This window comes from Pleurodeles waltl, chromosome 9 (genome assembly GCF_031143425.1).
Source record: "Pleurodeles waltl isolate 20211129_DDA chromosome 9, aPleWal1.hap1.20221129, whole genome shotgun sequence".
Lineage (NCBI taxonomy): Eukaryota > Metazoa > Chordata > Amphibia > Caudata > Salamandridae > Pleurodeles > Pleurodeles waltl.
Genome location: NC_090448.1, coordinates 59839079 through 59966591, shown reverse-complemented (window position 1 = coordinate 59966591; position 127513 = coordinate 59839079). Strand labels below are relative to the sequence as shown.

At 44.7% G+C, this 127513-nt stretch overlaps 1 protein-coding gene across 3 annotated transcripts; it reads left to right on the top strand.

Annotated features, from left to right (window-relative positions):
• The first annotated feature begins 65093 nt into the window (after positions 1 to 65093).
• On the top strand, positions 65094 to 125089 carry LOC138258940 (zinc finger X-linked protein ZXDA-like). 3 transcript variants are annotated; one of them, XM_069206284.1, is made up of 10 exons: positions 65094 to 66195; positions 71518 to 71670; positions 71798 to 71876; positions 72815 to 72945; positions 73238 to 73408; positions 82315 to 82985; positions 92409 to 92493; positions 110812 to 110972; positions 113820 to 113921; positions 124501 to 125089. In XM_069206284.1, exons 1-10 carry the CDS (start codon positions 65208 to 65210, stop codon positions 124585 to 124587), a joined length of 2628 nt encoding a protein of 875 aa, XP_069062385.1. In that variant the 5' UTR covers positions 65094 to 65207; the 3' UTR covers positions 124588 to 125089. The 3 variants fall into 3 exon arrangements, 2 of the variants coding, with proteins under 2 accessions (XP_069062385.1, XP_069062384.1); XR_011198606.1 differs by having other exon boundaries at positions 65103 to 66195; positions 82315 to 83030; XM_069206283.1 differs by lacking the exons at positions 92409 to 92493; positions 113820 to 113921; positions 124501 to 125089 and having other exon boundaries at positions 65103 to 66195; positions 110812 to 110957.
• The last annotated feature ends 2424 nt before the right edge of the window (positions 125090 to 127513 follow it).

The window sequence follows — 127513 nt, the reverse complement described above, 5'->3', positions numbered from 1 at the left end:
GGAAAAGAAGCCTCTGGAACACAGCACATCCATGATCTCCAAGGCTATACACCTTGATGTTGAGGGAATTTAGCACAAAACAAAAGATAAATGTGACCAACAACTGAATGAAAAGGACCAGAATGCTGACAACCTTGAGCAACACAAACGTTATTCTAGAGCAGTGGTTCCCAACCCTTTGACTGTTGTAGACCCCCTACTTCATCATTACTGGATCACTCGGACCCCCCACTGAATCATTATTGGAATCTGGGGACACCCCACTGGGTCATTATTGGAAGCCGCGGACCCCCGGCCTAAATATTGTTGATGATTTGAACCACAAAACAATGCACCAAAAATATAGATACAAGCATTCATCAAAAACATACACAAAAGTTAACGGTTTATTTAATTTGCAAACAAATATAAACAAAAAATAGATGTTTTAATTTTACTAGGACAGTTGGAGCTTTTCTAAATTTAATTGAAGCCACACATCGTCCATACTGTATTCTGTTTGATACATCTGCACTGCTCCCACAAATCAATCGAAGGATACTAATTTAATTGTTATCCTCCAATTTCAAACACCTTGACATTTACATTATGTTTTTAAAAATGTCAGCCACTTTATTTATATACACTTTATTATTCTGGTAATATTATTTAATTTTCTAAGCAGTCGCGGACCCCCTGAGGAGGCTTCAGCCCCCCCCCTCCCCCCCCCCCCCCCCCCCCCCAGAGGTCCCCAGACTACAGGTTGGGAACCACTGTATCAGAGCATCAAACTGACCCAATAAGAGGACTGTGTCAAGCTACAGAGGGAATGGGTTTAGAATGTTCCTTGTTGAAAGGAAGGGCCAGGACTGCGACCGAGTAGCAATACTGCTGTTAAAAGTCAAGGTATGAAGAAGTTCTGCGTATCAAGCTGGACCAGTAGAAAGGTTCTATATAATGCATTTTATGATACTGTATAAGTTTCCTGCTCAGTCATTGTTCCAAGCAATCAGTGCCTCTTATGTATCTGGCCCTTTGCTAGTATGAGTGCACCCAAGGGTGGTGGCTTTAACCATGCTGGCTGATCCCTTGATTTTCAAAGGCTACGAATGCTCAGGGCCTTTGATGCTGTTCCATTATTCATGCAGCAGCCTTGTTCTGTGACGTGTCCAGGTATGTACTTACTCTGCCTTACTTCAGTCATATGTCTCAGCTCATGTTTGGCCTACAAGCCTCCCTTTTTTTTATTTGCAGTATTTTATAGCACAAACTCGACCCGAAGGTATTGGAGCGCTTTACACGGGCAACAGTTAGGTACACAAGGTCATTCATTTTTTAGTAGGTGCAGGGAGATGAAGTGATTTGCCCAGAATCACAGGATGTTGAGCAGACACTGAGTCTCAAACCTGGTTCCCTAGCTCCAAAGTTGGCAGCTCTGACGGTTACCCCACACCATCTCATCTTCCTCGGTTGCTCTGTTTCTGCTCCAGTTTGCAGCATCTGGACCGCAACATCCACTGGATTGGGTGGCTGCAAAGAGATCATGCAGCATCTGCGGGATTCTGGGTGACTATGCGACCTCTTGCAACTGCCGTATTCCGTTATGAGAAACATGATCTGCAGTACTTGAAGAAACACACTTTATTAAACATGAACAGTCCATAGCTAGGTTGAAGAGTATTAAAGGACTGAGTGAAGCAGACACAACATTCCATCTGCTGTAATTGGTGAAACAGGAGTTGGCATTGTGACAAGTGGAATGGTGTAATGTTCTAGCCATGAGATAAGGCAGCAGGCGTATGTCACTTATAGCTCACACCAAATATGGCAGTAACCACTGATAGTGGTGATCCATATGTGGTGGTTTAAGCCATTCTGCCCTATTGATCCAAGGATTCAGTGGGCACTAAGAAGTTCAATGGTGTCAAAACTATTGCATTCCCTGAGTTGTTTACTAGATGAACAATGCTGACATCATGGTTACAGCGCTACAATCTGATCGTGCTCGAGTGGCAGCAGCTGCATCAAATCAAACTTTTACTGTATGTCACAAAAAAGCTCTAGCCAATCAAAGTTGCACCTCATAATTCTGGGGTTCAAAGCAAGGCAACTTCCCCCAAAGCTAGCAGGTGCAAAGTTAGGAGGATGTGTCATTATGCCCAACACTCCAGGCTGCATGAACCAAAAAAAAAAAACATCAAAAGCACCAGTGGAACTTTTCCAGTGAACGTTTTCTGCAAGACAATGTTTGGAGCCCAAGAATACATGTGTATGAAGGGTTAATTTTAAAATGGAAACCCAGCTACAGAGCAATATACACAAGTGTTAGAATGGGGAGGGTATCCTATGAACCAATGAGGTCTCTTAAACCTGACCAATGACTGGATGAACAAGTGGTTAAATGAAGAGGTGGGTTTAGCTCTGTCTGAAGGAAGGAAGGAGCTAGTCAGAAATGAATGGGAATGGAACTTAAGATCTTTGGTGCATGACAGAAGTCCTGGTGTGTTGGCTTCTCCTTTCTGCATTTCTTCGAAGCCTCCTGATGCTGGTATGAGTGTTGTGTAGGGCACCTGCCATTCTGATATTCTGTTCCAGGGATGGGGGAGTGTTTGCTTTCATCACCTTGAAGGTAACATCTTAAAGAGGTTGCAGGTAGGTAGAGGAAGTCCTCAAAGTATAGTAGGGATCCTGTTGGGCTGCTTCAGTCCTTTGATCAGACAGGAAGATGTTGAGATGTGAGAGGAGAGAACCCAGGCCTAGACAACAATTTTGACGTTTGTCTGGAAGACAAGCCTTGAATCTTCAGAGCAGGGGGAGTTTGGGTCGGGCATTTTGTCTCCTCTTGGCCACATGAGGTTTGAAGTTGAGTCTGGTTTAAATTTTGAAATCTAAGGACTTGATCTTATTGGAGAGTTGTTTTTCCCGCTCCTCAGCGATGAGTAGAAACATTTTCAAGGCAACGTTCTTCAGTCAGACTTCGACATCTTTGGCTTGATTGTACAGAGGTAGTCCTTCATTTGGTCAATGTCCTCTTTTGTGATTGTCAGACAAACCTAGATCTCAGCTGCTTAGTGAGAAGTCTTACAATTTTTGCCAGCCAGGAGCTGTCTGCGGGGTTCCATGTAGAGAATTCTTTCTGTTGGGTTCCTTGTATTGAAACCTGATTAATGGAGCATTGTGAAATCACGCAGTTATCAAAATCTTTGGACACGGAGTAGCTCTGCTTACCACCGAGCAGTATATTGTGCAGGTTGATACCTGATAACCTTGAAGCGGAGCATTCGAGGTGGGCGAGTAGACACAGGTTGCATTTGTTGTTGAGCTCGAGTGTGCCACTGACCGTTTGAATATTAGTAGTATATGTGCTGCACTGTAACCCGAATACAGACTGAACGCCTCATAGGAGGACAGTGATCTTCATATGACTGGTTGAAGATAGCCTTTTCTTTGATCTTGTCCAGGAACTCGAGGTTGTAATGTGGCAGTAGTTTGTCAGATTGGGACATGTTGGGTTTCTTCAGCTGTGGTGGGGTATGTGTGCCGATGCAAAGCTCTTGCAATACCACTGTAGTAACACAGTACTTACACACCAGAAAGACAATACTCAGTGTTACCAAAAAATAAAGGTACTTTATTTTAGTGACACAATGCCAAATATATCTTAGAGGCTATACTCCTTTAGGAGGTAAGTATTATACACTAGTAACCAAAACCAGGTAAGTAAACAGTTATAAAATAGTGCAAATAGTGAAAATCCCCATTAGTTACAATGGACCTAGGGGGGACCACAAACTATATACTAAAATAGTGGAATGCGAATGTCGGTTTCCCATCTAGACAAGAGTAGTGTGTAGAGTGGCACTGGGAGTGTAAGCAAACACCAAAGGTAAGTAAGGTACCCCATCCCAGAGCCCAGGAAAGCAGGAGTAAAGTACAACAAGTTTCCTCAGAACACACTAGAAGTTGTGATAAAGAATAATGCAAAAACCAAGCAAGACTGCAAGACACCAACTATTAATTCCTGGATCTGAAGACCTATGGAGAGAGGAGACAAAGTCCAAGAGCTCCTGAAGAGTCCAGGGAGAACAGGAGCCCCTGCTAACCTGGCTGAAGGTGCAAAAGTGAAACCTCCGGTTGGAAGAAAATGTCAGAGATGCACCAAAGAAGACAGCTGTAGGTTCCTGCTTGGTGCAAGAGATGTCCCACGTTGAAGAGATGAATGCAGACTGGTTTTCATCGTTGGATTCTGCAAACAAGCCTTGGCTCACACAAAAGATGCATTTGGTGGGAAAAGGTGCTACTTGGGCCCAGGAGGGACCTGGAGGTCTCATCTTGAACTGAGGAGACAGAGGAGCCTCTCAGCACTTCAGAGAGCCCCCAGAAGACCAGGCAGCACCCACAGGAGTCCCAGGACATGGGGAAGGAGGAGTTGCAAATCAAGGTCATCACAGCACTACACAAAGGGATCCCACACCACTGGAGAACAACTCAAGGAGCTGAACGTTGCAGGATAGAGTGCTGGGGACCTGGGCTAGGCTGTGCATGAAGGATTCCTTGGTGAAGCACACAAAAGCCCTAGCTCTGCAAAACATGTGGGGCACAGGGGTACTGTCTGGCATGGGGAAGCAAGCTCTTACTTCCATCAAATTCCCAGTCAGGGTCACTTCGGTCCACCACCTGTGTTCCAGGATCCAAGCAGTGAGGTGCCTGCTGAAGCGGGTAAGTGACTCCGTCACTCCACTGGAGATTCCTTCAGTTCTTCTGGTGCAGCATGAAGACGGGCAGACCTCAGAGCATGCACAACCTGGAAACTGTTGCAGTTGCTGGCAGGAGCTGGTGTTACAGAGTTGCAGTATTTGCAATATTGTAGAGTTCTTGGAGCAGTTCTGAAGTTGATCTGACTGTAGAAGGTGAAGCAAAAGATGCAGAGGAGTCCTGCTGGAGTCTTGCAATTCGAATCTGAGGAGAGACCCTAAATAGCCCTGAGAGTGGGATTAGTCACCTACCCAGGTAAGCACCTGTCAGGAGGGGTTTCTGATGTCACCTGCTGGCACTGGCCACACAGATGCTCTCAGAGTTCCCTGACCATCCTGAAAACAAGATGGCTGAACCCAGGGACACTCTGGAGGAGCTCTGGGCACCACCCCTAGGGTAGTGATGGACAGGGGAGTGGTCACTCTCCTTTCCTTTGTCCTGTTTGATGCCAGAGCAGGGACTTGGGGGGGGGGGGGGTCCCTGAACCAGTGTAGACTGGATTATGCAAGGAGGACACCATCTGTGCCCTTCAAAGCATTTCCAGAGGCTCTGGGAGGATACCCCTCCCATGCCTGTAACCCCTATTTCCAAAGGGAGAGGGTGTAACACCCCTCTCTTAAAGGAAATGCATTGTTCTGCCTTCCTGGTATTGAGCTTCTCAAGCCCCAGGAGGGCAGAAACCTGCCTGTAAGGTGGCAGCAGCTGTGGCTGCAGTGAAAACCTCATCAGACTGTTATGGCAGTACTGGGGGTCCATGGTGGAGCCCCCAGGGTGCATTGAAATGGACCACCAATACCAAAGTCAGTATTGGGGTATGATTCCCAGTTCTTAGACACCTTACATGGCCATACTCGGAGTTACCATTGTGAAGCTACATATATGTATTGACCTATATGTAGTACACACTTATAATGGCGTCCCCGCACTCACGAAGTCTGGTAAAATGGGTCTGGATGATGTGGGGCTGGAAGTGAACCACTGCAGGATGGAGTTGCTAGTGCATGGGTGCCCTCACACACAGGTACTATGCACCTAACCTTCAGGGTCTGAAGGTTAGACATATTGGTGACTTATAAGTGACCTGGTGCAGTGAAAATGGCTGTGAAATAGTGCTTACGCTATTTCACTCAGGCTGCAATGACAGTCCTGAAGAAGTGTTTGTAAGAGCTCCTTATGGGTGGCAAAAGAAATGCTGCAGCCCATAAAGATCTCCTGGAACCCCAATGCCCTGGGTACCTAGTTACCATATACTCGGGACTTATAAAGGGGGTCCAGTATGACAATTTGGAGTGGAATACTGGGTTACCAGTATGTAAGTACAAATTTGGAACCAGAGAGAGCATAAGCACTGGACTTCTGATTAGCAGGACTCCAGTGACACAGTCAAGCATACTGACAAAACAGTAAAACATACTAACATGTAGGCCACAAACTATGAGCACTGGGGTCCTGAGTAGCAGGATCCCAGTGACACAGTAAAAACACACTGACAAACGGGCCAAAAATGGGGGGGACTGTGCTAGAAAGAGGCAACTTTCTCACAGATGTGACCATGAATGCTAGCGTATTGTTCTTGGAATTGGGCTTTCAAACACTAAGTGGCAATAGGAAGTCCTCAGTGTTGAAGTCGTACCAATTAGATGTGATGCTAGAAGATAAGTGTGAATTCTGTGTTGACAATGTATAGTCCGAATTTGTTGATTTAAAAAAATGTATTGGTAGGTGCATAAGTTTCCATAAAAAGTTTGATTAGTGGCTTTGCAGTGGGGTTGGTGCTTGATGGCCTTGAAGAAGATTCTACTTCTGTTGATATATTTGATGATAATGGTTTCCTTGTGTGCTACCTTGGCTTCATGTTCAGCTTGATTGACATGTGCAAGGGTGCTTCAGGGCTGTGGATGCTTCTTTTCACTGAGTTTGCTGCCACTCAGCCTTTTTATGGCTCATTTACGGTCTCTGAGCTCTTGGATATCCAATGGAGTGGAGGACTTGATCTTCAGGGAGTGGATGTCTGCCATGGATTGAAGAATGTGATTGAGGTTAGCAAATTGAGGTTTTATCAGTGTCCAAGTCTGAATATACTGCAATGGCGATGAGGTCCTCATGGACCGCATTGATGAGGCTCTTTATGAATGAGTAAAACAGTTAGTTGGCGGCACTTGTAGGAGGGGTGGTGTGGTCAATTCAGGGTGGAATCCTGGGCAGGGACTGGCAGTGATGGACATGGACAAGTGACTGATGTGCTGGATCACAGCATCCTTTTGATAGACAGCTTTGAAGAGAGTACATCTGGCTCTAAAGGGCTGTACAAATCTGGGGTGTGATGCTTTGGATTGCTCTGGGACAGCGTCTGCCTGTGGAAAATTGTGAGTGAGCACAATGTTCCCCCCTTATTTTGTAATGGGTCTGCTGAGGGCTGGATGAGTACTCTGCTGAGACCAGTATGCCCAGGAGGTGTACTAGGGGCAGAGGTACAGGCAGCTTCCCTACTTGCATGACAGCATTCTAAAGTAGTTCCAGAAAAACCCTCCAACTGCTTTTATTGAGGCACCGGCCTCTAATAGCTATGGTGAGGAAAGAAGTTCTAATTGTTTGATGGAACGAGCCTACATCTTCTAATATTCTACACCTTTTAATATTTTTTCATTCACCAGGGGAAACTAGTAATTAAAATGAAAGTGTGGGATAGAATCTGCAATATCTACTACATAGCTTTACAGAGTCAGGGTAAATATTAGGTGTTATACTAAAATGCTGTTTTTTAAATTTCGTCCTATAAAACTATTTTGGCCAGGATATTGACAACCAGAATATTGTGAAGGTAAGCATATATAGGTAAGTATTGAGTAACTGTCCTTAATTCCACAAACTAACCTTAAAAGTCAATGTATTTCTTCAAGCTCCTGAGCTGGAATTTTTGACTGCCTTTGACAATGTACAGCTCCTCACTGCCTTTTCGCTATGGTTGTGCTATACAAATACTACATACCTACAACTCCTCTTGCTGGTTTGGGAACATTAACGTGGAAGCCCACACAACGTAAAGAATGCCTAAAGGAGGACAATGAGGAGCTGTGCAGAAAGAACTGAAGATGCCTGCTATAGATAGGGCGGGATCTGCACTGCCAGACCATCTGATGAGGACTTATAGCGCCTGTCCGTGTGGTATACCACATAGCAAGATAACTTGCTCCATGAATCTGTGCTTGCATGTACCCCTCATTGGGAAGTGGCAGTGAATATGAAGGAAAGACGTGTAGAAAAAGTTATTGGAACTTGAAGGCTTGATATAAAAAAAAAAAAAAAGCTGTAACTTTCAAGATGTCATCTTTAAGAAGCATCGCCTGTGGTAGGTGGTGACCAAGATCTCAACCTCATTTGGTGGCTTCACCTGAAACCAGCAACGAGATCACTGCTGTGACCAGGGGCAGTGTCTTTCTGTGTTTGGGTGGTAGGCATGAGCTATGAACCTGAATAAGATCCTAAGAGCAAGACTCCACCCCTCTCTGGTACAAGCACTTGTGGACTCTGCCTGCCTGTGTAGCCCCATTCCTTCTGAACCCCAGCCGCACTATTGGAGTGACTCTGTGCCAGTGAGGGTGGGGGTGGAGACGACACTCTGCTTTCCTTGAGATTTTGTGCACGTACAAGTAGGGGAGGCATTCCAGGGAAAGAGCCCTGTATTTTACAATTTGTAAGTGCATCGTGCCACTAAGATTGTGGCGGCCACAATAACACTACTTCGCATTGTTGCAGCTGCACTAGTAACTCAGAGGTAACGATATCACATACCTCTTAATTCTAGTCCTGTAACTGAAACCTCTCCTGCAAGCCTTTGGGGTAGGTTTGGGGTGATGAGCATTTCGTACTTATCAAACTGTTTGACAGAAACTGGGAACACCCATACTTTAGGACTTGACTACTCCCTACAAATTCCACAGTAATATTTGTGTGCACTTCACATTTCATTTGTGTTACTTAACTGTGTACTTTGATCAAGTTGTGAAGTTGGCCCACTTAGAAGGGTCTGGACTGCGAGATGGTGTGACAAAGCCTTGTGCCCCTGGTCTCTAGGAAGCGCACCTGGAGTGAGATACCTGGTTCCCCGAATATGTGCTTGTGTGTGGCCACTTACATCTTCTCAGATCAGAAGGTGACTGGCATGGCAATTGAGTATGAAAGACAGGCCTGTGAAGGCTTGGCATCAAAGAAGATGTTAAAAGCACGAGCTGCTCCATGAATTATTGAGATTTGTTTTGTCTCCACCTCATGGCACCTCCATGAATAAGCCTTGCACCGCCTAGCTACTCTGAGGGTCAAGTGCTTATGGGGTATATCTGGTGTTCAGCTTTGGGTTTAAGTGTAGAGTAAGCCCAAGGACATCAGAGGGAAAAGGTTCGGATTGTTACAGTGTGAGCCCAGTGACACCCCGTAACCCCTGACTGCCCTGGACTCCTGAAAAAAGTTTCCGCACAAAGGTATAACAAAGGAGGTTTGCAAAAAAAAAAAGTCAAGAATGTAGTGAAGAGTCAACTCGTTTGTGGTGAACGTCTACCTAAAGAATAATATCCATTGGAAGTTACGGTAGAACTGTCACTTAACGCTGATTACTTTATTTTTTTTTAATCCGGTGAAAATGTTGTATCCCCTATTATTGTGATGAAGAAACTCTTTGGATGTAGCCCACTTAGGGCACTGGACATAACCTAAGAAAAGATCAGAATTTATCCTAGTGTCAGCCTTGATATTAATATCGAGGAGTTGGTTAGAATGTCATTCATCAAATACACAGTAGTTCATGAGTAGATACCAGTGGACACGGCCTGTTGCCAAAGGGCCCATGCAGAAACAACCCCATATTTTATATTTTGTATATGATGGCTTAACACACCTAGATGTACTGCTTTGTTATTATTCAAATATTGAATGCAGATTGATGCTGCACCAACCATTGAGGAGTAAGATGCTTCTGTACAGTGTTTTTTGTTAGAAAGGGTCTGCTTTTGTCCTCCTTTTTGGACCATTCAGTGCAGCTTGTTTCTAGAATAATGGTGGATAATATGACAACAACTGGGGCATCAAACATGAGGATAGCACTTTAACATGCCTAGGTGAACAGTAAAGAGGATTTTAAAATAAGATATGCATGTAGCTTAAACATGTTCTAGAGATCTGCAGGAGGGTATGACGTAGTCTCTCTTGATCCATGTGCCACAGCACAAAAGACACCATCTAGGGTGTTGTGGGTTGTGTTTCCTCTTTACATCGATTGCATGTACACAAGAGAACAGATGCTGGAAGTGATAAAATAAATCAGGAAGTATTTAGGGACTGTGTCCGAGAATTAGAAGTGGGAGGGTGAGGTAGGAGAAAAGGAAAATGCTAGCGTCAAAGATATGTTACAGTGTTAAAAAGGCGAGAAAATGAGACGTGGTTCAAATAAAAAAAACTCATTAACTCTGAGCGATATTTTCAAGTATTCGGAGACAAATGTTGCAGTAAAATGGCAAAGCAAGTAATGAAACTGCAAGGATTTTGGAATAAATATTAAAGATTTAATAGAATAGTAATGCAGGATGGAAAAAGTAACAAATGTCAGTGTGTGGACAGCTAAGTAGAGTCTCATAGGGACTGGCTGAAGAAGTTGAATGACCGACAACTGGGGAATCTCACTGTAGAAATGGAAATGGAGTGGAACTTAGGAATGGTAGATGTGGAACATGATGGGAAGTTTTTTTGTAACTTTCCTGCATCTGTCTAAAAACCTTTCAGGGGGGCACAGGGCATGCCGGGGCTACTTGGCCAAACTGTTGTGGTTAAAGCCTTTTACTTCTGGTCCTGAGCAACTGGACCAAGTAGCCCTTATGCATTCAACTCACTGGTAGCTTTGGTTGGGCAGTCAAGGCTACCTGGGGGGAGGGGGAAGGGGAGGAGGGAGAAATGTAGATACAGGTCAGCGAACATGACTCATAACTCAAAGTGCTAACATGACAAGCAACAAATCAAAGTCCATTCCAGTACTCCCTTTTATAAAGAAAAAAAAGTAGTATTTTATTTCTAACTCTACACATGCAAAGGTACATGACATTGAGAAGGAAAAACACAATCCCCCTTCAGATCTGGGCTCTAGTAGTTGTCAGGCACATCCCTGTTCCACCCTCCTTCATGTAACATGTTTGAGGTTACTCCCAATTCACTGGTGGCCACATCCAGGGATTTTCAAATTATTAGGTCATATCCTTTTGACTCTTTAGGAATTAGTCAAATGTGTCTACAGTGCTGCAACACTGCTAGAACCCCAAAGTCCCAGGTCCAGTCTTACCTACACCAGCAGTTTGGCATTGTTCAGTGGTGCAGCGAGTGCCCTCTCCTTGGGTGCTCACGGGTCTGGATTCTGAATGGCACAGTCTGACCACTAGCGGTGTATGCGGCAGCACCCAGCGGCACAGTCTCAGTAATCAGCCCGGCACCGACCCAGCACACACAAAGGTAAGGTGGTGAGGGGTGCTGCTGTGATCCTCCGACTCCCGAATGGAGCTCCATTAAGGGTGACATCCTTGGCGGCATACTGGTGACCCTGGGGAAATTTGTCAGGTGAAGATCACAGCGTGCAGGCTCAACCCGATGGTTACAATCGTTTTCCTTTAGTCCGGGAGACGACCTGAACCTTTGCCCCTCCTGGCATACAGGATTGCTGGGATACTTCTGATCCGGGAGCAGACCCTCCTTACATGATTGCCCTCATTACAGTGGGTTTGCGTCTGAGACTTTAAAGTTTTATGGTGGGGCTCTGCTTCTTTTGAAGTGCTTCATCCTCTTTCTTCATGAAAGATGTATGTCACAGCAGGCATGACTCTGAAGATGATAGTCCCGCAACACTACCCATGGGAGTGACCAGAGTTTACACCTGGATGGCAGCCACAGTGATATGAGCATCAAAATGTTAATACAAGCCCCTCCAGCCCTTGTATTTATGACTCCCTTATCGATCCCATCTCTCTTCCTGAGATGTGTCCAGCAGTAAATTAGAGATCACATGAAACCAAAATTCATTTTTTCAACAAAAGATATGGGTAATGTGTACAAGGAACTATAAATGGAGCAAAAGCAAATAACACTGGAAAGAGGCAAGACATAGAACGGGAAGGTGGGAGGGAAGAAGCTTCGCGGACATGGAGGGTTGGTGTAGGAAGGAAGGAAGAAGCAACACTGACAAAGGTGGGAGTGAAGAAGCAACACAACAGGAAGAAGAAAATGAAAAGGAAGTAACACAACAGGAAAATGAAAAACAGTCCCTTAATCACAGCTCCAGCAGCAGAAGGACCATAATCAATATGAAGCAATCTGTAGTTGGTCCATCCTCCCAAAGAAAGAAGGAAAGAAAAGGAAGGGAAACCGGCACACACTGCTCAATTAGTAGGCAAAAAATAAGAGTGACACTGAAGCCAACAAATGGTAAGCAATGGGCGTTCTCCTAACCTTTATTTTTTTAATTTTAATTATTTGCAATTTGTATGTAGTGTGAATTCGACACAAAGTTATTTGAATGCTGTACATGAGCCCTGCTTATGTTACACAAGGTCACACTACGTTTAAAAAAATAAAAAAAAAGGGGAGATTAAGTGATTTGCCCAAATCATAGGACTTTGAGCCAACGTCAAGACTTGAATGTAGTTCTCCAGTTCCAAGGTCTACTGAGCTTGCCGTAACACCTCATCCTCTACTTTTGTTACAAATTGTCTCACAAGTGACCGCGCATGCACCATCGCAAGCGATACCTAACAACAAGCATTCGCAAAGCCAATAATACTCGCCTATGGCAAAGCCAATAGCTCTTACAATGTGTTCTAGCCATGTTGTACACCAGCTTGGCTGCTGTTCAGAAGGCAAACAGTTTGTGGCATGGAGGAGAGTGTTGTGGCATGGTATGGAATAGTGTCATTGATTACAATGGAGTGGATAAGAGTGGAGTGGTGTAAAATGGAATGATGTAGAGTGGTGAGGAGTGATGGGGTGTAGAATGGAGAAGTGTAGAGTGCAGCAGAGTGCCAGAGGGGAGTGGAGGGGCCTATAGCGGCATAGCACAGAGTGGAGTAAAGTGTCAAAGAGTGGAGTAGAGCGGAGTGGCGCAGACTACAGTGTGGAGGGTTGTAGAGTGGAGTAGACTGTTGTAGAGTTGATTAGAGTCTCATAGAGTGGAATGGATTAGAGTTTGAGTGGAATGGTGTGGAGTGTCATAGAGTGGTGGAGAATAGATTGGAGTTAAATGTTTGCAGAGTTAAATGCCCTCGAGTAGAGTGGTACAGTGTATAGTGGAGTACAATGTTGTTGAGTGGCATGGAGTGTTGTGAAGTGTCATACAGTGGAGTGGCATTGAGTATCATAGAGCAGCGTGGCATAGACAAAATGGCTTGTAGTGGTGTAAAGTGTTGTGGAGTGGCGTAGAGTGGAATGGAGGGAGTGGCAAATCATGGAGGGGCATAGAGTGAAGTAGAGTGTCATAAATTGGAGTGGAGAAACATAGAATGGAATGGCATAGAGTAGTGAAGAATAGAGTGTCATAGTGTGTTGTGGAGTAGTGTTGTAGAGTGGAATTGCATAGAGTGGAGTATGCATGGTGTGGTAGCCCACTGTCATTACAGGCAACACATTTTTATTTGAAATGACCATTACGTTTGTATAGACCAGGGGTCTTCAATCTGGGGGGGGCCTCAAGTGATCCCGGGGGGATGCCAGGCTCTGGCCAAGAGAAGAATTATACTGAAAACAGTGTTTTTGATTCAGTGAGCGGCGGTGAGCCCCTCCATAATGGGCCATCACTAACCTCTTTTGTCATTTATATCTTGGCTAGGACATGGTGTCAAAAAGGAAGAGACTTAAATATTCTTCAAACCCCTCGCCCCCATTTCTAATAATCACACTGTGGATACTTTTACGCATTAGTAAAGCCTGCCTGACCAGAACAATATGTTTGGCAATTATGTATTTGATTGCAATTTAAATCACTAACAGAACTTAATTTAACTGCAATGTTTAAATAATTTGAGACATATTTAAACATTGCCCGTTTAATAATATAAGTGTGAACAATTTTGAAGCCGTCCTGATTATTTTCTTCTTCACTAGAGGGTGCAGCATTCAATAGTTTGAAGACCACTGGCACAAACACACAGTTTTACTGATCAAACTATACAGCACGCCAACAATGTTGGGAAATGGCATCACCAAGTGTATTTATTTGTTTTGAGGGTCTTAAAATATTTGTTTCCACTCACAATTCAGACTTACCAAAAAAGTGCCCAATGTTTTCTTTCTTAATTCTGATATATTCTAAAATATTTGCACAAGACATTTAAATGTTGTATGCTGGAAAAATGTGATCCTGCAGCCTTTCCTATTACATGAGTACCCAGCAGGATTGTCACATAAATCTCTAACTTTGAAGTCAGAGAAAGAAACATAAATGCCAGGCTCCCTCAGAAGACAGAGCCCGACATTTGAATTCTGTCTTTGATTGCACAGCAAATGTGACAAGATAAGAACAAGATTAAAGGGCCTGTTTACAGAATACGAGACATGGAGGAATACAGTAAACAGGCTGTTCCCCACAAGAGGGAGGAACTCAAGGTGCACCACCTAAACCAAAAACACGCATTTGCAATTCAATAGGTCTCATCATTTGCTTGAGTTAGAGCTATTGGCGTTGTAAATGCATAACTGGACTTTCCTTGCCACATTGATTGGTCAACCCTGCCACATAATTTGGTCCTCTCTGCCACATAATTCCAGTGGTCCTGCATATAACTAAAGTACTTCAATTTACCTTCTTCCTCTATCTGCAACACAAAATGAAAATATTGCCATTATTTATTATATTATTATTTTGTGGTCCCCCCAAACTGGTGTGGGGACCCAGAGATGACCTAGACCGAAAGAGCACATTGTGCGGTGAGTTATGGGTAAAAATGTTATGTAAAAGGAATGCCCCATAAAGCACTATGGGGTGAGTTTCCTAGTGCAGCAAATATTGTAGTTTCTTGACTGTAATGCTCAGAATAGCCCGTAGGGGACACCATAATAAAAACAGCATTTGCAAGAAACATCGGCATGTCATCATATAGTCAGCCCCTAGAGGGCCTAACAACATGAAAACAGAATGGCAGAAAGTAATGCAGTATAACTATATATACCGCGCCTAGAGTGCATAGTTTGTTACACATTTTGAGGCTTAGCAGGCCTATTACAATACTATTACAAACCAGGCCCTTAAAACACAGACTACTCCCAGCTGTAAAACAAAAGTTCCAGCCATGAGAGTGCTTTAAAAGAAATTGAATGGTGGGAGAGGTTGTAGTGAATCCTAGTTCGTTTTAATGGGATAGCAGGAGTTAGCTTAGCCGCTGGCTTGTAGACTCGTGCCCCCGTCACCTAGTGACTTTTAACCTACTTAGCTTGCTCTGTCTTAGCCCATTTAATTATTTATTTCCTCTAAGATGGCGGCCTTGTTTATAGTTAGGCCACTTGTTATGAGTTCCATTATCAGTGTCACCGCGCCAAGGCGTCAAGATCAAGCACCAAAGACAAACAAACAGTAGGTGTTCACACTTAGGGATTTTCCCTCTCTATACTTTCGAGGGATTGTTGATATTAATTGCCGTCCCAAGCATGCCTGTTATCTATTGTTTTGGAATACACCTACCTCAGGGGACCTTGTAGATCTGTATAAATACATCACACTTTAGACAGATAATCAGAGGGATTCCGACCAGAGGGCATCGCCACCATCGCTGATACCGATGCTGCAGTCGTCTTGACGCTGACCCAGTCTTCGTGTCCCTGCAGAGTCTGAGATAGAGACCTCATTCCAAGGTAATGAGGGTTGGGGGCTCCTCTCATGGACACAGCTTTGGCAGATTAGGTTTAGCGAACCCAGCTCTCCTTTAGGTAGGAGGTTAGGCCTATTCACATTAGGGTATTAGGGCATATTACATCTCATATATCTCTTTCACGTATTGCAAAATGGTGGGGGCTTCATAACAATGACTCTCTTCTTCACAATACTGTTACTTGCTATATTCATTATCCTAATCATTGCAGTTCATGCAACTTATCGCAAATTGCAGTTATGTTAAATAAAAACTATTATACCTTCACTGCATCTGTGTTATTGCCTTTGTTTGTATGAGACATAATATATCTGTGATAAAAGGGTAATCTCAGTTTAACCACGACATTCCCTGAGATATCTTATTTTGAGTCTATGCGTAAACGACTGCCATAAATCACCTTTTACTATAGTGTTTCTGGCGAGGTACTGCTAGTGAGCCGGTAAGGTTGGGACAACAGTTGCGACTTGTTGTAGGAAAGACTCAGTCACCTACAAACAAAAGTACTGTCATCCTTAGACCAGCAGTCTTGCTCAGAGCAAGAGTCCAAACTACGACAAGGTTACTATTTTGAGATCCCCCCAAATCTAGTGTGGGGACCCAGAGAGGACTTGGATCGTTTCGTGCTGAACCGTTTGGTGGTGGCCCCATTGTCATAGGACCACCACAGGCTGAGTTATGGCCAAAAATGTTTTGAAAAAAGAAATGCCCTGCAAAGCATTAATGGGTGAGTTTCCAGAGTGCATTGAACATTGAACATAGTAGTATCAGCTCTCTCACTGTGCCAGGAGAGCTACGTTGAGGATTTCTGTGTTTTTTTTCTGCTTTAAGTGCTCTAGTTTGTATATTTTTTTAACTGCTAAACTTGTATGTAAGTGGTAGTCATGTAAGTGCTCCTCAGGTCGAGTTTGCGCTATATGAAACTTCACGTACGCGAGTAAATCACTCCGCCGATTGAGTTTGCACTATATGAACCTATATAAAAAAAATATTAAATAAAAAAGGAACACCCCTCCAGCTTGCAGCCTTTGTGCGCAGCCACCACAAAGAAACAGAGGCATGCCCAAAACAAGGAATAGGAAGAAATAACATATGGCCACGCAGCGCGAAGTGGCGAGGCAACAGAAAAAAAATAGTGCGCCACACTAAGCTCAATGGCTGATCATGCAATAATCCATGTAACAGGGCGGTAACAAAGGAGCTTCAAGTCTGGACAAGCGTAAAGCATTTACCTACTAAATCAAGGGAATTTGGAAAGGCAAGCTAAAAAACGTATGAAGTCATGGGTGTGAGATGGGCGTGGGGCAAGTCCACAGATGTAGATTACATGTGAGAGACAGCACATGCATGCTGCACAGGCTCGACCTGAAAAAGCCAGCAAATGGAAAGCAAGCCCATGCGAGTTACAAACTATTAAGCCAATGGTAAGGAATGGGTGCAATGCATTCCCAGGGAAGTTGTCGGAATGTCCCCAAGCTGTCTTTACAATTGTCTTCGACCTAAAACGTACAGCGTACAGGGAATTTTCTTGCAGCGTCTCCGAAACGCTGTTGTTTCTCCACCCTAAAAATCTATTTCGGGAAACATCAGCCAGAGTAGGCACTTGAATGCTGTTTATTAGCCACTAGAGGGAGCTACTGCATATATTTTAAATCTTCTCAGTGCTCTGTTTCTTGTAGTGGTTTTTGATGAATAATCCATTGCTTTCTTTTAATATTTTTTTTTGTTGACTTTGCAATAGATCAATTGGTCACTCATTAGCACTTTTATTAGATAGGTATTCAAAACAAACACACCAGAAGCATCCCAACACATATCTGCTACCCCAACTAATTTAGGCAGCACACTGCAGCTTTTTCAGCTTAATTACACCATGCAAACAGTGGCGGCCCGTCCTTTAGGGCGGAGGGGCCACGCCCCCCCACCTTTTGCCCCTCATGAAGTGTGTCTGTCAGGCTGAACAAAGGTCAGCCTGACAGGCACTCTCCATGTTCAGCTCAGGCAGCCAGGAGCAGACATGCGCGATTTGCGCAGACTCCTGGCTGCCTGAGCTGAACTTTGCTGGGCTGAGAAAGGTCACAGCTCCTATGGGCGTGGCCTCCTCGGCTCAGTGAAGGTGCCTCGAGGCCCTCCCCTGGGTGACTAGGAAAGCGTCACCAATTGACACTCTCCCTGAGCGCTTCAGTTTAAGCCCTGAAGTGCCCAGGGCGAGTGTCAATCAGTGACACTTCGTCACAGAGTGGGGTGCGTGCATGTTTGAGTGTTATGAGTGTTGTTAATGGATGTGCGTGCGTGTGTGAAAGAATGAGTGTGTGCGATCTTTTAAAATGAATGTTTGGTGCGTGTGCACATGTTTGAATGGTATGAGTGTTGTTAATGGATATGCGTGCGTGTCTGTGTGTGAAAGAGTGAGTGTGTGTGTGTGTGTCCCTCCCGCCCACCCCCTTGCCTCCTAAAGCTGCCGGCCGCCACTGCATGCAAATTACTGGTTTCCTCGTACTGCCTTTTGAAAAGGTGCCGATTGAGCCCATTAAGAGTCATTGCTGTGTTTGCTGGAAGAAAACGTGTTAGTGAGGTTAAGGGTGGGCACAGTGCTCACGGATCACTCGTTTATGTCTTGTCAATTATTTCACGTCATCATGGTGCCAAGCTGGCTACAATGCCGCGTCCTCGGATCTGAATCCACAGTGTCATTTGGTGAGATTTCTTTTGATGTCACCATCAGGTCGACCGTCATGTGATGTCATTGTGTGTGATATCGTCACTGTTGGCTGTAAAACCTGAAAACCCAGAACTATTTCTCCTCGCGCAATGTCGGAAGCCATGCCATCTATCTTGTTAGTATCAATTTGTGCAGCTTCACAGTGTCAAGCTCCCCCCAATCCCTTCCCCAGCCCCCCTTCTTTCCATACCCCCCTAATCTGACCCTTTGAAGGCTACCACACACAGTGGCGGCCGCTGCAAATCACAAGGGGAGAGGTGGGGAGGACAGACACGAGGGGAGAAAATAAAAAAAAACGAAAATAGAAGAAATTAAATTTATCTTCAGGGACTCCGCAGCCTTGTTGGTCGCTCCTCTTTCATAGATGTGGTACCGGATCCCCAGCAATCCTGGTGCTTCTTACATTCTAAACATAGCATGTAAGCAGCTTCAGGATTGGTCTGAGCAGACGGCTGGACAAACACACATGTGGACTTAGGTGCACTCTCCCCTCCCTGCACTGCTGTGCCAGAAGCAGAAAAATAAAACGATAGAAAACACCATAGCGACGGAGCCGCTCCTGGCTACCACAGCACCCCAATTATCAGTCACAGGACATCAAACAACCTCTACAGTACATTTTCAAGTGCATTGTTTTATTCATAGCTGTTTTCGTTACGTACTAATAGGGAGAAAAATACCGGCTTTGGATGATTTTCCCTATTTTTGCAGTGGCTGAGACATTTAAATACTAGTCATGCCAGTAAAAAATAAAACATTCAGGTCATGTCTGAGGCAAGCTGCAGTGGTAAGATGTGTGTTGGGGCAAGGGGACAGGGGTTTACCGCTCAATGATGCAGCAGGTGCAGTGGTACCAGGTCCTAGGGCTATGAACAGCCTTCTGCACCTCAGTTATGGCCTTTTCTGTGTGGGGCTCCTGAGAGTGTTATGTCGTTTAGTCTGTGTATGAAGTGCGCGGTAGTATACTGTGCAATAGAACTTGCATTATATTATTCAGATAGAGGCACGTCATGCCTCATTGGATGAGCAGCCATAATGTGGAATTACAATGCCCACAAGAATATGTGCACCTGTCTGTTCTCTGCCAGATGTTGTGGTAAAGTAAATAACCGTTTTATCTCAAGTAAGAAATTGTGTGGGTCTGAATTTATTCTCACTAGTAAGGCAGGGTTACAGATGTGGACATTTCACATTCTGCTATCTTGTACACTGCACATTCCCATGTTATAGTTGGGACCACTGGAATTATGCAATTTTGCAGCTATAGTGTTTCCCGCATAATTGTGGATTTGCCACATTTGCCACATAATCCTTTATATGATGCATAATCTGCAGATTTAAAACAATGTTTCTAGCTCAAACATTGCCAAAATTACTGCAGTGTGTATTGCCACACAGTTGAAGGCCCTTCGCAAATGATGACTGGTCACTTTTCTGTTCTTTATTGCTATACTTGGGTGATAAACTTGTACTACTGAGGTGCAACCTATGCCCAGATAGTGATAACAAGTGTAAAGAAAATTACAACAAAATGAAGTTTTACTGTTGCAAAATGTGCCTCGTTACGCTGCATTATTTCTTTCCAAGTGCATAGTCTAGGCAACCCTGCTGAATAATTTGGTCCTTCCCTGTGGCTATAACGTCAGTGGTTCAGTTTATAGTGATTTACTCTTCACATGTTCTAGCAATGGTACTGATCAAAATCAAGTTAAATAAAGAGCTATCAAGAGTTATGCAATGTGGCATAAAATACACATGGTAGCATTGAGTCTAATTATCCAACCTTGCCTTACAAATAAATCATTCATCCCATAAGTCTATTTAAAAATTGATATTGCTAAACTTTTGCCACAAAGTATGATTTTCAGATAAATGGATAGCCTCTGCGAGCATCGTAGGATATGCTTTATACAGCTATGTTAAAAATAAATAATTTCAATTTTGTAAGACAAAATTTCATCTGTTCCATTTGGTTGCATTTCCTAAATAGTGATTGTAGGAGGCTGGACTGGCTTGTAGTGAGTACCTAGGGGTACTTTCACCTTGCACCAGGCCCAGTTATCCCTTATTAGTGTATAGGGTGTCTAGCAGCATAGGCTGATAGATAATGGTAGCTTAGCAGAGCAGCTTAGGCTGAACTAGGAGACGAGTGAAGCTCCTACAGTACCACTAGTGTCATATGCACAATATCATAAGAAAACACAATACATAGATATACTAAAAATAAAGGTACTTCATTTTTATGACAATATGCCAAAAGTATCTCAGTGAGTACCCTCAGTATGAGGATAGCAAATATACACAAGATATATGTACACAATACCAAAATATGCAGTAATAGTATTAGAAAACAGTGCAAACAATGTATAGTTACAATAGGATGCAATGGATACACACAGGGATAGGGGCAACAAAAACCATATACTCCAAAAGTGGAATGCGAACCACGAATGGACCCCAAACCTATGTGACCTTGTAGAGGATCGCTGGGACTATTAGAAAATAGTAAGGGTTAGAAAAATAGCCCACCCCAAGACCCTGAAAAGTGAGTGCAAAGTGCACTAAAGTTCCCCAAAGGACATAGAAGTCGTGATAGGGGAATTCTGCAGGAAAGACACAAATCAGCAATGCAACAACAATGGATTTCCAGTCGAGGGTACCTGTGGAACAAGGGGACCAAGTCCAAAAGTCACAAGCAAGTCGGAGATGGGCAGATGCCCAGGAAATGCCAGCTGTGGGTGCAAAGAAGCTGCTACTGGACAGTAGAAGCTGGAGATTCTGCAGGAACGACAAGGGCTAGGAACTTCCCCTTTGGAGGACGGATCCCCTACGCCGTGGAGAGTCGTGCAGAAGTGTTTTCCTGAAGAAAGACCGCCAACAAGCCTTGCTAGCTGCAAATCGTGCGGTTAGGGTTTTTGGGTGCTGCTGTGGCCCAGGAGGGACCAGGATGTCGCCAATTGCGGCTGGGGACAGAGGGGGCGTCGAGCAAGACAAGGAGTCCTCTCAGCAGCAGGCAGCACCCGAAGAAGTGCCAGAAACAGGCACTACGAGGATGCTTGAAACGGTGCTCACCCGAAGTCGCACAAAGGAGTCCCACGTCGCCGGAGGACAACTTAGGAGGTCGTGCAATGCAGGTTAGAGTGCCGTGGACCCAGGCTGGACTGTGCACAAAGGATTTCCGCTAGAAGTGCACGGAGGCCGGAGTAGCTGCAAAAGTCACGGTTCCCAGCAATGCATTCTGGCGTGGGGAGGCAAGGACTTACCTCCACCAAATTTGGACTGAAGAGTCACTGGACTGTGGGAGTCACTTGGACAGAGTTGCTGGATTCAAGGGACCTCGCTCGTCGTGCTGAGAGGAGACCCAAGGTACCGGTGATGCAGTTCTTTGGTGCCTGCGGTTGCAGGGGGACGATTCCGTCGACCCACGGGAGATTTCTTCAGAGCTTCTAGTGCAGAGAGGAGGCAGACTACCCCCACAGCATGCACCACCAGGAAAACAGTCGAGAAGGCGGCAGGATCAGCGTTACAGAGTTGCAGTAGTCGTCTTCGCTACTTTGTTGCAGTTTTGCAGGCTTCCAGCACGGTCAGCAGTCGATTCCTTGGCAGAAGGTGAAGAGAGAGATGCAGAGGAACTCGGATGAGCTCTTGCATTCGTTATCTAAGGAATCCCAAGAGACAGAGACCCTAAATAGCCAGAAAAGAGGGTTTGGCTACCTAGGAGAGAGGAAAGGCTAGCAACACCTGAAGGAGCCTATCAGAAGGAGTCTCTGACGTCACCTGATGGCACTGGCCACTCAGAGCAGTCCAGTGTGCCAGCAGCACCTCTGTTTCCAAGATGGCAGAGGTCTGGAGCACACTGGAGGAGCTCTGGGCACCTCCCAGGGGAGGTACAGGTCAGGGGAGCCGGTGTAGACTGGCTTATGCAGAAATGGGCACCATGTGTGCCCATGAAAGCATTTCTAGAGGCTGGGGGAGGCTACTCCTCCCCTGCCTTCACACCATTTTCCAAAGGGAGAGGGTGTAACACCCTCTCTCAGAGGAAGTCCTTTGTTCTGCCATCCTGGGACAGGCCTGGCTGGACCCCAGGAGGGCAGAAGCCTGTCTGAGGGGTTGGCAGCAGCAGCAGCTGCAGTGAAACCCCGGGAAAGGCAGTTTGGCAGTACCAGGGTCTGTGCTACAGACCACTGGGATCATGGGATTGTGCCAACTATGCCAGGATGGTATAGAGGGGACAATTCCATGATCATATACATGTTACATGGCCATATTCGGAGTTACCATTGTGAAGCTACATATATGTAGTGACCTATATGTAGTGCACGCGTGTAATGGTGTCCCCGCACTCACAAAGTCCGGGGAATTGGCCCTGAACAATGTGGGGGCACCTTGGCTAGTGCCAGGGTGCCCACACACTAAGTAACTTAGCACCCAACCTTTACCAGGTAAAGGTTAGACATATAGGTGACTTATAAGTTACTTAAGTGCAGTGTAAAATGGCTGTGAAATAACGTGGACGTTATTTCACTCAGGCTGCAGTGGCAGGCCTGTGTAAGAATTGTTAGAGCTCCCTATGGGTGGCAAAAGAAATGCTGCAGCCCATAGGGATCTCCTGGAACCCCAATACCCTGGGTACCTCAGTACCATATACTAGGGAATTATAAGGGTGTTCCAGTAAGCCAATGTAAATTGGTAAAATTGGTCAGTAGCCTGTTAGTGACAATTTGAAAGAAATGAGAGAGCATAACCACTGAGTTTCTGATTAGCAGAGCCTCAGTGAGACAGTTAGTCATAACACAGGTAACACATTCAGGCACACTTATGAGCACTGGGGCCCTGGCTGGCAGGGTCCCAGTGACACATACAACTAAAACAACATATATACAGTGAAAAATGGGGGTAACATGCCAGGCAAGATGGTACTTTCCTACACAACCCCCCGCCCCCAAACGAAGGACAATAAGACTAGCCATGACCTGATGAGTCTTCATTGTCTAAGTGGAAATATCTGGAGAGTCCATCTGCATTGGAGTGGCTACTCCCAGGTCTATGTTCCACTGTATAGTCCATTCCCTGTAAGGATATGGACCACCTCAACAATTTAGGATTTTCACCTTTCATTTGTTTTAGCCAAAGTAGAGGTTTGTGGTCTGTCTGAACAATGAAGTGAGTGCCAAACAGGTATGGCCTCAACTTCTTCAGTGCCCAGACCACAGCAAAGGCCTCCCTCTCAATGGCAGACCAACGCTTTTCTCTAGGGGTCAACCTTCTACTAATAAAAGCAACAGGTTGATCCTGGCCCTCAGAATTAAGTTGTGATAGCACTGCCCCTACTCCTAATTTTGATGCATCAGTTTGGACATAGAATTTGTTAGAGCAACAAGGGCTTTTCAGGACAGGCGCAGAGCACATGGCCTGCTTCAGCTCCTCAAAAGCTTTCTGACAGTTTGCTGTCCATAATACCTTTTTAGGCATTTTCTTGGATGTGAGGTCATTAAGAGGGGCTGCAATGGAGCCATAGTTCTTAATGAACCTCCTGTAATACCCAGTGAGGCCTAGGAAGGCTCTCACCTGAGTCTGAGTCTGAGTAGTAGGGGGAACCCAATCTATAATAGTTTGGATTTTCCCCTGAAGTGGTGCAATCTGTTCCCCACCAACAAGGTGTCCCAGATAAACCACCTTCCCCTGCCCTATCTGGCACTTTGAAGCCTTGATAGTGAGGCCTGCCTTTTGCAGGGCCTCTAAAACTTTCCATAGGTGGACCAGGTGATCATCCCAACTGGAGCTAAAGACAGCTATATCGTCCAGATATGCTGCACTAAAAGCTTCCAGCCCTTGCAGGACTGTGTTCACCAACCTCTGAAAAGTGGCAGGTGCATTTTTTAATCCAAAAGGCATTACTGTGAATTGGTAATGGCCTCCAATGGTTGAAAATGCAGTTTTTGCTTTTGCATCTTCTGATAATTTGATCTGCCAATACCCTGCAGTCAAATCAAAAGTGCTTAGATACTTGGCAGATGCCAGTGTATCTATGAGCTCATCTGCCCTGGGTATAGGGTGAGCATCAGTTTTGGTTACCTGGTTGAGACCTCTGTAGTCAACACAAAACCGCATTTCTTTCTTTCCATCCTTGGAATGAGGTTTTGGTACAAGTACCACAGGAGAAGCCCATGGACTTTCAGAGTGCTCAACCACTCCCAGTTCTAACATTTTCTGCACCTCTAGCTTTATGCAGTCCCTGACATGGTCAGGCTGCCTATAGATTTTACTTTTGTCAGGCAAGCTGTCTCCAGTATCTATAGTGTGCTCACACCAAGAAGTGGTACCTGGCACAGTAGAGAAGAGTTCAGAAAACTGACCCAGGAGATTTATGCAATGGTCGTTCTGCTCAGCAGTAAGACAATCAGCCAAAACTACACCTTCCACTAGAGCATCTTGTTCTGTGGAAGAGAAGAGATCAGGTAGAGGATCACTGTCTTCTTCCTGTCCCTCATCAGTTGCCATGAGCAGGGTGAGATCAGCCCTGTCATAGTAGGGTTTAAGGCGATTGACATGGAGCACCCTAAGGGGACTCCTGGCAGTGCCTAAGTCAACTAAGTAGGTGACTTCACCCTTTTTCTCAACAATTGTGTGGGGTCCACTCCATTTATCTTGGAGTGCTCTTGGGGCCACAGGCTCCAAGACCCACACTTTCTGCCCTGGTTGGTACTGAACCAAAACAGCCTTCTGGTCATGCCATTGCTTTTGGAGCTCTTGGCTGGCCTGAAGGTTTTTACTGGCCTTTTTCATGTACTCAGCCATCCTTGATCTGAGGCCAAGTACATAATCCACAATATCTTGCTTTGGAGCTTTTAAAGGTTGTTCCCAACCCTCCTTGACAAATGTTAGTGGACCCCTAACAGGGTGTCCAAAGAGGAGTTCAAAGGGGCTGAAGCCCACTCCTTTCTGGGGTACCTCCCTGTAGGCAAAAAGGAGGCATGGTAAAAGGATATCCCATCTCCTGCGGAGTTTTTCAGGGAGTCCCATAATCATGCCTTTGAGAGTTTTGTTAAATCTCTCCACCGGTCCATTTGTTTGTGGATGATAGGGTGTAGTGAACTTGTAAGTCACACCACACTCCTTCCACATGGCCTTTAAGTAAGCAGACATGAAATTGCTTCCCCTGTCTGATACCACCTCTTTTGGGAAGCCCACCCTGGAAAATATTCCCAGGATTGCCTTTGCCACTGCAGGTGCTGTAGTGGTCCTAAGAGGAATTGCTTCAGGATATCTTGTGGCATGGTCCACTACCACCAAGATAAACCTATTGCCTGAAGCAGTAGGAGGGTCAAGGGGGCCAACTATGTCAACCCCTACCCTTTCAAAGGGAACCCCAACCACAGGCAGTGGGATAAGGGGTGCCTTTGGAGTGCCACCTGTCTTGCCACTGGCTTGACAGGTTTCAGAGGACTTACAAAATTCCTTTGTGTCCTCTGACATTCTAGGCCAATGAAACAAGGGAACAAGTCTGTCCCAAGTTTTCATTTGTCCCAAATGTCCAGCTAGGGGAATGTCGTGGGCTAGAGTTAGGAGGAACTTTCTGTACTCCTGAGGAATCACTAACCTCCTGGCAGTTCCAGGTTTAGGATCCCTTGCTTCAGTGTACAAGAGGTTGTCCTCCCAGTAAACTCTGTGAGAGTCACTGACATCCCCATTAGCTTGTTTGACAGCTTGCTGTCTTAGACCCTCTAGTGTGGGACAGGTCTGCTGTGCCACACTCAGTTTCTCCCTGGCAGGCCCCCCTTCACCCAAAAGCTCAGCAGTGTCTGCTTCCAGCTCCTCTGGTGTAGGTTCTGCACAGGGTGGAAATTCTTCTTCCTCAGAAGTAGAATCCACTGTAGAGGGAGGGATAGTAGGAAGTGCTTTACTTCTACTAGCCCTAGCTTTAGGGAGCACTTGGTCCATTGTTCCAGGATCCAAGTCACCCTGTCCTTTTTGCTTTTTGGCCTGAGCCCTGGTTAAAGCAAAAATATGCCCTGGGATGCCCAGCATTGCTGCATGGGCCTCCAACTCCACATCTGACCAAGCTGATGTCTCCAAATCATTTCCTAGTAGACAGTCTACAGGTAAATCTGTGGCTACCACAACTTTCTTTGGACCAGTAACCCCCCCCCAGTTGAGATTTACAACAGCCATGGGGTGGCTAAGTGTGTTGTTGTGAGCATCGGTTACTTGGTACTGGTGACCAAGTAGGTGTTGTTCAGGGTGGACCAGTTTCTCTATCACCATTGTGACACTGGCACCTGTGTCCCTGTAGGCCTGAACCTCAACACCATTTATTAGGGGTAGCTGCTTGTACTTATCCATGTTAAGGGGACAAGCAACTAAGGTGGCTAAATCAATAGCCCCCTCAGAGACTAACACAGCTTCTGTGGTCTCCCTAACAAGACCAACCCCAACTAAGTTACCAAAAGTGAGCCCAGCTACTCCCTTGGATTGGCTATTAGTAGGTTTGCTCCCACCACCACTGCTATTAGTAGGGACACTAGGTCTAGCAGTAGGGGTTGTAGTGGTAGGAGGCTTGGTGCTTTTCTTTGGACGACTGGGATCTGTTGTCCAATGGCCTTTTATTTTACATAAATAGCACCATGGTTTCTTTTCTTTGTTTTGATTAGAAGAGGATTTGGGCCCACCACCCCCACCAGAGTGTTTTTGTGGGCCTGATGAAGACTCATTTTTAGATTTGTCCCCACCCTTGTCAGAAGACTTACCATCCTTCTTCTTGTTGCCATCTTTGTCACCCCCTGTATGAACTTTTCTGTTCACCCTTGTTCTGACCCATTTGTCTGCCTTCTTTCCCAATTCTTGGGGAGAGGTCAGATCAGAGTCCACCAGGTACTGGTGCAACAAATCAGACACACAATTATTACGAATATGCTCTCTCAGGATCAAGTTATACAGGCTGTCATAATCAGTAACTTTACTGCCATGTAACCACCCCTCCAAGGCCTTCATTGAATGGTCAATGAAATCAACCCAGTCTTGTGAAGACTCCTTTTTGGTCTCTCTGAACTTTATCCTGTATTGTTCAGTGGTTAAGCCATAACCATCCAGGAGTGCATTCTTAAGAACTGTAAAATTATTGGCATCACTTTCTTTCACAGTAAGGAGCCTATCCCTACCCTTTCCACTAAATGATAGCCATAGGATAGCAGCCCACTGCCTTTGAGGGACATCCTGTACAACACAGGCCCTCTCAAGTGCAGCAAACCACTTGTTAATGTCATCCCCCTCCTTATAAGGGGGAACTATCTTGTGCAGATTCCTGGAATCATGCTCTTTTGCAGGATGACTATGGGGAATACTGCTGCTGCCACCATGGGTTTCAAAACCCAACTTCTGTCTTTCCTTCTCTAGTTCTAAGGACTGTCTATCCAAATCCAGCTGTTGCTTCTTAAGCTTCAGTCTGGTTTGTTCCACTCTCAACTTATTGAGTTCCCTTTCTAACATTCTGTCATCAGGGTTGGTGGGAGGGACATGTCTTGAAACAGAGGTATGATGAGAATTGACAGAAGGAGACCTGTCCCTTACAGAAGGCACCCTAACAGCTTGGTTAACAGAAACATCAATTCTACTGTGGTGAGAATGAATGCTCTTGCTATGATGTGAGACAACACTATCTGTATGGTGTGACTCAACCTCAGTACCAACTATGCTAGGCTGTCTAGTATTGGGCAGGCTAGGAAGTTTCTTTCCTGAATCTTTTCCTAGGGGAGTCCCTGGATCAGATTGGGAACCATTAGCTACTTTTTCAACAGATGGGGCCCTTTTGGCCTTATCTTGTTCTCTAAGCATGTTAAGCAATAATTCCAAAGAAGGATTCTTCCCTACACTCAAACCTCTTTCTACACAGAGACTCCTTGCTCCTTTCCAGCTAAGGTGATCATATGCAAGATTGGATAGATCAACATTTTGGCCTGTGCCAGACATTTTTAGAGAGAGTTAAAGTGTTAGAAAAAGAGAAAAAAGTTTTCAGAACTTTTAGAAAGACAGAAAAAAAACTTTTTAAACTTTTAAGAACTTTTAGAAAGTTTAGAGGTACTTTTCAGCACTTTAAAAAAGAGGTGAGAAAAGAAATGCAAAACTTTTTGGTTAGGTGTACATACACTGAACTTGTTTTGTATATTTTTCTCTTATGAAAAGTACAATGACAAAAGTGGTAAGTAGTCTCAAAGCACTTATCCCACCGCTGCACAACCAATGTAGGAGGCTGGACTGGCTTGTAGTGAGTACCTAGGGGTACTTGCACCTTGCACCTTGCACCTTGCACCAGGCCCAGTTATCCCTTATTAGTGTATAGGGTGTCTAGCAGCATAGGCTGATAGATAATGGTAGGTTAGCAGAGCAGCTTAGGCTGAACTAGGAGACGAGTGAAGCTCCTACAGTACCACTAGTGTCATATGCACAATATCATAAGAAAACACAATACATAGATATACTAAAAATAAAGGTACTTTATTTTTATGACAATATGCCAAAAGTATCTCAGTGAGTACCCTCAGTATGAGGATAGCAAATATACACAAGATATATGTACACAATACCAAAATATGCAGTAATAGTATTAGAAAACAGTGCAAACAATGTATAGTTACAATAGGATGCAATGGAGACACATAGGGATAGGGGCAACAAAAACCATATACTCCAAAAGTGGAATGCGAACCACAAATGGACCCCAAACCTATGTGACCTTGTAGAGGATCGCTGGGACTATTAGAAAATAGTAAGGGTTAGAAAAATAGCCCACCCCAGGACCCTGAAAAGTGAGTGCAAAGTGCACTAAAGTTCCCCAAAGGACATAGAAGTCGTGATAGGGGAATTCTGCAGGAAAGACACAAATCAGCAATGCAACAACGACGGATTTCCAGTCGAGGGTACCTGTGGAACAAGGGGACCAAGTCCAAAAGTCACAAGCAAGTCGGAGATGGGCAGATGCCCAGGAAATGCCAGCTGTGGGTGCAAAGAAGCTGCTACTGGACAGTAGAAGCTGGAGATTCTGCAGGAACGACAAGGGCTAGGAACTTCCCCTTTGGAGGACGGATCCCCCACGCCGTGGAGAGTTGTGCAGAAGTGTTCTCCTGAAGAAATACTGCCAACAAGCCTTGCTAGCTGCAAATCTTGCGGTTAGGGTTTTTGGGTGCTGCTGTGGCCCAGGAGGGACCAGGATGTCGCCAATTGCATCTGGGGACAGAGGGGGCGTCGATCAAGACGAGGAGCCCTCTCAGCAGCAGGCAGCACCCGCAGAAGTGCCAGAAACAGGCACTACGAGGATGCGTGAAACAGTGCTCACCCGAAGTCGCACAAAGGAGTCCCACGTCGCCGGAGGACAACTTAGGAGGTCGTGCAATGCAGGTTAGAGTGCCGTGGACCCAGGCTGGACTGTGCACAAAGGATTTCCGCCGGAAGTGCATGGAGGCCGGAGTAGCTGCAAAAGTCGCGTTTCCCAGCAATGCAGTCTGGCGTGGGGAGGCAAGGACTTACCTCCACCAAACTTGGACTGAAGAGTCACTGGACTGTGGGAGTCACTTGGACAGAGTTGCTGGATTCAAGGGACCTCGCTCGTCGTGCTGAGAGGAGACCCAAGGTACCGGTGATGCAGTTCTTTGGTGCCTGCGGTTGCAGGGGGACGATTCCGTCGACCCACGGGAGATTTCTTCAGAGCTTCTAGTGCAGAGAGGAGGCAGACTACCCCCACAGCATGCACCACCAGGAAAACAGTCGAGAAGGCGGCAGGATCAGCGTTACAGAGTTGCAGTAGTCGTCTTCGCTACTTTGTTGCAGTTTTGCAGGCTTCCAGCGCGGTCAGCAGTCGATTCCTTGGCAGAAGGTGAAGAGAGAGATGCAGAGGAACTCGGATGAGCTCTTGCATTCGTTATCTAAGGAATCCCAAGAGACAGAGACCCTAAATAGCCAGAAAAGAGGGTTTGGCTACCTAGGAGAGAGGATAGGCTAGCAACACCTGAAGGAGCCTATCAGAAGGAGTCTCTGACGTCACCTGATGGCACTGGCCACTCAGAGCAGTCCAGTGTGCCAGCAGCACCTCTGTTTCCAAGATGGCAGAGGTATGGAGCACACTGGAGGAGCTCTGGGCACCTCCCAGGGGAGGTACAGGTCAGGGGAGTGGTCACTCCCCTTCCCTTTGTCCAGTTTCGCACCAGAGCAGGGCTAAGGGGTCCCTGAACCGGTGTAGACTGGCTTATGCAGAAATGGGCACCATGTGTGCCCATGAAAGCATTTCCAGAGGCTGGGGGAGGCTACTCCTCCCCTGCCTTCACACCATTTTCCAAAGGGAGAGGGTGTAACACCCTCTCTCAGAGGAAGTCCTTTGTTCTGCCATCCTGGGACAGGCCTGGCTGGACCCCAGGAGGGCAGAGGCCTGTCTGAGGGGTTGGCAGCAGCAGCAGCTGCAGTGAAACCCCGGGAAAGGCAGTTTGGCAGTACCAGGGACTGTGCTGCAGACCACTGGGATCATGGGATTGTGCCAACTATGCCAGGATGGTATAGAGGGGGAAATTCCATGATCATAAACATGTTACATGGCCATATTCGGAGTTACCATTGTGAAGCTACATATAGGTAGTGACCTATATGTAGTGCACGCGTGTAATAGTGTCCCCGCACTCACAAAGTCCGGGGAATTGGCCCTGAACAATGTGGGGGCACCTTGGCTAGTGCCAGGGTGCCCACACACTAAGTAACTTAGCACCCAACCTTTACCAGGTAAAGGTTAGACATATAGGTGACTTATAAGTTACTTAAGTGCAGTGTAAAATGGCTGTGAAATAACGTGGACGTTATTTCACTCAGGCTGCAGTGGCAGGCCTGTGTAAGAATTTTCAGAGCTCCCTATGGGTGGCAAAAGAAATGCTGCAGCCCATAGGGATCTCCTGGAACCCCAATACCCTGGGTACCTCAGTACCATATACTAGGGAATTATAAGGGTGTTCCAGTAAGCCAATGTAAATTGGTAAAATTGGTCACTAGCCTGTTAGTGACAATTTGAAAGAAATGAGAGAGCATAACCACTGAGGTTCTGATTAGCAGAGCCTCAGTGAGACAGTTAGTCATAACACAGGTAACACATTCAGGCACACTTATGAGCACTGGGGCCCTGGCTGGCAGGGTCCCAGTGACACATACAACTAAAACAACATATATATACAGTGAAAAATGGGGGTAACATGCCAGGCAAGATGGTACTTTCCAACAGTGATTGGTTATTTTTTACATTTGACTGTACAGCACTAGGTTTGATAAGGTTCACTGTTATGAAGAGAGGCCGCCCAGCTGAGGATTCATGCACAGAAGCTGCAGAGCATGTGGTCCTTGGACCTTCAGTACCCAAAGCTGCAACACACATCATACACATTCAGAAAATACAGGCTGCCTGCTTGCCTCAAATAAGTATTATTTGTAACATCCATCTAGTGTTTAATTAACGCAAAACACACCACATACAAACACCTGCCACATGCATAAACACCATGTTTATATCCATACAAACAGTACATAGGCACACGCACACCTGACTCAAACAAACACTGCACACAGAAAAACCTACACCAGAATGGCCATGACACACACATGAGCAAAAACACCACAGGCTCGCACACACATACAATACTCAATCAGACTGTAAATGTACATATATAGATCCTATAGACTAGCTGCCTAAAATTAAACACTATCTCCTCTCCTCATACCTTTCTGTCGCACAATGGGTGGAAACAAATTGTGACTATTTTAGCACATGAGATGGAGCTAAAAGCAAACTTATTTATGGATGTGTTTGTACAAGACTTTTCAAAGAACAACAGGGCCTGTACTTCAGATAGGGAGCACTGACGCTGTTTGCATCGCTGCTCACCTTTCGACAGCTGCGCTGGGCACAAACAGGGACAGTTAACTCTGTTATAAGTGATGCCTCTGCCTGCCCTAGGGGCAGTGCATTTCATGAAATACAGAATGGCTCTTTATAAGAATAGAAACCATGTGTTTCACAGTGCAGGTATCATGCATCTTGCAATTTAAAGTGAGATCCCCTTGCAGAGAGGTGCAGTTAGTGTCTGCACCTGCCTACAGAGCGATGTCTGGGTGGTCCATGTAGCCCCTTGGCACCCTCCAAAGCCTGGTTTAAGGAGGTACACAGATTTGCACCACATTTTTGTGGCATATTCTCAGTCTGCATCCTGAATGTCTTGTTGCCTCTGCATCCATGATAGGAGGCAGGTGCAAAAGCAAAGTCAGTCCCTCATTTGCATGGGGCCATGCTTCCATGAGAATGAAGGAATTTGCTCTGAAGATAGAACTGGCTCTACTTGTGCACCGGTGCCATCTGTATTACAGCAGGGGCTGCACAAGCGGCCCTCCTTCTGTAATACCATAGTGCCTCGGGGTGCACAAAGCGGGCCATTGAGCCCCCGGGGCTCTCTGTGTGATATGCCCCAGACGTTTAACTCTTTAACTGCAATTACCAGTTTTACAATTGCATGAAAACTGCTCTCAGGTATCAAGAATACTGCCTTTTGTTCCAACTGTGTTGGTGTTTTTTAAACTGTTTGATTATTTAAAGCAAAAGAACAAAATGAAACTAAACAGTTACAAAGATCGCAGTGTGCAAAGGAATAGGTGTTGGGCAAATTGCAAGGATTAAATACTCAGTCTCCCTAGTGCAAAGATGCAAAGGCTTGCATGTGGTTAGAGGGACCTCCTTAAACTTCAACAACTATTACGATCCTCTTCGTATCCAGGTGCTTTCATTGAAGCCTGGCCTGCTCTAAATTATGTGGGTTGGGCCTGACAAGTAGAGACATCACTTTTACTCTCATGTAAATCTCCACATGTTCTGTATGAATGTTTGGAAGAAAATATAATGTAGGTCTAGCGCTTGTAGGCCACCTCCAGAATTGTCAAAAATTGGCCTGCCATTGGCCCACCTGAACACACCTTTGGCCCATCCAGATGTAAATTCCTGGAACCGAGTCTGACCCCAAAAGAAGAGGCACAGGAAGAGCATCTCGCTGCTAGCCCATGCATCTGCCCTGTGTACTCTCCCAACCTCAGATATCGCATTCACTAGTGCACTACAATAGGACGTTGCAGCACTTGAACAATCTTTTGATGTATGTGTACACCCAGGTTCACCTCTACTATATGTGAGATGTCCAGCCATGACGTGTGCACCCTCCATAGATGCCAACATTAACAGGAGATGCAGGGTGGGTGGAGTTGTGAAAGCAGGAAACGAATATCGAAACTGAAAATGAAGGAGATAAATAAAGAGACTGGGATCCAAAGGGATGGGATGGGATTCCCACCTTTTTAGGGAGGAAATATGCTGCAAGTTCTACCTTGTCAGATTGTCCCCCAAGTATTCAAATTATTGCAATAGGCATGTGCGGATTTCTCCTCATTTTACATTTGTTTTTCCTGTGCAGGGGAGTTGGGCATTGAGTTACCTGATTGATGCTCTGCATATAGTTGGATGTTGCTCACCATCAAAGTATTAGACTCTTTGGCGATATGGATGCACCCAAAGTGGTACTCCTTTTATAATGGCTGACTACCACCCACGTGCCGAGTCTATGACTCCTCAAACAGTTGGTGGCAGCTGGTCAGTGGTCATGGGATGCAGCCCTTATTACATCCCAGAAGCAGGCAGTGTCTGGATACATGAAGGGTAGTGTACCGTCTTCTGTGGTGGGCAGAACAGTTGGTGCTGATGCTGCAGTGGCAGCTGGAGCACTGTCAGCTTGTGCTGGCTCCATCCTTCTGTCTCCTAGTTTAGGCCCCTGCGATGCGGTGCTGCAGACAAGGTGTGCAGCCCTCTGGGTCTGCAGCAGTGATTCTACAACTGCAACAAAGCCCCTGGTTCTACATGTGAATATTGTGTTGGTTGATGTGGTGGATAGCTGCGGTGGTGGAAGAGGGTGGCAGGGCTTCCTGGTGGTGATGTAAGAGGTATGTGTGAAGTAGGCGGTGCTTGAATACAAGAAGGGCAGTGTACCTTTGGTTTTGGTACTCCTTTATATATTTAGCCCAAAAGTTTGTAGGATGGTTAACGTTTTTTATTGACAGAAATAACAAGCGTTGGCATAGCCAATAGGTATCACTGATGCAAGAGCTATTGGCTTTGTCAACGTGTTTTAGCCATGTTGTACACCAGCGTGACTGCTATTCAGCGTGGCCAAAAGTTAGTGGTGTAGATGAGAGTGGAGTGTTGTAGAGTGGAATGATGAAGAGGAGAGTGTTTTGGAGTGCCAGAGAGTGTTGTGTACTGGAGTGGCATAGTGTGGAATTGCATAGTGTATCATACACTGAAGTGGCATAGAGTAGAGTAGACCAGTGCACAGTGCACTGCTATCTGCTAGGTTGCAACCTAAAAAGCAGTTGGGGCTGATATGGTTGTGGCTGTTGTAGCAATGCTCACCCCATTCGTTTTTTTCATGATCATGGTGGCACCACAGTGAGATGCTACACAGATCATGTGCTGCACACTGAGTCTGCAGCAGTGATTCCGCAGCTGGGAACTTGTTCGACATAGCTAGAGTGGTGCTGGCTGATGTGGTGGATGCAAGAAATGTTTTTTCCCTGTCATCATACAGCGTGTATTCTAGATTAAGCTACAACATTCGATCAAGGGTCCAACAGACCTGCACTAGTCCCACACACCACTGGTCTTCATCTGGATGACATTTTGCCACTCGAACCCTTAATCAGTGGTGAAGGAAGGAGCTGGCAGTGCCTGCTGGTGTTGGTGGTGGTGTTGGACACACCCACCGCAGGCTTCAGACTTTCACAGATCAGCATTGGCCCTCATCCCCACTTTGGCATTTTGGTCCAAAGTCAGCTGACATTCCTCGCCTCATTGTTTTCACTCCATGCCCTCGGCGGTGTGAATTGTAGTGAGGGTTTGCATGAGTCCTTGTACGAGGAGAGGTGGGTGACTAGGATTTTCTGCTCCCATTTTCCTTTGGTTTGCCTTGCCCCAGTAAGACTAGGACACCGTTGCAGGGTTGAAAATTACAACCCTGCTGGCAACTGCCCACACCCGTAAAGGCACCCTTTGTCAGGAACACGGGTCAGTGGTGGTGGTCTTTGTCCACCTTTCATCTGCCCACATTGTTGTTCCCTTCTTCACGAGGATGACATCTGTTCTATTTAATAGATACTAATGCTAGTCTGCTGAATTCCCCCCCTCTCTGCTGCCCCCTTTTTCTACATCACTATACACATTCCCTTTTCCATAAACACATCTGTATGTGCCTGGTTTGGACCCAGGAAGGGTTTCTGTTTTCCCCTTCCCAGGAACAGGTCAAATGCAGCATATTGCAGCCAACTGAACAATGGGCAGTGACTTACAAAGCAACAGACTCACACTGATTATGACCAGTGGCGGCTGCCACAAATCTAAAGGGGAAGGTGGGCAGGGGGGATGGGGAAATAATAATAATTTTTTTTTAAGTACCTTGTCGCCGCCTGCCGCATTGTTCCTCTTCTCTCTGGTGTCCCAGAAGTCCCTGGGACACCATCACAGGCTCCCCATGCAATCCTGGCACTGCTTTCATGCTAAATGTTTACACAGCCAGGTTGGAGAAACTGCAAAGTGCGCATGTGTGTTTGGCCGGCCTAAGACGGCCAGCCAAACACGCATGCGCACTTACATGCACAGGTTCCACTCCCCCTCCCCTCACTTCACACACTGGCTCAGCAACTGAAGCCAGCAGCTGAAAAAATAAAACAATAGTAAAATATATTTTTCTTTTTTTCAGCTGCTGCCTTAGCAAGGGGGGGCGCTCCTTCACCATTGTGAAGGAGCCGCCCCAATTATGACCACGTTTTAAGAACACAAGAGTTTTAGAATATCAACAGTTCATTCTGCACACTTCACATTTTACACCCCTGCATATGTTCTACATAGTTTACTACACCAATGGTTCTGTGTTACAGGCAATGGACCTAACACATCGCTAGTCTGCTGCGTGTGCAGTAGTTCAAGGCCTGTTTGAGGGTTCAGAGTTTAACATTCAGCAGACTCACCCTAAATCTGTGCACAAATAGGTGAGTTTATGCATTACTGCTCGCCCTACAATAGGTGGGTCCAAGCGGTCATTCTTTAATCATTTGCATTTAAGGTTCCAAAAATACCTCAAACATTGGAAATTCAATGGATTCAAAAACTCAAAGGGAAAACAGATCAACACTGAACTGCTTCGTGGTACACAAAACTGAAGATATTCACTCTGGTGGGACCACAACAGCAGATTTACAGCTAAATTGGCAGTTCAGACATTTCACATAGTAACCACTACTAGGTAACAGACTGAAACTGACCCAATAAAGCATACTACGCACTGGAGGTGATAAGTGAAAATCATGCGCCAGCCACTAGGTTGCGAGTTAAATATTATTTTCTGGTTCCCAAATGGCATGTGCCTCATTTCCAAGAGTAGGGAACAGCATATTCACAATGAATCAGTGAAAATTGACTGATTATCATGGCTCATAGGTCCACAGCTTCTGTAGTAGAAGGTGCCTTGGCAAAGCAACAGATCCTTCGTAAGCGCCCTTAGTAGGCACTTATGACCAAAACCACCAGACGTTATGTTTATAATCAGGGCTCCTGGTTTTATCGTATTTGCTTTTTTAACATTTCTGTCTGTATTTATCCACATTTATTTTTTAGCCATTCGATTGGTATTTATCCATATTTATATTGTGTTTTGTGAACAAATGATGTGATATCTTTTATATTTCCACATTTATGTACCAGCTAAACATGAACTCATACTTTAATGCTTGTCAGTTTTACCACATTACATAGCCAAAACCAATAAAACAAAACACCCACATGAAACAAATAACATATCACAAATTATCATTGAAATAGGTAGTACTTTAAGCAAATCTCATTCAGTTTCTAATTCCCCATGCAGCCAGTATGTACAGCTATAGGCCTGAAATTAATTAATTGCAGAATGGAGTCACTCAAAAATTGCTGCATTTTGTGCTTTTAAAAATAAATACAGCTGGGAAACAAACTGTTTTCTGTTTGTATTTATCTGTAAAAATCAGTAAAAACTGAAAACAGGTAGGCTTATTTACAATGCAAAGATTTCCAATCAATTAAACAGTTTACTGTATTGAAACGATCACCAGCTTCTCACTATAGTAATGGTCTCCATGGAGATAATTTATCTCAATCACATTGGACTGCTTCCTTCAGGCTTCCAATATGAATATATATTAGTCACAGTTAACTAATGTTCTTGTTTCATGGGGGTTTGGCCTCCGTGTCAAGCAACAGCTTGCCAAGTCATAAAAGATCTACTGTGCATTTGTAGCGATACGTGGAGTTTGAACAATTCTCTTGGAACAAGCACCGGCTTGCACTTCCAAAGCTTTGGCAAAGGATCCAGCTTCAGGGGGAAGGAAACTCCACTTGTTTAATGCATTTAACTGGAATCAAATAGATTAATACAATGGAGGAAAAGAAAGCTAAAGCAGGCCTTCACTTTGAGGGTCTCAAGTAATTGTGTATTGTTGAAGCTTTATTTGCATAGTGCATAGACAGCCTGAAATACTTTTCTCTGTAGATTATTACTAAACTGTACACTATAGTATATGAGCTTTCAATGTATGTCCTGGATCTCCCAAGAGACTCCATCTGCAGGATCAATTATGTCTTGATCTGCTGCACAATTTGAGGGGGACCAGACAGCATCTACCCAATGTCCAGTTCTCACTTGCTCTGCCACATGTGAAGCTGCACCAGTTCTTGGACTCCAAAGTAAGGTGACTTTGTCAATGACAACATTTCTGAGAAAGGAACCTTCAGAAGAGCTTTTTGTTGGCTGGTGCTGGTAATTGAATTAAGGGCATGAGAGCTGTACATCTCCTCCTCTGCCAGAGATCAAGAAAAGCCAAGTCTCAAGCGACTTTGTGAAACATTACAAGGCTCATTCTCAATAGACAACCGATGTCAGTCACAATGAATATCTTGCCAGTGGTATTCCAAGCTTGGAGCATCCTGAAGAAGTAATATGCAATAGTGAAGTCATAATTCTGTGTAGGCGGGGCACTATCACTGCACATGACAAAAATCAATCAAAGGGACGTGGCCCCAAATAGTATTCAATCAATCAGTGTATTTGTAGAGCGCGCTACTCACCCGTGAGGGTCTCAAGGTGCTTTGAGGAGGGGGGAGCTGCTACTGCTCGAACAGCCAGGTTTTGAGGAGTCTCCTGAAGGTCAGTAGGTCCTTGGTCTGCCATAGGTGGATTGGGAGGGTGTTCCGGGTCTTGGCCGCAAGGTAGGAGAAGGATCTGCTGCCGGATGTTGTCCTGTGGATGCGTGGGACAGTGGCGAGGGCGTGATTGGCAGAGCGGACCTGACAGTTCAGGGTGTAGAAGGTGAGACGATCGTTGAGGTATGCTGGTCCGGCGTTGTGGAGTGCTTTGTGGGCGTGGGTTAGGAGTTTGAATGTTATCCTTTTGTTGAGGGGAAGCCAGTGTAGGTTTCTCAGGTGGGCTGTGATGTGGCTGTGGTTGGGGATGTTGAGGATGAGGCGTGCGGAGGTGTTCTGTATTCGTTGCAGTCTTTTCTAGAGAGCTGCCATGGTTCCCGCGTAGAGAGTGTTGCCGTAGTTCAGTCTGCTGCTGACGAGGACCTAGGTAACCGTCCTCCTGGTTTCGGTAGGGATCCACTTGTAAATTTTGTAGAGCATGCGGAGGGTGTTGAAGCAGGAGGACGAGACAGCGTTGACTTGTTGGGTCATGGAGAGCGATGAGTCAAGGATGAAACCCAGGTTGCGGGCGTGGTTGGTGGGCGTTGGTGCGGATCCCAGCGAGGGAGGCCACCAGGAGGCGTCCCAAGCGGAGGAGGTGGGGCCGAGGATGAGGACCTCTGTTTTAGCTGAGTTAAGTTTTAGTCGACTGTTCTTCATCCAGTTGGCGACGGCCTTCATTCCCTCATGGAGGTTGGTTTTGGCTGTGGCGGGGTCCTTGGTGAGGAAGAGGATCCCCTCTGGATGTCATCGGTGTAAGAGATGATGTTGAGGTTGTGAGATCGGACGATTTTGGGGAGCGGTGCCATGTAGACGTTGAAGAGTGTTGCTCTGAGGGAGGAACTCTGTGGTACGCCGCAGATGGTCTTGGTGGCTTCAGATAGGAATGGTGGGAGGAGGACTCTGTGTTCTGTCGGTGAGGAAGGAGGTGATCCAGTCCAGGTCCTTGTCGCGGATCCCTGCGTCGTAGAGGCGTGTGGGCAGGGTGTGGTGGCAGACTGTGTCAAAGGCGGCCGAGAGGTCCAGGAGAATGAGGGCTGCTGTTTTGCCTTTGTCCAGGAGGATCCGGATGTCGTTGGTTGCTGCGATGAGGAGGGCGGTCTCGGTGCTGTGATTGCTGCGAAAGCCGGATTGAGACGGGTCCAGAGTGTTGGTTTTCTCCAGGTGGTGGGACAGTTGCCTGTTGACTATCATCTCGAGTACCTTTGCCGGGAACGGAAGCTGGGAGATGGGCTGGTAGTTTTTTAGGTCCTTGGGGTTTCCTGGGGTTTCTTGAGTAAGGCGTTGATCTCGGTGTGCTTCCAGCTTTCCGGGAAGGTGGCGGTCTCGAAGGAGCTATTTATAATCAAACAGAGTTGGGGGGCGATGATGGAGCTTGCTGTGTTGTAGATGTAGTGCGGGCAGGGGTCCGATGGAGAGCCAGAATGAATGGTGTTCATTACTTTGATGGTGTCGTTGATGTGTCCGGGAGAGCAGGAAGTTGGTGTGGTTGGGGGGCGATGAGTCTGAGGTGTTGGTGGCTGCTGGTGAGGTCATGTTGTTGAAGCTGTTGTGGCTGTCGGTGATCTTGCGGTGAAAGAAGGTGGCAAGGGAGTCGCAGAGGTCTTGCGAAGGTGGGATGTCGCTGGTGCTGGAATGGGGTTGGAGAGTTCCTTTACGATGTTGAAGAGCTCTTTGATGTTGTGCGCGTTGTTATCGATACGTTCCTTGAAGGAGGATCTCTTAGTGGCTCGGATGAGCTAGTGGTGCTTGCGGATGGCGTTCTTGAGGGCTGTGTGGGTGGCTGGTGTCTTTTCCTGGTGCCACTTCCTCTCGAGTTTGCGGCAGACCTGTTTAAAGGTCCCGAGGTTGATGGTGAACCAGGTGGCCTTACTGATGATGCGGTTGTGAGAGTGTTTTTTGAATGGGGCGAAAGTGTCAGCGCAGTCTTCGATCCATTGCCTGAGGTTGCGGGCGGCTGAGTTGGCGTCGGTGGAGTGAGCTGGTGGGGCTTGGGCGAGGGCAGAGATCAGCCGGTCGTTGGGGATCTTGTTCCAGCTCCGGCGGGGGATCGGCTGCGGGTGGTAGTGGGTGGTGGGTTTATTGAAGGTGAAGTGGATGCAGCGGTGTTCGGTCCAGTGGAGTTCGGTGGTGTGGCTGAAGGTGATGTGTCTCCGGCGGAATGGGTGGGAGATGTGACGAGTTGATTGAGTCCGAGGTTGTCGAGCAGGGCGATCGAGTTGCTGTCATTGGTGTTTTCGAGATGGAAGTTCAGGTCCCCGAGGAGGATGTAATCTGTAGAAGCTAGGGTTTGAATGCTGGCGATGTCGGCGATGGAGTCACTATTCAAGCCTTGTAGCCACAGGCACCAACACTTGCACCCAAGACACAGCTGACTGTCAACAGGTATTTCACATATCTCATTCTCCTGAACCTGGGAAGAATGAAAAGCTTGATGAACAAGCCATAGTCGCCTTTTTGACTCACATCGATGGTCCATAAAGTGACTTGAACATGGTTCCTCATGATAGATTACCTTCTATTAAGTGAATATTAAGCATGTACACTCGACTGTCATGGACTTGCATTTGGATGGTGCTCACAGCGGGCGCCCTGTTATGTGGTTAACAGTGTCTGTGTATCTCATTGAACTGGTGCATGGACATTACTTGCCTGATCAAGGGAAACCTGAATCAGTTCATTTTCAACAGCACTCTCTTCCATGATCACACCATGTTGCAAGATGTGTATCGCATCTTCTGGAACAAGCAATAGTATCAGATAAAGGGTCCAACAGAACTGTCCAAGTCTCTGATCCCTTCTGTCTTTATCCGGGTGGCATTTTGTCCCCAGAGCCCTATATCAGGGACTGGGGCATTGGGACTATCACATCGTGAATCTTTAAGCTACACATCTTTTCAAGATGGTGATCCATACCTGATACTGACAATTATAAAGAAATGTATTGCTTTCAAAGATACGTGGACTGGTAGTTCCATGTCTCTGATGGAACAATGAAAATCATCTGGTATACTAGCCGACAACGCCCCATCTTTTCTTTTTTATTATTCTTTTTTTTAAATATATTTTTATTGAGTTTCAACAATACAAGGTAGTAAGCCAGCGACAATAATGCCAAATACGCCTCAGCCCCTCACCTATGTAGGGACATGTACAGTTATACAGTTATACATCGGTTGAAAGATATAAAATCATAATCATATACAGCATAGTCCCATAACTTCAATGGTGATACATGACAGTGCAGTTAGAGGTTAGGTGCCTAGTAAATCCTTGTCACAACCATTGTCCCCAATCCCTCATTATCTAAGGCAACTCTATATTGTGGCTGTCTGGCATTACTTGCTTTGAAGCCCCTATATGACATATATATGGGGGAAGGAAAGGAAACTTGGTGGGGGTAATAACTATACAACGTGTCTGGTGTGATGTATTTCAGGGACAAAGGATATCCGTGCTCACACGTCGAACGGAGACCCTCGGTCCAGGAGGGTATCTACCGGAGTCAGACGGTGGGGAGTGAATAACAGATGAGCAGTGATCGATGAGCAGTGTACTCTGGCATATATCTAACATATACAGGGGGCTTACCCTCACCCTGTTCAGTCACGACCATGGGAAGCATGAGACACTGGGGGAGGTGGGGAATGGCACGGAACTCTGAATGATGCAAAGGTGCTGTCAAATGGTGGGTTGTTGGATTGTAGGCGGTCCACCCATTGGCTGGGGTGAGCCTTGTGGGCTTGTTTCCCCATTCTCCTGGGAGGCCACTTTGTCTGCTAGTTTCAGCAAATAAGAGCCCCAGAGCGCTGCAACCCCTGCTCTCCCCTGCAAGTTACGGTCCCACTCCAATATTTTAGCTTCTGCCTTGGCCCAGCGAGAAACTATGTGTAGCCTGTTCTCTGTCGTAGGGGGCTAGGGTGCCTTCCAAGACATAGCAATAAGTCGTTTGAGCAGTACAAGCACAATGTCTACAAATTTTAGATAATGCTTAGTTTGTTTGTTTCTCTTGGCAATCCCTAGTAGACAGAAGAGTGGTTCCAAGGGGAAAGGGACATCTATAATGTCCGATACATGTTGTAGTATTCGTGACCATACATTGTGTAGCACCGGGCATTTCCATGTCCTATGTAAAAAGGTAGTATCCTCATGGCTGCACCTGGGGCACAATGGGGAGGCTCCCGGGAACATTATATATATATAGGCGATGAGGTGTTAAGTAGGTTGGATGGACATAATTAAATAGTGAATATTTCAGACTTGTGTTCCGCAAGACATATCTCACTTGCTCCAGCACCATTTCCCATTGTTTTTCTGTAAGGTCAATGCCTAGACAGTCGTACCATCTGGCCTTGCTATGGGGATGTGGCTTACCCTGTGTCTCTCGCATCACTGTGGATAAGTTAGAGACCGCTCTCCCCCTGATTCATGTGCTAATGTACAGTGTAGTCTTTGATGTAGTGAGGGTTCTAAAAGGCCCGACCGCCAGATCTTCCCAATCACTGTTTGAATGGCGGCATAAGCAAGGAACTGCCCCCTGTCTAGACCGTATACTTTGCACAAATTCGAAAAGGAATGCATCTGACCCTCTTCTTAGAGACTGCCCAGAAGTGCAGGAAGTGTCTCTCTCCATGTGTTGAAGTTATATATTCAACTAAGGTCTCCCAACTGGGGTATATCCCACAGTGGAAGGTGAGGCGAGTATGGGAGCAACCTCCATCGTGGATGGACATATCGAGTCCAGGCCAACTTTGGCGTTCGCCGTAGTAGACCCAGATCCGGGTGGCGCACGTCTGATTGGAGGAGCCACCCCAGCACAACCCCTATCACTCACAGCGGCCCACACAATAGCCCCCTCTATTGACCAGTCGCCAGCCAACCAGAGCATCGGCCACTGTAGCATAACATCATTCTATATCTGGCACCGCCATGCCACCCTCAATCAGGGGATACTGGAGTGCATCTAGGGATACAATTTTGCGTCCCAGTCCCTATATGAGTGCCGTTAACAGGCTGCGTATGATTTAAAAAAAGTTTTTCCCAAGAGGAACTCATAGTGCTATGAACAGATAAAGGAGTCTCGGGAGAACCAACATCTTGGCAACAGCCGCTCTACCCATAGGGGAGAGAGGCAGGCACGTCCAAAAGGGCAAGGAGTGTTGAGTGGAGGTCATGGTCTTGCCGTAGTTGCCCTCCACTAGGTCTATCTCAGAGTTGTAAATTTAGATCCCCAAATAACGGAAGGTCCCAAGAGCCCGTACAAGTCGCCCCCTGCTTTAATGCAGCCCCGTTATATTGCCTGTCTTGCGCACTGGGAATGGACAGGACTTCCCCCAATTAAACTTAACGTCTGCTACTTCACCAAATCGGTCTAATAAATCAAACAGAGTCGGGAGAGTAGTGATTATATCACGCACATAAATTAGGACATCATCTGCATAGATTGACGTGACATGCCAGTGTCCCCACACCCGGAGTCCCCAGTCAGACCTCCTCTCTCTAAACCATGCGGCCAGGGGTTCCATTGCCAAAGCAAAAAGCACTCGGGAAAGAGAGCAACCCTGTTGTGTTCCTCTCTGAATGGCAAATGAGTGGGATACCTGGTTGCTGGTGCGGACTCGTGCCTGGGGAGCAGTATATAACCATTTTACCCATTGTATAAATCGAGGGCCGAATCCAAATCGTTCCAGGACCTGCATCAGGTAGGTGTTTCAAATTCCGTTTCAAAGTCCAGAGAGACAGCCACCGGGTGGTCCGTTCCACTGGAAACCACATCTATGATGTGACATAGCCTTCTGGTATTACGATATTTAGCTCTGCGTGGCACAAATCCACATTGGTCGGGGTGTATTAATTTAGAGATCACCGGGAACAATCTATTTGCTAGGGTTTTACTTAAGATCTTATAATCAATGTTTAGCATTGATAGAGGATGATACGAGCTCACCTCAAGCGGATCGCTACCCGGCTTAGGTAGCACTACTATGAGTGCTTCGCGCAGAAAAGGTGGTAGTTCCCCTTGCTGATAAAATGTGTTATACATATCCAGCAGTTGAGGCGTGAGAGTGTCCCCAAAGGTAGCATAGAATCCAACTGAAAATCGATCTTCACTCTGGCCATCTGTTGAATAGCTAGATTTATTTCATCTAAATGTAACGTTAGCTCTAAGTCCTGCCTCTGCTGCTGTGTTAATTTGGGTAAGGGTAAATTTTGTATGAAAGAGTGGGTGCAGGAGACTGGAGGGGCATTCGGTGCAGAATACAGTGTATCATAATACAGTGTAAAGGTATTATTGATTGCCTCTTGGGTGTTCACACCTTACCCTTGCTATCGTGAATCGCCCCCCCAACAGTCCTGGTGGCTTCAGAACGTAGTAACCATGCCAGTATGCGTCCCGGTTTGTCCCTGTCTTTGTGTTGTTGGGTCAGGTGTGCTTGATAATCTACATTACCGAGGTGCTGCAGCTCTTCCCGATATTGACACAGTTGGGCCATCAACAGTGGGCATGTGCGGGGGGGTTGTGTATGGCCTCCTTCTCAAGCTTATGAATATTATTTTCATGGTCCAATATACTGCGTCTAAGGGTAGATTTCACCCTGCAGGAGGTAGCCATACAATGGGCTCACATAACTACTTTCATCACATCCCATTCCACCCTTAGTTCGCCTACAGAGCCTGAGTTTTCCTTTAAATACCCTGAGATATTAGCACCTATTGCTACTTTATATGCTGCGTCATGTAGAGCTTCCGCTCGTGGCTTCCACAATGGTATGGGTGGTTTAGATTGGCCCCACTGGAAAGTAACTTTAAGGGGATGATGATCGGATAGAGTTCTGCCTAGATATTCTGAACCACGGATACGAGGACAGAAAAGTGAGTCACAGAAAACATAATCTAGTCTTGTGTGCACTTGGTGTCCCGGTGCGTAATAACAGTATTCCCTGGCCTCTGGGTGATTCAACCGCCACACGGTATGTAAGCGCATAGAATGAGACCAGTGTTGAAAGTGTTTAGTGACTTGTAGGCCAGGGGTGTTCGGGAGGGAAGGGATCAAGCGATCCAGGATGGTATCCTGTATACAATTGAAGTCTCCCCGAGATGCCAAGAGCTTCAGGATCTTGTAACAAGGACGGGGACAACTCATTAAGGAAAGTCCCTTGAGCAGTGCTAGGGCCATGTATCGATGCTAGCAGAATAGTTTGGCCATTTAACTGGCCATCTAGGAGGACATACTGTTGCGTAGGCTCTCATTATCCTAATGAGACTACTGGATTTTTGGGCGGCAAGATCGTTCGCAGTGTGGGGGACTAAGTCTGACCCACGGTGAAGGACCCTTGTCACCCCAAATCCAGGCTATGTTCCAGCTAACTAGCAGTGCCTCATCTCTCCCAAAGGGAAGAGACAATTGGGCAGCCGAGCGCATGACATCTTAGTACTTCCCAGGGAAGTCGTGGTCACTCAGGTCACAACCGGTGCTCTCATACACAGTACGGTCTCATATAGAAATGACAAAGGCAGTTTAAGTTTTAAAGATTGGTTTAATAAAACTACTGCATTGTATATAGTAAGGCGTGAGCTGCAATAACCAGAACGACACAATACAGTAGGATTAAAATAGCAACGATGAGAGTGAAGCACAAGAATAAGGCTATCATAGTGCAACTATATTAAGTTCTCTCTAAGTTATAGTATGAGCACAGCATGTAAAGCTCTAAGCATGCCTTTCAGGTTCCCCCGGGAGGACATCAACCCTCATACCTGAGCAAAGGCCTGTAATCTGCATCAGCATCTGCAACGGGGCAGTCAGCATCTAGTTGTAGGTTCCTGGTTGGAATCTCCCTCTGACCTGTACTAGGACTAGAAAGTGTTTTTATAGCTAACATGCAGATGTTCTAAAAAAATGTCCCTACGTAAGGATGTGTATTGTCTACGAACATGAGAGACTAAACTTCTACCACGTTTACCGGCAATGTACCAGACTGTAGCCTTGACTGAAGCACAGAGTGAGAAAGAATGCATTGTTTGAGAACACAGTGCTGAACTAAGCTAAACAGTGTGATAGAATGAAATAAAAACAAGACCGTAAAACTGGTTATTGTAAAATAACAGTGCGAGGTTGAATAAAATGTATCTAGGGCAAAGTAAACAGAGGCCTAATATATTAAGCTAAAGCGCATGAAGCTATATTAAAAAATGGCTACACTACACCCGCCCCTTGTCGGTAGAAAGTGATTTAAGCCGAAGCTAAAAATGCCCTAAGCTAAAATATAAGTAAAACCCTATTCAATTTCAACAAGTTAAGAGGACACACAAGCATAGTAAGTTGCAATTTAAAATATGAGCATGCGGTTAAAACCGAATTCAAATGATAATGTCAATTTAGAATAAGTCCAAATCATGCACTGGTCATGGAAAGCAGGAAATTCTCCACTTCGGCAGATGACAAAACCAGAAAATCCATGCCAAAGACTAGCAAGGAGCAGGTGTGTTCCAAAGCCCCAGTGTCAACCAAGGCGGCATCCCGTGCAGTGCCTATGAACGAGTCAACATCAACTCCCTCCAGGAAGGGTATCTCGTAATCACCTCCTCTAAGCAAACGCAGCCGCAGCGCGCATGTCTGGTAATGAGCCCTCATCTGGAACATCAACAGATCAGCATCAACCACTGGGGAGCGTTGCTGTGAGAGACAAACGTCTAGTGCATGTTCAAAAGAGCACCAACGGCACCGAAACAGGGGCTGCACACAATCCAAAACCGGTCTGAATGACAGAGACCAGTCACACCCTAAATGTTCCAGGAGTGTTGCTCCAAAGTGCTGCATCATGCGTTCACGACACAGCTGCGCTGATGGGAGCGCCCATATTCGTCCTTGTTGCGGCGGGACAGCCATTGCGGAAAAACAACAGCACAGCAAAATGCCGGCTACTAAAGCCAAAGTTATCGGAAATCCCCCAAAAATGCTTCCGAAAATTGAATGAATAGCCGAAGGTATTAAAGGTATTAAACCGAATATGGAAGAGAAGGTGTGAATGAAACCAACACCAACAGCTTTGAACAAATGTGCTAATCCAGCCGTCCTGGAAGCATTAAATATACGTCCCATGAGTTCACCAAAGTGGCTCGGAAAGTTGGTATTTAACAGGGACTGTATTTCTGCCGATGACCTCGCCACCTGAAGTGCGTAGGTCTCACGTGCAGATGTAAGGGCCACATGCTTCTGAAACAATAAAGCCTTTAGTTTACTTAACTTGTCGAAATTTACCTTGGAAGTAGCAATGTGAGGCCAAATATCTGCTACCTCCCTAAGAAGACATATCAGATTGTATATTGTCTATAGCAGAAGAAACAATGTTGTTAATGGTATATATCCGGTCAGACAAGGTGTGAATTTATCCACAACAGCTAATGCTTTTTTCAGATTGTCCTGATCTATCTGCCTTAACCGGGCCACAGCCTCTTGTTGGGAAAGTTTCCATATTTCATTGTACACTTCATACAAGAAACGCTTCCTACGTGGTGTCTTCGGGCCTGACAAAGTGTTATTAGACAGGAGAGTGAGATGTGTCTTAACTGCATCTAGCGAGGATGATTTTAGCCATTGCTGGCACAATTTCCCCACACTATGGCCCTCATTCCGACTTTGACCGGCGGCGGTCGCCGCCGGCCTGTCGGAGGCCGCCAGAATACCGCTGCGCGGTCAAAAGACCGCCGCAGTAATTCTGACTTTCCCGCTGGGCTGGCGGGCGGCCGCCTTCAGGCCGCCCGCCAGCCCAGCGGGAAAGATGCTTCCACGATGAAGCCGGCTCGGAATCGAGCCGGCGGAGTGGAAGCTGTGCGACGGGTGCAGTGGCACCCGTCGCGTATTTCACTGTCTGCCAAGCAGACAGTGAAATACTTGTAGGGGCCCTCTTACGGGGGCCCCTGCAATGCCCATGCCAGTGGCATGGGCAATGCAGGGGCCCCCAGGGGCCCCGCGACCCCCCCTACCGCCATCCGGTTCCCGGCGGTCGGACCGCCGGGATCTGGATGGCGGTAGGGGGGGTCGGAATCCCCTCGGCGGCGCAGCAAGCTGCGCCGCCTTGGAGGATTCAATGGGGCGGCGGTACACTGGCGGGAGACCGCCAGTGTTGCCGGTCCGACCGCGGCTTTACCGCCGCGGTCGGAATCCCCATTGGAGCACCGCCGGCCTGTCGGCGGTGCTCCCGCGGTCCTCCGCCCTGGCGGTCTTTGACCGCCAGGGTCAGAATGACCGCCTATATGTTGTAATTATTTCAGCATGTTCTTGTGATATATAGCGAGGGTCTGACCTACTCGTTCGGAAACCCCCCGAGGAGGTGACAAAACGTTGATGACACCCGTTGGTATCTATTGGCCACAATAACCACCCGCCTGGACGTGTCTGTGAAGCATTAAATGTACCATTCTGGACCCATGCAGTAAGCTCACTAAAAGTCGCATTTGTGTACTTTTGCCAGTGATCAAATTTTGTAGGGGCAGGTATACTAGGCATGTTCAATTCTCTGATTGTAGCTAAGCCTAAGCAGCTAGTCTGTTGTACTGTTTCATTTAAAAAAATAATTTGAACGGGAATGAGACATGCTCTAAACAATGTTTCTCTACCCTTGGTTTGCCAATTTTTTGTTCCCCAAACACTTTTCAGATCCACATTTTTTTACCAATATTCATAATCTTCAATTGATAACCGGGAAACAAAGGAGTCTGAATATGTAAATTTCGTGTTGGTCAACAACATTTGTTTATCTTTAGTCGGAGTTAACCTAAAATAATATGACTTAGCATCCATTTGATAATGCCCAGAAAAATACTTACATTTGTCAAAATAAGTTTTAGAACTCCCTTGCTGGGCAGTCGGTCAATGTTCCCATTGCGTATAGACAAATATTGTTTTTAGACTACTTGCTTTATGTATGAAATGGTGCCCATAATAATTATAGCAAAACATGTCACCATAATTGTCTTTAAACTGGTAAACATCTTCATTTTCATAGACAGTATAATATTGTAATTCTGTCAACATTGAGTCAACTGTCTTCACATCCCAATCATCAGATACAATGCCTGGTATTACTATATCATTCATAGATAACTTTAGCACATACGGTATTGGTATGTGTATGTTCAATTGTCCAGAATTTGCTAGAAAAATCAGGACTTATTAATTCATATAAAGGTTTTATGCGTGTAGCATAATCAGGAATTTATGTTCTGCCAAAATTTAGAAAGCCCAACAATGATTGGAGTTTCTTAATCGTATTTGGTGGTTGCAATTGTGCAAATTTTTCTAAGAATTGTGGCGCTAGGCTCTTACCTTCACTCGACATCTCATATTCCAGGAATATGACGCTGAGGAAGGCAATTTTTGATTTTTTTGAAGTTAAATTTGTAGCTGATTTCAGCAAACCCTACAACAATGTGGGCTACCTGTCTCAAATGTTGTAGCAACTCGTCATCCGTGAGATATATATCATCCACATATGACAACGCTTCAGGGTCGAACTCGTGCAAACTATCCGTCACACGAGCTGTAAACAGTCTTGGGCTGTTCTTATACCCCTGAGGCAAACAACAGAATTTTAGCCTTGACTGAAGCACAGAGTGAGCAAGAATGAATTGCTTGAGAACACAGTGCTGAACTAAGCTAAACAGTGTGATAGAATGAAATAAAAACAAGACCGTAAAACTGGTTATTGTAAAATAACAGTGCGAGGTTGAATAAAATGTATCTAGGGCAAAGTGCACAGAGGCCTGATATGTTAAGCTAACGCTCATGAAGCTATATTAAAAAATGGCTACACTACAATACCGCCCTTCCTGGTCCACGTGAATTCTGGTTTTAACAAAGGGCACGTCCGGTGTTACCCATGTCAGCGTGCCTCTGGCATAAGCAGAGTATCCAGTACCATAGATTTGGCCCCTCCAGCGATGTTCAAGCTAAATCAGTTTCCCCATGTGTCAAGTGTGTCTCCTGGAGACACGCAAACTGTATTTGTTGCCGTCTAAGGTAGGTATAAACCCTGTATCATTTAACAGGAGTGCCCATACCCCCGAATGTTCCAAGTTAGAATAGCATAGTCGGCTGCCATAGAATCAAAGTGTGGTGGTCATCTCCACTCCCCCATCACCCTCATATAATAAGCATTGTCACTGTCCACCAGGCACGATGAAAACAATAGGAACATGAATAACAACTCCCCGATCCCAGCCTTGAACCATAACGAGTATCATGCCAAAACTCCTCAAACAGTCCAACATTGCATTAAGCGCTTTGATATACATGTGTCCATTCAGGTGAGGCAGTAGGCCTCTCTTCTCTCTCTCTCTCGGGGGGGAGAGGGCAGAGGCTGATCTATATGAGATAGATGTCCGTGCTGCGGGCCCCAGGGAAATAAAATGAAGAAAAAGCCTTTACCCTGAGGAAACAATGTGCCAAGAAGGGACAGGCCAAGTACACTGTAGGTGTCTCCTAGCCACACAGGTTCGGAAAGTGCATCAGGGTGATAAAGTTGTGATTGCTATCAAAGATTATCTGCCGTGCATGGAGTTAATGCTGGGCCCTCCTACTCTTGCGAGTTCTGACGGGGCGTCGGAGTTCCTGCGTCTGTGTCAGAATCAGTTGGCAGCTTATCTGCGAGTGCAGAGAGAGGGCTATTGGATAGATGAAGCTTCCAGTATTGCTCCCTCTCGTTCCCTGGCCGCCTGGGCACGGGACGGTCTCACTCTACTAGGTTACAGAAGTAAAGTCCGGATTAGCTGAGATGTCGGCATTTTCATGGCGTTAAAGCAGGAGAGTTGAAGAATCAGATCTCGGTCTCTGAAATTGAGAAGGCGGGCCACTATAGGTTGGGGAGGAGCACCTGGGTGGGGGTCTACCAGGAACCCCGAAGGCCCTCTCCACCAAGATAAACTTTGAGGGGTTCCCTCCCAGTGCGTTAACAATCAAGCACTGTTCCACAAACAATACCACGCTGGGGCCTTCCGCTCATTCAGGGAATCCCAACAGTCTAAGGTTGTTGCGGAGCAATCGCCCCTCTGCATCCTCTGCCCATTTGTGTAGAGCAGTCACTTCCATCCGCACCTTCGCCATCTGGGCCTGGAGTTCCTGGACCATCGGGCGGAGAGCGGTGAGCAAAGATTCTGCCTGCTCCATTAAGTTATGATGATCTCCCCTGAGTAGGTTGACCGCCACAGATATTGCGTGATTCTGGATTCCAGGTAAGTTTTTGCTTCCAGAATAGAGGACCTTGTCAAACTAAGCAGAGTGCGACTGAAGCATTTTTTCCAATTGACTGAGGGTGCCCATCGCACTGTCATCTCTCAGGGGCTGATCTGGGTCTTGCACTGGGTTCTTGGTTCTTTTGGTCTTGCCCATCATGGCAGCGCAGACAAGGGCAAAGGGCACTGTCCATTAGAAGAGGATCGCCCTCCAATGCATAGGTGCAACTTAATACCACAATGTGAAATGCATATACTGTCCTACGCAGTGGTTGGGCGCATACAAGGTCTGCCAGAGATCGTTAGAGGGGTGTCTCAGTAATGTCTCGTCAAGGACCCTCCTCCCCCCACTATTTCCCAGATTGACGAGAGCACAGCACGAGGCTCCCTCCTCGCTGAGAGGTACTCTGCCTGGGGGTTCAGTCCAATCTCCTCAAGGAGGGGGGACAAGCTGCCCGGAATATGGCCACCTCCCTTCACCACCACTGCCAGGGAAACAACACCCAGCGGGCAGTCGTTTTAGCACCCTTCACCAATTATACCCTGCAACCACACAAATATCACCGTCCGACCTCACTTGTGGCTGTGGAGGGTATCGACTGCCGCTACTTCGTGATGTTCCGAATCTCACTGGGGTCTCACCAGAACCTCTCCTGCTTCAAGTTTGGGGCTGAGGAGGTGGCCCTCTCTCTGGCTCGTCAATCAGAACTTCGTGAGCACACCCTCCAGCAATCCTAGCAAGTGCTCCCCTCTCCTCCTTCACTTGCCACTCTGCCTCCAGGCCTCTACGTCTACAGAGGCATTGCTGTCCCAAGCACAGCCATGGCGTCGTGATCCACAGTTCCAGGTGCCCCCCCACGTGCCCGTGGGCAGGAGGCAGCCTGCTCCGGTCTGATTCCCGGAGCGCTATCAGGATAATATCCCTGGGGCCTCTGCGGCGCTCCGGTTTAGGTGACTGTATCGGTCGCCATCTTGACTCTGCCCCCGACAGCTTAGCATCTTTTGTGGAAAAAATTCCCTATTTTGATAGGAATACATTTTAATTTAACATGTTCTTTCTCTTTACAAGTACCTGGTAATCTGACTTGGACTCAGCTGACACCATACAAATCTGTGTTCTCACAAATTCCGTTAGTGAAACACAGAAGGTGATTATTTTGTTCTGAATAATGCTGTCTCTTTGAAAAGTTCACAGGGATCAGTGTCTTGGCATCTACAGGGATCAGAAACACTCTTTCCTGCACGCGTGCACTCGCAAGACCTCATTATTCTCAACAAAGCCATTCAACAAACAACATGCTGAGGCTTCATAAGAAGATCATCTGACACTGTTAGCTTCTGTTGTCACAGAGATGCTCACATTCTTCAGACTCTATTTGAATAGAGATCGTTTTTCATCTGATTGTATACTGCTAGATATTAGTACCTTCAGTGCTGTGACATATTCTTCCAAAGGAACAGCCTCCTGGATTATCCAAAGCAAAAAACGCTTTAAAAGATTTCTTGGTATAAGCCCCTTGGCGAGTCGCGAAGACCCTAAGCTCTCACTCACAGAAGAGATGCCATACAATATTAATCAATTGTGTCAATAACCGTCTCATGATTATTCAGTTCCTTTTATTGCAACACACATAGAATCCATAAATGAAAATGTGGGTGGCACTAACCATTTACTGTGGATCCAAGGGGAGCAATGAATATTTTCATATCTGTAAATTCACAGTTAACTGTCCACAATAAGTCTGTTAAGAAGTACTGGCTGTTGGCACACCGACTTGTCACTGTGCTGGGCACTGATATCTACGGGTTGTAGATCTAAAGACAAGATAACTATAATTTGTACCTGATCACAATATCTTTCACTTTCAATGGAGATGATATACCTTTATATTAGCTCTATAATTCAGACTCAGCGTTTGAAGGAAAATAATGGTATTCCTGCAATTGGAACATATATAGTAGCTATGTAACTAATATTACAATATGTACCTAATATTACAACCTCTGAAATAAGCAAAGTTTGTCTGGGTCAAGATATCTCCCTTCTAATTGTAAGTGCATGCTATATGGTGCTGGGGCACATACGAGGTTGATCTTTTACAAAATTAATAGAATATGTGCATCAGGAATTTTTCAAAAGTGAAGAGCATTCTTTCCATTTGTTCATATATTTTAAGATCTGATTAATGCACAACAAAAGATATAGGGGCTGATTTAGATGTTGACAGGGAGGGAACTCGGTTGCAATGGGAACAGAGTTCCCTCCCAGTCAACACGATGGTCTGTCTACCTGATTTAAATGGGGGTATTCCAAAGGTTTGGCTACGGTGGTGACTACTGTGGCTATAAGTCTGTCTGCCTGCCTAATTAGGATGGGTGGACATGTAGCTGATTTTTTTACTGTCCATCACTACCAGACAAACCCTTGCTGGTAGTGACAATAACAAACAAAAAATACCTCTCTCCTCATGGGAGATGACTCCCATGGCAAGGAGGGAATTATCTTATTGAATTTCAAAAAGAAAATCCCACTTTTAGATTTTCTTTTTGAAACTAAAAAAGAAAATAGTTTGGTGCAGGCTCTGGCATTTTGGTAGAGCCCTGCAACAAACTGTGAAAAGCATCGTCAGGAACCGTTGTTGCTGCCAATGCTTTAGAAATGACTGCCAGCTTTGTGGTCATTTCTAAATTCGGAGGGAGGCATCTCCAACAGGGCGACGGAGTTATTTACTCTGTCGTCCTGGCGGAAGAATGGGTCTCCTGCAAATATCTAAATCGTCCCCATGGTTCTGTACTGCTTCAGGGTAATTCATAGTCAGCATTTTAATCAGCACTTTAGTTATCTAAGTTGGTTTCCAAACCTGAATTAAAATACTCAATATTTCTCCAAGTTCAGTTTTAATTTCCAAAAAAGCTTTCAAGGGAAACAATCTCTAATGTATCCTCCAAAGAACCAACCTGCAGCAACAGAGATTCTAATTGCCTAACAAGGATTCTGTGAACAATGAGGAAATGCATACCTGGCCAGTTCAAAGTCATTACCAACATTTCCAAACAATGTAAGAGTTCAGCAGACTTGTAAGAAATGTAATTTGTGCTTGAGCGCAAACCTGTAGTGGGTCCCCCAGAGAAACAAAGCCTTTTGCTAAATATTGGCCATGTTCTATGACCATTGCCCAGCATTTCCTCCCCTGGAATAAACTCAGCATGTAAGACTTTGGAGTATTGCGCTAACCCAGTGCTGGAAGGTAAACAACAGGGCATCACAAGATGCAATGTTTTCCATGCTTAGCCAGCATGTCCAGTTAAACAGAAGCAAGCAGGGGATGCTCCTCCGCTAATGCAGAGGAATGTCGCTCGATGGATTTTTGAAAAAGGAAAAATTAAATGATCACGTACGGTATGTTATTATCATTTTATTTTTCCTGGGAGTAAGGGACGGGGCTGGCCTGGAGGGAAGGGGCCGTAGGAGAGCTATGCACTACAGTGTGCCCATGTCTGTTTGGCCGGCCGTGTTGGGTCGTCCAAATAGACATGCGCACTTTGCAAGCTCTCTACCCGGCTGTATCGCAAAGCCGAGTGGAGAACATGCACAGGCTCCCCTTTCCAGTTCGAGAGGCGTAGCATGCCGCTCAGACCAATCATGACATTGCTGTCATGCCAGTCACATCAGCATCGTGATTGGCTGGGAGCCTGTGTGCACCCGGGAAGAGGATGAGGAAGGAGGGGAGATGAACATGTCTCCCCTCCAAGGTAAGTGTTTTTTTTATTTTTATTTTTAAATCCGCCCGCCTCCAGTCGTGCCCCCTCCCTCTTCGCCACCCCCATTCAGTGGCAGCCGCCACTGAAAGCAAGACTTCACTGCACTCATGATACTGGCCCTCATGTACAAATCTACTTACACAGAGCCAGAAGCAGCCACAAGTATTGTAGAGTTTACAATTAATAGCACGAGCTGCCTTAACGCAGTAGACAATGTGTAAATTTATCTCAGAAACAAATATTTTATAATTGGTCTGAGCTCAGCTCCACTGCACACACTCTAGTTAGGGATGATATGCAATCATTTAAACGGAGCAGCATCAACATTGAGCCTTATCCCACTTACAGAAAAGTACTGAAATCACAGCTCTTTGAATGGTGCAATGTTCTTCTATCCATATGGTCTGAATGCTTAACAGCTAGCTTTTAGCATGTGCCAAATCAATGTATTCACTGTTGGTATTAGGAACTGCATCTGCACTTCAACTGTCTCAGTTCATTTTTAGTATGATTTAATTTCTGATTCTTTTTTGTGTGTTCAACAACTGAATAGCCGGGGTTTGATGTGCACATTTAGTGATTAGTAATATTCGTTCACAGTGGGACACCCTGGAAACATATTGCTCTTCACATAGACTGAGACGCAGGTCACACACCTATTTCAGATGTTTGACCTGCCTGATTTTGTTGATGTCCTTGCAGAAAAAAATCTGCATCCAACAGAACATGTCTGTCCTCCAGGTTTACCCTTTGTCTTCTGGACTCCTTTTCACCATCGATTTGTTCTTGGTAGGGTATCCAAGCTAGCTGGCTATTTCAGCTCCTCACTGTTAGAAGGCCTGACACCCATCTCCAGCATCGATGTAACAATTTTGCTGTTCTTAGTATACACATTTTTAAATCATCCTAGCCTATGCACGATCCAGGTAATGATATAATACACACTTGAAATGCCTTTGCTGCACTTCTCTTCAAATTGTACAGTCTAGCCTTCTGTAAATATTCATCTGCAGTGCAAGATTCCTCTACACCTCTTTGTAATGTGCAGTTTTCTTCATCCACTTGCCACCTGAGTGCACACCTTGCTGCACATATATCATTCATCACTGCTAGTCAACATAGACAAATGTGGCAATTTCATGTTATTTTTTTGCTCTTCCTGTCTATGCGGCAACCAACTTGCATAGCTCACAGCTGCCCATCTCCTCTCTTACCTCATTCACTATTCTACCCCAGAAGTAGGGAAGGTTTTACAAAGATCAGCAGATCTGAAAACAAATGTAGACTAGGAAATTACTAATACTTTTGGTGATTTTATACAGTTTTCTCTAATTTTATTTGCCTTTGCTAATGCTTGTATTATAATCATGATTCATTTCATCCATATTTTCTAAACATGTTGGGCGTTTAATAAATCCACACTAAGGGCCTGATTATGACCTTGGTGGATGGGATAATCCGTTACAAACATGACGGATATCCCGCCCCCCATATTACAAGTTCCATTATATACTATGGAATTTGTAAAACCGCAGGTGGGATATCCGTCACATTCTTGACGGATTATCCCATCCACCAAGGTCATAATCCGGCCCTAAATGTCTATTGTGTTTGTACAGTTTTGGTGTCTGATGAACACAACCAATCTGGCTTCATATTTAACAGCAGTGCAGAGATACCACCTTACAAATAGTAGACAGTGCCCTCCTTACCACAGAGGAAGAAGACTCCTGCCTCCTGATTTCTTTGACACTGTCAACCATCCTATTTTTATTCACACCCAAATGGCATTCAACGGCAATGTCCTTTACTGACTGTCCTACATTTCTAACCAAAACCAGTTAACCGACCCGTGGCCGACACCGGGGGGGCGAGGGTTTAAAAAATCGTTTTTTTTTTTTTTTTTTAAAACCAGGAGACACGGAAGAGCTTTTGTGTCTCCCCCCGCCCCTTTGTGATGCCAGCCTGCCGCGAGGCACACTGACGTCACACTTGTTCTCCCCACCGGAGCAGGAAGCAGCAGGTAAGGCTGCTTCCTGCTCCGGAAGGGGAAACGGGCCAAAACGAACCTCCTCACCATTTGGGAGGGCCTCGTTTGAAAGGGGAGATTCTTCCCTTTCAAACGTGGCCTTTCTGAAACAGTTTCCTGGCCCTCGATCGCAGCTGTGACACCGGGGAATGCACTTGGAGGGGGGGTGGGGTGTCGGCCCCTCCCCCCAGGAATATTTTTTAATACAAAATTATGTTTACCCCTGGGTAATGATTTTTCTTTTTTTTTTTTAATGAAATTGACAGGGGTTCGCTCGTGGGCAGGGCAGCTCCCTGAGGGGGCATTTTTTTTTTATAGTTGTCCACTATGGCCCCCAGGGAAACCATACAGCTATTAAGAAAAATATAGATCAATATATAGACTTTGTCACTATCTAGCTCGGCGAGGATAGCACTGTGCTGATCCTGTGCTTAAAAACTTTGCTAGATAAGCAGACATTTCAGGTGAGCAAATCTAGAGTGTCGCTGGTGTTGAAGGGTGCTCCTTACTAGAGCAGCTCTCCACCTAAAATTATATATATATGGTCACTTTTGTCAATGCGTGTGTGGTTTCACTGGTGGCTGCGATTGGCCCCCAGGAAAACCACACCCACATATAAAAGTGATCTTTTTACACATATATATATATATATATTCATCACCAGTTCTTCAAAGCAATGCAAATACATCAACTGATGTGTTTCAGCTGTAGCTTTTAGCCAGCAATAAAAAAGTCAAGTAACTCTTGTGATTATGTTTCTTCTACAAAGGGATCTGACTTTTGTCTAGTGGCAGTTTTGATGCCATAAAATAGTGCAGAAGGTTTATATGCCTACTGCAAAGATCAAATCTGTATTTTATGTAAATAGCTGAGTGGATTAGTAAAGCCAGCCATTACTTGCACTATAATACAAATGAAATGTATGTGCGAGGGGGGCTATGGAGAGATGGAGGGCAATTTTGCTGGGTGGTAGTGAGGAAATCTGAGGAGGAGGTCATGGGAGTGGGAGCACCAATAATGATTGTTGGACTGGATGCCAGAGGCGCTAAAGACTGTGACGATTGGTGTGAGACAAGGTGAAGTTAAAGTGTGTCTTTTTTGGGTTTTATTTTAGTGTCTTGAGAGAACGTTCTGATTGAGGGAAGAAGCAAAGGTAAGGTGACTGACCTTTACTGTTACAAACATCACACACACACCCACCAGCAATTTTGTGACTGTCTATGTAGGTTAGTGTTTTAGAGCAACAGTTTAGCCAGTAGCAGTGATGGTGTCTCATTGGATGACTGCTGCTCAAGCCCTAACTCGGGTTATATAGGACAGCTCTGACGTAGGATCAGAGACTGAGACAGCGGATACTGAGACAGCATCTGAGGGATAGGACAATGGCGCAGACTCTGGGAGCGTTTTTTCCGACAACTCCTCTACCAGCGATTCTGAGGGAGGTGATGAGGATAGTCCTGCTGTCCCTTCGCAAGCACAGTCTGTGCAGCGGGACAATAGCGGGTTAGCCCAACCCAGAGAGCAGGTGCATGTGGCGGCAAGCACAGAGAGAGTGCTCTGTTGGGGGCTCCCCAATTTAGTTCATCCCCAAATTCCACCGCCCAAATCATATTGTGGAGATATCAAAATTATCTATCAGAAAACAACCTGGTTTTGTAAGGCCGGCATCTGCGTTTTAGTCCTGGGCTCGGAGGCCTATAGTGACACCTACCAAACCCAGACATTTCTAGAAACTAGACACCTGGGGGAGTGCACAGAGGTGTGACTATTTTTTCTTGCATTTCTGTCACACAAACTACAGGAGTATGCTGGGATCCACAAAATTCCTACCACCCAGTGTTTCCCCACCTGTCATGATAAAAATGCTACCCCACTTGAGTGTCTGTACCTAGTGCCTGCATTATGAATGGATCACCCCAGGGTCAACAGTTGGCCTCATGTCAGGACTAACATTGACCATTGTGTGATCCATTCCTGACATGGGCACTAGGCCTACCCACACAAGTGAGGTACCATTTTTATTGGGAGACTTGGGGGAATGCTGGGTGAAAGGAAATTCGTGGCTCCACTAAGATTCCAGAACTTTCTGTCACTGAAATGTGAGGGGAAAAGGTTTTTTTTTGCCACATTTTGAGGATTGCTAAGGATTCTGGGCAACAGAACCTGGTGAGAGCCCCGCAAGTCACCCCATTCTGAATTCCCCTCGGTGTCTAGTTTTAAAAAATGTCCAGGTTTGCTAGGTTTTCCTAGGTGGCAGCTGAGCTAGAGGCCAAAATGCACAGCTAGACACTTTGCAAAAAACAGGTCAGTTTTCTTTTGGGAAAATGTGACGTATCCAAGTTGTGCTTTGGGGCATTTCCTGTCGCAGGCACTATGCCTACCCACACAAGTGAGGTACCATTTTTATCGGTAGACTTGAAGGAATGCTGGGTGGAAGAAAGTTTGTGGCTCCTCTCAGATTCCAGAACTTTGCAGCACCGAAATCTGAGGGAAAAGTGTTTTTTTGTTCTAATTTTTGAGGTTTGCAAAGGATTCTGGGTAACAGAACCTGGTGAGAGCCCCACAGATCACCCCATCCTGGATTCCCCTAGATGTCTAGTTTTAAAAAATGCACAGGTCTTGTAGGTTTCCCTAGGTGCCGGCTGAGCTAGAGGCCAAAATCCACAGCAAGGCACTTTCCAAAAAACACATCAGATTTCGATGTAAAAATGTGATGTGTCCATGTTGCGTTTCCTGTCGCGGGCACTAGGCCTACCCATACAAGTGAGGTACCATTTTTATTGGATGACTTGGGGAAACACGGACTAGAAGAACAAATGTTATTGTCCCTAGTCTTTGACTACATTTTTTCCTTCCAAATGTAAGAGAGTGTGTAAAAAAAAAAAGTCTATTTGAGAAATCCCCTGTGATTCACATGCGAGTATGCGGACCCCGGAATTCAGAGATGTGCAAATAACCACTGCTTCTCAACACCTTATCTTGTCCCCGTTTTGGAAATACAAGGTTTCCTTTATCTATTTTTGACTCTTTATATTTCACCAAATTAATTGGTGTATACCCGATATACAATGAAATCCCATTGCAAGGCGCAGCTCATTTATTGGCTCTGGGTACCTAGGGTTTTTGATAAACCTAGAAGCCCTATATTTCCCCACAACCAGAAGAGTCCAGCAGATGTAATGATATATTGCTTTCAAAAATCTGCCATAGATGGAAAAAAGTTATAGAAGAAAACGTGGACATAAATGGCTGTTTTTTTCACCTCAATTTCAATATTGTTTTATTTCAGCTGTTATTTTCTGTAGGAAACCTTGTAGGATCTACACAAATGACCTCTTGCTGAATTCAGAATTGTAACTGGAAGGAGGCTAAAAACACAAAAAATACTAAAAATAGATATGTCCCAGTAAAATGCCAAATTTGTTTTGAAAAATGTTTTTTTTTTATTCAAGTCTGCCTGTTCCTGAAAGCTGGGAAGTTGGTGATTTTAGCACTGTAAAGCCTTTATTGATCCCATTTTCTGGGGAAAAAAACATGTTTTTTCTGTAGCCCTTTTTTCCCATTTTTCTGGGGAAAAAAACAAATGAAATTTTAGCTGTATTTTAGGTCATTTTTTGGTCTACTCCAGGGTAACCCACAAATTCTGGGTACCTTTAGAATCCCTAGGATGTTGGAAAAAAGGACACAAATTTGGCAAGGATAGCTTATATGGACACAAGGTTATGAAGGCCTTAGCGCGAACTACCCCAAATAGCCAAAAAAGGGCTCAGCATGAAAGGCCTAGCAGCTAAAGGGTTAATAGGGACACCTCCAGGTCCCAAAACATTGATGATGGGTCACTGCAGACCTGGGGTCAGGACACCATCGGATTGGAATCTACATGTGTGCATATAAGAGACTTTTTGCTAACGAGAGAAAGGAGTAAGACTTGTTCGACCACGATTTTCCCTGAGAATATTTCCACAGTCCATGCTCTAGGCTGCCAGAAATCACCTTTACTATTTTGATTCTGGTGAGGTACTGCTAGAGAGCCGGAACGATTGCGCCAACGGCTGCCAACTGGTGTAGGAGTGACTCAGTCGCTTACAAGCAGAGGTGCAGCCACCCCTAATTCAGCAGTCTCGTAGAGATGTGAGGGTCCTTAAGACATGGTGCCTCCAACAATGGTGTAGGCACTAATTTACGAGCCTCCTGAGTTTCTCTGTCTCTCACATACTAAGGTACCTTAAGCACTATAATATGGAGATGCTTGTGATCTTGGGGACAATCCTCAGCTGAATAGGGAGTACCTATCTAGGCTGTATGTTGTTCAAGCTTGAACCGTAAAAGGATTTATTCCCCCGGTGGTGTTCCCAACTCTGATACCTTCTCCTTAACATAGCAAATGCCATAAACATCACAGAAAACTGCAGACAAGCACTTACGCCGTTTCTTTTAGCCACTGGCTTAACGGGTGACGGCGGGGACGTCACATTTGTTGTAGAAGCTCATGAAGCATACCAAACAGAAATATTTTATTCTTGGGACACTTATCCAGAAGTAAATGACAATTCAAATACATTTCATACCCAGAACAGTGAAAGTTCCACAGCGGTACAGAGCTTACCAACACCTAGAAATACCACTTTCTTATCAAGATCACCAAAACTGATTCAATTGTGCCCTTCCACATGTAATATAACCCATGAGATTTAGGGCCAGATGTAGCAAAGGTTTTTACCCATTCTATGTCTATGGGAAAAAGTGTTCGTACATATGGCCCTAAGTCCCTTACGTAATGACGAACCCAACATAGCCCACGTTTGCCATGTACACACCACATCCCGATGAGCAAGCTGTGCAAGTAGCTGACACAGGCACACTTTAGAAAGAACTAGTAGCAATATATAGACGATTAATACGGTTTGTGATGCAGAGTTTGAACAGCGCCCCAGTGAGGGCTGCTGCAGCTGTTCATCAATTGTCCACTACAAGAGTGAATCCTCAAACAATACACTGAATAATAGGCAAAGCACCCATGGAATGTGAGAAAATTCAGTTTTGGATAGCACAAAAACAAATCAGCTGGAAGCAGTGTTTCCCCATATGGGACCCCAAGATAAACATGGAATTCTCACCATGTGCTAGCCCTTTGGAATGGTTTCCCAACAGAGGACTGTGCCACTTGGGGTACAGTCTTCACTGCAATCTACACTACCACACATGGTACCCCGACACTTGCCAATTTACCGGAATTGTTCAAACAAATTCAAAATGAACACGGGCTGCCCCGGCCCTGGACTTGGTGATGAAACTGATACATAATTTCGACACAGCCTCCTCAATCATCGTAAACAATATTAAAGGGGAAGCAGCAGCAATGGCTCCAGCAGATTCTTCAACAGAACCAGGAGTGCAAGTTGCCAAAGATTATCTCTGAAACTTATATTAGTATAGATCTGGATAGTCTTTGGGCCAGACCAACTAAACCACAAATTCAAAGTACCACTCCTAGGGAATGTACTAAACAAGTACCAGAGTGTTCTAAAAACCGCAGGGACAAACAAAAACAAAACAAAGATAAAAGAAATCACAGAGGAGCATCTCTGTAATCAGAGACCTCTGAAAGGAGATTTAGGGCCTGATTACGACTTCGGCGAACGGTTTAGGCCGCCCACTGAACTTCCAGTGGGGAGGTTGCCGCCATAGCAATGTCTATGGCTCGTAATTGAGCCAGCGACAATGCTGTAGGATGCAGTGTGCACCAGCACTCTTGCAAGGTTCAGAACATTGCAATGGTGCTGGCCAGGGGGACCCCTGCACTGCCCATGCCGAGTGCAGGGCCCCCCTGGGGCCCCCTGCACCTGTTCTCTGCCAGCGGTAACACTGCCATGAAATTGCTGACGGAGAACGAGGCCGTAATCCCCAGAGTAGCGCTGATGGATTAGGACCGATGCAACCACCAGACTGCCGGGATCTCTGATCCTAACAGTACTGGCGGTCCAACCGCGGCACGACCGCTGTGGTCATAATGTGGTGCTTGGACCGCTGCATTGGTGGCGCTGTAACTGCCACCATGAGTCTGGCAGTCAGGTGATTGTCACAAATACGTCAACAGAAAGCAGAAGTAGTTCTGACAACTCCTTGTTGGAAAGCTCAATCTTGGTTCCCGGTAGCAATGGCATTGTCTTGTGCTTCACCAGTGTGGATTCCTTCCTTTCCGAATCTCCTCTCGGATCCGATGGACCTTCCACATCTGTTGGTGTTTCAAGAGCTATTATTCTTAATGGCATGGAGATTTTCAGGAACCATTGGCAAATGCCAGGGGTTTTGCAAGACGCTGTGTTCTTCCTAGCTCAGTCCTGGGCTCCCTCTATGCATAAGTGATACGAAGCTGCCTGGCAACGATAGGTATGTTGGTGTAACGAGTGGAATGTAAATTCCGTGGGAGCAGGTGCCCATATGATTGGGAATTTCCTAATTGAATTGGCTAGTCAGGGGCTTGCATATAGGACAGTTAATAATTTCTGTTCGGCTATATCTGCTAGACATCGCATCTGGATGTTAGAGCGGTGTGCAGCCTTTGGTGTGTAAAGTACTTAGAGGTATTGGATGGTTCGCTCCCCAACCACAATACTCTTCGCATTGGGATCTTGATTTAGGTTTGAAATGTCTTAGATCTGGGCTCGCGAATGAAAATTTGTCTTGCAAACAATTGTCAGCTAAACTCACACTTCTGTTATGTCTGGTGTCTTGCAGATGAGTATCGGATGTACATGCATTAGATTTAGCTAGCAGAGTATTTACGCTTACAGGTGTTTCCTTTACGATTTCCAGACATACAAAGACTGCATCAAAATGGTAAAGGTGGTAAATCCTCATCTCCGTGTCCTTAAAGGAACTGAAAATTCTTAATGCGTCAGCTTGAAAAAAAAATTGGGTCCTAACTACATCATTCCTCTCCCTGGAGTACTCTTGCCGGTGGTAAGAGCAACTTTAAGGCCCACTCACTAAGCATATGAGAGTAAAAGGCCTACAGTGTGCAAAGCACACGGGGGTAACCGAAAAAAACAAGGGAAAAGAGGGAACGAATGTATGTACTGCCCTAATAAAATGTCTGAATATCTACTAAACAGACACTAGGTCACTAATATTCTTACTTTCTGTAACTGACTAGTGAATGATATATTACAGTGTATCAGCAAAATTAGCACCTTCTGCAGCACTTGGATCAGTAAAATGTACAATCTGGCCAGGAAAGCCAGTATGTATAGCGCCTTGAAGCATGGGCAACGTTTCTGTACTTAAAAAAGTTGGACCACCAACTAAAGGACAGGGCAAGTAGGAAAACGATGCTCTGCCTGATGATGCGCAGACTACAGCTCGGTACCTGAGCGACGCGTGACGTAGACGCGTAACGTAACGCGTCACACGTTCACTTCCTGTTTCTGTAGCTGTCTGGCTGTTGATCCGAGTGTAAGAGCCGCCGGCGGCCCCAGCTGGGAGGTCGCGGGCGGGCAGGGCGCCGTGGGAAGCCCAATGCGGGTTCTTGAGGGGGCCCCGGGAGCCGCCACCCCCTCATCGGCCCTGCTGTTCGCTCCCCGCCCGCTGGAGGACGGCGCTGCCATGACCGAGGGCGAGGCAGCCCCCCAGCTGCAGTCCAAGCCGGGGCAGGAGTGCCCCGTGGGGACCCAGAACCCGGACTGGGAGATGCACTCGGTGCAGCTGGAGGCCGCCCCCGGCCGCACCGGCACCTTCTACGGCACGGTGACTATAGACGACCAGCGGCTGACGGTGCGGATCCAGGACGGGCTGCTGAGCCTGGAGGCCCGCGAGCCCCATGGAGGGGGCGCCGCTGGCGGGCTGGACCACCCGGGGCTCGAGCAGCTGGTGCTTGTCAGCTGCGAGGCCGACCCCAAGAAGGGCAGCCCCAGCCACGTGCGGAGGGGGGACCCCGCCCCAGGCAGCAAGGGCGACATGCACGGGCATCCGGTGCCCGCAGATGCCCCTCAGAGGGACCTTGATGCCACAGCCACCTTCGAGGAGAATGGCATCTCCCACGGCCAGCTGGCAAACCTGTTCGTCGATGAGAACGGAGAGGTGCGGGTGGGGGCCGACCACTTCGGCCGGAAGAGCATGGTGCTGGTCTTCCGCTGCCCGCAGCCCGAGTGCCGCAAGACCTTTGACAAGAAGCACAAGCTGAAGCTGCACCTGCTCACCCAGCACACCTCGGAGGAGCAGCGGCCCTTCCGGTGCAGCATGGAGGGCTGCATCTGGTCCTTCACCACCGCCTACAAGCTGAAGCGGCACCTGCAGTCCCACGGCAACATCCGGCCTTACACCTGCCCGCTGGAGTTCTGTGGCAAGACCTTCACCACCATTTACAACCTCAAGGCCCACGGGAAGACCCACGAGCTGGGGGACAGGTGCGAGATCTGCGGGGAGTGCTTTCCCAGCCTGGCCAAGCTGGCCGGGCACCGCAAGGTGCACTACGAGCCGCACAAGCCTTACGTCTGCGAGTTTCCCGGTAGGTTAGCAGAGCTACAAATGTTGCTGGAGCCCTTTTGGGGAGTTGATCTCTTTCGGGAACGAATGCATCTTTAACACCGGTTATGGCAACAACCCCCATCTCACTTTCCATCATTCCCTAGAGCAGTGGTTCCTAACATGTTGTCGGGGGACACATCGGGGTTCGTAAAGCCTCCTCAGGGAGTCCGCGACTGCTTTAGAAAATTAAATAATATTAACAGGTTAGGTTCTCAGCTTTCAGCAGTGAGTTAGTTGGGGGTCCCCGTATTCCAATAATAATTGAATGGGGGGTCCATGGGTTCCAGCAATGATAAAGTGGGGATCCACAGAAGTCAAAAAGTTGGGAACCACTGCTCCAGAGTCATGGCATTTTCAGCAATATTTTCTATTTCGCCCTAGTGTTTCTCCTCACATAGCGCTACTTAATAAGTTGATGATTAATGTATTTCTATTTCTCACCACCTATCGTTTTTGGAGGTAACGGTGAAAAAGCTTATTCAAGCTTTAGGCTTGGTTTCCTCCACGAGATGATATTCATAATGAGCTCCCACAGGCTGTCATGAAAATGCGTGTGATGTATAGAGAAAATGTATCTGGAAAACTTAAGTGTGTGAGAGCGCTATATTTCAGGAGATCTTTACAATGAGGCAGGTAACAGGTGATCTATACTGCACCAGCGATCATCTAGTCCGAAGCTTAAGGTTGACTGTGACCCAATCAGTTGGTGTACCTCACTGTGTTTGTGGTTGAACCCGCTGTTCTCTATAATGTTCTTCCATTGCCACACATCACTTCGTCATTGATGCGTACATTTTATAGCCATGCCCTGTATTATGCTTTTTGGTGTGCGTGTATATGATGGCTCAGGCTGCTGGTCTCCGTTGCCCGTGTGTGTGTACATGGTTCGATCGGCCCTCATAAAGCATAAAACGCCCCCAAAATGAACCACTCACGTTTTTAAAATATAACAGATCGTCACAGGCTAACATACCGTCATGCCATGTGCTTTGTGAATTAAGCACATCTGTCAGTGAAAGCATCTCTGTTAATGAAAAGGACATAAATCCAAGCTTACTTCGCATTTGATTACGCAAGTGAAGGAAGGACATGCAAACAGTGCTGCCCTATTTTGAGTCCTTTGTTTCCTCTATTTTGACCCGTTGTATTTTCATTCCATTTACACCCATTTGCTTGTTTTTCTTCCCTTTGTGTGCTATACACATTTTTTTAGTACATCTGTTTTCCCTTTCCATGTTGTTTCATTCACACAGATGCCAGGTATTGCCATACAGGGCATCACCGGAGAGAGCATCCCTAGGAGTAACATGTCCTTTATAAATGTGGTAAGTAGTAGTAATAATAGTAACGCATTTTCCAGGTGCTGCCAAAATACACTAGGGCGTTTCCATCACCTTCCGGGTATTGTTATCATATAGTTCTGTTTTGTGACCTTCACTGTCTAGTCAGCGGTTACAAGCATTTGTTTAGTGCAAGGGTTTCTTGGCCCTGCAAAGAGACAAAAAAAATTAAAAGATACCCAACCCCTGTATCTACACACTTATTTATGTATGGGCAGACAGGCATCCGGGTTGATGAACAGTTGGGAGTTTTGGGAATGCCTGGTGGAGGAGTGGAATGATGGGCCTACCATGCAAAACCATTTTGGATTGTATGTATAAGGCACAGTGCAAGAGATGCTATTTAGGAGGGATTGAAGACCCTTACCTACCGCGCTGCCCTCCCAGCCAAAATGGGAAGCGGACAACTAAATGTATTCATATGGAGTGAGTCATCTGTTGACCTCTTATAAGATCATGATTGACATGAATGGAATGCAAAGCATGCATACTACAGCCCTGCAACTATTTGATCAAACACACTAAGTGTAAAGCTAGAATACGTGTTGCTTAAATTGTATTTGAACCATGATATAAACATACGTCTTGACATAATTAGATACAATAAACCCTTAAAATACAGGTCCCTTTGATAGCTAAAATGGTTATGGTGGTTGCTGCTTTCGAGAAGAACACTCCAATTAAGAGACAAGTCTGCGCGGAAGGATGGATTGCTTGTTAAATGTCCATACCAAAACAGGACTGCACTGTTACCAACTGACTGACCAGGGCACGATAATGAAAATGCTGTGTGGTATTCTTGTAAGGAATTCCTATCAACCGCGGATAGATGGCAGTTCTCTTCTGTACATCTGATACGCCATATGTACCAAATATACTTCTCCAGAAGCCTGCATAAGATAGGTGGACCCGCTTGGAGGATGGTCTCTCCCTGTCATTAGGTACCACACCTTCTATCAAACCTTGTAGGTCTCTGCGAACATTAAAATTTGTCAATAACTTTGTTTCTGATTAGAATGAGGTGAAAAGTTAAACACTCGCGTGGTTTCTGAATTTCTAGAACATGTTCTGGTGTACAAGCATCTAGGACTATTTTCAGCAGTTTTCAATCTCTCCAACCTTTCCATAGTAATATTGTTCTAGGATGCCCTTGAGCCATCTCATTTCCGGATTGATTCCTAGAGCAAACAGAGAGCATATAGAGTGCCCTAGTTCATCAGCACAGTAAACATCATTAACATTTCTACCAACACTAGGTCCTTGATATTAAGCCTTCCTTCACACATTTCACCGAAATTCCCTTCGCTTAGTTGTGCCACCCTAGATTTAAAGCTTTCCCTACCATCTGTAAAGGCTTTAGCAAATCCGCCCCCAAAGATGTGCTTTGTTGGACCCTTTGATCTCTCAGATTATAACTCTTATCAGTTGCTTCCATTGTACTACTGTGCCTTACAAAATAAGCATAAACAAACAATATCTCCTGGGTGTTGGGGTATAGGAACACCGCAGCCCAGAGATTGCCTTCTCGCTGTGGGTCTTATGGTTAAACCTGACCTGAACACGTAGATTTACACTGACCTTCAGCTTTTAACTTGGAATGCAGTTTTGGCACAGCAACTGTAGCTGTTCATAGATGGTGCAACATATATAAAACTATATTTTCTCTTTCACCCGAAACCAGTGCAGAGATTTAAGGGCCTTTGAGATGTTGCACGGTTTGAGCTGAGACAGCCTGACTCCAGGTTTGCAGTTTCTACAGTTTGTTTTTTCTTTCGCATAGGTTCTCTGACATGTCGAAGGGAATACTGACTTTGATTTTTTTTCAGTCTCTGGGGATGTCATATTTTGACCTGTTCTGCTGTTTTTCGTGTAACAAAAAATGTGTTTTTAGTCGGACCAAGTGTTCATTGTGGCTGTTCACACATGTTAAATTTGATAGTTTTCGGAAAACGCGTGAGGATGGAAATACACACAGAACGTTGTTTTTGATGCTGACTCTCTAGTTTGGCTTTTCTTGCTGCTGTTTTGGAAACCTCCTGTGCATCAGTCTGCGGAGACTCATGCCCAAAGTTTGTTGCCAAACCAGACCCACATTGTATTTACTCGTCGGAGGCTGCGGTGTTGTCCAGTTGGCAAGCACTACGCCAGGGATACTCAAAGTACGGGCCTCATGCGGCCCCTCTGACCTTTACATGCGGCCCCTGGGGCAACAGGAGCACTGGGCAGCTGTTTGCTCGACTCCGCACTAACAAAAATATTAAATACACACGCAATCTTTAATTTCATACTTAATTGGTGCTAAAGAAAGGAAGAAGGGGACTCCTGCACTTAACTTTAGAAACGCCTTCATTTCTAAAGATATCTTGCAGCATATGTGTAAAACTAAGACTGTCTCCTCAAAACTAATTAAGTGTATTTAGTTAACATGAAGAACCTTTTCGCCTTAGTACAATTTATTTTATCAGTGCATTGAGATGTATTTCTTTTAAAGTGATAGTTTTCAAACATTAATTATTTCCCTTACCCTGAGAACACCACCAATAGTAAATTAAAGAGGCAAGTCACTTGGTATGTGCACTTTATGGGTGGCCTGGGTTCCTATCATACATAAACAACATTATAGTTTATTAAATCAAACATAGAAGCAGGTTATGTGCAGCGCACACCATGAATCAATCATGTATTTCGAGGTCATCTTAAATGTGATAATGCAGAAAAAGGAGGGAAAGTGACACTAAACAATTGCCTAGGATCACACAATTTGGAAAAGTGGGTAAGCTGGGATTAATTCCAGGTTTTCTGGTTTTCCATTGTTTATTTCAGCCACTAGATGTATATCCTTTGTTTCCCCTACACCTACCTTGTCACCAATCCCCCTAGTCACCCCACTTGACCGCCACCGCCCTGGCATCAGTTCAGCCCCCAGGTACGTCACAGACCAAACTTTTTGGCCCCTGGGAAAATGTTTGCGAGTACCCATGCACTACGCCATCCTTGTTTTGAGTATCCTAACGGAGAAGAGGGAGCCCCAGTTCTCAAAAATAAGGCATTTTGATCCTAGCATTGTAACTTTGGATGAATACCAAAAGCCCTCTCGCTGCTTGAAGAATGCAATACTTATCAATACGCCCCCCCACACCCCCAGCGGCTATCGTGATCGTTATGGTCTACATTAATGCTGCACAGATTTCCTGTTTGGTTTTTGCAATATGAGTCTTACATAAATACAAATTTCTATGATCAGACCCTCTTGCCGAGTTTGTATATCTCTTAATTATCCCTCTTTTAGCTACTCAGCACATTTTTGCGATTGTCAGCAGTTTTCCTGGGTAGAAGGTTGCTGCTAAGGGCTATTCCCTGCACAACCATGTGCGTTTATAGTGTTGTGTTGTAGCTGGAGGTGGAATGTGACATATAAGATTTCCACTTTTGCAGACCTCATCCTTTCCAGTGACGAGATTAAAGAGCTAACTTGAAAGCAGTTTTGCCTTTGTTTACGACTGAAAAGAAAGTGTGGCTCCCATTGTTTTCACCCTGTTTTGCTTACAGTTCTTTAACCCCATCCATCTTTGACTGTGGTCAGTGTTTTCATTAACTGATATTGACAAAAATGTATGGTTTATGTACTCTCAATTGATGTGAGAGGCAACCTCTAATACAGTTAATGTCTAGCGTCACACTGACTTGCTGCATATGTAGATATATATTTTTAACTATTACTAGGATTTTCTTTTGAAAATGTTCTGACCGCAAGATGTGAGGATGGAAAGCAAACCGTCTTGGGTTCTCCACCTGTAGTTCCATCGAAAACCTAAAGGCGATCTTATAATATTAGCATGCTGCGCTAGTTGTCTGCCTTTGAATGGCGTTTCTGATTTATTAAAATGGAAAGTGGAAACATGTTGGTCTTATTGCCTACTATGTCTCTTTAATTTGTATTTTACCTTTTCTTATTTTTATAGAGTGTGAGAAGACATTTACAACAGTAAGTGCATTATTTTCACACAAGCGTGCTCACTTCAGAGAGATCGAACAGTTCAGCTGCTCTTTTCCTGGTTGCAACAAACAATATGATAAAGCGTGCCGCCTGAAAATCCACATGCGAAGCCACACAGGTATTCCATACCTTTTGCTACTTCGAAAGTAACTAATGCAGTTAGTAGAGAAATATATTTATGGTTTCTTGAAACAACTGTTTACTCGTTGGTCAGGGATTTTAATGAAGTGTTATTTCTATTTTAGGGGAGAGGCCCTTTATCTGTGACTTTGAGGGGTGTGGCTGGTCCTTTACTAGCATGTCCAAGCTATTAAGACACAACAGGTATGTTTGTTTCAGATGTACGTGATCGTATATATTTCACGCAGGAAACAGTTTGCAAGGTTTTTATATTCTAGGTTGACACTTTTAAGCATTTGTTCTACAACTCTTTGTTTGCAAAGCTTCCTGCTACTTTGAAGGCTTCAATGCTCTTTTGATGCTCAGTCAGTGGTGCCTAGCTTAAAAAGATTTATATTTAATTCCTCCAAAACACAAATATAATTTGCTGTTCCCAGTAGAATACATTTTTTTCCAACTCTGTAATAGTTGTGTGTGCGTAAGTATGTATATCAGTTAAGTTTACATATAGAATGCATATTGTTATTTTTAAAATGTCTTAATTGTGTACGGGGACCTGTTAGGTTTGGTAAGTTTCCATTTCTATCTATTCTCCTTTCCTTTACCAACTGTCTGTCTTTCAGAGGCTAATGCCCAGTAACTGAACTTGTTGATTTATGTCTTTCTCATATTGGAAAGTAGGCTGTTTTTGCATAATTCTAAGATCCCCGGTATGGTGGATGCATCTTGTCCACAAAACAACTGTCTGGCTTTTCACATTTATTGAACCATATCAGAGTAACATGGATAATCCGAATTACAAAATAAATTGGATAATCTGTGTTGCATCCTTTTCTAATCTGGGGGGAAAAATACAACTCTGCTTTCAGATGCTTTGCTTTTTCCCCCCAATTATAATGTCCCCACCTCCCCAAACTCATTTATTTAGACTCATGGGGTCCTCGTGGTAAGTCTTGGCTGCAAATCCAGAGCACCTAAACAAATACCTTGTGCATTCTTCCTGAACCCCATTCACAATTGCACACATGTAGCAATAGCATTCACACTCCATGCTGTTAGATTTGGGACAAAAGTTTTTGTTTCTGATAAAATTACACTTTATTTAGTTGTTGTCTACATTCCACTCTTCTTTGGCTTTTTAGGAAGCATACAGATATCCGACGATTTACATGCCATATAGAAGGTTGTGGAAAGTCTTTTACTCGAGCTGAGCACTTGAAAGGTCACAGCATAATTCATCTTGGTACAAAGCCATTTGAGTGCCCAGTAGAAGGTATTTGAGCAATTTTCTATTTTCTTCTGTAATGTAGACAAAACAAAAACTAGTTAGAACATTGTCCTGCTTTTTAATTGTTTTCTGGTAAGATTTCATGGGTGATACTATGTCTTGAAAGGTCTCCTGCTCCTCTAAAGCGTTGTCCACCTTTGCATTTAATTATACTTGAAAATATATTTTTGCAGTTGTTCAAAGTGATTTGAAACCTTTGTTTAATGCAATATACTAACTGGTTCCTATGAAATGATTTATCTTCATGCTATTTTCTATTTATTTATTTATTTTTTAGGGTGTGGTGCAAAATTCTCAGCCCGCAGTAGTTTGTACATTCACTCCAAAAAGCACCTGCAGGATGTAACTACTTTGAAGGCACCCTGTCCGGTGTCAAGTTGCCATAAAGCATTCACCTCCAAGCACAGTATGAAAACTCATATGGTCAAAGAGCACAACTTTAGCCAAGGTACAGTAAGTTACTTGGAGAATGTTTAATGTGGAAAGGTTCAATTCAAATCAAATATAAAAACTTGGAGAAGTAATAGGTCCACTTGACATTTCTGAAGGCAATTTGAATGTCATAACTGTCTTAAAAGTATGAAAATAATATGACGATGTATTACTTGATTATTACATGATCTATCGTATGTTTTTCAGGTGAGTGATTGAAACATTTTTAGTTTGTCTAGGTTTTCATCTATGTCTGCTTCGCTCTTCTGTTACATATTTCTATGCTGAAAGAGGCCTACTGTAACTTTAACTGAATGTTTGGATTGTGGAGGGTCAAACATGATTACCCGTCATGGTAATGTTCTCAGAATTCCCTAAATTGTCTTACTAGAAAAGCTAGCTAACACAAATATATATACATCCTATCCAGTTGAAATGGATTATCTTGATTTCTGGCTACGTAAAACACCATCCTGGCATGTTGATTGCACGGAAATCACTTCTATCTGTTGACGTCAGGATCTGTATATTGACATTCCTCGCTGTATACTGCAAGTCCTCAAACTCCAAAGATATTGCAAAGGAGACGTGGAAGTGACTTGGCATGAAGGCAGCCAAAAAAAACACACTTCATCTTGCTCATGTATCTCTGTGATGCTATAGAACCAGGTGTTTTCCCTGCGGGAACTATCCCCCAAATGCTGAACTTTCTTTTGAAGGGGCAATTGCTCCAGTGATGAGTGGAATCTCACTTCTGCAGCTTGGAGACTCTGCAGAGTCCAGTGGGGAGTAGAAGAAAGCGAGCACCAAATTCAGACTTTCACTGTATATAAGTCACCAGGAGACTCTGTTTCGGAAGCAGCATACTGTCACCATGAATAAGGTAAAGCAGCGGACAGAGACAAAAATGTAGCATCAGTGTGGAGAAGAAAAAGTGGTGTCAGGTTTAGGACTTCTAGGTAAAGGGGGGGCCATATGGTAGCTCTGGTGACATGTATAATCCTAGCACAAGCAATGCTAATGTTACCGGATGGTGGAGGAAGGAGCCAGAGGAAAGGCAAGGAAAGTGGCCGCAAAGGGAGCCCATTGGATATTCCCCGTCTTTAAGTACAGTGTTCCCCAGTCCTCCTCCACTGCAATTAGATATCAAGCTAAAGTGAGGAAATAGTAGTACTCTGTAGTCATTCAGTAGCCAGAGAAAGCAAAGAGGAAGCTGACATGGATGCACCAGTAAATGTCAGTGTACACGTGCAGCATCACTTTCAGGTATAATAAAAGGCTGTCTCCCCCACCCCCCCCTTACCTACTTCAGTTTTTAGTTTTGAAGAGCCTTTGGCAGCTCCAGCAAAATCAAAAAATGGTTTACCAGTGTAGCCACAGGAGTATGCAGTGGAGCGCAGAGAAGGGACGGTCTAAATGTCTTCCTGCCCCATCTGCACATTCCTCACCGCATCACCAATTGAGACCCCTCACTGCCATAATGAGCTTGTATTCAAAGTCTTCCGGATTCTGCTGACTCTATAGCATTGGAGCAGCAAGTGGAGACAGGGTAGCAGCATCCTCCTAGCCCTCTGTGGCGGCCTTAGCAGGTCACCTCGGGGCTAACCTCGAGATCTCCACATGACAGTTGTTGTCACCACACTTAGAAATGGGGCAGCGACGGTCTGCTCCAGACCCTTGGAAGCCGACATCCTGTTGAGCTCAACTATATAATCACTGCAGCCAGAAAGCACCTTTTGGACGTCACTCTTAATTGGAGATCTCATTACTAGGCTACTCTACTAATCTTTCTACGGCAGCAGAAAAGATCTCTTCATACTTCAGGAGCCAAAAAAAGACTGTAAAAAGTTACTTGGAGAAAATCAGAATCCAAAATCAAAACTTTGCAGTGATGTATTCTTTGTGGTTTTTGCTTATGCACCCCCTTCTGCATTTCATGTTTCGTATATTCATTTAATTTGAGTGCACATTTCTCATTTACAAACGCATTTCACATTTAGTGTTTGCGCATTTATAATGCTTAGCATTTGCTTTGTTATAGTTTGATAGATTATTAATAATTCACATATACTATATGGTTTATGAAGTTTTATAAAGTTGTGATGGTCCAACAAGATTAATATTCTTATTCTTCCATTAGATTCGGTGTGAGGCCTTCACTTTTCAAAACCATTAGAAAAGTGTATGTTTGATGGCGTGTGGCTGAAGTTCCATATGTTCTGCACACTTCTGCCATCTAGTGTTGAGTCTGGAAGGTTGCAGTTTGTTTTTGTTTGAAAAGTCTTTCGAGTCAGGAGGTAGAATGACGACTCCTCTTGCTGGCAATGCACATGGTCCTCAACTCCAACTTTGAATTTTCTTCTGCTGCCTTGTCTGGTCATGTTCTCTTGGAGCCCCGGTTTGAGACTGTATTACGTCTCTTCATTTCGGGAAAATCTCTCCAAACCAAATCAAAATCGTTGTTATCGAACTCTTGCTTCTAATGCCGTCTTCCCCACACCTTTTGGGTGTCCATTTTCTCCATGATGAACAGATGACTTTCAGTTTCTGTCCGAAGCATCACTCCAAATTCCCTCGGACCAATCAACATCAGTTCTGTAACCTCTCCTCCTTGTTGCTAGAACAGAGAGAAGAAGACTGAGTCCTGCCAGTCGTTCCGGTCGAAGAAGACTCTGCATTTCTCAGCGATTGGCTCTTCCGTCTCACAGAGGCGGGAACCTAAGGTGACGCCTGACATCTTCGGTATTCAAGACACCCTGCCGGACAAGGAGCAGAAACTCCAGGAGGCTTCCGCTGCCGAAGAGGAGGTGGTCTCTATCCATGACTCCGACTCAGAGTCGGAGATTGAAATGACTCTACATTCAGGATATTCCTCCAGGTCAACAAACAGTGAGTAAACAACCCCCTGGTCCATCCAAAAAACTCATCAGTTCGGAAGCAAAGGTGGTTGAGTCACCACTGCTCTATGACTATGGTAGGCATCGAAAGACTTTTTCAGATACCCCACCCTCCCTCTGCACCAAAAACTAAGCTAAAGACACCCGCATCCATACTGAGCCGAATGCCATCGGCTTGGGCACCAAAACCTTCCACATCCCACTCAACGCCCACTGTTTGGCAACAAAGAGAATACCTGCCCTGGCTTCGACAACTTCAGCACTGAAAATTAACAGTGCTTCAGCCTCAAAAACTGGAAACCAAATCACTCTGAGCCGAAAACACAAACCGAGCCAGTTCTTCAAAACCTGGAGCAACTGTTCCAGGTGAAGGAATCGTAGCTTCAGATCCAGCCACATATGGGGAGCGTTCTGGTCAATACTGCTGTGTCCACTCCCTTTTGCGGAGGCCTTACAAACAACAACACCTCCAGTTAAACACAGGAGAGTGCACAAGGACTTGAAAGAGGTTCAGCCACCTCTGCTTACATTTCCACCATCTCCACAAACCCCTTCTCCACATCATTCCCACGGTGATTCTCACATCATTCCCACGGTGATTCTCACATCATTCCCACGGTGATTCTCACATCATTCCCACGGTGATTCTCACATCATTCCTTCCATGATACTCGGGACAGGGGGATGACAGAACACTTTAAGGTGACAAACCTTTGGTCACTGTATGACGTAGACACCTACACTGATACAGATGTAGAGTCTTATCCAGCTAGACCTTCACCATTTGATGACAGCACTTGTTTTGAAGAACTAGTGGGGAGGTCGGCTACATACCACCAGGTACCACTCCATAAGGATCCCACAGAGGATGATTTTCCATTTGAGACACTGACTGCCTCACATAAGTCCACACAATACCTCCCCATGCCCACCAGGATGTTTAGGCATGCATACAATATATTTCAGGACCCAGCTAGGGACAGCTGGAGAATAAAATACAAGGCTTCTCCCTCAGACCCTATCTATATCAAAGGTCAGATTTGAGCAGAGTCTCTAGTTTTGTCAAACTCCAGCAAGAGAGTAAATTCCCAAGCTGTTCGGGATCCACCGCCTCCTGATAGGGGGCGTAAGCTCATTGATGCCTCAGGCAAGAAGAATACGCAAGGACTCCAGGCAAGATGCAATCGTGCCCACTGCGGCTAAATGGAGCAGTTACTCCTATATCTCTCAGAAGAGCACAGGAAAAGAGGCAAGAAATTGTCAGCGAGGGACTTTTAATTTCCAATAGTTCCATACGCTGTGCTTTAGACTCGGATGATACAGCAGCCATAGGTAATAATACCAGTGTCCTTTTACGCCGGCATGCGTTGCTACGTATTTCCGGAATCAAACAGAAGGTATAACAAACAATATTAAATGTACTATTCGATAAAGCGCTTTTTTCAGGCCACAAGTAGATCAGGTGTTGGAAAAGACGAAAAAGGACAACGAGGTGGCAAAATCTGTGGGAGCGCTCCAACTCCCTGCTTCTCATGGTACTTTCCGTAGACCACAATACAAGCCAGCCTCTAAATAGTCTTCAGCTGAAACATCTTCATCGTACAGTAAAGGTGAGACACAACAAATCTTCACACATGCTTTTACAGGGGCTCATATAGTAGAATAGTTACAAAGGTAAAACTCCCTCCACTTGATCCTCTAACACCGTCTCTAAACAGTGACTCATTCCGGCTTTCCTCCTACTACCAAACACCTGCAAGGGGGGTGCCTTCAGTTCTTTCTCTAAAATTGGCAACAAATTACAACAGACCAGTGGTTGCTTGATATTATCCAACATGGTTACTGCCTGGAGTCCAGTTCCACAACTCCAATCATCCCACCTTGTCACAAACTTTCACAGGATCACATCACTCTACTGATACAGGAAGTACAGTCTTTGCAATAGAACTAGTTCCTGTTCAACATCAAGGAACTGTTGTGTACTCCTTTTTTATTTTCTCATACCAAAGAAAGATGGCTCTCTAAAACCCATCCTAAATCTCAGATCTTGAAATTAGTACATCAGAACATTTTATATGGTCACATTCCAAGATTTGCTTCCCTTGATACAGCAGGGTGACTTTTTATCAGCACTAGATCTGAAAGACGCCTATTTTCACACTCTCCCACACCAAGCACACTCTAAGTATCTCAGATTTTGTCATACAAGGACAACAGTACCAGTTCAAGGTACTCCCATCTGAGTCACCATGGCACCAAGAGTGTTTATAAAATGCCTAGTGGTGGTAGCAGCTCACCCGTGCAGACAGAAAATTCAAGTACCCTTACCTAGATGACTGGCCCATCGAAGCCAGCTCACTTAAAACAATGTCTCACCCGCATTCAAGCCACAATCGACTTGCTTCACCAATTAAGATTCACAATCAATTTTCAAAAGTCACATCTCACCCCACTTCATGTACAACCTTACCTAGGGGTCATAATCTTTATCGGTACATAGCAATGCATAGCTTATACAAATACAGCTTCTTCACTTTCACCCCTATCAACAAGACACATTCAAATCAATCATGAAACTTCTGTGACTGATGGCTTCTTGTATTGAAACTGTGCCACATTCACTTCTTCACATGCGCTTGTTGCAGGAATGTTTATCACGTCAATGGTTTCAGACACCGGGCCATTCACACAATATAGTGTTGGTAAACGACCGCGCCCTTCGCGCTCTGAACTTGTGGAACAAGAAGAACCTCTTGAAAGGGCAGCCATTTCTGGATCGTTTTCCACATGCCACTCTGACGACACACGCTTCCCAGACGGGACAGAGGACTCGTCTCCAAGACCTCACAATACGGGGTCTTTGGGATCATACTCTTGACTTTTGCACATCAACTATCTAAAGCTGCTAGCTGTTCATCTAGTACTCAGCCTTTGATGCATCTCATCAACAAAGTAGTCCTCACTCGCACAGACAACATGACAGCCATGTTTTACCTGCAAAACAGGGGTTAGAGGGGAGACATTCACTACAGTTGTCTCGCCCTGCACAGACAGTTTGGCATTGGGCTATTAACCCCAACATTTACCTGTTAGCAGAACACCTCCAGGGATCACAGAAAAAGTTTGCCGACCTTCTCAACATGATGTGGCAACAAGTCCACGAGTGTGAACTCCACCACAAAGTCCTCCAACCATACTTTCAAAGTGGGGATTTCCAGACATAGATCTGTTCGCAACGAAGGAAAACGCAAAATGCTTTACCACCTCTCCCTCTACTTCTGTATGTGGTTCAGAGGCTCAGTCAAACTTCTCTCACACTAATCCTACTTGCACCCACATGGGCAAGACCACCATGGTTCACCACTCTACTGGACCCATCAGTAGCGCCACACAAGAAACTTCGTCTCGATCCGGACCTTCTCACTCAGAACCAAGGTCAGATCAGGCACCCAAATCCCAAGGAGTAGTGGAAACGCTTTGTTCACTATTGCATTTCTAAAAACTGGGATCCTTTCAAAGTTTTGGTACAAAATATCATTTTGTATCTTCTCTATTTGCAAAAGGCAAACCTGGAATATACCTATGTAGGATTACATTTAGCAACCGTAGCTGCTTATCATCGGATCGACAGATTCAAATCCCTGTCATAAAGGCTTTTATGAAAGAACTAAACGGAGTGATACTGCCACGATTACCTCCAGTGCCTTCTTGGAACCGTAATCTAGTTTTCACTAATAGTAGCCTTTTTAGTTGCAATCACTTCCCTGAGGCATGTAAGTGAGCCCCAGACATTAATATTACAAGAACCATTATTCCCAATACATAAAGAGAAAGTGGTTCTTCGCACTAGCCCAAAATTTGTACCAAAAGTAGCATCTCAGTTTCATCTCAAACAAACTATTAAGTTGCTCTTTTTATTTTCTCACAACTGGATTCAGTTGCTGAAAGCCCTACATTTTAAAAAAAAAGAGCACTTATGTTCTATATTGATAGAACTAAAACTTTCGGACAGAAAAAACAACTTTTTGTTGCATTTTCTTAGCCACATAAAAGTAACCCTATTACTAAATCCAGCATAGTAAAATGTATTGTTGAGTGTATACAAACTCTTTATGCAAAAGCTCAAAGACCACTAGCTATAATACCTAGATCACATTCAAAACATAGGAAAGGTGCATCTATGGCATGTCTAGGCAACGTACCTATAGCAGACATTTGTAAGGCACCTACATTGTCAACACCACACACTTTCACTAGACACTACTGTGTAGATGTTTTAGCATGCCAACAAGCTGGCTTAAGTCAGGCAGTGCTATATACTCCTTTTTTTTTTTTTTTTTTTTTTTTTTTTTTTTTAAAGCACTGTGACACCCACAGGTTAGCCACCACTTCTTGGGAGACTCTGGTTTACAGTCTATGCAGACCATGTGTATCTACAGCAACACATGCCATTAAACTGAAATGTTGTGGCATGTAGTGCAGTAGATTCACATACCCCTACCTGCCTCCCTGGACACCTCTGGCCGTTAGTCTTTTTGATATACAGTCTCACACAGTTATTTTTACTCGCTCATCTTTACACTACACTTCATACATCACCGCCTGTGGGAAAACAATCTCAAGAAGGAGTCAAAGACCATGCACATTGCCAGCAAGAGCAGGAGGAGTCATTCTACCTCGTGACTCAAAAGACTTTTCGAGCAAAAACAACTTGGAACCTTCCGCAACACTAGATGGTGATATTATGCAGAGCACATGAATCTACAGCACTAAATGCCAAAACATTTTCCTTAAGCTGGATACAGTTAAGTACAAGGCAGAGAGGGAACTAAAGTCGAGCAAGTGGAAGCTGTAAACAGTTTAAGGCTACAAGCATCTGCATCAGAGCTAGACTAGCTTTATTGGCTTGCTGGTATACCAAAGCTACTGAGCACAGAGCAAGATAACGACCTTCTTCATACAGAACAACACTTCTGTTCTGCTAAAAGATGCAGGTGAGAAGCCACCTCAGAAACTTAATTAAAATCCTGAAGCATATTTCGAGTGCTTATTCTTGAGTGTCTATTTGCGGTTAAAAGAGGTTCTGAATTCACTAATAATGAATAATCTTCTATTCACCCAGGCCTGATTGTTGCCCAAAATGCCCCATCCTCGTGTAATGTTTGGTTATAATAGCAAAAAAACCTATTCGCGTACTGAAGAGGTGTTCAGTTGGTTTCGCTTCCTCTAAGCCATGGGTTTTTGGTAAAATAGGTACACGAATGGATAGTTGGCTGGTGGCTAGACCTCTCTGCGTAATCTCTTTGCACGCCTGATGTCTAGACTACAATCCTGTCCCACTACCAAAGTTTGCTTCCATGAAACGAAGAGACTGGCTTGTTTGTTAAAGAGAGATTATATAACTGTAGCCATTTTTCTCCATCATGGGTATTCGCTCTGATTTCATACGCTCATAATTTGTGTTGCGATCTCTGCAGAGCATTTCTCTAACTGACCCTCAACAACCAATGGTCCAAATTGCTATGTATGGTATTAAGGGATGGTGCAGCACCAAGAATTCTGAAAGTGGCAGGTACTTTAGTTCTATTGTCGTTGTAATTGTTGTTGTGTTTTTTTTTTTTGTTGTTTTTTTTATTGTTTTTTTTTTATGGAGCGATATTTACTTTAGATGATTCTCAATGCTGACAATAGTTATTGAAAAAAAAATCTCAGGCTTATATATATATATATATGTGTGACATTTTCTACTGTTAAGAATTGGTTTAGACTGTCACATAAGAGAATAAAATAGTTTACGATTTATGGTCCTTCTTAGTGCTTGGCTGCAGCGATGCAATGGGTTGCACTTTTTGTAAATGTTTTCAAGGATATCAAATGTAAATTGTCCAGTAAGTGTATAGAGTGCACCGTCTCCAAGTTAAATGATGGATTATTGAAACAATTTGTATTTTTATAATTCTTTACATTTTTCTTAATAAAACCTCTTTCCAAGTGTTTTAACATAAAGCCTTTACTATGTTTTTAGATCTTCTGACCCAACTTGAAGGAGCAAGCTCTTTAACTCCCAGCAGTGAACTCTCTGGTTCTGGGCAAAATGACCTCAACAATCTAGACCTTTCATCTCTGTTTTCAAGCACATCTTCCAGCAGTCCTGGCGTCGCCACAGACATGGCTCTTGTCAACTCAGGAATCCTAACCATTGATGCTGCCTCTGTGGGTTCTACTCTTGGAGGAAACCTTTCTGTTGTCAGCAGTTCCTTAGGGCAGCCAGTTGATCCCTTGATGATAGTTGGTAATAATGACATGCCACACGGCCTGGACAATTCCTTGTTACTTGGAGCTGCAATATCTGGTCTTCAACAAAGCACTTTAAATCTGGATGATGTGCAAACTGTGAATGCAGAAGCTTTAGGCTCCATGGCAGCTCTGTCGATGCAGAGTTCCAGCCAGGATCTTCATGGCTTGACGATAGACACCACCACATTGACACCAACGACCAACTTGGGTGGAAGTAATGCTGCACCAGAACTATTGATGACTGTTAAAGTTGAACCAAACCTGTTAGATGGATTGGATGTTGCTGCCCAACAAGAAGGAAATAAAGTAGTGACACAGTTTGTTTTCCCCAACCCTACTGGAACCTACAGTGCTCAGAAAGAAGTAGATCTTAGCACAGTGATTGGAAGTTCTTTTTTGGTACGGAATAAGTATATTCCATTATCTCCCAATGACTGAAGCAAAGTGAGTTATGCTTAGCTTGCTTTAAATTGCATTTTTTTCATGAGGCTTTACACACAATATGTCTCTTATTCATTGCAAGAGGTGGGTGGGGGGGGGGGCACGAAAGCAGCAGATCAAGTAATGTTGGTCAAATATATGGAATGCCAGGCTGAAATAACCTAAAGTTTTGAAGTTTATGAGAAAGTAACTATTCTTTGCAATAAATAATTTATTAAGAATTTTAGACTGCTAGTTAACTTTGGACCAGAAGAACCGAGCAATGATGAATGGTCTGCATATTGTTAAAGACAATTATTTGGGCACTTTGTGCATTTTTTTATCTGTACAGAAGCATTGAGATGCACATGCACATTTGCAGCCAGGTTCTAAAAGTTGTGAAACTATTTCACATTTTAAGGTTTTTCATTGTAAACCGTGTTCCATTTTATAGGGTCAAAAGACAATGGTTTTTACTCTACTGTCCTAGCTTTTTCCAGTATACAACATGTGGGTATTTATGCCAGCTAGGGACAGGACTAAAAACTACTTCCATGGTTGACTTGAATGTGGATGCTCTGTATGCATCGGTGCATCATAGGTGAAAATAATTATAAACCAAGGGAACTCACAATGGTAACTGGATGGTAAATTGAAACACAAGAGGAGAGTGTCGGGAGTGACTCAACCCCACACAGACTCCCGTTTGAACTAGAAAACTGTAAACACACAAAAGGTGTGGGGTGTTGCTAGAGGGAACTGGACTATTAGGCCCTGTTCAGGAAGCGCTAGTTGAGCACGTATTCTCCAAGTTAGGTATAAGTGTGAAAAGTGGCTGTAACTCTGCAGTTCTTTTAACAACAAAGTTGAGTCCGCCCAGGTAGTATCATCTTACGTGGGTGGGGCTAGGTGGTCAGATGATGGAGCATGACACTATAATGTGTGTGAGACCACCTAGTCCGTAAAGGGAACTCCCTCTAAGGTACAGCCACTCTTCACACTTATTCCCTGCTTGGAGAATACGTGCCCAACTAGCGCTTCCTGAAGAGGGCCTAATAGTCTAGTTCCCTATAGCAACACCCCACACCTTTTGTGTGATTACAACTGGATGGTAAAACCTTTGACATGGCCTCTGTATCAGTCTGAATCTCTTATGGGTGCCCCCTTGAATCACTCAGCCCCCCCAATGCACTTTGACTCCTGCAGTGTGCATTTGATTTTGAGTAGTGCCACCTAGCCAAAGAGCGGAGTGCCTCAGCACAAGTCAAAGTGCAATAAAGAGGCTCCTCAGTAGCAAAAAGTGTCATGAGAACAAGTGAAAGCACTGAGGTGGCCTCAAGCTACTTATCCTGGAAACCAAACCGCACTAGTCATTGTCACCCTAACACCAGAGGTGTGCCATACCAATTAATACATGAAAGCTACTGTCTGCTTTGCCATCCCATGTCCAGGATTAGCAAGAGTTGGCATTGTGCCCTTCAGTGCAGCAGATATTGGGCACCAAGCCCCCAGGGAGTCTCAAACCCTTTGTACATGAATCTCCAGCCCAGGCTTTGATAATGTTGTTTTCCACGAAAGGCAAGGCTTTGGCCTCCTGCAGGAGCAAAGTGTCTGAAGACATTCGAAGATTTACTGCTCCAGTTAACTATTCCTTCATCCGGTGTGATCAAGTCAGGCTATTTTCTCCTGCACAAATGTGATCACAATTTCTCTGAAGGTCAGATTATGACTGGCAAGAGTATAGGTTCATGCTTAACCTGTATGAGGATACTGCACAACAGAATCCTCTAAAGCCCAGCGTTCTCCTAGGCACAGCCACCAGTACCGTTAACTCTAATCTGGGCATGCACCCGCAGTTGTTTCAAATACTCTGAAGTCATCAACCTCGCATTTGCCAGGAAGACCTTGTTTGATCCCTCTGTAAATTATGTCCTCCACTTGTATGCAATGGTTACCCCATGTCACTTATTGCCATTGCAAATAGTGCTGGCCAGACATCCTCCTTTGCTGGCAAGGTTGCTCCAAATTGGGTCTTATTGAGCCTTCTAGTTCTGAGAAGCAGAATGCAAAGAACAGATGCTTCATGAGTGAGAACAGGCCTGCTAACAATATTTTCCAAACAGTCTGCTCCCTGGACTAGCAACTCTATTCTATACCTTTTTGGAGTAAAGTCTTTAAGGAGGCCCACTTCACTCTGTTGGCAGGCGGAAAAGGAACCTTTTCCTCCCCTACCACCACAGTATCCGGATCACCAAAGATGCAAGAGTTCTCACAGTGGCGAAGAAAGGCTGTGATTTGTCCATTACCATCCAGGCAGACTCAACACCGATCTTTACTACCAAGACCATCTGCAGGAGGTAGAGGTGTTTCGGAGCAGTTGTGCCGGTCCCTCCCCCAGGTTGCGGGCAAGGATACCACTCCCATTACTTGTTTTGTAAGGTCATAGTTGACAAATGGATAATTACTTGATACACTGCATTCATTCTAGCCTCCATCCGGTGTCAAGACTAAGGGTGGCATCTGTAACATGCGTGAGGCGTGTGCCTGATGAAGTTATATGCCCAACGGCTTGGTGTGGGATAGCATACACACACAGCGATTCATCGTTTGTCTAGGACATTGATACTCAAAGTACGGCCCGAGGGCCGCGTGCGGCCATCCTGACCTTTACATGTTGACCCCTGGTCAGCAGTAGCATTCTACTGTTATTTTCTCAACTCCGCACAAATATTAAAAGGATGTTAAATAAACAGGTCAACTTTTATTTAAAGACAAATTCTGCAGTTCACCCACTAGATGTATATGCTTCACTTCCCCTACATCCACCTTATGGCCACCACTGGCATCAATGCGGCCCTCGGTCACATCACAGACCAAAAGTTTTGGCCCAAGGGAACATTTTTCTGAGTACCCATGGTCTAGGAAGTTCTGTGAAACCTCTATTTTAGGCTTAACCTTTTCTTTTCAGTTTACGGTTTGCTATGCAGCCTACCTGGAGGTTTAGAATGGGATAGAGGCGGATTGTAACTTTGATGTCTCTGCTACTTAGACCATAGGCTCCTTTCCATTATCCGTGCCCGTCCACTCACCACTGTGCCATTGCTTAAAGACTCCTACTGAAAGGGAACAGATGCGGGTGCATATGCTTGCAGGGTGATGGTGTGCAGTTCATGGCGGTTATAGTACCCGAAAACAAAGCTGCGTAAAAACAGTTGCAAAAGGAGTTTTGATGCCAACATTAGGTGACAAAAGTAACCTCCGATTGATAAGTGGAAGAAAGTAAGAATCAAGTGTTAAACGAGTCTCCCAAGATAACGTCCTTTTGTAATACGGGCAAATGCTGTAGGCTCAGTGCCTTAGATCCTCTTCAGTGGGGGTATTTTGCATGCAAGTTCATTAACTGGAAACCGTTCTACCAAATTTTCTTGTTTCTGCTTTTTTCCAAATCCTCAGTTGCAAAGGGCTGAAAAAAAGGGGGCAATCATTTTACTTTTCAGTAGTGTCAAGTCTGAATGGATTGGTTTAATTAAATTTTTACAATTTTTCATCGAGTCATTATTAATCTCAAAAGTTATTTTCCAATTTGTATGCAGCCAGGAACCTCCCTAATGACTGTACTGATTTGAGGCTTGTTAAAATCTCTCAGACAAGTTTTATGATCCAAAGGGTGTTTTTTCTAGCCCCAATATCCACTGACATTTTCATTAGTACCGTGTGTTGCCTGGGCTGCTGTTGTCAGTGCAGCTGGTGGAAATGAGAGAAATAAGAATGGCTTGGTGCTGTTGGTGTGGTGTAAGTTTCTTGAAAAGGCCGGCTAGCCTGCACTGTAAATGCAAGAGTACTGGTTAACTAACTAAAGTTAATTTAGCAGCGCACTGCAGAGGTTGGGTATGAATTATGCATTGTCCCACTGTGCAGATGAAGGGTCATGATACACAAAAAAAAAATTCTCTTGTTCCCCTGACCTATCACAATGAAAAAATACAAGCCAAACACTTCCTTTAAAACGAGGAGCCTCTGTGAGCCAGAATATTTGGAAGAGCGTGCGGCAGCACATGGTAGTCCAGTTGTCAGTTACACATTTTTAGTGAATAGTATCTGGTGACCTTGTGAATGTCATGAACAGTCCAAAAGAGGTTGCGTTGCCTCACTTCTTCCTGGTCAAAATTGTTTGTGCAGATGGTTACTTTGAGCAATGATTCAATGCCATGTTTACTTCAATCCTGTGTGAGCAATACCTCCTTGAGTAAGTCCAGATTTTTTTTTGAGGCAAAAAGGTATGTACTGTTGTACAGATGTTGGGATTTACATAATTATGGAAACTCCTGACCAATAGTTGATGTACTTCATCTGTCGGTTTGTAAGTGTTTGCACTTTAAATAGTCTTCCATTTCATCCTTCCGCTATACAAGTCGGTAAATCAGTTTTGGTGAGGCGTCACTCCCCAGAATTTACCCTTTGCTCAGTAGTTTTATTGACCAAAGTTTTGACTTCTGGCAGTTAACCCTAATAGTAAGACAGCTCATTCATGTCCAAGAATTCTCTTGTCATTTTCTGACATGATGCCTTTGCAAGTTTTCTCTGGCACATGAAAACTTAAGCCTGCAGTAATCTCTATCTCATAGTAACTGTTGCCCCTCACAAACTCTCTGGAGTCACACTTCCTCAGGTTTCTCCTTTTTTCTTTGACCAAATACGATATTATGATCTTGATTGTATCTTGAATCCATGCATTTGCAGTTTTAGTTTATTTCCTTGTGACACTGTACAGCAACTGTGCCCTTTGTGTTGTTGTTGAACAAGTATCTTAATTTGAATTATTTCTATAAAAATAAGGCAGGAGAGAATAGATAGTTCTCTTTGGGAAATGCAAATTTTTCTTTCCGAGAGCAAGTAAATCTTGTGAATAATAGTATGAACACAAGAATGTGACACATCATATGTTTGTCAGTAAAAGCTAATGCTCAAAGATATAAACACAATTAAACCCAAGCGACCCTGGGATCATTACAGCGTAAATTTAAATGTTTCAAGAGCTAGCAAGAAGGATCGGGCCTCTACATTTTCTTTTATTACTTAGCACATCATTAAATATTTTGTATTTGCATCTTTCAAGTAAGCCTGTAGTAGGTCTACTAAGTGACAGCACCATCTGTGCCTTAACTTCTTTGCAATGTTAAGACATTACTTTGATTTGGTGATATACTGCCACTTTTCCTTTGAAAGGACCGATTTACATACGTTGTTGCTCACCTCCAGCATTCCATATGGGACATGAACACATAAATGATAGTAAAGGATAAGATAGGTAGATGTCCTAATGATGTGGGATATTCATATGAGAGATGTTGGTGATTCCAGACAGTTACAAATAGAATTTCACCTGTTGAGTGCAGGGTGTCTGACGAAACCAAAAGCACTTCCAATTGTGTATTGCAATGCTTTAGCAATGTGTACGTTTCTGAGTGATATCAACTTATTGTGGAAATTAATTCATCAGTAAAGAGCCCACATGTGGTGAGGCTGACATTCTACAGGTGTGTGAGGTGCTTTCAGCGACTTCATCATTTGCAACTAGTTCTGTTTGGCTCATTATTTTCTTTTGTTTCCATCAAGTTCTGTAGTACATAGGGATTGAGTTTGCTCTACATTTGATTGTCACAGTATCCCTTTCAAAAGCATTTCCTATCTAGATAAAACTTACTGAGCAGTAACTTGTATTTAATACTTATAGTAGCACGTTTGTCATATTTCTAGCAATAATAATCCAGAGAAATAGCTATGTATTTAACTACTGTGAGCATTTCAAACTCTTCAAATATGTAAACATTCAGGTCTGCATGTCATTTCACACCTGCACACTTCCTCAGGCCTGTTTCAATTATTGTTCATAGTTTACATGAGATGTTCAAACATAGCACCTGAAAATATAAACAAAAAGGAGTCTGTTTTTAAATTAGACATTTTACTTCAGCCAGTTGCTTTCATAAAGTCTGTTCATTCTTAGGACCACTTTTATAGAATAACTTATTAAAGATACATTCATATTGTTTTTGCAGGATATACCTTGAATGTGGTCCATCTTGAACCCCTTGATTGTATCGTGTCACAGTCACTATTTTTGAGTACAAAATACTGAGTACCTTGTGATGACTAATATGAAGAGGTGGTTTTTACTTTGATTCCCCATTTTCTTGACTGAGTTGTCTAATTTAGATTTTTGAGGAACGGTTAGTCCATCAAAAACATGAAGGATATCCAGCCCTGTTTATTGCAAGGACAATGGATATAATGCACTTGAAATAAGGTAGACCGGATATTCGTCACATTTGTGACCCAGGAATCTTTCCACCTAACTGAATGTCAGGCCATTAGTCCTAGCATTCTTCAAGGTGCCCCAATCATTAAAATGTAATCTGGTGTACTGAAAATAAATAGTCTTTACTATGTATGCATGTCTGGTAGGTAGTACACAGTACTAAATTCTTCCTTGTATCTGGGGATGTTGTTGTCAAACCAGCACTTAAACATAATCATCCCAAGGTAGGGAGTAGCACTCACACATGCATTTCATTAATTTGCGTGACAAAATACTATTCTCTGTTTGCGTAGTGCCCCGCACGTAATGCTGCGTCATGTTTAGAGCTAATCTCCAGGCATTACCTGTAACAATAAACACTAACAACTGGCATCTTAGCCAACACCTTCTTTCAACCATGTACAACAAACGAGGTACCTACTTTATCATCTGTAAGGCATTTTGGTGCGCCTAAGAACTCTATTGAACTGCTACAGTACAATATAATCAATAAGGTTCTCAAGAATAGCTCATTCTAGTTGTGTTGTGCACATATATAATATGTAGGGCTGGAAATTATAATTAGTCTAAATTAGATAATTTATAATTTGATTGGAGAAGCACAAAAATTGAGTAATGTCATACGTGATCAAAAACAAGCCTTTTTAAAAAAAAAAAAATTCCGAGTAAGTTTATGTACACATATGAATGTTACATGTATACACTGCATAAAAAGCAGATCCTTATAAAACTCCTTCATATATACATAACCCACAGACAGATTGCTGCTGACCAAATACCATTACACCAGACCAACAGGACTATTGTCAAGGAGAAATCCACAAACTGCAAAAGTGCGCCAAAATTGTGCTGGGATGCCATACAAGTGTACTGCACTGATTCAAATAACGCCGGGAAACGTGCAGATGTAACAAAACGTTTGTCAATCATTAAATGCTTGAAGTAACTAACAGGGGTGGCTACGTTTTTATCATGAAATAGTGGTTTAGAAAGATACCTGTGTGAGTCATAATCCAGTGTAATGGCTATTTAAGATTTATGTGCTACAGACCTTGGTGAATTACACCCTGCTTCTCTGATTCTGTATGAATGTTTCTTATTCATAATGTGCATTCTTATTGGCTTTGCAAACCAAGAGATGTGTTTATTTAATGGCCTGTTCCCTTTTGTACCACTTAATGTTATTTTATACTTCTTTATGAAGCAATCGCCATATTTTTGATTGGCCATACAAAAAACAAGTGTTTATTTTCAAGACTAGTTATGTTAGTCCTGAAAATCCTGTGTCCCTCGGAATTCACACATCATTTGTCTGACAAGTGTAATTATTGTAAAGTGTTAAGATGTATTTTATATCCCACTTGATTTAGAACACTTCTGCCCCTAGAGACCATAATCATTTAAAGTTCAAACGTATAAAAGTATATTTTTTTAGTATGCCAAAAAGTGAATGAACCTGTGATAAGCTTTAGTCGTACCTTTACTCTGTTTCACATTGTTCATTTTGGATTATATTGTTTGTGATGTGTATGTTTACGTCTTGGTATAGAAAATTTTAATTCATAAAAACATACTTTAAAAAGCACTGCCTAACCGGTGGCACGTTTAGACTGCAGCTGAATGGATACGCTACTTTCTATGTATTGCTAAGTGAAAGAAGCGTATGTCTTGAAAAGCATCATTTGTATTTGTTACAGCCAAATTGACTGCAGAAATATTTGTCAGGCAATTTATATGCAGTGCATACATTAAAATCACCTTCTCACGTGTGCTTCCTTGGAGGTCTTCAGTTTTGGCCACCGTTCAGCAAGGCAGTTTAATTTTCATCAGGTTGTACTGTTGCAGGGGAACCACAGCGGGTGATAACTGCCATTGACTGTTGCTCCCTCTTCACCAAGGTGGAGTGAATTTGCTTACTTTAGACGAGTCAAGGATTTATTTTCTGAACCGATGACATCCTCTGAATTTTAGAATTTCATTTCTCTGCGTGAGATCTGCAAATCCCAGCGTCAGATTTTTTTCTATAGCTGTCCCTGACTTGTATTCACCTGCTCTAAAGTCTACATCTTTTGGGATTTTGAAGATGTTTTACTCCTGTTTGGTTACTGAGAAGGTAGTTTGTTCCCTTTACTGATCCCCTTCATCCCTCAGGCTACTTAACAGTTGTCTATCATGAGCGGAGCAACCTCGCTGTGTATGTGGTGCCTTGGTATTTGTAACAGTTGATCTGTTTATTTATTTGGATTTTTGATTTGGCTGGAAGTGAATCCCACATCTTATTGCGTGTAGGGTAGTGAGGTCATGTTTCGCAGTTGGTATCTTAAGTAAAATGTTGGTTTCACAGGTGCAGTTGACACATTTGACTGGAAGGTTTGAAGTCTCCAGTTGTGTGATAGAAGTGACTACTACTTTTTCATACAAAATGTTATATAAGTCTATAAAAGCTAATATTTGGAAAGTCTTTCACTAGTCTCCTTTCATTTCTAATAGCAATCACGTTGCAGACTGCAGTATTTGTCTTCTGTGTAGGCAGGGTTGGTATTTGTGTGAGATGTGCTTCGTTTCTCATTTCAATGTTCATACTTTCTTTTGTTTCCGTACACAGTAGTGATAACTATACCAGATATTTAGCACAGATGTAAGAAACCAACTTGTTTCTTGTCATTTGAAATATAATATAGCTTCATCCGTCATTCTGAGTGTTTATAATGCCTTAATATGCTTTGAAGTACTATGCACTGTTAATAAAAGAAAGATAACGAACATATGTGAAATATGTTCCTCTACTCATGCATTATATGGTGTTGTCTTGCCTCCGGTTTCAACCTCACTGTCTCTTCCTTCCTCACTACCCACTACATGACTGGCACAAATAGCCAGTTTCACACTGATTGTAATGATGGGTGCAGCTTCAGCTGTATGACAACCAGGGTATTGGGAAAGGTAGTGTTTACTTTTCTTTTTTGCTCTTCAAGCTTTATATTTTACTGAATGTCTTCTAAAGAGCTAACATTGTGTTGTTATACCTTTAAGGTGCACCCAGTTGTCTTCTCTAACTCAGTTTTGGTGTATAATCTCTTTAGGAAAGTGGGGGATCTGCGAGGACGGATTACAGAGCCATTCAGCTTGCAAAGAACAAAAAGCAGAAAGGGTCTGAAAGTAGCCCAGGTGAGGAATCCCTTTCCCCCAAATTACTGAAGGTGAAAATCTACCTAGAGAATATTATGATACATAAACTCTGTGTATCCACATTATATTGTGATCTCTACTGTTCAAAGTAGTACTTGTTATTGAGCAATCTGCATAATTAGAGAGATTTCTAGTTTTTTGTTTATTATTATTTTTTTAAGAAGTATCCTATTTGTTTTGACATGCTCTGCTTCATGTTGCAGAGTAGTAACCTTGCTTTAGTCCATAACCTTTTAATTCTCAGGGTTTTAGCCCAATATAAAAATATAATCATACGTTGTACCCATCACATCTGTAATTAGTGGTTTCACCATTGACTGTCCCCAGTTAGCAGTTAAATGTTTTGGTAGCTTTCCTAAGGAGCATAAAATATAGTTTTTCAATTATACAGGGGTTGTAGCTCTATGACCATTGTATCCAGTTACCAACTGTAGAGTAGGGAAAGTAAAGGCTGACGCTGTTCAGAATGCTGGCTGGTGCTTTTTGCCACAGATTACCATTTTTCAGCTCTCCGTACTTGAACAATGGCACCATAGTATTTGTTGAATGTGATTTCCCGTTATGATAGGGCCCCGAAAAACTGACTACACCTATGATGGCTTCCATTTTCATATTTCCTAGTATGTTTTTGCTTACAGAATAGAAAGTAAGCAAGCACCTTTTATTTTCAGCTTACCAGATGATCTGCAGTATTCCTCCAGGTTCCTTATATAGACTGAAGAATGACACTTCTGCTGCCTAACACCGCACTGCATTGCAAGTTGCTCTCAGAACCCATGGTTCTCATTATCAGTAGTGTAGCTCCTGTACGTTTGTGAGTTCGCAGTGGTGCAGAAAAGACCTTTAGTAGATCCCTACTGCATGCTGGCTACTCATGTCCCTCGCCTAGGAAAGCTTCAGTCCTTACAAGAGCCACACAGGACCTTAGGGAACCAGTGAGGCGCATAAAGCTAACATTAGCAAAAGAGGTGTTAGGAGCCACTGAAGTCAAATCACGGCTCTGATATATGTGTAAATGAGAATGCAAGAGCCTATCTGTGCTCGCCCGAAATTCTTTTAACACAAAAAGTACTGGTCCTCTTGACTGTCCTTTACTCTATATTGGTGGAGTACACGGGTCTTTGTGTGTCTCTGTCTCTCTCTCTCTCTCTCTCTCTCTCTCTCTCTCTCTCTCTCTCTCTCTCTCTCTCTCTCTCTCTCTCTCTCTCTCTCTCTATATATATATATATATATATATATATATATATATATATATATATATATATATATATATATATATATATATATATGTTCGATGGCATGTGTAGCTGCAGATACACATGCTGTGCATTATCCTGCCATCTAGTGTTGGGCTCGGAGTGTTACAAGTTGTTTTTCTTCGTAGAAGTCTTTTCGAGTTACGAGACCGAGGGACTGCTCCATTGCGCATGGGCTTCGACTCCATCTTAGATTGTTTTCTTTCCGCCATCGGGTTCGGACATGTTCCTCTACGCTCCGTGTTTCGGTTCGGAAAAGATAGTTATCCATCGGAAAATTTGACGGTATTGTTTGTGTTCGGTACCGGGTTAGTGTTAGCACATCGACACCGAAGAAAGAAAAGTTCCGGCAGCCCTTCGGGCTTCCATGCCTCGGCGGGGCCTGGTCGGCCCGAGCGCGTCCATCTTAAACGCTCATGGACCGGACCCCCTTCCGCTTCTGCCCCAACTGCCATGCAAAGTATCCTTATACAGACCAACACCTGGTCTGTAATCTGTGTTTGTCCCCCGAACACAAAGAGGATACTTGCGAGGCCTGTCGGGCATTTCGATCCAAAAAGACACTGCGGGATCGTAGAGCTCGAAGACTCCAGATGGCGTCAACACCGGCCGGACGCACCGACGTCGAAGAAGAGGAGACATTCTCCATTCGACATTTGGACCAAGACGAGTCAGAGAATGAGCAGTCGAAGACACAGCAAACCGTGAGTAAACCAGCCCCGGCAAAAACTCACTCGAAGATCATGAAGGCCCAGGGAACGCCACCGCCAACAGGCCATGGCTTTACCCGAAAACACGGTGACCAAACATCGGCACCGAAAAAGGCCTCCCAGCAGCCGAAGACATCCGACTCCGGTCGAGATACCGACTCCGAACAGACTCGGCACCGAGAGTTCGGCACACTGAAAGTCAAAAAGGTTTCCTCGGAGCCAAAAAAAATTCTGTACTGAAACATTCTTCCTCGGAGCCGGAAAAAGGCCTTTCCACACACTTACAAGGCCACAGATTTGAACAAGAGCTGGGCATGGGAGAGCCTGACCATACCCAAAGAAGGCTCCATATCCAAAAGGACACAGGGAAAATCAGAACTCTTCCTCCAATCAAAATGAAGCGGAAGCTCGCATTCCAAGAGGTGGAAATGCAGCCAAAGGCAAAAGAGAAAACTCCACCTCAATTTTCGCCGCACCAATCACCAATACATTCGCCACATCTGTCCCCAGTAGCAACACCCCCAATGATGCAGTCACCAACGCACACAGGGATGAGTCAAGATGACCCAGATGCCTGGGATTTGTATGATGCACTGGTCTTGGACAATAGTCCCGAATGCTACCCGGCAAGACCTTCACCACCGGAGGACAGTACTGCTTACATGCATGTGGTTTCCAGGGCAGCTACATTTCATAATGTAGCATTACATGCAGAGTCTCTAGAAGATGACTTCTTGTTCAACACTCTGTCATCTATGCACAGCCAATACCAAAGCTTGCCAATGCTGCCAGGCATGTTAAAACACGCTAAACAGGTGTTTCAAGACCCAGTCAAAGGCAGAGCCATCACGCCTAGGGTGGAGAAGAAATATAAACCTCCCCCCTACTGACCCTCTGTACATCACACAACAGTTAACTCCAGATTCAGTGGTAGTAGGAGCAGCCCGAAAGAGGGCAAACTCACAAACTTCTGGAGACGCACCACCGCCCGACAAAGAAAGTCGGAAATTCGATGCAGCAGGCAAAAGGGTGGCAGCAGAGGCAGCCAATCAATGGCGAATTGCCAATTCTCAGGCTCTTCTAGCAAGATACGATAGGGCACATTGGGATGAAATGCAATATCTCATTCAACACCTTCCCAAAGAGTTCCAGAAACGTGCCCAACAGGTTGTCGAGGAGGGCCAAAGTATCTCCAACAACCAAATAAGGTTGGCCATGGACTCAGCAGACACTGCGGCCAGAACAGTAAACACGGCGGTAACCATTCGGAGACACGCATGGCTACGAACCTCCGGATTTAAGCCCGTAATTCATCAAGCAGTGCTAAATATGCCATTCAATGAACAACAACTATTTGGGCCGGAGGTGGATACAGCGATCGAAAAACTTAAAGACACAGACACGGCCAAAGCCATGGGCGCGCTCTACTTCTCACATAGCAGAGGCACTTTTAAGAAGCTGCAGTTTAGAGGGGGGTTTCGGGCACACACCACAGAACCTTCCACCTCACAAGTCAGACCCACATATCAGGGTGAATATCAAAGAGGAGGCTTTCGAGGACAATATAGGGGTGGGCAGTTCCCTAGAACAAGAGGGAAATTCCAGAGCCCAAAAACCCCACAAACTAAACAGTGACTTCAATGTCACAAACCCCCACCACACAACACCAGTGGGAGGGAGACTGACAGATTTTTACAAGAACTGGGAACACATAACTAGGGACGCATGGGTCCTAGCCATTATCCAACAAGGTTATTGCATAGAATTCCTACATTTACCACCAGATGTGCCTCCAAGAACACACAATATGTCCAAACAACACTTAGACCTGTTACAAATAGAAGTCCAAGCACTGTTACAAAAAGAAATGCAATAGAACTAGTACCCAACCATCAAAAAGAAACAGGGGTTTACTCCCTGTAATTCCTAATTCCAAAAAAGGACAAAACACTGAGACCAATATTAGACCTCAGAACACTGAATCTTTACATCAAATCAGATCACTTTCACATGGTGACACTTCAAGATGTGATTCCCTTGCTGAAACACCAAGACTACATGGCAACATTAGATCTCAGGGATGCTTATTTCCACATACCCATACATCCTTCACACAGGAAATACTTAAGGTTGTAATCCAAGGCGTGCATTACCAATTCAAGGTATTACCATTTGGCATAACAGCCCCAAGGGTATTCACAAAATGCCTTGCAGTAGTAGCTGCTCACATAAGGAGACAGCATATGCACGTATTCCCTTACTTAGACGACTGACTAATAAAAACCAGCACTCAGCAACAGTGTTTTCAACACACACAATACGTCATAGAAACACTACACAAACTAGGGTTCTCCCTGAACTACCAAAAATCACATCTACAACCGTGCCAAATACAACAATACTTAGGAGCAACAATCAACACACAAAAGGGGATTGCCACTCCAAGTCCACAAAGGGTACAAGCCTTCCAAAATATAATATTAAACATGTACCCAAACCAACACTATCAAGTGAGGTTTGTAATGAAACTCCTAGGCATGATGTCTTTATGCATAGCCATTGTCCCAAACGCAAGACTACACATGCGGCCCTTACAACAGTGCCTAGCAACACAATGGACACAAGCACAGGGTCAACTTCAAGATCTAGTGTTGATAGACCGCCAAACACACTTCTCGCTTCAATGATGGAATCCTATAAATTTAAACCAAGGGCGGCCATTCCAAGACACAGTGCCTCAATACGTGATCACAACAGATGCTTCCGTGATGGGGTGGGGAGCACACCTCAACCAGCACAGTATACAGGGACAATGGGACCTTCACCAAAAACAGCTACACATAAATAATTTAGAACTGTTAGCAGTGTTTCTAGCATTGAAAGCATTTCAACCACTAATAGCCCACAAACACATTCTTGTCAAAACAGACATGACAACAATGTATTACCTAAACAAAGAGGGACACACTCATTACAACTGTCTCTTAGCACAAAAGATTTGGCATTGGGCGATTCACAATCGCCTAATAGCACAGTATATCCCAGGCATTCAAAACCAGTTGGCCGACAATCTCAGTCGAGATCACCAACAAACACACAAATGGGAGATTCATCCCCAAGTACTACAAATTTACTTTCTACGCTGGGGAACACCAGAAATAGACAAAAGAAAACGCAAAATGCCAAAACTTCGCTTCCAGGTATCCACACCCTCAGTCCAAGGGCAATGCGTTATGGATGAGTTGGTCAGGGATATTTGCTTACGCTTGTTCCCCTCTCCCACTCCTTCCTTATCTGGTAAACAAATTGAGTCAAAACAAACTCAAACTAATATTAATAGCACCAACCTGGGCTCGCCAACCGTGGTACACAACACTACTAGACCTGTCAGTAGTACCTCATATCAAACTACCAAACAGACCAGATCTGTTAACTCAACACAAACAGCAGATCAGACACCCGAATCCAGCATCGCTCAATCTGGCTCCTGAAGTCTTAGAATTTGGACATTTAGACCTTACACAAGAATGTATGGAGGTCATTAAGCAAGCTAGAAAACCTACTACAAGACATTGTTACGCAAACAAATGGAAAAGATTTGTTTATTATTGCCATCATAATCAAATTCAACCACTACACGCTTCTGCGAAAAACATCGTAAGCTATTTATTACACTTACAAAAATCTAACCTAGCCTTTTCTTCTATCAAAATACATCTCGCAGCAATATCTGCCTATCTGAAGATTACACATTCAACATCACTCTTTGTAATCCCAGTCATCAAAGCATTTATGGAGGGTCTAAAGAGAATCATATCCCCAAGAACACCACCAGTTCCCTCGTGGAACCTCAATATTGTATTAACACGACTTATGGGTCCACCATTTGAACCCATGCACTCTTTTGAGATGCAGTACTTAACCTGGAAAGTAGCCTTCCTAATATCTATCACATCTCTTTGAAGGGTAAGTGAAATTCAAGCATTCACTGTACAAGAACCCTTTACACAAATACATAAACATAAAGTAGTGGTTCTCCGGACAAATCCAAAGTTCTTACCAAAAGTTATATCACCGTTCCACCTAAACCAAACAGTGGAACTCAGTCTTTTTTCCACAACCAGACTCAGTAGCCGAAAGAGCCTTACATACGCTAGACATCAAAAGAGCATTCATGTATTACATTGATAGAACTAAACAATTTCGCAAAACTAAACAATTGTTTGTAGCCTTTTCAAAAACCTCATGCAGGAAATCCAATATCCAAACAAGGCATTGCCAGATGGATAGTGAAATGTATTCAGACCTGCTATATTAAAGCAAAAAGAGATCTGCCTGTTACGCCAAAGGCGCACTCCACTAGGAAGAAAGGCGCCACAATGGCCTTTCTAGGAAATATACCCATGACAGAAATCTGTAAGGCAGCCACATGGTCTACGCCTCATATATGCACAAAACATTACTGTGTAGATGTGTTAACAACACAACAAGCCACAGTAGGACAGGCTGTATTACGAACATTATTTCAAACAACTTCAACTCCTACAGACTAAACCACCGCTTTTGGGGAGATAACTGCTTACTAGTCTATGCACAGCATGTGTATCTGCAGCTACACATGCCATCGAACGGAAAATTTCGCTTACCCAGTGTACATCTGTTCGTGGCATGAAACGCTGCAGATACACATGCGCCCTCTCCGGGAGCCTGTAGCCGTTATAAGTTGATGAAACTTGTACATTTATAAATTTGTAATTTTTTTTATGTACATACATACTCACTCCATTGCATGGGCACTTTTACTATATACACAACTCCTACCTCACCCTCTGCGGGGAAAACAATCTAAGATGGAGTCGACGCCCATGCGCAATGGAGCCGAAAGGGAGGAGTCCCTCGGTCTCGTGACTCGAAAAGACTTCTTCGAAGAAAAACAACTTGTAACACTCCGAGCCCACACTAGATGGCAGGATAATGCACAGCATGTGAATCTGCAGCGTCTCATGCCACGAACAGATGTACACTGGGTAAGTGCCATTTTATTTATTTATACACACACACACACACACACACACACACACACACACACACACACACACACACACACACACACACACACACACACACACACACACACACACACACACACACACACACACACACACACACACACACACACACACACACACACACACACACACACACACACACACACACACACACACACACACACACACACACACACACACACACACACTTTTTAAGCCCACAGAAATGGACACCAACAGAAGTATCAAAAGGGAATTTGTAGATTGTGTAAACTGTATTTGCCCGCTGATATCTGCCATGGTGGTCAGACAAAGGTCTTGTGCAGCTAAGCCAAGGATGCCCGTGAGGCCCATCGTCAAGCAGTGTGATGTACATAGTTTACACTAAACACAGGATCGAATGGTTATTCTGGGGGAAACCTCACCAGACTGATGTAGCCACCTTAATTATCTCTTTGAATATACATCTGGCTGGCAAAGTTGCCCACAAGCTTTCACTGATATGGTTGTCCCTTAACCTTAGTCTCCAGGCAGCATGAATGAGTTATTCTGATCCTGCGTTCCAGTGTCTTTCATGAGGAGAACCTTAGTACTCGTCTATCGCCATATACAATGCATACAAGTATGAAAAGAAAGATCTCAACAAGAATGGAGTCTCATGTTCTAGTTCAGGACTAAACAACCCAAGGTTTAAGAAACTGTTGTCATTCTCTTGATGGACAGTTTCAGCGCTATGCCACATCTCATCAATTCATAAGTCTGTTCATAATTATGCCTGTGTGTCAACTTCTGTCTGCAGATTTCCAAGTCCAAGCTCTTACCCCTTAATCTAGTCCGGGGTGCTGGATGAGTAAACATATTCTGAAACGATTGTTAAATTGTGCAGCGTAATATGCCATTGCAAGCGTATTACGCAGCATCTTCCATGGCATTATGTTACTATCTATTTTAATAAAAGATGCTATTCAAAATGTATGATTTTATTTTTTGCACGGGAAGTACATTTAATTGTACAACCAGAACAGAGAAATCACTAGTAGTAATAAAAAGTGTATTCTATTCTGTGAATATATTTTAAGATCTGACTTTTTTTGTTGTTGTTTATTCTTTTCACGTAGGGGCTTTCATTGTAATTCAACTCGAAAGCCGTGTTTTACATCACATCTGTAGCACATATTAGAATATATGTTTCAGTGCTAATAATTATTCTGAATTTAATGAAGGCACTTGTACTGGTATCATAAGAAAAACATTTTCCTACTGTGAGACGTAGTTATGGGACGTAACTCAGCCCTGATTGCCCCAACTGTAATGTTGACTGGATCCCGAATTATTTTTTATTTTTTTCCTGTGCAATCACAGCGGTGACATAGGCCTGTCTTACGGATTGCTGTATTTTTCAAACGGGAGGGTCGCCCATAGTGCTACCATCATAGTGGTGGTGAAAGGCTTCTGCCTTTGCCAGGAGTTCTGTCGTAGTGCATACTATGTGGTGTTCAATAAGAGTGAAGAGGTCTTTTTTAATACCCATCATTGGAGTGAGTCCTATAGGCTCATTTAAAGGTCTGCTGTTGTGTGCTTAACTCACCTTCCTTAACATCAGTTTGGTATGGAGTGCTGTGCATGTGTGGTACACATGCTGAGTGTATGTGTATGTGTGACTGGTATAGTACAGGGATATTGTAGTGTTGTGCAGTGTGTGTGTGTTATTTGCATGTGCTGCATTTGTGTGCCTATGAATGGTCTAATACACTGAAGATGCTGGGTTCCGTTTTGGGAGACCCACAGACTACTAGAGGAAGATGAGGTGGCGCAATCCCTCTGGAGGAAGGGAGAGCCAGGCTCGGATTCGGAGAAAGGTCACTAGAAGGGACTTGGACACATCTCAAGAAGGAGATAGGGCTGATATGATCATAAAGCAGAGGCTCTGGTGTAACCTTTTGATCCACACATCTCTGTAGCTGACATCTGGATGTGAACCTCTAGTCACCTCTTCCCCCCCCTCCCCCCCCCCCACACCCCCCCAATGGCCTGTGTTGTGGGGCTATCATATTCAGAGTTGCACCTTCTGTGACAGACTACTTACTGCAGGAAGTTGCAGAGGAGAGGGTACTTCAAAATGAAGCAGAACCCCATCATAAACTTCACTGACACACTCTAAATCACATTTGATGCCCTGAAATGGACTATAAGAAGGAGAGCTTGAGGCCCCCATAATTCTTAAGAAAAGCAGTCAGGTGGGCTGTGCGACGAAGAGTAGCTCTGCTAGACTTCTGCATGTGACCAGGGATGGTGGCCAAAGCCTGCCAGTTTCCCAGCTGGGTGGGGGAGGACACCATTCATGGACCTAAAGACTGCCTACCCCTGGAGGCAGGAGCACAACTACTTGCCAAGACCAGTGTGCCCTGTGCTGATGTGGAGAACGCGGGAGGGAGGTCCAGTGGCAGCGGGGTCCGGTCGATTGGACCCCTGTAACAAGTGTTAAGAGGCAAATACTGCACCGGGTTGTTTCCTCTGTGCAGAGAAAAGTCGACCACACCTGCATGCCAGAGGAGGGAGGGACGTATGCAGAGCGAAGTCTGCAACCCCCATGTGGCACATGGGGCAGTCGTGAAGAAGTGCTGCCATACCCATCAGGCCATAGCCCCCATGTGGAGCTAAGTTGGTGACCCCGTATTCCAGGTGGGGCTACTGTGAAGATTGCTGCTGTGCTGATCAGGCTGTAGCAGAGTGGAGTCTAATCCCATTTGCCAGTGGGGACCACTGGGACCAGTGAAGGAGTGTGGTCTGGTCGAGACTGTTATCGTGAGGAGGAGGACACCGTAGTTGCCCAAGAAGGCCCCAGGCCTCAACTGAGGACCAGCACTAGGATCTCAAACCATCTCGCCCCTCCTCCTCCTCACTACCAGCACGTAAAGAGCATCAAGCACTCCCCAGCCACTGCTTTTGCAAGACTGCAGATGAGGAACTCAAGGACACCCAACTGCTGCCCCTACCGGGCTATGTGTGAATAACTTATCCAGAGACCTCAGCTGCAGTGCTATCGAAGGATGCACATTCAGACCCTGATCACTCCTGGGGTGCTGGTTAGTAGATCGGCCCCTGAACATCAGGAGTGTAAAAGGCTTTAACTACCATGGTTGAGCCCAGTAGCTCCTGCTTTCCTGTGACCTTCTGAATGGCGTTCTGACACTGCACATCTACTTCTGCGTAATACAAGCTCCCCAGCCCTGCATTCCCAAGGGGAGTTGTTTGCTGCACAGCTTTCGGACCTGCGAGATACCCACAGTTATACTCTCTAGGCAAACAAATATATTTGTTTCTCTGCAGTGTGCTTTTCTCTCGAATGTGTTAGTGTTGTAAACATGCTAGCCTTTCAGTTTTATTGTACTGCCTCCCTTTTTTCCTTTTACATTAAACTGTCAACAGAGAGATAAATAACAGCTTAATATAGTTACAGGAGAAGCCGCAGGCAACATTTGCTCTTTCAAACATTGGTGGTGTTCTTCAGGCTACAGTGAACATAATTTATCTCAGAGGCTGTATCCCTTTTGTTAACATTTGAGTGCTAAGGAATTCTCTGGTCTAGTTTCACCACTCATGACTGCGATTCTGCTGCTTTGTGAATTTAGGACACGCTCTGTGTACTACACATTGTTGTAAAACATCACTTCTCAAATGTGTAAAGTTATTAACTAAATAAAATGTGATGGCTGTCCTAGGTAAAGACAGTTTCTATGTAGTTTTTAAACCTATTATGTTTTTAATAAAGAGTGTGCGTATAAAGATGACATTGTTTTGTTCCCGTCTGAAACTTGGGGGATCAGTTGTACTTCGCGTGTGTTATCCCCAGATTTATAGTGCCAGTATTTCGCCCTGTTTGACAACAGCAAGCTAGTCACTTTTTTCATTGGTTTGCAATGCATTTGTGAAGATGGCAGGGCGTCATGTTAGGGAATTACGTGTGTCTGTCGAGCAAAAACTCAGTGTTTCACAATTGGTGGAAATGTGCGAACTTTGTCAAGTGTTGGAGAAGTAGCAGGGTAGGATAGCAGACACACTCATTGCGTATAACTGTTCAGTGAGCAAGTATTTGTGTTGATTGCGGCTGTATGTTTTCACTGCTGGGGAAAATGTGCAAATTGGGATTAATTATGAAACCTGGGCAGGTCATTTTACATACTATACATTATTGCAGGTGACCAGACAGGATTTGTCTCACTAATTTGTGGGCAGGTGTGAGTTAAGTCAGCAGAAGGTGCCAACCAATTGTATGTTTAAATAGGTATTTTTTTAGCTCCTTTCTATATCTTCTGAAGTGGGGTTTAAGATTTAGGGGCTTTGGGAGGGAGTTACATAGTGATGATCTGTGAATATGAAGACTCCTGACCCCAGACTTCATTCATCAATACAATTGGATTGAGAGAAAGTTGTGGCTGGCAGTTCGTAGGCTTCTGGATGGAAATAAGGGCGAAACAGCTTAGACTAGGAAGTTGGTGAATGGCCATGCAATGCTTTGTGAACGAAGCACAGTTATTTGAAGTTAGCTCGTTCCTTCACTGGCAGCTTATTGAAGGAATCTAGTGTATGTGAGATGTGTTCATAGCGACTCAGGCCAAACATGGGACAGGCGTCATGATTTGAACCTGTTGAGCTTAGATATTGATTTATATTGGAGATCATGGGAGGAGCTGTTATGTTAGTTGTTGCAGGAAATCACTACTGCAGATATAGTAGTGATTTTCTGGGCTAAGTAAAGGGGAGGAAGGACAACCTGAAGTAGGAGCAAATTGTGGAAAGCAGCTTTGGTCACAGCATTTATACGAGGAATGAAAGACTGCTGTCAAACAGCACACTTAGACTGTGGGCTCTTTCCACTAGTTAGCAGTAGGTGTCTGAGGACTCTGGGCAGGGGAAAGCAAGCTGGATCGGAAAGAGGGGTGTCGGCAGTGTTTTGCTTTTCTCCCCCATTCCAGCACAGACAGTTTTTCTGCATACTATGATGAAGCACAGATGAGCAGTGAAAGACTTTCAGTGAGTTGCAATAGTTGTTGTCAAGCTTTATATAGCTGTGTATCAGCATACATATAATCCATGTTTTATGAGTTAAGGATCCCGATGAGACGGATCATGTAAAAGTTGTACAGTATAGGTCATTGAGCTGGGGTTGGCGGGACTCCACAGATGATTGCAGCAGTTCTACTGATGCCAGCTAAGAGATTCAACATTTGAGGTGTGCCTGATGGTCAGTGGTTTTAAATGCCTCAGAATTCTAGAAGGAGTAAGGCACAGGGCATGCCTTGACATAGTAAGTTGATAAATGCTTCCTTCATTTGTGGCCCTCTGAGACGCCATAAATTGTAACCAGTCTCTTTCTTGTGCATAATGCGGGCTGCTTGATGTATTTACTATTGGTATTGCAAAACTTTACAGGTATGTTAAGCACTTAAAAGTATATTAGATTTGCAACATGATGCTTTACAATTATCAGTATTATAGCTAGTGGCTTGATTAGAATTCACAAAAAAAGGAACAGAGAAGTTTTTAAAAATCTCTTAGAAGTTGGCACGGATAAATGTACTTAATTTGGTACAGACTTTATTAATTTTATGACCTGTGTATCATGCTAAAGTCAATAGGTCTGACGTTTAATCTGCTACGGTATGCAAGCACAAGCATGGATTAATGCAGATGTCAGGCAGAAGCACATTAATGCCAGACCTATTGACTTTGCCAATGCTTGTTTGCTGCTGGTATCTAACTTACTGCAGCCCTATTAGCTCCGTTTGACTGCAGGTAGCTGCCAGACCTCCCTTGGTAAACTAATTCCCCGCTGCAAAATATGCAACGGGATATCCTTAAAGTTTGAACGAGGTGAGGGAGCATGACAGCCACATTGGAGTCTGACTACAGCACATTAAGGAGTTTGACTTAGGGTAGTTTTGTTTTGGTGATTAGGTCAGAGTCTCCTTCCATCCACCAAGAAGGCGTATGTTGCTTTTGAGAATCCTATAATACTTACAATTCCTGCCCTTCCAGTGCCCTGCATTTAAAAAGCAAGTTTAAACAAGCATTTACAATGCACCAGGGTCTCTCATTTGTCAGAGTTATAGCTGTTGTAAACTCCCAACCGGATTTTTCCTGCATCAAAAGAAAAAAACTGTGCGATCGCGCTGTACAGTTAACACAAAGTGCAATTATGAACTTAACGGCAAAAGTGCAATTAACGAAGCGCTCGACTTCTGCCCAGCGAGATCGCGCTCCAAAAACAGAGAAAAAATTGTCCACAACCACGGCAAGCCTCACATGTTTTCCGTACTTGGTCGCTGCGCTCGAGGAGGGCTAACAACGGAAAAGGCATGACCTATGCGTGCCTTCGACTAATCAAAAGAAGCGGATTGTAACAGTGTAAGGAAATGCCTCCTTGGCATGGTTACCCCCTGACTTTTTGCCTTTGCTGATGCTATGTTTTGATTTGAAAGTGTGCTGAGGCCTGCTAACCAGGCCCCAGCACCAGTGTTCTTTCCCTAACCTGTACTTTTGTTTTACACAATTGGCACACCCTGGCATCCAGGTAAGTCCCTTGTAACTGGTACCCCTGGTACCAAGGGCCCTGATGCCAGGGAAGGTCTCTAAGGGCTGCAGCATATCTTATGCCACCCTGGGGACCCCTCACTCAGCACAGACACACTGCTTGCCAGCTTGTGTGTGCTGGTGAGGACAAAACGAGTAAGTCGACATGGCACTCCCCTCAGGGTGCCATGCCAACCTCACACTGCCTATGCAGTATAGATAAGTCACCCCTCTAGCAGGCCTTACAGCCCTAAGGCAGGGTGCACTATACCATAGGTGAGGGCACCAGTGCACGAGCACTGTGCCCCTACAGTGTCTAAGCAAAACCTTAGACATTGTAAGTGCTGGGTAGCCATAAAAGTATATGGTCCGGGAGTCTGTCAAACACGAACTCCACAGCACCATAATGGCTGCACTGAAAACTGGGAAGTTTGGTATCAAACTTCTCAGCACAATAAATGCACACTGATGCCAGTGTACATTTTATTGTGAAATACACCCCAGAGGGCACCTTAGAGGTGCCCCCTGAAACCTTAACCAACTACCCGTGTAGGCTGACTGGTTTTAGCAGCCTGCCACACTCGAGACATGTTGCTGGACACATGGGGAGAGTGCCTTTGTCACTCTGTGGCCAGTAACAAAGCCTGCACTGGGTGGAGATGCTATCACCTCCCCCAGGCAGGAGCTGTAACACCTGGCGGTGAGCCTCAAAGGCTCACCCCCTTTGTTCCAGCACCACAGGGCACTCCAGCTAGTGGAGTTGCCCGCCCCCTCCGGCCACGGCCACACTTTAGGCGGCAAGGCCGGAGGAATTAATGAGAAAAACAAGGAGGAGTCACTGGCCAGTCAGGACAGCCCCTAAGGTGCCCTGAGCTGAAGTGACTCTAACTTTTAGAAATCCTCCATCTTGCAGATGGAGGATTCCCCCAATAGGGATAGGAATGTGACCCCCTCCCCTTGGGAGGAGGCACAAAGAGGGTGTACCCACCCTCAGGGCTAGTAGCCATTGGCTACTAACCCCCCAGACCTAAACACGCCCTTAAATTTAGTATTTAAGGGCTCCCCTGAACCTAAGAATTTAGATTCCTGCAACTTAAAGAAGAAGAGGACTGCTGAGCTGAAAAACCCTGCAGAGAAGACGACGACACCAACTGCTTTGGCCCAAGCCCTACTGGCCTGTCTCCCTCCTTCAGAAGAAAACTGCTCCAGCGACGCTTTCCCTGAGACCAGCGACCTCTGAATCCTCAGAGGACTGCCCTGCTTCCAAAAGACCAAGAAACTCCCGAGAACAGCGGCCCTGTTCAACAAAGACTGCAACTTTGTATCCAGAGGAGCAGATTTAAAGACCCCTGCAATCCCCGCAAGAAGCGTGAGACTTGCAACACTGCACCCGGCGACCCCGACTCGACTGGTGAAGAAACAACACCTCAGGGAAGACCCTCCGGCGAATCCGAGACTGTGAGTAATCAAAGTTGTTCCCCCTGGGCCCCCACAGCGACGCCTGCAGAGGGAATCCCGAGGCTCCCCTGACCGCGATTGCCTGACTCTGAAATCCCGACGCCTGGAAAAGACCCTGCACCCGCAGCCGCCAGGACCTGAAGGATCGGAACTCCAGTGCAGGAGTGACCCCCAGGAGGCCCTCTCCCTTGCCCAGGTGGTGGCTACCCCGAGGAGCCCCCCCCTTGCCTGCACCGCTGAAGAGACCCCTTGGTCTCTCATTGAAACCTATTGAAAACCCGACGCGTGTTGGCACACTGCACCCGGCCGCCCCAGTGCCGCTGAGGGTGTACTTTTTGTGTTGACTTGTGTCCCCCCCGGTGCCCTACAAAACCCCCCTGGTCTGCCCTCCGAAGACGCGGGTACTTACCTGCTGGCAGACCGAAACCAGGGCACCCCCTTCTCCATTGAAGCCTATGTGTTTTGGGCACCACTTTGAACTCTGCACCTGACCGGCCCTGAGCTGCTGGTGTGGTGACTTTGGGGTTGCTCTGAACCCCCAACGGTGGGCTACCTTGGACCCCAATTTGAACCCCGTAGGTGGTTTACTTACCTGCAAGAACTAACATTACTTTACCTCCCCCAGGAACTGTGAAAATTGCACTGTGTCCACTTTTAAAACAGCTAAATGTGTTTTATGTAAAAAGTATATATGCTATTGTGATTATTCAAAGTTCCTAGAGTACTTACCTGCAATACCTTTCAAATGAGATATAACATGTAGAATTTGAACCTGTGGTTCTTAAAATAAACTAAGAAAATATATTTTTCTATCACAAAACCTATTGGCCTGGAATTTTCTCTGATTGTGTGTTCCTCATTTATTGCCTGTGTGTATGTACAACAAATGCTTAACACTACTCCTTTGATAAGCCTACTGCTCGACCACACTACCACAAAATAGAGCATTAGTATTATCTCTTTTTGCCACTATCTTACCTCGAAGGGGAACCCTTGGACTCTGTGCATACTATTCCTTACTTTGAAATAGTGCATACAGAGCCAACTTCCTACAAGCAGGCAAGCCAACTTGCCAATGAAAGACACTGACAGAACGTCGACGGGGCTCCGAGCCCTTTTCTGATACCTAAAGCGCTTCGCTAGCGATACGCATGCGCAAGCGCATGCGACGCAGGCTCGACCCTAAAAATGACCAGGCCCCTCTAAATGATCTGCTATTCCTTATTAGTTCAAGTAGGTGTTAAGTCTAGTGTCCTAAATGCAGAGGACTGCATCATCACCAGTAGTACCTTACATCTGTACAAAAACCAATGCATTTTTTTGGCAGATGTCAGCATGTAGTAGACTTTGCAAGTTTTCCCTGGGGTCTTATCACATTTACTACCTCATTAATTGGACTCAAGCATATAACGGAAATGGCTTGATTTGAGACTTGGTGGCTACACATCCAAACCCTCCTCGAAACCGTCTGAAAGGCGATAGAAAAGTGTGTTCTGCCACCTAATGTAAAAACCAAGTAGCTCTCTAAGCTCATTGAAATCTCCAACATTAGTGGGAGTGCTTTCAGAGGATTTTCCCATATAGCAGCATATGCATATATAACAACGTCACATGTACTATCATCTGCCATTCTAAACTTATTATCCCTTAACTTGTTTTCTAGCAGAAAAACCACAGTCTTCCCCCAAAAGTTGAGTACCAAGGAGGACTTTGGGAATGTGCCTGTTACCTTCCTGAATATCATTACTAGATGTTGAGTCTTTAATTTAATCCTAGTCCACTGACTCTTTCATACACGTTTTGGAAAGGTCAATACTATTCGACGTGAGCACACTGCATTCCAGCTACTGAAATATAGCCCCCAATCGAATTGTTCAGATCCAAACTCGGTTTCCATAATATCTGGGGCTTTTATTTATTTTCCTAAGATTCGGGGAAATGTTTTTGTCTGATAAACATTGCCTGCCTCCCCGACCCCCTTACTCGCACACGTAGCTGGTATGTGGATGGGAACGAAACACAAGGCATCATTTACAGCACACACTCTCAGTCCCGACAGCTGTCCCAGTGCCTTTGTCAGCTTTCCCGGTGTGCCTGTACTGACGTTATTTCGTTTTTATGAAGTTGAAGGAAGCCTGCCTCATGTGGCCACCAGCAGAGTAGCTTGGAAGCACCCTTCACTTTACGCAAGGGCTTTGGCTGGGGTTGGGGGCAAACTGGTTGCTTCCGTCCCCTCTTCCCCTCTGCCTTGCTCAGTAGGTTTCGGGTAGGGGAATGGGATTGCTTCCTTAAGATCGCCGCTTAGCAATAATGTGGGTATCGTTGTTGGCTCCCCGGGTTTGGCCATAAGTGCAGGGTGTATTTAAGCCCTCATCCTTGCCTTGCTAAAGGGTGGTGAGATGGACTTTAGCATCATACCTCACCTTCTTTAAGGAGGGAAATGTGCCCAAATGGTGGTGGCGGTTTACACTGTCTGTTCTTTCTCTTTTTTTTTTTTTTGTTTATTATTTTTTACCCAAGGCTGTGGGTGCTATTTTCCCCCAAATTCCCCCAGCCTTGCACATGTGGGAGTTAATGGCCCAGTTGTTATTATTATTATTTTTTTTACATCTCCAGATATTGCACACATTCTAAGATCTGTTACCAGAAGAGGAAAGCACTTTCTACAAATTTGCAACTGAGCCATAGAAATCTGTTTTAATCAATTTAATTGAAAGCTGTACACTGATCCTGTCATTGCAAAATCAAAACGCCAACACTGACCAAAGCAGTGGCCCTCTTTGAGCAAAAATCTGCTATCCAATTAAAATATGTACCTTTACCAATTGTTGCTGTATTTCTTTGGTTGTTTGGAAACAAATTCTGTGTTTAAGCTCCAACACACCGTGCATGCAGTTGCAATGCCCCTCTCCCACTACCTCTGCTGCCTGTGCTTTTTCTAGATGCTAGTGGAATCGGTGAAATAATTTAGTATTCAGTATCCCAGCAGCCAGAGGAAGCCAAAGTGATTAAGCAGTTTAAATTGGTGGGGCTGTGGCGTTCTGCATGTGCTCCACGCTGAAAGTGTGATGCAGGACATCTCATCGTTTGGTAGTACAGAAACACCAGTGGCTCTAGTAAGCAATGCTTGTACATTGCTTAACAGAGCCATTGTAAACTGCTGCTGCATTGTGGCTCTTAGAATGTCAATTCTATTCTTAATCGCTTCTAAAACACTAACACAAAAGTATGAACTCTTCGTTTCTCTTTTAGGTTCTTCAGACCTAACACAGAAGAAAAGTAACACCAGTTCTATAGGCACTTCTTCACCTGTTCACGGGAGTCAGTTTTTGACCAATATTTTGCCAAGTGAGGGTCTTGTAGGAAATGAACAGGACGCTGCATCCCACTGTGTTAAGATTCAGTTATTGCAGGTAGGACATCAATGATTTCTCTTCCTTTTCTTTTTGTAATAAAACAATTTTATTTATGGTTTGTGCTTTAATCGAAGAAAACACATTGGGTGACAGAATGTTAATGCATGACAACAGTTAATCACAGTGCAGCTTTACGCTTTGAGATTCAAATTGTCATTGGTTGAGGGTATTTTGAGGTGGGGTGTTGGCATATTGACGGATGTTGATGTCTCCGACTATTAATACAGTAGCATTTATGTGGAGATTTAAAATAATTCAGGAGCGAATGGAACCTGGTTGGATACTTCTACATGATTTGGCATGGTAGGAAAGGAACCTCTGCAGGAATGTCTGAGAATCCTATCCATGTTTCTAAGATCAGCTCTTGCTAGTCAATTGTGTGGAAAACTCCAGCCACATTTAGTAAGATTGGGATGCATTGGTGGTTTTTTTCGTTGAGATGAAAGGCATAGTCAACTGCTCGAAGAGTTGCACTTTCCATGCAGCACCATGATTATAAGCCAAATTGGATGTGTGTTTGGAAGGTTGTTATAGTTGCTCTGATTTTGTATCTCGGTGCGGGTGGTGAGTGCTTCTTTCTTGGTCTCCCTGAGTCAGTGGTGATATTTGTTGAGGGCGGACCTGAAGGAGTTGAGGTTGGTGGGGTTCTTGTTTGAGTGCCACTCTTTCTTTCCTGCAGAAACGTTTGAAGGTCAAAAGTTCAGGGGTGAACCATTTGACTTGCTTGGTGGGTTTGCTGCTGGTGGTACTCGTCAGGGGGGCGATGGAGTCAGCGGCTGAGGAGATCCAATTGGAAATGTTTTGAACGCGGAGTTCGAGGGTCTCTGCAAGGATGGGTCTAGCTTCTTTGAGAGCAGCGATCCAGTGTGTTTCTGTGACTTTGCTCCATTTGCAGCGGGAAATGGAGGGGGGGGGTTGCCATTGGGGCTTCAAGCAGTCCTTCACTGGTGAAACGGACAATGTTGTGGTCAGTCAACGTTACCTCGGAAGTGTGAAATTACTTTGCTCTGTCGCTGGTGGGGAAAATGGGGTCCAGTGTGTGCCCTGCACTGTGTGTGTTTGTGTGTGTGTGTGTGTGTGGGTAATGACTGATGATGCTCAGGCTTTTGAGGAGCGGGCGGAGTTGGTGTCAGTCGGGTCTTATAGGTGGAAGTTCAGGTCCCCCAGGAAAATGTGTTTGGAGTCGATGGCCGGGGGGGGCGATGAAGTTCAGGATGGAGTTGCAGAAGCTGTGGCAGGCGACTGAGGGCCTGTAGGTTCCTCTGATGGTGGTTCTGGCGTCAGGTTTGATCTTAGTTGAGGTGTTCCATATTCAGTGTTGTCGTCTGAGGAGGCGTGACAGTCTTTGTGGATAATGGCGATGCCTCCAACGTGTCTGTTGGGGCAGTCGTGGTAAATTATCTTGTACCCAGTGGTGCAGATGTGGAAGTGAGTCAGGTTTCTGTGATGAACATTATGTAGGGAGCGAGGATGGTGATGGTGTCCAAGATTTCTATGGAGTGCTCGCAGAGAGATCGTACGTTGAGTAGTGCGCAGAGGAGTTGTGGTTCGTGGCCGGGCGTCTGCTGGGTGGAGATTGCAGTGGTTCCTACATTGTGTGAGAAATGGCATTTGTGGCAGGAGAAAAGGGCCTTTGGTGGAGTGAGGTGATGCTGCAGTTGATGTTCCGGGTCTTTGGTCTGAGGTTTTTGATTTAGTTGGCGGACTATTGGCATTGGGCTGCAGATCCAGGGGTCCTGGAGCTGGGCGATAACAGGCTTGCCTTTGGTGCACCTTCGATGCGGTTGCACAGTGACCGCCATTAAGTAGGTCCAGGGGTGCGGGTGCCATGGGAGGGGGATGTGGCAGAAAACGGCTGTCAGGACCAGGCTTATGAGAAGTGGCAGCAACAAGGCACAGTCTGGCAGCTGACAGGTAAAAACAAAGTCACTCACAAAAAGGACCAGAAGGGAAGGGCACAAAAGGCAAAACGGTGGCAACAAAGCAAGACAAGTGCACACACAACAGCACAAGGGGCTGCACAGTGCTGAGCACCAGGGACAGGAGTGCATAGAGGCTCAGAGCTCCAAACTGGACAGCAGCAACAGGGAGAGCAAGGTGCAGTACCTGCAATACTTGGAAGATGGCATGAGGTAAACCTTCTTTTGAATTGCACCAGAGCTAAACCCAGTAGTGGCGGGTCCACAGAGTTGTTAAGACTATGCCACCATCCTGTATTGGCCTGCCAAAAGAGCTGTTCGACATCAAGAACAGACTAAGCACTGATTTCACATAAGACTGCGTCTGTCCCTACCTTACAGTTGCTTGTTGTGAAAGAATCATGTTCCAACCTATATGCATTAAAAGCAAGGGCATTACAGGTATCCATTCTCACCCATCTGCCTGGTGGTCTTCTGCAGCTAGTCATCCATCACTGTCTCTGAATGTGGGTGTACGTTTGAAGTTTGAGCCCCCCAAACTTTAGTTGCAGGCTTGATATGATATTGTGTACCACCATCATCTTAGCAAAATTGCTATAAATTCTTCTTCTGGGGAATGTAATGATCTTCTGTACAATCGGTTGCCCTTATCGATCTAGACAGTTTCCTAAGTAAGTCGACCGTTTAAAATGGGACAAGCACCTTGAGTTTGATGTGTGTGCTAGAGAGATGTAATGAAACAAATATATATTTTCAGTAAGACTGAAGGGCTGTTTATTTAGATATTTCTGGCAGCAGGAGGGTGTTTAGAGTGCCAACAAACTGTTGTATCAGAAAAGTAAACTTTTTTGATCTGTTAAAATCGTGGCCGATCATATGTAAGAAATAACGTGTGTTTTTTTTATTTTTTGTTTCTTTTGTTAAGGATGACCATCCAAGAAATGGCGATTTGCCATTTCCACTTGGCTCTGATGCATCGTCTTCCCATTCTCAGTTGACAGTTGATCTGCCGGTGCACATACTTCAGGTATGGTTCCAACTTGCATAGAAAAGAGATTTCTTGCTTTCATTGTTTTTGTCTCCAGAAACAGAAGTTCCACAAGTTTTAGACTAGCAGGAGTTATTTAATTTTTTCCACTCGCCAACCTTTACTGTTCAAAGCTTCCAAAAATAAAGATAATAACTTATTATTAGTTTGAGCCTAGCTGACAGCTCAAGGTGTGTGGCTGTAAAATACCTATTATTATTTTTTCAGGAACTTAGTGGAGCTTAAATCCTACCAGGTTTCTCACTATTTGCTCTTTTGTCACTCATTAGGTTGCTTAGTCATTGGTTTGCCTTATTCCTCTTGTGTTTGTTCCTCCCTAGGGCATTGACTCTTTACCTGTGTTATTTCACTATTTGCATTTATGGAACTACTTTTTTTCTTTTTGCTTGAGCACTACACAACAGTGCATGTGTTTTTCAGCTCTCCCTCGTGTCTTCTCTCTCCTCCCACTCTGTTTTGCTGTTTGTTGTCCATATACTTTCCTAGTGCTGCTTTTTATCTCTGTATGCTTCTCTACCCCGCCATCTGTATGTTGTCCCCCACCCCTCCATCGACTCCCCCTTCCCCCCCCCAACCCAGCCAGTCCTTCATTGAATCCTCTTCTGCTGTTCACCAGTACTTATTTCACACCCAAGGCGTCTTTGTTGCTCAGAAGCTTGCTGAACTGTTGGCTGGTTGGGAGGTGCCTCACTCACTCCCTCTAGATTTCATTCCCTTCTGCTTATTGCAGTCATAGAACATGCTACACAGAGCTGTGTATACCCTGTGCCTGAGGAGAATAGAGTCGCAAGGTGAAGGTCCTTGGGCATGGCTGAATGCACAATCATTTATTTTCCAAGAGAGTTGCCCACGTACCCTGTCCATTGTGCCTGGCCAAGCACAGCATGCGTTTTCTGTGGGCTGCTCGTTTCACTGTGTGATCTTTGCTGCAACGTGTCTGACCTACCTGACCCAGCTACAACTTGACAGCTTCCGGGCCTCTTTTGGGACTGCTAATGGGAATTACGAGTCGTCCTAGAGTGAGCAAATGGGTCTTTATAGATGTCTTGCTACTGCTTGCAGATCAGTCACATCCGAGAATTAATTGGACTCTCTCTCTTTCTCTGATGCGGCTCTATAAACATGTAACCTTTGTTTATGCTGGTTCCTCCATGTTGGTGACGGAACGCTCAAAACAGCTTTGTAACCCTGTTACTTTTTATGTGTTTTACTGGAACAACAGTTGCCCATTTATCTGTAAATGGAGTATTCATCAGTTATATTTCAATGTTTTTGACTTTGATTTTTCTCAGTTTGTAAGATAGCATCGTCAAATCTTCCAGAAATTTTATGACATGTATCTGTGTTTAAGTCTTAGAGGCATGGCTATCATGTACTGTAGCAGGTAGATTGGCACTGAGTCACTGCTTGTGGGGTTTCTGCACCTTAATTATGCCTACATTATACTACATATCCACTGTGCTGTGGGCCAATATTTCTTGCTTCCATAATGGCCAGTTGCACCACTGTCCCTCCACTTTGGGGGAGAGGGGCAAGCATACAACCTGTAGAGTTAATCCTTCAGATGCAGCGCGCACACAATATAGTACTTCCTATTCAAGCAGCACTTCAGTATACACATGCAGTGCACTACTTTACCTTAAAACATGCACATACCATGCTACAAACTACTGTATTCCATAGGCACTTGAAACACGTAGCCCTGCACCAAATATCCATGCAGCACACACCCTCCCAGTCATGTAACAAACAAATCTCTTCCATGTGAATATCCTGTACACTCCTCCTTTAGGCAAGCATGATCGGACCTGAAATATATCCATACGTATCTAAAAGCCCCACCTTTTGCTAGAACATCGCAGACTTCATTGCCCCCAAACTCAACAGACTACATGATCCTAGGAGACCTCAATTTTCACCTCGACAACTCGCACGACCGCAACCCCATCAACCTCCTGGATAGCCTAAACAACACCGGATTCAAGCAACTGGTCACCAGCCCAACTTGCACCACGGGACACACCTTGGACCCCATCTACACTGCCAGCGATAAAATCAAGTTCTCCCACTCAACTGAGCTCACATGGACCAACCACCACCTAGTACATTTCACCATAACCAGCAGAATGGGGCCTGCCCCTATGCCTCCACCTCCCCTCCTACACCGATAGGGAAAAGTCAGAGAGACCCAATAGATCACCACCCTCCACGCCAGCAAACCTACCCTCTCCGACAACCTAGAGAAGGACGCTCTCAGCCTGTTCGAATGGCTCCTCAACAACACTAACAGTCGCCCCTTCAAGGAGCTCCACATCCAGAAGCTCAAGCAAACCAGCAAAGTTGTTCACCCTGAGCTCCGCACACTCGAGAGACTGCAAAAGGTTAGAGAGACGGCGCAGCAGCAGAGACCAAACAGGCTGCATTACCTTCAAAGATGCACTCTCCAAATACCATCTTCACATCAAAGAAGCAAAAAATCTGGCCCTACTCTTCCGTATCGAGGAAAGCACCGAAGGAACTTTTCAAGATTGTCAAATAATTCTTCTGGCCAGCAGCCATCCAGAACACTATCCAACCCACTCAGACCCTCTATGGCTCTCTAGCCGACTACTTCCACGACAAGATCACAGCCATCTACAGTACCTTCCATCCACAACCCAACAGCACTGGGCACCTACTAGCCCCAACAGAAGACTCTCCCAGCCATTCGATCACAGACTAGGACCCTCAATCTACCCAGGAAAAATCAGCCCTGATGAGCTCTACCCACTCCGGCTCATTCAACGACCCATGTCCCCACTAAATCTTCAATTTGGGTCAGAAGGAAACAAGCCACATCCTTACTCCCATCTTCAATACCACCATCAGGACCGCCACCATTCCCAAAACCGGGAAGCAAGCAGAGGTCAAACCACTCCTCGTGATCCTCTCTTCAGACCCCTGCAAACTCAACAATTATCGCCCCCATCTCTCTGCTCCCCTTCCCAGCTAAAATCATGGAATAAGCAATTTCCAAACAGCTCTTCGAACGCCTGGGAAAAAACACAATCTACTGGACCCCTCCTAATGTGGCTTCCACACCAACTACAGCACCACACAGACCACCTTCATCACCGCGACTAACGACATCAGATCCCTCGTCGACCACGGAAAGAAGGCGGCCTTGATTCTCCTCGACCTCTCTGCCACACCGTTGCAAACTTCACCCTCACCTCAAGACTCCACCACATTGGGATCCAAATGAATGCCCTCAAATGGATCTACGCCTTCATCACAGGACATACCCAGAGAGTCCACCTCCCTCCTTTTGTATCTGAACCAAAGGGCACCATATGCGGCGTACCCAGGATCCTCACTCAGCCCCACCCTTTTTAACACGTCACGCTCCTTTCTGAGATTGTCCGCCCCCACGTTCTCCACATCATCTCATACGCCGATGACACCAAACGTATTCTCTCTCTCTCTCTCTCCGAAAACCCTTCCTCCCTTAGAGCCAACTTCTGTAACGCCGTGACTCACGTCACTGATTGGATGGAATCTAGCTGCCATTAAACTGAACACAGACAAGACAGAGATGATAATCTTCAGAAACACCCCCTTCCCTGGGACGACCCCTGGTGGCTCTCCTCTCTGGGTCAACCCCCATCCGACCATGCCCTCAATCTCAGCATTGACGACAGCAAGCTCACCTTCAAACGACAGATAAACGCAGTGGCCGCTGCCAGATTCCACAACCTATGCATGCTTTAGAAGATTTATAGATGGATCCCCTTCGAAACCAGAAAAACTGTAATCCAAGCCATCATCACCAGCAGACGGCTAGACTACGGAAAGGCCTTTTATGTTGGATTCCCCAACCAACTCCTCCACCACCTCCAGACCATGCAGAATGCAGCCTCAAGATTTATCCTGGACCTACCAAAGTGGACCCACATCACCCCACACCTCCGGAATTTCCACTGGCTGCCTGTGCACAAGAGATGCAAAATCAAGGTACTCACCATTCCATACAAAGCCCTCTACAACATCGGACCCACTCATCAACCACAGACTCTCCTTCCAGCCTGCAAGGGAGCACCCATCAGCATTCCTCGCCCAAGTCCAGAGAATTTTTCGTAGCCGCAGAGCAGGACATCCCTTCTCCCATCTCGCCACCAAGATTTGGAACGACCTCCACACCCACCTGCGGACCACGCACACCCTCATCGACTTCAAGAGAAAGCTCAACACATGGCTATTTGAGAAATAACTACCAGCTGCAGCAACAAACCCAGCTCCTGGATACCCAGGCGCGACAAGCTGTACTTTATAAAACTAATGATTGATTGATAGATGTATCCTCCTCCGAACACATGCCCTTTTTATACAGACAAACAAAACCCAGCCAACTATCATATACATTCCTCTTCTATGCATACATTTTGTACACTTCACTTCAAAACACTCTTGCCTCATCGAGGCCACAGTCTTCCCACATTGTGCAAAACACCACTGTTTGTATACACAAGTAGCATTGTGTATCAAAAAAATCCTACCGCATCATGCACACACAAGCCTTTTGAGCTTCTGTAGACACGTATAGAACTTATTTTAATCCCTACAATATTCGCACAGCACACAACCCTCTTTTTACTGTGCACATGTATTACAAAATCCCATTCTTAAGCAAATGCAGTACATTTCTTTTGTACAAATACAACAGTTTCCTAAGATACTCACAAACCCTTAGGCTAAACATTAGCCTGCCCACATAAACAAGCATGTAGTCCACTGTAACTAACAAAGTTCTGAAACACTACGACCTTCTACATATATGTATAGCAAATAGTTACCTACTGTACACACTTACAGTATACATGATAGTTTTATGCTCACTAGCAGCCCCTTCCATGCATGCAGACAGCCTACTGGTGTATAGTGCCATGCCAATCTGCTTTACAGCAAACTTCCCCTTTTTGTACCCAGTTTTTGTTTTTTACAGCCTTCAGCTTCCTCCCATGTACGCATGTAGCATACTACCACCTATGCACATGTAATGCAGCACAGAGTTCTTTAGTAAAAGGCTTCACATGTAGTGCAATTTGCCCTTTCAAATACACATGCAGCGCACATTACTATATCACAACACAGCAGACTGCTTTTCACATTCGTACAAAGGACACAACCCTCTACCATCCACATATGAGCACACTACTTTATTTTATCTACATTTTTAGACCACTATGTCCTTCCATTTAGACTGGAATTGCACAGTCTCTGCTATGTATGTGACACTACGCTCCCAAAGCAGAAATTTAGCACAGTATCCAATCTCCATTGTACACCAATATAACATTCATTCTTCCACAGGGATGCAGGGGCAGCCATCTTGGAATGATTTTTGTCAAACTATAACGAAAACTATTGCAAACTGCCACTGGTGCATACACAAGTGATAAAGACTGTGGACTTTTTGCAAGTATACTTTTACAAAAACAATTCCAAGATGGCCACCTGTGCGTCAGAAATTTTGAAATCATTTAGCTGTGGATGTGCCAAATCAATTGGGTACTAGCAACGTCAGTTAGGTCTTTGTATGCATATTAAAGAGGAGGCCTGTTGGCTTTGCCAATGCTGGTTTATCAAACCTTGTGGAATTGTTAATGTTATTCATATGGGTTAAATATTTTCTCTATATTTGTTAATGTCTTAAAGTAAGATTGTTAAAGTGACACTCCAAAAACAAGAAAGACAGTTGAAACTTGCTTTATATCTAGGTCCATTTATAGTATATAAATAAATATTGGGTCACGTATTATTCTACCTTCACTGTGATAGAGTACAAGCTGGTCCCGGGACACAGAAATATTAAAATCAGTGACTGTGCTGTCATTGACTGAATCTCTTGTAGAAGACATTTTGATTGACGTCTGTTTCACAGTGATTTGACTGCTTATGACTATCTTTGTATTTTTATTTGCTAATATTTCATCTATATGCTGCATTTATGCGTAAATGCAGAAACATTCCGAAAAATAAATATCTGTATTAAAAATGTTTTACTAAAACGGTCATGCTCAAAAGCAACCTTCTGTGGGTTTATTCCAGGCTCATTGGGTGTAAACCGTGGTCTACTGTATAGTACCATTTCTTGCTAATATTTAGAGGTACATTTTGATATGCACTGAGCCCAATGCACAGCTGGCCTTTGGCAGTTTCAGCAGTAGGAACTCCAGGTGATTCTCACAGTTAACTAATCGGATGCTGAATTTCCTTCCCCCTCCCTATGCACATGCTTCAAAATCCTGTGTACGTTTTCCTTGCAAACTGTGCCTATGACTACCAGTTCCACAAGACGATGATGGTGGTAGTCCTGGTTTTCCTGACAGTCAAGCACTCAGTATGAAGTGTCTGAGATCTGAGCATCCCTCTGGAAATAGCACCGCCCCTTGACTTTCCTTTTCCTGTCTTAAAACGTATTTTGTTGGTTCTTTCTTCTTGCATTAATGTTGTGTAATATTTTGAGGACTTTCTACTGAAAATCAGTGAACCCCAGGTGACCTAGCGACCCTTGATTTCCTAGTATCCCTTGATTTCCTAGAAAAGACTACTAGCGAAGGGCTGTTTCAGCCACAAGTCAATTTATACTTGTACCATAACTTAATAACGGCGACTGAGTGGTGCTCCACATGCATGATGTCAGATCTTGTTCTAAGATGTCACACAGAGATGTTTCAGTACCATCCTCCATTCAGAGTTGTAATTTAGGCCTATCAATACAACCTTTAGTGCAAGGGTGAACAGTCTCAAAGGTGCCTTGTAGGCTTCAAAGAACCATCATGTTAGTCCTCTTTATAACATACTTATACCTACTACCTTTGCCGAGTTTGGGCCATCAACCAGGACTGTCCAACTATCTCTGTCCTGGGCTTTTCTTTCAATCTAACTCCAGGTGTAACCCATCTCCTTGCAGCCTTGAGGCCACGACCTCCAGTGTTTCTTGGCCTTACTCTTTTCCTTTTCTCTTAAGAGTTCCCTATCAAGTTTTGTATGGTAGTGTTTGATGCGGGGTTGAGGAGGGTGTCACCTATCCAGCCCCACAGTCTTTACATGATTTCTTCATGAACATTGAGTCGTGGTTGCTGATGATGTTTGGCCACAAAAGGATTTTCCTCAGACCGGTATTGATGATGGTTTGGACATTGTTAGTGGTGGTCACTGTTGTCCTCCAGGTTTCTGCTCCATACAGCAGGACCAATTTTATGTTGGTGTTAAAAAGCTTGATCTTTGTTTGCAGCGTTAGGTCCTTGGATCTCCAGATCTTCTTTAACTGAATGAAGGCAGGCCTTGCTTTGCAATTCTTGCCTTGATGTTGGTATCCGTGCCACCTGCTTGTCTATGGCACTGTCCAGGTTGGTGGAACCTCAACCTCTTCCAGTGCATCACCTGCAAGAGTGACTGCAGCTGTGCTGGCTTTGTTAGTGTTCAGGATCTTGGGTTTTCTTCTGTGGATGTTGAGGCCAAGTTGTGCTGATGTGGCAGCCACATTGTTGGCCTTCTCTTGCATCTACAGATGAGTATGGGGCAGTAAGGCTAGGTCGTCGAGTTGCATCCAAGGTGTCCCCTGGATCTAATTTCTTCTCCTTACTGTGGATGTCTTCATAACATGACCACCACCACGATACCTGTGGGTCTAACAGAATCTTGGATCTTTTTTCAAACAACGTTTTAGACTCATTACTTATATAAAGAAAATAAATAAATAAAGGCCTTCGCAAGGCTTTATTTTGCGTGTTGTTTTTCTTCCCATGAAATGTCCCCAGCTCTGCACATAGTTCCAAAATTCGAAGTTGGGAATCCCAACATCAATTCTATTTCCTTCTACACAGCCAGAGAAGATATTTGAATGCACTTTCTTTTTTTTTTTCTTTTTCTTTTTCTTTCTTCTATAAAAACTTATCTTTTTCCACTTTGAGTTCTTAACTGTGGTAACTCATGGGTATAATTTACTTTGTTTAGTATTTACTTAACTCTTACATTGTTGCTAGGAATGTCCTTCAACTGACCTCAGCTGATAAATAGTGGAGTATAAAAACATGAGAGTTGGATATATTATTTTATCAAAAAAAACAATTTAAATGAAACAACTTTAAGTATAACAAAAACCTCAGAAATACCCTGAGAAATACACACTTAAAGCAACATTATTTACAAAATGAAATCTAGAAAAAATTAAAATGGCTAGTTTTGGATAGCTGTGTAACCCGCAACTTGCCTTCAATACTCTATTCTTGACCTCACACGTAAAAAAAATGACATCACAGTGACATCACATACTGCCTCACCATTGACATAGTGATATTAGGATTGCTTTAATATGTGTTGAATTTTATGTTGTCATTTTGGATCACATATTACCTCACCTTTGGCCAACTACTGTACCCAGTCCCGGCGGCTACATAACTGATATGGCTTTTGGTTTGGTGTCTGTGTGCGAAGCACCCATGTGGGCATATAACTCACTGCTAGCCATCTTCAACTGGGGCACTTGCGTTTATGTGCAGACCCTGCAACCGCTTAATGGGACCAACCCACTGAGTTATGCACAATACAAGTGTAGGGCAGCACCTGCTTGCTGAGACCATGTACATGTATTGGCATACTCACTGCACTTAACCGTCTGCCATGTGCTCGGCAAGGCAAGGGCAAGGGCAGGGCCAGGCCAGGCCAAAGGTCTCAGGCCTTTTTCAAGTGATGTATCATGCCAGCCGTGTGAACTTGTACAGTACTGGAAAATTGACATATCTGATTGCTGTTGTGGTAAGGTATTGACTTTTCCATAAAGTCAGACGTGTATGATATTTCATAGATCTTGCCTTATGCACTAGTTTCATCCAAAACAATCATTTGCATTTGAACCATTTACTTGTAGTGTTTGCAAGCCCTGTGCCCTTTGAAGAGCAAGCTTGCATACAGTAGATGTCAAGTGGACTGTGAAGTATTACCTTTGCAAAACTAAGGAGTTAAGAAAGTTAACAGCTTTTTGTTTGCATGCAATTTCAGAGACTGGAAATCCTGTTCCTAAGTAGTTGATATATGTTTGCATATAGCCTCATTATCAAAATGCAGAAAGACTGTTTCATTAGATTTGGTGCTATTGCCCTAATACCCCATGTTGCTATGTTGGTGATCAATACATCTGTTCACTAACCATTACATTGTTGAGTACATTTTGAAAACTGATCCACCAAGGCTGAAAACTGCCATAACAAGCCAGTCTGGTTGATCTTAATGCTTCTTCATTCTGCAAATTGAGGAATAAAATGGGATATTGTAAAATAAACTATCAAATGGAAGATGATGTTTTCAGAAGCCTTTCATGATATCTTTCCGTGATGAATTTGTCATCTCAAAATCGAACTACCTTTCAGACACCAATCGCTGGGCACCACACATCCAGTTGTGTTAACAATTCAGACTCTTTATGCAACTTTTTTGTGTCCTATCCTTGTGTAAGCTGACAAGACTCTGGGAATATCATTATGATATTCCCCGTTATGACCCTTCCCCGTGACTCCTGAATTAGGCATTTTTGCTTAACCCCGTGTCTTGCAACTGATCTGTAAACTTACCTTTATGCAGATCCATAGTAATGACTGGTGACACCTGATGAATAAGTGAATACAAATATTTGTTACGTGTATTTGTAAAGCACACTATCAGCCACAAGGGTATTCTAGCGCTGTGCTGATGTGTGTGCAAAACCTTGCTTATCGTAGGTTAGTTAATGCGGAGTGGGAAGTTGTTCCGTGCTTTAAGAGCAGTTATAGAGAACACCTGTCCTTCTGATCTGATTTGGTATATTACTGGGTTGCGCGCGAGTAGAAGCCCTGCGGTCATGTCTTAGTGATTGATTGGAAGGGGACGCAACTATTTATGTAGGTGGGCCTTAGTTGTGTAGTGCCATGAATGTGTTGTGAGTAGTTTGAATTGAGTAGGTTTGCGGATCGGCAGCCAGTGTGTGGTGTGATGTCAATTCTATATGGAAGGTTGAGGATGAGTGTGGCTGCTGAGTTCTGGATGGTTTGTAGTCTTGTAGTGAGATGCTTGGTGAACCCGGCTTAGAGGGTGTGTTGTAATATACATTTCTGAAAGTGTATATAATGCTGGGAATATTCCTCTGTAAATATGTTTGTATATGGAAATAGTTTGGTAGGTTTTATTATAGAATGTAGTATGTCCCACCTTCCCTTTCCCCTGTAGAGTGGAACATTCCGACAGTTGACAGAGAGACAGGAGTTGACCGTAGAATGTTGGGGAGGCTTTGTCATCAAGAGAAGGCTGTGTGGAGAGCTTGGAAGATGGAGCTGTAGAGATGAAAAAGTCTGGCACTGAAAAGGTGACGTGGTCTCTTCATAACTGGGTGTTTGCATAGATCAACTTGTGGGTGACTAGGGCATGAGAGCCAGGTATTCTAGTGATGCTTGGGTGCAGTTGGGTTAACAGTATGCAGTTTCTAGCCATTTCCTAATGCTCCTGTTATGGCTACGTGTTGTGACAATTATTTGTGCTTTTTCAGGAGTCCCCAGCATCTGCAGAAGAGGCCACTGTTCCTGCCCGTTCTCAGTTCACTGGAAGCACTATAAACCTTCAAGATCTGCAGTGACCCATCTGAAGAAGGAAAGGAAAGCAGTGAAATTATATCATGTTGATATTGGTATTTATATAAAGACTACAAGCACAAAATATCAATCTGTGCTAAGTTTTGACATATAATGTACATTTATGGCGATTGGGGAAAATATACATAGAAAAGTGCACTTCTACAGAATGGACGTGGTGGAGTCTTTTCATCTGTGTTTCTGGGTGGAGGTACTTATTGCCCAATATTCCAGGTCTGCTAAAGGGAGGATGGACTTTACAAGGTATTTGAAATGTAATCCAGGTATGCTGTCCAGAGCGCTGCTGCTGTGCCACCGCGAATCTGCTTTTTGTAACTGTGACTAGTTCAGTTGCCCACATTTTACCTCTCCTTTGCATCTACTGCCCCACCTTCTGGAAGCCAACTGGGAATTCTTCTCTGTATGTTGCATGCAGTGATGCCATACCATCTGAAATTGTATGACATGTTTTGTTGGTACCATAAAAAGTTGTGGTCAGAGAGTTAACTTGAGAGTTTCTGTTGTCAAGAGTAATCAAAGCAACGGTTTGTGCACCATTGTTTGCTGAACTATCAAAGATATTTTACAACGTTCTAACTGCAAGTTTCCATTGTGGTGTAGCTTTTGCTCTCTTTCCAAAGTATAAACCTATTTGTCATCACCCTACTGCTGTATTCCTCATAAAAGACCTCCAAATATGATTTCCACCTCTGTGTTTGCCTCAGTGTGTTAAGCAAAGGGAACACAGTGCATGGATAAAACTGATTCCGCAAACCGAGTTTCTAATAACTATCCTGTGTTCTCCACTGTGTCATTGCTAGTGAGTAGTATCATTTTTGTTTGCCCAGTTCTCTTTCACAGCTCCTTGAACATAATTTCTTTTTACATTACATAACTCTTTCGCACCAAACAAAAGATGACCCCTCTGCAGCAACCTATTACATCATTATTCTTGACTAATAGCGTTGTCTCAGAAGTGGATTTTGATTTATTATTTATTTTTATTTTTAAATCCAGAAGAGGATGATCACTTGCATGCACTTAACTCCCTAATTCCCAACCCATCATGGTACCTGGATAGTTGATAGTATTCAGGAAAATTGTGTATCTACTTAAACTAAACAATGTTTTGCAGCGTGAATCTTTTCTGGATTCACTTCCTGTGCGTTATTCTGACATGCGCAGCATGTGAACGCAGAAATTACTTCACGCTGCTAAACGGCGCCTACCAGTAAGTAACCATTTCCTTCAATACGCTGTCACTCATTGAATGCTGGTAAAATATATGTTCGATGGCATCTGTCGCTGTAGATACGCATGTTCTGCAATAGCTCGCCATCTGGTGTTGGGCCGGAGTGTTACAAGTTGTTTTTCTTCGAAGAAGTCTTTCGAGTCACGGGACCGAGTGACTCCTCCTTTTGTCTCCATTGCGCATGGGCGTCGACTCCATCTTCGATTGTTTTTTTTCCGCCATCGGGTTCGGACGTGTTCCTGTCGCTCCGAGTTTCGGAACGGAAAATTAGCTAATTTCGGAAGATTTTCGTCGGTATTGTTGCGTTCGGGATCGGCGTACTTACATTCAACACCGCATCGAAGATCGAAGAGCTCCGGTGCCCTTCGGGGTAGTTTTTCGATCCTCCGTCAGGGCCTGGTCGGCCCGACCGCGTGCTGAAGAACGCCGATGGAACGGACCCCGTTTCGTTTCTGCCCCAAATGCCACAATAAATACCCCTACACAGACCAACACTTGGTCTGCAACCTGTGCCTGTCACCTGAGCACAGCGAAGACACCTGCGAGGCCTGTCGTGCGTTCCGGTCCCGAAAAACACTCCGAGACCGTCGAGCCAGAAGACTTCAGATGGCGTCCGCACCGACAGCCCAACGGGAGTTCGAGGAACAGGAAGAGGAAGGTACCTTCTCGATCCAAGACTCAGACTCCGAAGGATTCGACGATACACAAACCGTGAGTAAGACGTCGAAAACCACACAGAGAAACATTTACAAGGCCCAGGGGACGCCACTGCCACCAGGCCATGGCTCGACCCATAAATTCGGTGACCGACCGTCGGCACCGAAAAAGGCCCAAACAGTGCCGAGATCGTCCGACTCCGGTCGAGACACCGGCACGCAGCCTTCTCGGGACCGAGAAAGTGCTGGAGACAAGCCTCGACACCGTGATGCCGGTGTGGACACGGCTCGACGCCGAGACAGCGGCACCGAAACAGATCGACGCCGAGAGGTTTCGGCCCCGAAAAGGAAAAAAGTCACCTCGGAGCCGAAAAAACACGCAGACAAAGTTTCGATGCCGAAACAAACTGCAAGCGACCCAGCTTCAGGCTCTTATACAGAAGAGCACTCGCTAACCTCCCAAATGCAGAAGCATAGATTTGAGGAAGAGCTACAAGCAACTGATGTGGACCATACGCAAAAGCGTATCTTCATTCAGCAGGGGACAGGAAAAATAAGCACCCTTCCCCCCATTAGGAGAAAGAGGAGGTTGGAGTTCCAGACGGATCAAACACCACAACCAAAAGTGGTGAAAAGAGTTACACCACCACCCTCTCCTCCGCCCGTGATTGACGTTTCACCAGCACAAACTCCATCACACTCCCCAGCTCACACCACCATGAGCCAGGGTGACCAAGATCAGGACGCATGGGACCTATACGACGCCCCAGTGTCAGATAACAGCCCGGAGGCATACCCTACAAAGCCATCTCCACCAGAAGACAGCACCGCGTACTCTCAGGTGGTGGCTAGAGCAGCACAATATCACAATGTAAGCCTCCACTCAGAACAGGTCGAGGATGATTTCTTGTTCAACACACTCTCCTCCACCCACAGCTCATACCAAAGCCTGCCTATGCTCCCTGGTATGCTCCGGCACGCAAAAGACATATTTAAGGAGCCGGTCAAAAGTAGGGCAATCAC

Excerpts from the sequence above, each read along its gene's own strand:
- LOC138258940 (XM_069206284.1), top strand. The coding sequence starts at position 65,208 with ATGCGGGTTCTTGAGGGGGCCCCGGGAGCCGCCACCCCCTCATCGGCC. Across the intron at positions 72,946-73,237 it reads ATTTGAGTGCCCAGTAGAAG|GGTGTGGTGCAAAATTCTCA; the intron begins GTATTTGAGCAA and ends TTTATTTTTTAG. Across the intron at positions 73,409-82,314 it reads AGAGCACAACTTTAGCCAAG|ATCTTCTGACCCAACTTGAA; the intron begins GTACAGTAAGTT and ends CTATGTTTTTAG.